Source organism: Medicago sativa, chromosome 5, assembly GCF_051527215.1.
Source record: "Medicago sativa cultivar Bolivia chromosome 5, Bolivia_mono, whole genome shotgun sequence".
Lineage (NCBI taxonomy): Eukaryota > Viridiplantae > Streptophyta > Magnoliopsida > Fabales > Fabaceae > Medicago > Medicago sativa.
The window spans coordinates 33,993,157-34,137,335 of NC_140753.1; the positions used below are offsets into that span (position 1 = coordinate 33,993,157).

Sequence of the window (144,179 nt, forward strand, 5' to 3'; positions counted from 1 at the left end):
AATTATGACTGTTCGCGTAAGCGAAGGCTAAGCGAACAGTAAGCGAACGGCAACAGAAGGTTACTGGAACTTGTTCGCTTAAGCGAGCTCTAAGCGAGCTGTAAGCGAACAAACCAAGTAAGTTCCTGGAACTTGTTCGCTTAAGCGAACCAGGTGGTCGCTTAAGCGAACCTGCCCAGTTTCAGCAACTTTTGATTTTTGTTTCGGGCACTTGGGGACCAATCCGAGCTTTCTAAAATGTTTCTTTTGACTTGTTTAATATCTGTTTACATACTTAAACCTATTGGAACGTCGTTTGAATCGAATTGGACTTGATTTTGTGAATTGAATGTAACTTTTGAAAAATGGTCCAAAACGTCGATTTTTTCGAAACTCGTTTTTCTCATGGAATTGAAGTAGGATTAAGGTTGTATACTGATTATATGGTTTCTAAAAATGGTTGTGATTGGTTTCATCAAGTCTTAACTTGTTTTGCTTTGAAAATGAGATTTTTCTTGAAAAATGATAAAGTGAGACGAACTTCGTGATTTTCATGATTTCGTTACCTCTAGCCGGTGAAACGTAATGGTATGCTCTACTGCACTTATATGTAGCCTAAAGGCATACTTAGTTGAGGCATTGAATCTCGTTTACTTGGTTTTGGTTCAATTGCTTCAATATTTTGAAATTGTGGAATGAGAGACGAATTTTGATGAAAATGGTTTTAAGAACCGATTGTCTTATAAATCCTCTATGGATAGTTTGATAAAATTGTAAGAAGATGTATGAATGGTTGTTAGGTGATGAGTAAGATGTTTGTCATCATGTGATGTTTTGTATGGAGTTATTGAACTATATATAGTTGAACGTTGAATATAGCCGTTGAATTGTTGTGAACATATGCATGGTGGATTGAGTCATATGTTCATGCATCATATGTCGTGTCGGATGTTATATCCATATTGCCGTTGACTATAACCGTTGATAATGATGTTTTTGTTGCATCATGGTGACGACCTTGAGGAGACTTGGTACCACATGCATATATGTGTCGAGTATAGGCGCATAACATATTAGCATGAGTCTTAATTGTTGTAGCGAATGATGATTATTGGTGATAATTGTCGTTGATGAATGCATACTTGTGATGATTGGAATTGTTGTGTGGGCTTGTATTGGAGGTTAATTGTCCATGTTATTTAATGAAGATTGAATTGGTTTATTTATGTCAAGTTGCTTATATTAATTATGATTGATGTAAAGCTAACCTTCGGTGGTTTTGATTGCCTACCTGTCTGTATGGATGGGCAGACGCTGTGCAGGAGTAGTTGCTTTTGGTGAGTGCTTGGATAGCGGGAGCTATCTCCGTTATCATTGGAGTCGTAGGTTTAGGCTCTAATTAGGTGGTCGTGTCTTTACGTTATTGTTGGATTCTGTTTTTATTTAGTTGATATTTACCCACTTGTCGTGACTTGGAGGATTTTATATGATGATGTATTGTTGACCATGGCATGTACACTTGGAGATGTATGATTTGTATCCGCTGCGACTGATGGGATATTTTTTATATATGCATGATGATTTGGATTTTGTTGAGACGTAGCGCCTATTTCTTGAATATCTGTTATATTCGCGTGTTTTATCGCTTTAATAGAAATAGGGCGTTACAAGTTGGTATCAGAGCCGTGGTCAGTCTTGTCCGGACTAGCATCCGTTGAATTTTCCTGTTAGTATGTGAATGGTAATGAGTTACCTTCGATACTTGTCTGGTTGTGCTGTTGTTCTTATCTGTTGGTTGGTTTTGTGTAGAAGTGAGATGGCTGGTGGTAGAAATGATGGAGCGATTGCAGAGGCTTTGACTGCAATGGCACAGGTGTTGGCTCACGCTAACGAGCAGGCGGCGGTTGGTCATCGTGATCCTGGAGAAGCTGAGGAGCGGAGGCTTGATCGTTTCTTGCGAAACAGTCCGCCGACGTTCAAGGGTAGGTATGACCTAGATGGAGCTCAGACATGGAAGCAGACCATGGAGAGGATCTTTCGTGCTATGTGATAGGGCCAAACCGCAAGTGCACGGCCTATCGAAGTAATAGTAGTAAGAAAGAGTATCATTCCGCTAGGGAGTTGTTCAACTTAATTAACCTTTAAAGAATGATTAGAGGAGAAGAAAGTTTGATAAAAGGAGGTTTGATTGCTGAAGGTAAATAACAATAATAATAAAGAGTCTTGGGATTATTGGTTTGTCATGATAACAAATCTTTCACTAGACAAGACTTTAACTTCTAATTCCATGGTTTACACCGTAATTTCCTAAGACTGGTTTCCCTTTAGCCCATCACCTTTCCGATGAAAGTCCAGTGAGAGTTTACTTCTAGTAACCAAGCCTATTTCGCTGACTTAATTACTAGAAGATGCTTATAAGGATTGAAACTACTTGTGTCTCAATAATTGCAAGGACTATTTCGCTGTCTTGCAATTATTGTCTAGATTCACTTGTTCCAACATCAAAGCTCCGCTCTCGCTTTATGAATTGATGTTTGGGATAATGGATTAACAATTATCAAACCCTCCGCTTTCGCTTCCACAGTTTGATAATTGTTAATTCATGTTAAAACGGTGAATCTAAATTAGAAATTACAGCTACATAGAATTAGGGTTAAAGCTTGGTTTGTTAGGATTATATCATTAGACTTCCTAACAATCCCAAGACAAAGAAGTCTACTCACTCATGTTCATCGTAGACATGAGGGAAGAAGAGAGAAGACAATAAAAATAAATTGCGAAAGAGAAAGTAAAGGAATAAAAGACTTTATTGAAATAATAACTAAAATATTCTAAGCAAAGGTGAATGTTTATGGTGGAGAGCTACTCTATTTATAGCTTTACAATTAACTTAGAAACTAAGCAACTAAAAGGGCAAAACAGTAAAACTGCAACAGGGTAACTTGGGCTTGAAGAAAAAGCAGCAAAAGTGGCCTCTGGAGGTGGCACGGCCGTGCCACATGTTGGCACTGACCGTGCCAAGCTTCTGACTTGGTGGGAACATATTTTTGTTCCGTATCTTCGTATTTTCGCACTGTATTTGCTCCAGTCCTCTTTCTTTTGCTCCAAGACACCTTCCACCATATATTCGTTCCTAAAATATAATAAAAAGCAATTTGAAGTAAAATATTCAAAAAGGAAATAAATTGCAATAAAATAAAATCAAATCTTTAATAAAACTAAACTAAATAATGAATTAAATTAGACTAATTATTGACTCATCAAACTCCCCCACACTTGAATCTTTGCTTGTCCTCAAGCAAAAGGCAATGGACATAGCAGCAACTAAAAGGATTAATTTTGGCAATGCAATTGAAAACACAAGTCTCTTTGAAGGTTTTGTTCCAAGTACACTAATCATAATTTCAAACATTCCTCGTGAACCTATTCAACCTAACATCAAGTCTCAAGTGAGTGTGTGTGTGCAGTCCAACCTTTTTCTTGCTCCTGTATAAGACAGATATTATGAGGAACAGGTTCTATCCTTAATGCTAAAGTAACCGAGAAAAGTCCTTTCTTCATTTCATATAAGAGTGATGGGATTTTAAAATTGAATTAGATTAACAATTAAGCACAAAGGGGCTGCAGATGCTTAGGGGTTATCTATCCTCATAGGAAGTCTTTTTGGATGTAATTGTCCTTTCCCCCTAGATTCAAAATCACCCTAAGCAGTGCTGCAAAATTTTCTTTTTATTTCATCTCCGCGTAGGAAGTCTTTTTGGATGTAATTGTCCTTTCCCCCTAGCATTGATGAATTTGTTTCACTTTAAGTTCAAATTAGGGAGTCACCACCACAATTAGGAAGTTAGGGATTGTCCTTCCCCCCACATGTTGGTGCCATTCTCCCGCCCCATTATAATTTTAACAATTAAGCATATAACAATTAAGAACATTTGATTATTTTCCCACACAAACTTATACTACTTTTACTCTGAAGACTTTAAAGGGTCCAAGTTAACACTAAAGATAGAACGTGCTCCTTAAAATACCTATTCATACATTTACTCAAAGATTGCAACTGGGTGCTTTTCTCATTGGAGATTTTTCACAATAAAACAAGATGTGGGTATAACATGAACACAAGAAACACAAGAAACTACTTTCATGTACAAGAAACAACCTTTAAAGAAGAGACAAAACAAAAAAATTTATGCCATATTTTACATTAAAAACAAGCTACTAATCATGCCTCTTGCTATAAAAACAAAACAAAAGAATAAAGTTCAAGGGAGTTTGGGAACACTACGACTCTAAACACTTTATTGCCCCCCCCCCCCCCCCCCCCCCACACACACTTAGGAGAAGCATTGTCCTCAATGATTCAAAGAAAAAGAAATTAAAAGAGAAGAAGAAGTAGAAGAATAAGAAGAAGGAGTAGAAGAAGAAGAATTAGGGAGAGAAGAAGAAGAAGAAGAGAAGAGAGGAAGAGGAAAGCTCACATGTTCTAATTGAGGTCCATAAGGGGGACCTTGAAGTTGGAGGTGTTGCATCATCCGACGAAGCATCTCATTATTTTCATCATTGACACGGTTGCCCCTTTGAACTTCATTGCGAAGGCCGGAGATTTCAACACCTTGCCTTTGTTGCTCGGTGCTCATCCTCTCGATCTCGTTATGAATCCATGTCCATCTTTGGTCTTCATTAAGTTCACCGGCTTCATGGCCATGGTATCCTTCCTCGTGGTGCAAGTTAGCACCTTCTCCTTCATCGTGATGCTCATGTACCTGTTCAATGTCAATATAGAGCAAATTTTCTTCCACCTCGGTGTTAGTCCGAGATGGGTTAGGAAGCAAAAATTCAATGGGTACATTGAGTGCAAGGGCATATTGTAAAGGTGGATGGTGCTTAATGAATTTCATAGAGATTAGGGTATCTATGTTAAGCCTATTGTTGCCCTTAATTTTATTTATCCCCTCCTCCTCACTAACTCCAAACTTCCCAGCAATGAATGTAATAACACCACCTACCACTATATCAGCTACAAGATGAGGCTTAGTTCCTATTGAGGAAAGGTAGTCAAGCATGTAAAAACAAGTATTTATGGGATTATTATTGAGCATAGCCCAAAGCATGAAGAGTTCATCCGTTCTACATGTTCCTACTTCCTTCCTACCCCAAATGGTACAAGCCATTACTCTTTGAAGGTACCTAAGCACTGGGTTATGAATGTTACTAGTCTTGTTGGAACGTGAAACATATTGATTTAAACCTGTGATGCGTTTCCAAAAGCTAGCATGGTTATAATCTTCCGGCTTTAGAGCTTGATTCCAAGAGTCATGGATGAACCCCGCATTTGCGAAGCCCATTTAATTGCAAAAATTTTCAAGAGACATCTCGTAATCAATATTCAAAAGCCGGAAGGAAACTCTATGATCGGGGTCATCGAAATTCAACTTATCTTTCTTAAAATTGATAGAACTTAAAAACTCGTAAGTGAAGTTCTCGTACCCCCTCATAGGTTTAAGCATCTCACCCCATCATAACCTATTCAGCAAATCAAGAACATTGTCCCTAATCCTTAATACATGCATAGAATGAGAATCAGGATACCTACAAGGATGCAAAGGTTTAGAGATAAGGGCCTTATACCTGGCCTTTTGGTTGTCATCTTTGAAGACGATGCCATAGTTCTTTGCTGGTGCTCTTTTCTTTTGTGGAGGTCCTCCAGAAGAGGTTGCTGGTTCCTTGCCACTTCTTCTTGAAGCCATTAGACCTTTGACCTTGGGTTGACTTTGGAGTTTTGGTTAAGGTTAGGGTTTGGGAAGATTTGTGGTGGAAAGGATTGGTTTAGGGTTGGGGTTGATGTTTGAGTAAGGTTTTATGAGTTTGATGATGAAGATTGGTGAAGAAATTGGGTTAGGGTTTAATGGTGTATGAATTTGGTGTTTGGTTGGATGAAGGTTGGTTTTGATTGGTGGTTAAGTTTGGAATGATGAATTGGGATAATTTGGTTTAAAAATTTGTTGAATTTGGTTGAGTTATGGAGATATGAAGGTTTGAGGTTTGATGGTTATGGAGGTTTTAGAGAGAAGTTGGAAGGTACAGAGATGTTTGTGTGTGAGAATGAAGGAAGAGGATGAGAAAAATTGAGGTTATAGCACACTAGGTATCTTGCACGGCCGTGCTAACCTTGGCACGGGCCGTGCCAACATTCTGGAATTGTTGTGCTTTTTGGCTTTAAAAACCTGGCACGACCGTGCCAGACTTAGCACGGGCCATGCCACCTCTCTGGTCAAGGGGGCTTCAAAATTTTTCACTTTTCTTGAATCATACTTGGACAATTACCTACAAAACACTTAAAACAACCAAAAACAAACAAAATAAAAGAAATTAAATGCGTGGGTTGCCTCCCACGAAGCGCTTGTTTAGAGTCACTAGCTTGACGGTTAGAAAGTGGTTTTAACTATCCTATACCCAATCTCTCACTAAGGGATAATGGCAACAAACTAACATTCTCTCCCAAATCACACATGGCTTTCTCAAATGTTTTATATCCTATGACACAAGGTATGGAAAATCTCTCTGGATCCTTAAGTTTAGGTGGAAATTTGTTTGAAAGTATTTCAATAAAATTTTTAAACTGCTCATCTAACTTGGGTTTAGCAAACTCTTGTGTTAAAGGACTTTTAGGCTCATGAGATGGTGAAACAAATGGCTTGTCATCCTCTCCTATAGCTTTCTCACTTTGAGGCTCATCACTCCTTACCTCTCCTTCATTGTTCTTAACTTTTACAACTGGGTCCTCTAATTGTTTACCATCCCTAAGAGTAATAACACTTATATGGTCTTTGGGGTTGGTTTCGGTATGGCCTAGAAGGACTTCGGAGGTTTGAGAGGAAGTAGCCGCTTGCTGGGCTACTTGAGATATTTGAGTCTCTAGAAAACTTTGGTGAGTAGAAATGGAGTCCACTTTAGATGTAAGCTTGACACAAGAGTCGTTCAAAAATCCAATTTGAGTTTTAAGTTCTTGAAATTGCTTGGATTGTTCCATAACACATTTTTCTAGTAAAACTTCCAAGCCGGATTTTTGAGGGACTCCTTGGTTGTTTGCATAACCGGTGTTTTATCTTGGTTTTCGGGTGTCAAACATTGATTACGTTTGCACCTTTTTAACCGGTGATATCTCATTTTTTCTTGGGAAGGGAAAAAATAAGCAAAACCCTTGAGAATCGAGGTCCGGAAGTTGTTTTCGCTACGGGAAGGTGTTAGGCACCCATAACGACTATAGTATCCTATAGGAACCATCTTTAATTTCTACGCGCGCGCTTTATTTTCAAATGCTATTTGAAAAGTGATATTTACACCTAAGGGTTTACTAAGTAAAGAATTGGAGGGAGAAGAATGCGTTTGAATTTTTATTTTATTTGAATTGAAGGAATTTTGTTCTTTGCCTACGTACCCGATTAAGGGATCAAATCCACCGTAGTTCTCTTCCAAAAGTGTTTTTGTTTTTGTTGGTTGATTTTAAGTTTGAAAGTTGGAGTTTGAAGAATGAGATTGAGAGGCCTCAAGGGCATGAGATTGTAAAAAGGTGGGGTTAGATTAGTTATTTTGAGGAAGGAAGTCAAAGTTTGATTAAAGTTCATTGAAATTTTGATTAAGAAAATAAAAGGAAAATTCAATGGGATTTTGATCCCAAGGTTTATTATGAAAAATATTTGAGTGATGTTGTTCATGTTTTTTTGGAAAATGATTTTTCTAAGTGTAAATCCTAAGCATTCATCTAAACATGCAATCCTAAACATACATCTAAACATGCATACTCTAAGCATGTATCTAAAGTGATGTGTGTGCATGTGTCGGTGCTTGTGTCGGTGTACATCATTAGAGTTCATTGTCCTTATTACATCATGCCCTAGTTTACACTCTATGGTCTTGCAAGAAATTTAAAGGCATAAAACCAAATATTACAAAATAATTCTTAAGTTTTACATTCTAATTTTTGCATGAAAGTTAAGGTGTAAGAAAATAAAAGCCAAGAATGTGAGAGGGAAGATGAGATGCTTATGGGGTGCATGAAACATGAAACAAAATGGTTAGTAGAATAAGGCATGATAGAATAGAAACTAGAAGCAAAAGAAAGTACTAAAGAAATTGACAAAAAGTAATGGAATTTTAACCTAGAAGTAGCAAGGAGCACCTAAAATCTACCATGGCATCAAGCCAAGTATATGCCCTATACTCCTCATATCATGCCAATTTGCTAAAGGTTTTTTTATCACATTCAATGATATGAGAAAGACAAGAACATATTCAAGTCAAGAATCATGATGCATTTTATGCATATTTGGTATTTTATTCACAAACATTACTTGCAAGCCAAGCAATTAAACCAAAATCCACACACATGCATCAAAATTATATACAACAGTAGCAATAAACTCACAAAATTCAAGTAACATGTATCACAAACAATTATCAAGAACTTGAGATAGAACTAAACAATTTTTCCATGAATTTTCTCATAAAAAAAAAAAGAAATGAAGCAAGAACATACACTAATATTTTCCATCAGGATTTTCAGTAAACAAGTGTATAGAAACAACATAAAAATAACAAAGAATATACATGAAAAAATTTGGAATTTTTTTTAGGACTTTTAAATGCACAATTTCACAAATTTTAATAAAAGAAATAGTAGACAACTAGCAAGAAATTCCACATATACTTTTCTCAGGTTTTAACACACAAAAATATCACAAAAAATGTCAAGGAAGATGTTAAGAACCTATAAAAAAAACTTGGAATTTTTATGAGAATTTTAGGCAAGGCAGGGGGTGTAAACATCAACACACAGTGTCAAAATAGCAAGAAAATTGCAAGAAAACGAAGTCCAGTACAGGCAAAAGCCCAAACTCACTCACACATGGATCTTGGGTCACAGGGAGCAATACAGGCCGTTAGATTGATCCAGATTATGAAACCCTAGATCTAACGATGGGAATGCATAGTTCAGGCTGGAAATGAACGAACCGGTGTGGTTTAATTGGACCAAACGGTCCAACAACGTTTATATAAAGGCCATGGGACCGGTTCATTCATTTCTCCCATTCGTTTCTCTCTCTAAACTTGAAACTAGAGAGAGAGGCTCTCCCTTCTCTCTTCCTCTCCGTTCATCCTCCTCCGCCGGTTTCTGGAATGAAACGGTTGGAGACGATGAAGATTCATCGGAATCTTCATTGTCACCGCCGTGAATTCCAGATTCCGTCGACACTCAAACTTTTCCGATCTGCTTAGATCTAAACCCTAACTTGTGCTATTTTTCATACTGATCATGGATCTGAACTTGATTTTGCGAAATAAACGGTGAATCATCCTAGATCTACATGTTAGGGTTTCGACTTTGAACTTTTTCAATCTTTTTCGAACTTTTTCGAACGAACAAGTCTTAAAACTTGTTGATCTGTTCAGTTTCACCGTTTATTTTGACTTTGAGCCTTCGATGATGATTTAAATTGAAAAAACGAGGAGGTTTTTTGAATATACCTGTTGAAAATTGGAGATTTGAGCCAAAAGAAAGAGGAGAAAGATGTTGAAGCTTCTTCTTCGTCTCTGAGGTATATTTTGATCGAAACTTCGAAAATAAATCGAAGTTTCTTCGTCTTCTCTCTCTTCGTCTCTGTGATTTCACTGGTTCTTTCTTCGATTCCCTCTCTTCTCACTTCTTCATCTCTGTGATCACACCGCTTCGTCTCTTAGATGATTCGGTGTTGGAATTGCAGAGACTTTTGTTCGATGATGAAGATTCGATTCGAATCTCTGAGAACTGCGAAACAAATTCTCTTGCTTTGAACTGATTTTGCATATAATTGTCGAATTGAACTTTCTAATGATGAAATTGGTACGTTTTTTTTTGTGAAAAATTGAAGTTGAATTGCGTTAGGGTTTATGATTTGGGGATGAAGTTCTTCATGAACTTCATCGTGTTTCTGGAAAACAGTTAGGGTTTGATCTTTGTGGAGAAGAGAGAGAAAATAGAAATGTGTTGATGAGTTGGCTCTCAATGATTGATTCTGTTGCATTGAATGATGAATTGGCTCCTTTTATAGGCTGCCATGTGTTCCTGAGATCAAATGGCATGGTGACACGTGTCTGGACTTGTAACTAATTCGGCCTTTGCTGAACTTTGGACCTGAGGACCTCTTTTGCAATTTCTGGAAAATTTGGGACCAGCCTGCAATTTCTTTTTAAAAAGGACTGAAAAATAAACTTGGACAAAAAGGACTTAGTTGTAATTGACCAAAAAGATATAAAAGTTTGACCTGAGAAAAGAAAAAGGGACTAAAGTGCAATTTTAAAAGTTTAAAGGACTAAAACGAAAATAATAATAAAATTGGAATAAAATTGGTAAATTGGAAAAAACGTAAAGTGAAACGATTAAAAATGACAAAACGGACTAAAACGAACCAATGGCTTAAATGAGGTACTTTAAAGTAACCTCTCTCTGCCGAAATTTCGTGTGAAATGAGCAAAATGCCCCTGAGGCTAAAAGGACTAAAATGACTCAGATGCAAATTTAAAAATGGTTTTTTTTGGCAGGGAATTAAAGCAAGAATTTATACAAGCAATTTAAAAGACTCAGAGACAAATTTTAGGGACTGATCAGAGTTTTGACACTTGAAAAGACTAAAATGCCCCTAGGGACTAAAACGACTCAAAATGACTTCAAATGCAACTTTTGAAATGGATTTTGACATAGAATTGAAATGGAGACTTATTCAAACTATTTGAAAGGACTCAAATTATTTTTCAAAGACTGAAAGAGATTTTAACGTGGGAAATGACTAAAATGCCCTTCTATGTAAATTTTGCAAGTAAATTTGAAATAAGATGCAGCGAAAGATGCAATTGATCAGGGGCATATCAAATGGCTTGACATGCAAGAAAGGAAGAGTTGAACAAGTATTTTTAGGTCCAAAATTAGGGTATAACAGCTGCCCCTATTTAAGTTTCTTTGTCCGGAGCGTCAAGAGACGAAGTCTTTGAGTTGACGGGACGAAGATACTTAAATATTAACATTTGCACTGTTTTTGGACATAAAAATACGCTCTCAGATTCTTAAAATATGAATGTCATGCAACATTTTGATTATGAATGCAAGACAAACAACTGGAGTCTATGGAGCATGTCATGTCACTGGGAATTCAGGTGGACATTGACAGGGTAGACACACCAGGGGATAGGAAATAGGGTACAAGTTGTTCTTTGAATTGAACTAGCCACTTGACCAAGGAATACAAAGCAAGAGATAGGTACAAGCTGTTCTTGGGGTCGAACTTGGCACTTGACCGGAAATATAGACATATAGGCAGACACAAGCTGTTCTTTGGATCGAACTTGACACTTGGTTGAAGATACAAACAGATAGACAGTTACAAACTGTTCTTTGGATCGAACTGGCTGTTTGGCTAGACGAAAGGGTAGATACAAACTGTTCTTTGGGTCGAACTTGCCGTTGGATCATCACCACATCATGTGGGTAGGTGCAAACTGTTCTTTGGATCGAACTTGTCGTTTGGCTGATGACAAAGCATAAGCTGGGTACAAACTGTTCTTGGGATCGAACTTGTTGTTTGTCCGGAAGTATAGGTATATAAGCGGGTACAAGTTGTTCTTTGGATCGAACTAGCTACTTGACCAATAACAAGATACAAATTGGAAGTTGGGTTTAGAAAGATACAAGTTGAGAGTAAGTTGTCATTGACTTGATTTGAAGATAGACATGACCATTTTTGTTGGCCCAAAAGGAAATTGAGAGTGGATTATTATTGACACAGACATTGAATTGAAGGTTGAGGATTGAGATTGATTAGGGACATAGACATAAACATTGGGTTTGGAGAGTTGAAATTGACATTGAGATTGGTTTGAAAATTGAGATTGAATTGAATTTGACATTTGAAATTGGATTGAAGGTTGAAATTGGATTGAATTTGACAATTGGAGTTGGAATTGAGTTGAAACTGAAATTGGGATTGGATTGAATTGAAATTGAGGTTTGAGATTGCACCAAATTTGAGATTTGAAATGATTTGAAATTGAGATTGGAGAGCTGGGATTGCATCGAATTTGACAGTTGAAATTGAATTGAAATTGAAATTGAGACTTGAATTGAAGTTGGAAATTGAAATTGAGTTGGAAAGTTGGAATTGAAATTGTGATTGAAATTGGGAATTGAAATTGAATTCGACAGTTGAAATTGAGTTGAGTTGAAATTAAAATTGGAAGTGAGTTGAATTTGACAGTGAAGATTGGAAATGCAACATGTATGTATGGTATAACAAGATTGAATGTATGAACACATAAAATGCATGATTATGCATGTATGAATGCTTGAAATGCATGATTGGCTTATAGTTTGACAGAGAAGTTTCACAGAGGCAGACGAAACATTGGAAGGTTGGGCACATAGTGGCTCGTGCTGCAATATATTCACAGGGGAAAAACCTCTTTGGAGAGACCGTCGCTGAGAGACGTATCGAAACCATGGCTGAGGGCAATATAAACTGTAAAGGAGGGATCCTTGGGAGATTCTTGGATACAAGTCGCCGTTGCTAGGCGTGTCAGTGCTGGGTAAACATTGGATGTTCGCATCTGTGGTCAATGCTTTTCATATCATTTTCGTTCTTTCATTTTTCTATCCCATTTTTGCCTGAACCGCCCTTTCGGGTTTTCGATTCGCCGGGGAATAATATTCTTTTCATTGCCCCATTTTTGCCTGAATTGCCTTCATAGGTTGTCAATCAGCGGGGTGCTCATTTTTGCCTAAGCCGCCCTTTCGGGTTTTCAACTTAGCGAGCTTTTGTTTTCATTGTCATTTTTCTTTTCATTCTGTTTTTCATTCTTGCTATTGACCACAGATCATCCTGAGGGATAACCTGCTTGTAACATGTATTGAAATAGACATTGACACTCATTCATTCATGCATGTTTCATTGGAATGTATCCTATTGCTCAGGTTTGCTTCCAAAATAGACTGAAATTTTTTTTTCAATTTTCAAAGATGTTTGTTTCAGATATTGACATCATCAAATAGAAAGAAAATGTTTTGTATATAGCATTGAAAGTAAAAAGAAAAATAGAGTTTCAAACAATAGCACAGGCTCAAATTGATGTAGAAGAGTGAAAGTCAGCCAAAGGCATGACTTCACAGATTTACAAAGCTTGGAAAATGGTAATTTTATTGGTTGGTGATACGTTGAACACGACGACCGCTACATTTCATAGAAATTTTGAATTCACAAGTACAGAAGCTTCTGATGAAGATGATCATTGACAGTTGCAGATGTCCCAAGGGTGATGGTGATTTGCCAGATATAGTTACTTGTCTTTTATTGTCAACCTTATTTTTGCATGAACCGCCCTTTCGGGTTTTCGGCTCATCGAGGCGCTCATTCTTGCCTGAGTTGCATACAATCTCAGCGAGCTTTTCATATTCATTTTTTTTTTGTCCCTAACTTTTGCCTGGATCGCCCTTTCGGGTTTTCGATCCACCGGGAAGCGCATTTTTGCCTAGGCCGCCCTTTCGGGTTTTCGACCTACCACGCTGTTCTTTTCTTTCTAGACAAAGTATTTATGGACTATATCGGCATTAACAGGATTTGGGAATTCAACACCATCCATGTGTGTAAGAATCAAAGCACCACCAGAGAAAGCCTTCTTGACAACATAAGGACCTTCATAGTTAGGTGTCCACTTGCCCCTTGGGTCGGGTTGCTGACTTATCCTTCTTTTCAATATAAGTTCACCTTCCTTGAATTCTCGAGGTCGGACTTTCTTGTCAAAAGCATTCTTCATTCGCACCTGATACAACTGTCCATGAGCCATAGCATCCATACGCTTCTCTTCAATCAAATTCAATTGGTCATACCGACTTTGGCACCATTCAGCCTCAGTTAGTTTTGCTTCCATGATCACTCGAAGAGATGGAATCTCCACTTCTAGAGGGAGAACTACTTCCATACCATACACAAGAGAGAAAGGAGTTGCCCCGGTTGAGCTACGCACTGTAGTACGGTAACCATGCAAGGCAAAAGGTAGCATTTCATGCCAGTCTTTGTAAGTAGTGACCATCTTCTGAACAATCTTCTTGATGTTCTTGTTAGCGGCCTCAACTGCACCATTCATCTGAGGTCTATAAGGAGAAGAGTTGTGATGTTCAATTTTGAATTCTTCACATAAAGCTTGCATCATGCTATTGTTCAGATTGGAACCATTGTCAGTAATGATCTTGTTAGGAACACCATATCGACAGATGATGTTATTCTTGATAAACTTGACAACCACTTGCTTGGTCACATTTGCATAGGAAGCAGCCTCAACCCACTTGGTGAAATAGTCAATTGCCACTAGAATGAAACGATGTCCATTGGAAGCCTATGGTTCAATTCTTCCGATCATGTCAATGCCCCACATAGAGAAAGGCCATGGGGAAGATATAACATTGAGAGCATGAGGAGGCACATGGATTTTATCAGCATAAATTTGACACTTGTGGCATCTCTTAGCATGTTTGTGGCAGTCACGCTCCATAGTTATCCAGTAATAGCCGGCTCTTAGCAGTTTCCTTGACATGGTGTGACCCGAAGCATGGGTCCCAAAAGTGCCATCATGTACATCATGCATCAATTTCTCAGCTTCTTGTTTGTCAACACACCTCAACAAGACCATGTCATAGTTCCTCTTGTATAGGATTCCTCTGTCCAGAAGGAATCTGCTAGCCCATCGTCTCAAAGTCTTCTTATCCCTGTTGGAAGCACCAGGTGGATATTCATGATTCTGGAAGAATTGTTTGATGTTGTAGTACCAAGGCTTTTTATCATTCACATTTTCATCAGCTTGATCTGGCATATTTTCAATAGTAAACACATGAGCGGGTCTATCAAGACGCTGTACTTTGATTACGGGCACGTCGTTCCAGTGATTGACACGAAACATAGATGACAAAGTAGCAAGAGCATCAGCCATCTGGTTTTCATCCCGAGGGATATGGTGCAGCTCAACCTTGGTAAAGTATGTCAACAGACGTCTTGCATAGTCACGGTATGGGATCAGCTTCTCATGATGAGTCTCCCATTCGCCCTTTATCTGATTAATGACAAGTGCAGAATCTCCATAGATGTCAAGGTGCTTAATTCTTAGATCAAGGGCTTCTTCAATACCCAAGATACATGCTTCATATTCGGCTATGTTGTTAGTGCATTCAAAAGTTATCCGAGCGGTGAAAGGAATGTGATGCCCCTGCGGAGTTACAATAATGGCTCCAATCCCTTTACCGTAAGCATTGACAGCACCATCAAATACCAATCCCCATTTGCTATTGGGGTCCGGTCCTTCATTGATCAGTGGTTCTTCGCAGTCTTTTGCTTTCAGATACATGATCTCTTCATCAGGGAAATCAAACTTAATTGGCTGGTAATCATCAAGAGGCTGACAAGCAAGATGCTCAGCAAGGACACTTCCTTTGATTGCTTTCTGAGCTTTGTACACAATATCATATTCAGACAACAACATTTGCCAACGTGCAATCTTTCCAGTAACAGCAGGCTTTTCAAAGATATACTTGATTGGATCCATTCGGGATATCAACCAAGTTGTATGATTCACCATATAATGACGCAGGCGTTTGGCAGCCCATGCTAGGGCACAATATGTCTTTTCAAGCATCGTATACCGAGTCTCACAGTCGGTGAACTTCTTGCTCAGATAGTAGATAGCATGCTCTTTCTTACCAGTCTCATCTTGTTGACCGAGGACATAACCCACAGAATCATCCAACACTGACAGATACATAATCAAAGGCCTTCCTTCCACTGGTGGGACAAGGATAGGTGGTTCCAACAGGTATTCTTTAATGCTATCAAAAGCTTCCTGGCATTCATCATTCCATACAACAGGCTGATTCTTTCTGAGCAATTTAAAAATTGGTCCACAGGTAGTAGTCATGTGAGATATGAATCTTGAAATGTAATTCAGACGTCCGAGGAAACCTCTGACTTGCTTTTCAGTTTGAGGAGCCGGCATCTCTCTGATGGCTCGGACTTTGTCAGGATCAACTTCAATGCCTCTTTGGCTGACAATGAAGCCTAGCAACTTTCCAGATCTTACACCAAATGTGCACTTGTTAGGATTCAGCCGTAGCTTGTACTTTCTCAATCTTTCAAACATCTTTTTCAAATACACAACATGCTGCTCTTCATCACTTGACTTCACAATCATATCATCAACATATACCTCAATCTCTTTGTGAATCATATCATGAAACAGAGTGGTCATACCCCTTTGATAGGTAGCACCAGCATTTATCAAGCCAAACAGCATCACTTTATAACAGAACGTTCCCCACGGAGTGATGAAGGACGTCTTTTCTCTATCTTCAGGTGACATTCGTATCTGATTATAACCAGAGAAACCATCCATAAAGGAGAACACTTTGGATTGAGCAGTACTGTCAACAAGCACATCAATATGAGGCAATGGGAAGTTATCTTTTGGACTGGCTTTATTCAGATCTCTGTAATCAACACACATTCGAACTTTCCCATCTTTCTTCGGTACTGGTACAATGTTGGCAATCCACTCAGGATATTCAGCTGTCATGAGGAAACCTGCATCAATCTGCTTTTGTACTTCAGCCTTGATCTTAAGAGCCATGTCTGGACGAGACCTTCTTAATTTCTGTTTGACAGGAGGACATTCAGGTCTTGTCGGTATCCGATGTTCCACAATCTTGGGATCTAGACCCGGCATATCTTCATAGGACCATGCAAAGACATCTGGATAATCATGGAGAAGCTGAATAATCTTCTTTTTCGCTTCTGGCCCAAGTGCAGCACCGATCTTAATCTCTCGCTTGTTCTCTTCAGTACCCAGGTTGATAAGCTCAATCTCTTCCTGGTGAGGCTGAATGGCTCTTCTTTCTTGCTCAAGCAGTCGAGTGATCTCATACGGTATCTCTTCATTATCCTCCTCATCTTCAGCTTCATATACAGGGAATTCAAAATTTGGAGGAACCATAGGGTCACTGTGTTCAACGGGTTTATTATGGTTCAATCTGCATAATATGATTGGGATGATTTTAGAAAAAATGTTTTTTTTTATGCAGATTTTTTGAAATTAATAAGAAAATGCCGATGTTTTGGTTTTTTCTGGCATTACCATTACTTCCAAAAAAGGCACTAAAAAGTAAAAACAAAGAGTCGTGGGAAAGACGACAACTTTTATTGATAACGGCAATGCCGAAACAAACATACCCTTACAATGATATCACTTTCGCCTTGGGCAGAGCGAAAGGATTGTTATTTTGAAAGCAAAGAAAAACATGAGCAACAAGACACATTACATGGAAGCATGCATGACTAAAGGAACATCAATGGCCTCCCAATTTCTCACGGTGCCTCCTGGTATAACAAATGTAGGCACGTAACTACTTTCAGCAGCATCTTCAGCAATATCATTGATAAACCCAGCACTATAGAAAGTTCCTGTTGAAACGCCTGAGGTTGGGGAGAAACCAAGGCCCTCTTTACGCTTGTTTTCCAGGATCTGAATCACGTTGCCCCAGCCGGCAGCTTGCCCTTCTCGAACAGCTTTCTGGGCGTCTTTCAATGAAGCCATACTAGCACTGGCTCTTCGAGGTTCTGCACCTTCAACAGTCAAGCCTTGAAATGACGTCCCTTCAGCGGACCCTGCTTCAACACAAGAGAAAGATGAAACTTGGCTAACCAGATATGCTTCTTCACCATGCACAGTGACAATTTTACCGTTCTTCAAAAACTTGAGCTTTTGATGCAAAGTAGAGGTTACAGCCCCAGCATCGTGAATCCACGGTCTTCCGAGGAGACAACTGTAAGAAGCATTGATGTCCATGACCTGGAAATTAATCTGGAATGTCTCAGGACTGATGGTAATTGGCAAGTCTACTTCCCCAAGGACATCTTTGCGAGATCCGTCGAAAGCCTTAACCAAATAGCTGCTTCCCCTCAGAGAGATTCCATGATGACTCAACTGTCTTAGTGTAGACTCAGGCATTACATTCAAGGATGATCCAGTGTCCACCAACACATTGGATATCATGTCAGACTTGCAGTGTACCGAGATATGCAGAGCCAAGTTGTGGTGTTTTCTTGCTTCGGGGAGTTCATCGTCACCAAACCCCAAGTTATTGCAAGCAGTAATGTTACCCACTATTCCGTCAAACTGATCCACAGAGACTTCATGATCAACATAGGCCTGTTCCAGTACTTTCATCAACACTTTCCTGTGAGCCTCTGAGCTCAAGAGTAGAGACAAGATGGATATCTTTGATGGAGTTTGCAGCAGCTGGTCAACAATCTTATAGTCACTCTTTTTAACAAGCCTCAGAATTTCATCTAGATTAGACTCCTCAATAGATTGGCCTGTTGGGCCGGCGTTCTTGTCAACAGGAGGAGCAACTGGTGGAGTTATTGTGGCAACAGGTGTAACCACTTTCTTTTGGAACAAGGGTGAACGGACTTTCCCGCTTCTCAAAGCTGTAATTTCACTAGCAACGTTATCAACTGTAGCTGGGGATACCAAAGGCACTTCTACCCCGTTCTCAATCATGGTTGCATTGTATTTGTAAGGAATTGCTTTGGTAGAGGCATAAGATACAGGACCAGGTAACCTGATCACCAAAGGTTCAACATTCCTTGTCTGGGATGCATTTCCGGCAGGAGAATCATGAAACACTGGCACAATCACACATACATCACTGACGATCAAGTGTTTGTCATCCATCAGGCTCTGTATATCATCTTGTACCACACAACAGCCCATAGGATTTTGAAGGCATTCTGAACAAGAAGCATGATCGTGATTGAACAGAGAAGCCTGGCAAAGTTTGACATGTAGCGGTACCAAGGGAGTAACAACATTGCGGACATCCAACATAGGATCCTCTTGAGGAACGAGGATTCTTTCGAAAGCCTCGATCATGTTAACAGCAGCATGGTTTGGAAGTGGATTATCAAGAACATGAGGAACACTATTTTCAAAAGTCAACCGTCCTTTTTCTATCAGGTCTTTCACAATATATTTCAGAGCATAGCAACCCTCAACATCGTGGCCTTGAGCACCCTGATGGAATTCACATGTGAGATCCTGTCGGAACCTAGGAGGCAATGGATTAGGCGGAGGCTTGCCTGGTCTAGTGACACAGTGTCCCTTAGCAAGTAAAGTTGGGAGCAGCTCAGCATACCACATAGGTATTGGTGGAAAAGAAGGTCTGGGTCGGGGACCCTGTTGTTGCTGTTGTTGTTGCTGAACAGGAGGCTGGTGTTGCACTTGCTGGGCAATGGCATTAACGGGCACTGATGGTTGACCCTGTGGCAGAGGATATTGCTGATAGAATGGCGGGAAGAAAGGATGTTGGGAGTATTGCATGTATTGATAGGGCAAAGGTATTTGAGTAGCATTAGCAGGTGTAGACTGATTACCAGATACCATCCCTACCTCGGATTCTTTCCTCTTATGGTGGCCATTACCATACTTCTTTGGTGCACTGGCTGAAGATTCACCCTTCTCAAGAACAATGATACCATCTCTGACGGCCTCTTCTAGACGAGTTCCCATGGTAACCATGTCGGAGAAGTTGTTTGGAGCAGAGACTATCATTCTTTCCTTATATTCCTTCTTCAGAGTCTTCAGGAATGTCTGTGTTAATTCTTCCTCATCGAGTCGAGGAGAAACACGGGCAGCTGCCCCTCTCCATCTCTAGGCATACTCACGGAAGGTTTCATCTGACTTTTGAGACAAGGACTTAAGAGAGTCCCTATTTGGCTTCAAGCGGGTATTGAACTCGTAATGACTTTCAAAAGCAGCAGCAAGATCCTCGAAAGTATGGATATTATCTTTGCTCAAACCAGTGTACCAATCTGCCGCATCCTCTGCTAGGCTGTCTTGGAAGCAGTGTATCATCAGTGCATCATTATTTGCATAATTGGCCATCTTTCGGACGTACCGAATGACATGGCTATGTGGACAGGAAGATCCATTGTATTTGTCAAAATCTGGCGCCTTAAACTTCTTAGGAACTTCAAATCGGGATACCAAGCATAGATCACGAGCCTTAGCAGAGACATTGTTTCCACGGCTAGCTTTGACCTCACGGAGTTCTCCAGCCAACTCCCTTAACTGTCGTTTCATAGCTTCCATTACAGGGTCTTGTCCACGCGGAGTATCGACATCAATCACCTGCTGCATAGTGTGGACAATAGGATCGGTAACGACAGTGGTAACTTGAGGCATAGCAGTGGATACAGGAATCTGTCCTTGACCAGCAAAACCAGAGGTACCAGCAGCGGTATTAGGGGAATAGTAAGCCGAGAGCCCATAAGAACGCCCATTGGGCATAACAAACCGAGCATCGGTAGCCACAGTAGACAGTGGGATAGATGGAATTGCTTCAGTAGAAGCTGGAACAGATGTGGCTGGTTGTTCTTGTGCAGCCATCAGGGCAGACATAGTGTCATGAGCCTTAGCCAAGTCTTCTTTCATAGCAGCCAATTCGGCACGGAGCTGAGCATTTTCTTCTTCAAAGTTAGCCATAATCCTTCTCTTGTGAAATCTTGTTTGATGAACTCTATCTGGTTGGTAAACTTTGCGAACACGAGCCACTTTTCAGACTGCGGCGGACAAAACCAGGAGGCAATGAGCACGAGAGAAACTTTTTTGTGACCAATGAATGCATATGATGCATGAAGTGTGTAAATGCATATGCAAAAAAAAACTCTTTTTATGTGTTATCGAAGGGTTTCAGACAAATTAGAAGTTTGTAAACATTACTAAACAACGGTTAACATAAACGGGAAACAAACAAACAACATATAATTTTTGCAAGACAATTCCCTTTGAAATGCTAAGCCAAGGGATAGACTTTGAAATGTAAAACAACATAAACAAATGGAAATAACAACAGGAAATGGAGATCCTCAAGCATAGGAAGTGGAAGCATCGTCCTCAGACTCAGACTCATAGCTGCAGTATCGTGCATAGAAGTCACGGGCACCCCTAGCCCTCTTAGAGTCTCTCATAAGCAGCCTATCTTTCTCTTCAATCTCTCTCTTAGCCTTAGCTAACTCTTTCTTCAGTGTCAAGACCTCATGAGTCTTCTGCTCATCCTTTCCATCCAAAGTCATAATCAAGTTCTCAGCCTCATAATATCTAGTCCTCCACTGATGTTTCTCCCGACTCTCCATAGCTAGATGCTCCTGATACATCTCCTGAGTAGGTGGTAGTAGAGGCAATGGCATGGTAGGAATAGACGCAGACACATATCTCATAGAGGGATAAGGCATACCAATCTCCACAGCTTGGTTTATCACCCACTGTGTATAGGCCTCATGAGCAACACCGGACCTTACACCCATGTGCTTCACCTCTTTCTTCCGAAGCTTGGACCAAGCTTCCATGAAATCCTCTCTTATGCCTATGGGAGCACTGGAGTAATGAAAGAAGTAAGGAGCTGTAGCAAGATTGATGGGCTTTTCTTTCATCGGGAAACCAAATTGTCGCAAGGCGAGCTCCGGGGAATAGTTGATTCCACCCCGGGTACCAAGAAGAGGTACATTAAGAAACTTTCCACCACCAAAGATAATTTCTTTGACTCTAGAAGCGGGAGTGAGCCAAACCACTTCATTAGGAGTGAGAGCCATAATCCTCTGTGAAATAGACCAATTCTCCAGATTGTCGTGGAAAGACTTCGGAAGGTGCGAAATAAACCACCTATAGAGAAGAGGCACACAACAAAGAATGTATCCGCGACCCTTTTCGGAACGATCGTGGATAGCATGGTATGTGTCAGCTAGCAAAGTAGGAACCGGATTCTTGGAGTGGAAAATCATAATAGCATTCATGTCCACGAAGCCATCAAGATTTGGAAAGAGAATAAGCCCATAGATGAGAAGTGCAAGAATAGCCTCGAGAGTGTCTTGACAAGTGGTATTGAGGTGAGCTTTCTCAAATAGATACTCTGAAGTGAACCCTCGGATACGTGCCTTAGTGACAAGATTCTTGGAGACATCGGTGGTCTTGAGGTAGAGATCTTTAGCAATAACCAATGGAGTAGGAGGATTCTCAAGTCCCGCGAAGGGCACCCCCTTAGCAATAGATAGACCCATCAAGGAAGAATAAGCCTCTAGAGTAGGTACCAACTGAAAGTCGGGGAAAGTAAAGCACCGATACTCCCGATCATAGAATTGTACTAGAGTGTGCACAAGCTTCTCATCCACATTAGTCTGGAGAATAGTAAGTAAAGCCCCGTAACGATGTCAGAAACCCGTCAGATCCTCAATCTTGAGTGCCAAATCTCTCAAACTAGCCAAATCCACTTCCTTGAACTTGTAGGACTTAGTCTTCCCCATTCCTACAATGTTTACAAATTCAATTCGTCTAAGCCCTTTGATAACAATGCATGGAAAAAGTTTATGCATGTATGCATGTATGCATGAATGCATGATTATGTTCAAGTTCGGAGAAAACATGGAGGGTTGAGTTTCAAAGTCAAGGAGTCATGGGTGGACACGGTGTCCGGTGAATCTAGGGCTTTAGGATAATAGTAACCGGGTTCTAAAAAGGTTCCCAAGTTGCAACCTCTCTTGCGTATATCATGGTGTCACGAGACAACACTCGCTCCATGATTATACATAAGAAGGTCTAACTTGAGTGTAATATCGCGTGACGACTAAAACTCGAGACGACACTCGGTTTAGCCTCCACACTACGTCCTAGAAAAATGGCCATAAATGGGTTTGGTTATCTACGGTTCATAGCGTCATAGAACAATTAGAAGTAAAGTGCCTAAACGCTACAACACGCGCCGACAACATCACCCCCAAAATGCCTCAGCTATGTGGGATTGATCGCATAATCCAAAACACGAGGCAACCCCCGGAATGAATTGTCGATTATATCCCTCCTAAATCCTAAGTTCACTCAGCCCGGGTGCAGGACTTTTGATATTCTCACCCCACACGTTTGCAAGAATTCAAACATTTATTCACATAGGAAAACAAGTAAAAGAAACAAGCAAAAAAGAGCGCAAGCATGGAAATAAAGACTAGGCGTAACTCTCGAATCTCCCCAGCAGAGTCGCCAGCTGTTTTATCTTGGTTTTCGGGTGTCAAACATTGATTACGTTTGAACCTTTTTAACCGGTGATATCTCATTTTTTTTTGGGAAGGGAAAAAATAAGCAAAACCCTTGAGAATCGAGGTCCGGGAGTTGTTTTCGCTACGGGAAGGTGTTAGGCACCCATACCGACTATAGTATTCTATAGGAACCATCTTTAATTTCTACGCGCGCGCTTTATTTTCAAATGCTATTTGAAAAGTGATATTTACACCTAAGGGTTTACTAAGTAAAGAATTGGAGGGAGACGAATGCGTTTGAATTTTTATTTTATTTGAATTGAAGGAATTTTGTTCCTTGCCTACGTACCCGATTAAGGGATCAAATCCACCGTAGTTCTCTTCCAAAAGTGTTTTTGTTTTTGTTGGTTGATTTTAAGTTTGAAAGTTGGAGTTTGAAGAATGAGATTGAGAGGCCTCAAGGGCATGAGATTGTAAAAAGGTGGGGTTAGATTAGTTATTTTGAGGAAGGAAGTCAAAGTTTGATTAAAGTTCATTGAAATTTTGATTAAGAAAATAAAAGGAAAATTCAATGGGATTTTGATCCCAAGGTTTATTATGAAAAATATTTGAGTGATGTTGTTCATATTTTTTTGGAAAATGATTTTTCTAAGTGTAAATCCTAAGCATTCATCTAAACATGCAATCCTAAACATACATCTAAACATGCATACTCTAAGCATGTATCTAAAGTGATGTGTGTGCATGTGTCGGTGCTTGTGTCGGTGTACATCATTAGAGTTCATTGTCCTTATTACATCATGCCCTAGTTTACACTCTATGGTCTTGCAAGAAATTTAAAGGCATAAAACCAAATATTACAAAATAATTCTTAAGTTTTACATTCTAATTTTTGCATGAAAGTTAAGGTGTAAGAAAATAAAAGCCAAGAATGTGAGAGGGAAGATGAGATGCTTATGGGGTGCATGAAACATGAAACAAAATGGTTAGTAGAATAAGGCATGATAGAATAGAAACTAGAAGCAAAAGAAAGTACTAAAGAAATTGACAAAAAGTAATGGAATTTTAACCTAGAGGTAGCAAGGAGCACCTAAAATCTACCATGGCATCAAGCCAAGTATATGCCCTATACTCCTCATATCATGCCAATTTGCTAAAGGTTTTTTTTATCACATTCAATGATATGAGAAAGACAAGAACATATTCAAGTCAAGAATCATGATGCATTTTATGCATATTTGGTATTTTATTCACAAACATTACTTGCAAGCCAAGCAATTAAACCAAAATCCACACACATGCATCAAAATTATATACAACAGTAGCAATAAACTCACAAAATTCAAGTAACATGTATCACAAACAATTATCAAGAACTTGAGATAGAACTAAACAATTTTTCCATGAATTTTCTCATAAAAAAAAAAAGAAATGAAGCAAGAACATACACTAATATTTTCCATCAGGATTTTCAGTAAACAAGTGTATAGAAACAACATAAAAATAACAAAGAATATACATGAAAAAATTTGGAATTTTTTTTAGGACTTTTAAATGCACAATTTCACAAATTTTAATAAAAGAAATAGTAGACAACTAGCAAGAAATTCCACATATACTTTTCTCAGGTTTTAACACACAAAAATATCACAAAAAATGTCAAGGAAGATGTTAAGAACCTATAAAAAAAACTTGGAATTTTTATGAGAATTTTAGGCAAGGCAGGGGGTGTAAACATCAACACACAGTGTCAAAATAGCAAAAAAATTGCAAGAAAACGAAGTCCAGTACAGGCAAAAGCCCAAACTCACTCACACATGGATCTTGGGTCACAGGGAGCAATACAGGCCGTTAGATTGATCCAGATAATGAAACCCTAGATCTAACGATGGGAATGCATGGTTCAGGCTGGAAATGAACGAACCGGTGTGGTTTAATTGGACCAAACGGTCCAACAACGTTTATATAAAGGCCATGGGACCGGTTCATTCATTTCTCCCATTCGTTTCTCTCTCTAAACTTGAAACTAGAGAGAGAGGCTCTCCCTTCTCTCTTCCTCTCCGTTCATCCTCCTCCGCCGGTTTCTGGAATGAAACGGTTGGAGACGATGAAGATTCATCGGAATCTTCATTGTCACCGCCGTGAATTCCAGATTCCGTCGACACTCAAACTTTTCCGATCTGCTTAGATCTAAACCCTAACTTGTGCTATTTTTCATACTGATCATGGATCTGAACTTGATTTTGCGAAATAAACGGTGAATCATCCTAGATCTACATGTTAGGGTTTCGACTTTGAACTTTTTCAATCTTTTTCGAACTTTTTCGAACGAACAAGTCTTAAAACTTGTTGATCTGTTCAGTTTCACCGTTTATTTTGACTTTGAGCCTTCGATGATGATTTAAATTGAAAAAACGAGGAGGTTTTTTGAATATACCTGTTGAAAATTGGAGATTTGAGCCAAAAGAAAGAGGAGAAAGATGTTGAAGCTTCTTCTTCGTCTCTGAGGTATATTTTGATCGAAACTTCGAAAATAAATCGAAGTTTCTTCGTCTTCTCTCTCTTCGTCTCTGTGATTTCACTGGTTCTTTCTTCGATTCCCTCTCTTCTCACTTCTTCGTCTCTGTGATCACACCGCTTCGTCTCTTAGATGATTCGGTGTTGGAATTGCAGAGACTTTTGTTCGATGATGAAGATTCGATTCGAATATCTGAGAACTGCGAAACAAATTCTCTTGCTTTGAACTGATTTTGCATATAATTGTCGAATTGAACTTTCTAATGATGAAATTGGTACGTTTTTTTGTGAAAAATTGAAGTTGAATTGCGTTAGGGTTTATGATTTGGGGATGAAGTTCTTCATGAACTTCATCGTGTTTCTGGAAAACAGTTAGGGTTTGATCTTTGTGGAGAAGAGAGAGAAAATAGAAATGTGTTGATGAGTTGGCTCTCAATGATTGATTCTGTTGCATTGAATGATGAATTGGCTCCTTTTATAGGCTGCCATGTGTTCCTGAGATCAAATGGCATGGTGACACGTGTCTAGACTTGTAACTAATTCGGCCTTTGCTGAACTTTGGACCTGAGGACCTCTTTTGCAATTTCTGGAAAATTTGGGACCAGCCTGCAATTTCTTTTTAAAAAGGACTGAAAAATAAACTTGGACAAAAAGGACTTAGTTGTAATTGACCAAAAAGATATAAAAGTTTGACCTGAGAAAAGAAAAAGGGACTAAAGTGCAATTTTAAAAGTTTAAAGGACTAAAACGAAAATAATAATAAAATTGGTAAATTGGAAAAAACGTAAAGTGAAACGATTAAAAATGACAAAACGGACTAAAACGAACCAATGGCTTAAATGAGGTACTTTAAAGTAACCTCTCTGCTGAAATTTCGTGTGAAATGACCAAAATGCCCCTGAGGCTAAAACGACTAAAATGACTCAGATGCAAATTTAAAAATGGTTTTTTTTGGCAGGGAATTAAAGCAAGAATTTATACAAGCAATTTAAAAGACTCAGAGACAAATTTTAGGGACTGATCAGAGTTTTGACACTTGAAAAGACTAAAATGCCCCTAGGGACTAAAACGACTCAAAATGACTTCAAATGCAACTTTTGAAATGGATTTTGACATAGAATTGAAATGGAGACTTATTCAAACTATTTGAAAGGACTCAAATTATTTTTCAAAGACTGAAAGAGATTTTAACGTGGGAAATGACTTAAATGCCCTTCTATGTAAATTTTGTAAGTAAATTTGAAATAAGATGCAGCGAAAGATGCAATTGATCAGGGGCATATCAAATGGCTTGACATGCAAGAAAGGAAGAGTTGAACAAGTATTTTTAGGTCCAAAATTAGGGTATAACAACCGGGTGGTGTTGTTTGTTGTCCAAAGGGATTTTGACGTGTTTTGTTAAAAAAAATTTGTTTTGGCCTCATCCCTTGATCATATTTATCATAGTTTAATTGCTCAGGACTTTCAACAACACTTCCTAGTTGGCATTCAACGCTAGTATGGCCAAGTATTCCACAAAATTCACATGGTGGTGAAACAGGAGTAGGTGTGACAACACTTACACTTAATTTATCAAATTTTTGAAAAAGTGCGTCCACCTTAGCAGATAGATGATCAAGGGTAGAAATTTCATACATACCTTCCTCTTTTTTAGAGGGTGAAGGAGCAACATTAGTGATGTCCCTTTCATAGGTCCACTGAAAGTGATTTTGTGTCATGTCCTCGATCAAAGCATATGCTCATGTGTATGTTTTATTCATCAAAGCTCCACCTGCAGCTGCATCAACATAAATTTTTGTGGGATACAAAAGGCCATTATAAAAAGTGTGAATAATAAGCCAATTCTCTAAACCATGATGGGGACAAAGTCTAAGCATTTCTTTGAAACGCTCCCACGCATCGTAAAGAGATTCTCCATCTTTTTGAGTGAATTGTATGATTTGTTTTCTTAAGTGAACAATTTTAGAATGAGGAAAGAATTGGGCAAGAAAAGCTTGCTTCATTTGGTGCCATGAAGTGATAGAACCAAGTTTTAATGAATTAAACCAAGCATTAGCTCTTCCCCCTAAGGAAAAAGGAAAGTAGTGCAGCCTTACGACCTCTTGGTTTGCATTCACGGTTCCACTGAGTCTTAAAAAAGTTGAAATATGAAAATTCGGATACTCAGTGGGTGATCCGAAAAATTGATTTTGCTGCACTAACTCAATAAGTTCAGGGTCTATTTCAAAATTGTCATCAACCGTTGGGTACACAATAGCATCGTATGACTCATTTGAAGATGGAATTGCATACTCTATGAGAGTGAATTCCTTAGCCATATCGTTATTATCTTCCCAAGAAGTTAAAGGCAAAAGAAGAAATAGAAAAAGAAAGAATAAAGAAATATATATATATATATATATATATAAAATAAAATAAAGAAAAACATTTTTTTTCTTCAGTTTAATCACTATTAAAAAGTTAATCAAATTACAACAACTCCCCGGCAACGGTGCCAAAAACTTGATAGGGCCAAACCGCAAGTCCACGGCCTTTCGAAGTAATAGTAGTAAGAAAGAGTATCGTTCCGCTAGGGAGTTGTTCAACTTAATTAACCTTTAAAGAATGATTAGAGGAGAAGAAAGTTTGATAAAAGAAGGTTTGATTGCTGAAGGTAAATAACAATAATAATAATCCGAGCGGTGAAAGGAATGTGATGCCCCTGCGGAGTTACAATAATGGCTCCAATCCCTTTACCGTAAGCATTGACAGCACCATCAAATACCAATCCCCATTTGCTATTGGGGTCCGGTCCTTCATTGATCAGTGGTTCTTCGCAGTCTTTTGCTTTCAGATACATGATCTCTTCATCAGGGAAATCAAACTTAACTGGCTGGTAATCATCAAGAGGCTGACAAGCAAGATGCTCAGCAAGGACACTTCCTTTGATTGCTTTCTGAGCTTTGTACACAATATCATATTCAGACAACAACATTTGCCAACGTGCAATCTTTCCAGTAACAGCAGGCTTTTCAAAGATATACTTGATTGGATCCATTCGGGATATCAACCAAGTTGTATGATTCACCATATAATGACGCAGGCGTTTGGCAGCCCATGCTAGGGCACAATATGTCTTTTCAAGCATCGTATACCGAGTCTCACAGTCGGTGAACTTCTTGCTCAGATAGTAGATCGCATGCTCTTTCTTACCAGTCTCATCTTGTTGACCGAGGACATAACCCACAGAATCATCCAACACTGACAGATACATAATCAAAGGCCTTCCTTCCACTGGTGGGACAAGGATAGGTGGTTCCAACAGGTATTCTTTAATGCTATCAAAAGCTTCCTGGCATTCATCATTCCATACAACAGGCTGATTCTTTCTGAGCAATTTAAAAATTGGTCCACAGGTAGTAGTCATGTGAGATATGAATCTTGAAATGTAATTCAGACGTCCGAGGAAACCTCTGACTTGCTTTTCAGTTTGAGGAGCCGGCATCTCTCTGATGGCTCGGACTTTGTCAGGATCAACTTCAATGCCTCTTTGGCTGACAATGAAGCCTAGCAACTTTCCAGATCTTACACCAAATGTGCACTTGTTAGGATTCAGCCGTAGCTTGTACTTTCTCAATCTTTCAAACATCTTTTTCAAATACACAACATGCTGCTCTTCATCACTTGACTTCACAATCATATCATCAACATATACCTCAATCTCTTTGTGAATCATATCATGAAACAGAGTGGTCATACCCCTTTGATAGGTAGCACCAGCATTTATCAAGCCAAACAGCATCACTTTATAACAGAACGTTCCCCACGGAGTGATGAAGGACGTCTTTTCTCTATCTTCAGGTGACATTCGTATCTGATTATAACCAGAGAAACCATCCATAAAGGAGAACACTTTGGATTGAGCAGTACTGTCAACAAGCACATCAATATGAGGCAATGGGAAGTTATCTTTTGGACTGGCTTTATTCAGATCTCTGTAATCAACACACATTCGAACTTTCCCATCTTTCTTCGGTACTGGTACAATGTTGGCAATCCACTCAGGATATTCAGCTGTCATGAGGAAACCTGCATCAATCTGCTTTTGTACTTCAGCCTTGATCTTAAGAGCCATGTCTGGACGAGACCTTCTTAATTTCTGTTTGACAGGAGGACATTCAGGTCTTGTCGGTATCCGATGTTCCACAATCTTGGGATCTAGACCCGGCATATCTTCATAGGACCATGCAAAGACATCTGGATAATCATGGAGAAGCTGAATAATCTTCTTTTTCGCTTCTGGCCCAAGTGCAGCACCGATCTTAATCTCTCGCTTGTTCTCTTCAGTACCCAGGTTGATAAGCTCAATCTCTTCCTGGTGAGGCTGAATGGCTCTTCTTTCTTGCTCAAGCAGTCGAGTGATCTCATACGGTATCTCTTCATTATCCTCCTCATCTTCAGCTTCATATACAGGGAATTCAAAATTTGGAGGAACCATAGGGTCACTGTGTTCAACGGGTTTATTATGGTTCAATCTGCATAATATGATTGGGATGATTTTAGAAAAAATGTTTTTTTTTATGCAGATTTTTTGAAATTAATAAGAAAATGCCGATGTTTTGGTTTTTTCTGGCATTACCATTACTTCCAAAAAAGGCACTAAAAAGTAAAAACAAAGAGTCGTGGGAAAGACGACAACTTTTATTGATAACGGCAATGCCGAAACAAACATACCCTTACAATGATATCACTTTCGCCTTGGGCAGAGCGAAAGGATTGTTATTTTGAAAGCAAAGAAAAACATGAGCAACAAGACACATTACATGGAAGCATGCATGACTAAAGGAACATCAATGGCCTCCCAATTTCTCACGGTGCCTCCTGGTATAACAAATGTAGGCACGTAACTACTTTCAGCAGCATCTTCAGCAATATCATTGATAAACCCAGCACTATAGAAAGTTCCTGTTGAAACGCCTGAGGTTGGGGAGAAACCAAGGCCCTCTTTACGCTTGTTTTCCAGGATCTGAATCACGTTGCCCCAGCCGGCAGCTTGCCCTTCTCGAACAGCTTTCTGGGCGTCTTTCAATGAAGCCATACTAGCACTGGCTCTTCGAGGTTCTGCACCTTCAACAGTCAAGCCTTGAAATGACGTCCCTTCAGCGGACCCTGCTTCAACACAAGAGAAAGATGAAACTTGGCTAACCAGATATGCTTCTTCACCATGCACAGTGACAATTTTACCGTTCTTCAAAAACTTGAGCTTTTGATGCAAAGTAGAGGTTACAGCCCCAGCGTCGTGAATCCACAGTCTTCCGAGGAGACAACTGTAAGAAGCATTGATGTCCATGACCTGGAAATTAATCTGGAATGTCTCAGGACTGATGGTAATTGGCAAGTCTACTTCCCCAAGGACATCTTTGCGAGATCCGTCGAAAGCCTTAACCAAATAGCTGCTTCCCCTCAGAGAGATTCCATGATGACTCAACTGTCTTAGTGTAGACTCAGGCATTACATTCAAGGATGATCCAGTGTCCACCAACACATTGGATATCATGTCAGACTTGCAGTGTACCGAGATATGCAGAGCCAAGTTGTGGTGTTTTCTTGCTTCGGGGAGTTCATCGTCACCAAACCCCAAGTTATTGCAAGCAGTAATGTTACCCACTATTCCGTCAAACTGATCCACAGAGACTTCATGATCAACATAGGCCTGTTCCAGTACTTTCATCAACACTTTCCTGTGAGCCTCTGAGCTCAAGAGTAGAGACAAGATGGATATCTTTGATGGAGTTTGCAGCAGCTGGTCAACAATCTTATAGTCACTCTTTTTAACAAGCCTCAGAATTTCATCTAGATTAGACTCCTCAATAGATTGGCCTGTTGGGCCGGCGTTCTTGTCAACAGGAGGAGCAACTGGTGGAGTTATTGTGGCAACAGGTGTAACCACTTTCTTTTGGAACAAGGGTGAACAGACTTTCCCGCTTCTCAAAGCTGTAATTTCACTAGCAACGTTATCAACTGTAGCTGGGGATACCAAAGGCACTTCTACCCCGTTCTCAATCATGGTTGCATTGTATTTGTAAGGAATTGCTTTGGTAGAGGCATAAGATACAGGACCAGGTAACCTGATCACCAAAGGTTCAACATTCCTTGTCTGGGATGCATTTCCGGCAGGAGAATCATGAAACACTGGCACAATCACACATACATCACTGACGATCAAGTGTTTGTCATCCATCAGGCTCTGTATATCATCTTGTACCACACAACAGCCCATAGGATTTTGAAGGCATTCTGAACAAGAAGCATGATCGTGATTGAACAGAGAAGCCTGGCAAAGTTTGACATGTAGCGGTACCAAGGGAGTAACAACATTGCGGACATCCAACATAGGATCCTCTTGAGGAACGAGGATTCTTTCGAAAGCCTCGATCATGTTAACAGCAGCATGGTTTGGAAGTGGATTATCAAGAACATGAGGAACACTATTTTCAAAAGTCAACCGTCCTTTTTCTATCAGGTCTTTCACAATATATTTCAGAGCATAGCAACCCTCAACATCATGGCCTTGAGCACCCTGATGGAATTCACATGTGAGATCCTGTCGGAACCTAGGAGGCAATGGATTAGGCGGAGGCTTGCCTGGTCTAGTGACACAGTGTCCCTTAGCAAGTAAAGTTGGGAGCAGCTCAGCATACCGCATAGGTATTGGTGGAAAAGAAGGTCTGGGTCGGGGACCCTGTTGTTGCTGTTGTTGTTGCTGAACAGGAGGCTGGTGTTGCACTTGCTGGGCAATGGCATTAACGGGCACTGGTGGTTGACCCGGTGGCAGAGGATATTGCTGATAGAATGGCGGGAAGAAAGGATGTTGGGAGTATTGCATGTATTGATAGGGCAAAGGTATTTGAGTAGCATTAGCAGGTGTAGACTGATTACCAGATACCATCCCTACCTCGGATTCTTTCCTCTTATGGTGGCCATTACCATACTTCTTTGGTGCACTGGCTGAAGATTCACCCTTCTCAAGAACAATGATACCATCTCTGACGGCCTCTTCTAGACGAGTTCCCATGGTAACCATGTCGGAGAAGTTGTTTGGAGCAGAGACTATCATTCTTTCCTTATATTCCTTCTTCAGAGTCTTCAGGAATGTCTGTGTTAATTCTTCCTCATCGAGTCGAGGAGAAACACGGGCAGCTGCCCCTCTCCATCTCTGGGCATACTCACGGAAGGTTTCATCTGACTTTTGAGACAAGGACTTAAGAGAGTCCCTATTTGGCTTCAAGCGGGTATTGAACTCGTAATGACTTTCAAAAGCAGCAGCAAGATCCTCGAAAGTATGGATATTATCTTTGCTCAAACCAGTGTACCAATCTGCCGCATCCTCTGCTAGGCTGTCTTGGAAGCAGTGTATCATCAGTGCATCATTATTTGCATAATTGGCCATCTTTCGGACGTACCGAATGACATGGCTATGTGGACAGGAAGATCCATTGTATTTGTCAAAATCTGGCGCCTTAAACTTCTTAGGAACTTCAAATCGGGATACCAAGCATAGATCACGAGCCTTAGCAGAGACATTGTTTCCACGGCTAGCTTTGACCTCACGGAGTTCTCCAGCCAACTCCCTTAACTGTCGTTTCATAGCTTCCATTACAGGGTCTTGTCCACGCGGAGTATCGACATCAATCACCTGCTGCATAGTGTGGACAATAGGATCGGTAACGACAGTGGTAACTTGAGGCATAGCAGTGGATACAGGAATCTGTCCTTGACCAGCAAAACCAGAGGTACCAGCAGCGGTATTAGGGGAATAGTAAGCCGAGAGCCCATAAGAACGCCCATTGGGCATAACAAACCGAGCATCGGTAGCCACAGTAGACAGTGGGATAGATGGAATTGCTTCAGTAGAAGCTGGAACAGATGTGGCTGGTTGTTCTTGTGCAGCCATCAGGGCAGACATAGTGTCATGAGCCTTAGCCAAGTCTTCTTTCATAGCAGCCAATTCGGCACGGAGCTGAGCATTTTCTTCTTCAAAGTTAGCCATAATCCTTCTCTTGTGAAATCTTGTTTGATGAACTCTATCTGGTTGGTAAACTTTGCGAACACGAGCCACTTTTCAGACTGCGGCGGACAAAACCAGGAGGCAATGAGCACGAGAGAAACTTTTTTGTGACCAATGAATGCATATGATGCATGAAGTGTGTAAATGCATATGCAAAAAAACTCTTTTTATGTGTTATCGAAGGGTTTCAGACAAATTAGAAGTTTGTAAACATTACTAAACAACGGTTAACATAAACGGGAAACAAACAAACAACATATAATTTTTGCAAGACAATTCCCTTTGAAATGCTAAGCCAAGGGATAGACTTTGAAATGTAAAACAACATAAACAAATGGAAATAACAACAGGAAATGGAGATCCTCAAGCATAGGAAGTGGAAGCATCGTCCTCAGACTCAGACTCATAGCTGCAGTATCGTGCATAGAAGTCACGGGCACCCCTAGCCCTCTTAGAGTCTCTCATAAGCAGCCTATCTTTCTCTTCAATCTCTCTCTTAGCCTTAGCTAACTCTTTCTTCAGTGTCAAGACCTCATGAGTCTTCTGCTCATCCTTTCCATCCAAAGTCATAATCAAGTTCTCAGCCTCATAATATCTAGTCCTCCACTGATGTTTCTCCCGACTCTCCATAGCTAGATGCTCCTGATACATCTCCTGAGTAGGTGGTAGTAGAGGCAATGGCATGGTAGGAATAGACGCAGACACATATCTCATAGAGGGATAAGGCATACCAATCTCCACAGCTTGGTTTATCACCCACTGTGTATAGGCCTCATGAGCAACACCGGACCTTACACCCATGTGCTTCACCTCTTTCTTCCGAAGCTTGGACCAAGCTTCCATGAAATCCTCTCTTATGCCTGTGGGAGCACTGGAGTAATGAAAGGAGTAAGGAGCTGTAGCAAGATTGATGGGCTTTTCTTTCATCGGGAAACCAAATTGTCGCAAGGCGAGCTCCGGGGAATAGTTGATTCCACCCCGGGTACCAAGAAGAGGTACATTAAGAAACTTTCCACCACCAAAGATAATTTCTTTGACTCTAGAAGCGGGAGTGAGCCAAACCACTTCATTAGGAGTGAGAGCCATAATCCTCTGTGAAATAGACCAATTCTCCAGATTGTCGTGGAAAGACTTCGGAAGGTGCGAAATAAACCACCTATAGAGAAGAGGCACACAACAAAGAATGTATCCGCGACCCTTTCCGGAACGATCGTGGATAGCATGGTATGTGTCAGCTAGCAAAGTAGGAACCGGATTCTTGGAGTGGAAGATCATAATAGCATTCATGTCCACGAAGCCATCAAGATTTGGAAAGAGAATAAGCCCATAGATGAGAAGTGCAAGAATAGCCTCGAGAGTGTCTTGACAAGTGGTATTGAGGTGAGCTTTCTCAAATAGATACTCTGAAGTGAACCCTCGGATACGTGCCTTAGTGACAAGATTCTTGGAGACATCGGTGGTCTTGAGGTAGAGATCTTTAGCAATAACCAATGGAGTAGGAGGATTCTCAAGTCCCGCGAAGGGCACCCCCTTAGCAATAGATAGACCCATCAAGGAAGAATAAGCCTCTAGAGTAGGTACCAACTGAAAGTCGGGGAAAGTAAAGCACCGATACTCCCGATCATAGAATTGTACTAGAGTGTGCACAAGCTTCTCATCCACATTAGTCTGGAGAATAGTAAGTAAAGCCCCGTAACGATGTCGGAAACCCGTCGGATCCTCAATCTTGAGTGCCAAATCTCTCAAACTAGCCAAATCCACTTCCTTGAACTTGTAGGACTTAGTCTTCCCCATTCCTACAATGTTTACAAATTCAATTCGTCTAAGCCCTTTGATAACAATGCATGGAAAAAGTTTATGCATGTATGCATGTATGCATGAATGCATGATTATGTTCAAGTTCGGAGAAAACATGGAGGGTTGAGTTTCAAAGTCAAGGAGTCATGGGTGGACACGGTGTCCGGTGAATCTAGGGCTTTAGGATAATAGTAACCGGGTTCTAAAAAGGTTCCCAAGTTGCAACCTCTCTTGCGTATATCATGGTGTCACGAGACAACACTCGCTCCATGATTATACATAAGAAGGTCTAACTTGAGTGTAATATCGCGTGACGACTAAAACTCGAGACGACACTCGGTTTAGCCTCCGCACTACGTCCTAGAAAAATGGCCATAAATGGGTTTGGTTATATACGGTTCATAGCGTCATAGAACAATTAGAAGTAAAGTGCCTAAACGCTACAACACGCGCCGACAACATCACCCCCAAAATGCCTCAGCTATGTGGGATTGATCGCATTATCCAAAACACGAGGCAACCCCCGGAATGAATTGTCGATTATATCCCTCCTAAATCCTAAGTTCACTCAGCCCGGGTGCAGGACTTTTGATATTCTCACCCCACACGTTTGCAAGAATTCAAACATTTATTCACATAGGAAAACAAGTAAAAGAAACAAGCAAAAAAGAGCGCAAGCGTGGAAATAAAGACTAGGCGTAACTCTCGAATCTCCCCAGCAGAGTCGCCAGCTGTTTTATCTTGGTTTTCGGGTGTCAAACATTGATTACGTTTGAACCTTTTTAACCGGTGATATCTCATTTTTTTTTGGGAAGGGAAAAAATAAGCAAAACCCTTGAGAATCGAGGTCCGGGAGTTGTTTTCGCTACGGGAAGGTGTTAGGCACCCATAACGACTATAGTATTCTATAGGAACCATCTTTAATTTCTACGCGCGCGCTTTATTTTCAAATGCTATTTGAAAAGTGATATTTACACCTAAGGGTTTACTAAGTAAAGAATTGGAGGGAGACGAATGCGTTTGAATTTTTATTTTATTTGAATTGAAGGAATTTTGTTCCTTGCCTACGTACCCGATTAAGGGATCAAATCCAACGTAGTTCTCTTCCAAAAGTGTTTTTGTTTTTGTTGGTTGATTTTAAGTTTGAAAGTTGGAGTTTGAAGAATGAGATTGAGAGGCCTCAAGGGCATGAGATTGTAAAAAGGTGGGGTTAGATTAGTTATTTTGAGGAAGGAAGTCAAAGTTTGATTAAAGTTCATTGAAATTTTGATTAAGAAAATAAAAGGAAAATTCAATGGGAATTTGACCCCAAGGTTTATTAAGAAAAATATTTGAGTGATGTTGTTCATATTTTTTTGGAAAATGATTTTTCTAAGTGTAAATCCTAAGCATTCATCTAAACATGCAATCCTAAACATACATCTAAACATGCATACTCTAAGCATGTATCTAAAGTGATGTGTGTGCATGTGTCGGTGCTTGTGTCGGTGTACATCATTAGAGTTCATTGTCCTTATTACATCATGCCCTAGTTTACACTCTATGGTCTTGCAAGAAATTTAAAGGCATAAAACCAAATATTACAAAATAATTCTTAAGTTTTACATTCTAATTTTTGCATGAAAGTTAAGGTGTAAGAAAATAAAAGCCAAGAATGTGAGAGGGAAGATGAGATTCTTATGGGGTGCATGAAACATGAAACAAAATGGTTAGTAGAATAAGGCATGATAGAATAGAAACTAGAAGCAAAAGAAAGTACTAAAGAAATTGACAAAAAGTAATGGAATTTTAACCTAGAGGTAGCAAGGAGCACCTAAAATCTACCATGGCATCAAGCCAAGTATATGCCCTATACTCCTCATATCATGCCAATTTGCTAAAGGTTTTTTTTATCACATTCAATGATATGAGAAAGACAAGAACATATTCAAGTCAAGAATCATGATGCATTTTATGCATATTTGGTATTTTATTCACAAACATTACTTGCAAGCCAAGCAATTAAACCAAAATCCACACACATGCATCAAAATTATATACAACAGTAGCAATAAACTCACAAAATTCAAGTAACATGTATCACAAACAATTATCAAGAACTTGAGATAGAACTAAACAATTTTTCCATGAATTTTCTCATAAAAAAAAAAGAAATGAAGCAAGAACATACACTAATATTTTCCATCAGGATTTTCAGTAAACAAGTGTATAGAAACAACATAAAAATAACAAAGAATATACATGAAAAAATTTGGAATTTTTTTTAGGACTTTTAAATGCACAATTTCACAAATTTTAATAAAAGAAATAGTAGACAACTAGCAAGAAATTCCACATATACTTTTCTCAGGTTTTAACACACAAAAATATCACAAAAAATGTCAAGGAAGATGTTAAGAACCTATAAAAAAAACTTGGAATTTTTATGAGAATTTTAGGCAAGGCAGGGGGTGTAAACATCAACACACAGTGTCAAAATAGCAAAAAAATTGCAAGAAAACGAAGTCCAGTACAGGAAAAAGCCCAAACTCACTCACACATGGATCTTGGGTCACAGGGAGCAATACAGGCCGTTAGATTGATCCAGATAATGAAACCCTAGATCTAACGATGGGAATGCATGGTTCAGGCTGGAAATGAACGAACCGGTGTGGTTTAATTGGACCAAACGGTCCAACAACGTTTATATAAAGGCCATGGGACCGGTTCATTCATTTCTCCCATTCGTTTCTCTCTCTAAACTTGAAACTAGAGAGAGAGGCTCTCCCTTCTCTCTTCCTCTCCGTTCATCCTCCTCCGCCGGTTTCTGGAATGAAACGGTTGGAGACGATGAAGATTCATCGGAATCTTCATTGTCACCGCCGTGAATTCCAAATTCCGTCGACACTCAAACTTTTCCGATCTGCTTAGATCTAAACCCTAACTTGTGCTATTTTTCATACTGATCATGGATCTGAACTTGATTTTGCGAAATAAACGGTGAATCATCCTAGATCTACATGTTAGGGTTTCGACTTTGAACTTTTTCAATCTTTTTCGAACTTTTTCGAACGAACAAGTCTTAAAACTTGTTGATCTGTTCAGTTTCACCGTTTATTTTGACTTTGAGCCTTCGATGATGATTTAAATTGAAAAAACGAGGAGGTTTTTTGAATATACCTGTTGAAAATTGGAGATTTGAGCCAAAAGAAAGAGGAGAAAGATGTTGAAGCTTCTTCTTCGTCTCTGAGGTATATTTTGATCGAAACTTCGAAAATAAATCGAAGTTTCTTCGTCTTCTCTCTCTTCGTCTCTGTGATTTCACTGGTTCTTTCTTCGATTCCCTCTCTTCTCACTTCTTCGTCTCTGTGATCACACCGCTTCGTCTCTTAGATGATTCGGTGTTGGAATTGCAGAGACTTTTGTTCGATGATGAAGATTCGATTCGAATATCTGAGAACTGCGAAACAAATTCTCTTGCTTTGAACTGATTTTGCATATAATTGTCGAATTGAACTTTCTAATGATGAAATTGGTACGTTTTTTTGTGAAAAATTGAAGTTGAATTGCGTTAGGGTTTATGATTTGGGGATGAAGTTCTTCATGAACTTCATCGTGTTTCTGGAAAACAGTTAGGGTTTGATCTTTGTGGAGAAGAGAGAGAAAATAGAAATGTGTTGATGAGTTGGCTCTCAATGATTGATTCTGTTGCATTGAATGATGAATTGGCTCCTTTTATAGGCTGCCATGTGTTCCTGAGATCAAATGGCATGGTGACACGTGTCTAGACTTGTAACTAATTCGGCCTTTGCTGAACTTTGGACCTGAGGACCTCTTTTGCAATTTCTGGAAAATTTAGGACCAGCCTGCAATTTCTTTTTAAAAAGGACTGAAAAATAAACTTGGACAAAAAGGACTTAGTTGTAATTGACCAAAAAGATATAAAAGTTTGACCTGAGAAAAGAAAAAGGGACTAAAGTGCAATTTTAAAAGTTTAAAGGACTAAAACGAAAATAATAATAAAATTGGTAAATTGGAAAAAACGTAAAGTGAAACGATTAAAAATGACAAAACGGACTAAAACGAACCAATGGCTTAAATGAGGTACTTTAAAGTAACCTCTCTGCTGAAATTTCGTGTGAAATGACCAAAATGCCCCTGAGGCTAAAACGACTAAAATGACTCAGATGCAAATTTAAAAATGGTTTTTTTTGGCAGGGAATTAAAGCAAGAATTTATACAAGCAATTTAAAAGACTCAGAGACAAATTTTAGGGACTGATCAGAGTTTTGACACTTGAAAAGACTAAAATGCCCCTAGGGACTAAAACGACTCAAAATGACTTCAAATGCAACTTTTGAAATGGATTTTGACATAGAATTGAAATGGAGACTTATTCAAACTATTTGAAAGGACTCAAATTATTTTTCAAAGACTGAAAGAGATTTTAACGTGGGAAATGACTTAAATGCCCTTCTATGTAAATTTTGTAAGTAAATTTGAAATAAGATGCAGCGAAAGATGCAATTGATCAGGGGCATATCAAATGGCTTGACATGCAAGAAAGGAAGAGTTGAACAAGTATTTTTAGGTCCAAAATTAGGGTATAACAACCGGGTGGTGTTGTTTGTTGTCCAAAGGGATTTTGACGTGTTTTGTTAAAAAAAATTTGTTTTGGCCTCATCCCTTGATCATATTTATCATAGTTTAATTGCTCAGGACTTTCAACAACACTTCCTAGTTGGCATTCAACGCTAGTATGGCCAAGTATTCCACAAAATTCACATGGTGGTGAAACAGGAGTAGGTGTGACAACACTTACACTTAATTTATCAAATTTTTGAAAAAGTGCGTCCACCTTAGCAGATAGATGATCAAGGGTAGAAATTTCATACATACCTTCCTCTTTTTTAGAGGGTGAAGGAGCAACATTAGTGATGTCCCTTTCATAGGTCCACTGAAAGTGATTTTGTGTCATGTCCTCGATCAAAGCATATGCTCATGTGTATGTTTTATTCATCAAAGCTCCACCTGCAGCTGCATCAACATAAATTTTTGTGGGATACAAAAGGCCATTATAAAAAGTGTGAATAATAAGCCAATTCTCTAAACCATGATGGGGACAAAGTCTAAGCATTTCTTTGAAACGCTCCCACGCATCGTAAAGAGATTCTCCATCTTTTTGAGTGAATTGTATGATTTGTTTTCTTAAGTGAACAATTTTAGAATGAGGAAAGAATTGGGCAAGAAAAGCTTGCTTCATTTGGTGCCATGAAGTGATAGAACCAAGTTTTAATGAATTAAACCAAGCATTAGCTCTTCCCCCTAAGGAAAAAGGAAAGTAGTGCAGCCTTACGACCTCTTGGTTTGCATTCACGGTTCCACTGAGTCTTAAAAAAGTTGAAATATGAAAATTCGGATACTCAGTGGGTGATCCGAAAAATTGATTTTGCTTCACTAACTCAATAAGTTCAGGGTCTATTTCAAAATTGTCATCAACCGTTGGGTACACAATAGCATCGTATGACTCATTTGAAGATGGAATTGCATACTCTATGAGAGTGAATTCCTTAGCCATATCGTTATTATCTTCCCAAGAAGTTAAAGGCAAAAGAAGAAATAGAAAAAGAAAGAATAAAGAAAGATATATATATATATATATATATATATATATAAAAAATAAAATAAAGAAAAACATTTTTTTTCTTCAGTTTAATCACTATTAAAAAGTTAATCAAATTACAACAACTCCCCGGCAACGGTGCCAAAAACTTGATAGGGCCAAACCGCAAGTCCACGGCCTTTCGAAGTAATAGTAGTAAGAAAGAGTATCGTTCCGCTAGGGAGTTGTTCAACTTAATTAACCTTTAAAGAATGATTAGAGGAGAAGAAAGTTTGATAAAAGGAGGTTTGATTGCTGAAGGTAAATAACAATAATAATAAAGAGCCTTGGGATTATTGGTTTGTCATAATAACAAATCTTTCACTAGACAAGACTTTAACTTCTAATTCCATGGTTTACACCGTAATTTCCTAAGACCGGTTTCCCTTTAGCCCATCACCTTTCCGATGAAAGTCCGATGAGATTTTACTTCTAATAACCAAGCCTATTTCGCTGACTTGATTACTAGAAGATGCTTATAAGGATTGAAACTACTTGTGTCTCAATAATTGCAAGGACTATTTCGCTGTCTTGCAATTATTGTCAAGATTCACTTGTTCCAACATCAAAGCTCCACTCTCGCTTTATGAATTGATGTTTGGGATAATGGATTAACAATTATCAAACCCTCCGCTTTCGCTTCCACAGTTTGATAATTGTTAATTCATGTTAAAACGGTGAATCTAAATTAGAAATTACGGCTACATAGAATTAGGGTTAAAGCTTGGTTTGTTAGGATTATATCATTAGACTTCCCAACAATCCCAAGACAAAGAAGTCTACTCACTCATGTTCATCGTAGACATGGGGGAAGAAGAGAGAAGACAATAAAAATAAATTGCGAAAGAGAAAGTAAAGGAATAAAAGACTTTATTGAAATAATAACTAAAATATTCTAAGCAAAGGTGAATGTTTATGGTGGAGAGCTACTCTATTTATAGCTTTACAATTGACTTAGAAACTAAGCAACTAAAAGGGCAAAACAGTAAAGCTGCAACAGGGTAACTTGGGCTTGAAGAAAAAGCAGCAAAAGTGGCCTCTGGAGGTGGCACGGCCGTGCCACATGTTGGCACTGGCCGTGCCAAGCTTCTGACTTGGTGGGAACATATTTTTGTTCCGTATCTTCGTATTTTCGCACTGTATTTGCTCCAGTCCTCTTTCTTTTGGTCCAAGACACCTTCCACCATATATTCGTTTCTAAAATATAATAAAAAGCAATTTGAAGTAAAATATTCAAAAAGGAAATAAATTGCAATAAAATAAAATCAAATCTTTAATAAAACTAAACTAAATAATGCATTAAATTAGACTAATTATTGACTCATCACTATGGTGACTAGTGAGGATCAGAAGGTCAGATTGGCTACTCATATGCTTTCTGAGGAGGCTGAGTATTGGTGGACCAATGCTAAGGGAAGGGTTGAGGCTAGTGGAGAGGCTGTGACTTGGGCTAGGTTCAAGACTGAGTTTTTGAGGAAGTACTTTCCTGAGGATTTGAGGACCAAGAAGGAAGTGAAGTTCTTGAACTTGAAGCAAGAGAACCGTTCAGTGGCTGAGTATGCTGCAAAGTTTGAGGAGCTTTCGAGGTTTTGTCCGTACATCAATGTTGAGGATGCGATGGTTTCCAAGTGTGTGAAGTTTGAGAGCGGTTTGAGGCCCGATATCTACCAGTATATGTGTATTCAGGAGATCCGAGACTTTGACACTTTGGTGCATAAGTGTCGTATGTTTGATGATGCCAGGAGGGCTAAAGCTAATCATTACAAGGCTCAGCATGATAAGAAAGGGAAGAGTCGTGGATTTGGGAAACCGTACAACAAGGACAAAGGAAAGAAGAAAGAATCTGGTGGAGGCTCTAAGCCGAATGTTGCTGAGGTCAGGTGCTTCAAGTGTGGCACATTGGGTCATTTTGCTAATGATTGCAAGAAGGGTGATAGTTGTTACAAGTGTGGGGAAGCAGGTCACAAGGCGTTTGAGTGCAAGAAGGAGGTTACTTGCTACAATTGTGGTGAGAAGGGGCATATCAGTACTAAGTGTACCAAGCCGAAGAAGGCGGCGGGAAAGGTGTTTGCACTGAATGCGGAAGAGGTGGAGCATCCGGATATTCTCATCCGAGGTATGTGTTTTATCAATAGTACTCCTTTGATTGCAATTATTGATACTAGTGTTACTTATTCTTTTATCACGGCTAGTTGTGTTAAGCGTTTGGGTTTGGTTGTGACTCCGTTGTCGCGAGGGATGGTTATCGGAACCCCAGCTAGTGGTTCGGTGACTACTTCTTTAGTGTGTGCTAAGTGTCCTGTTAGTTTTGGTAATGTTGATTTTGAGCTGGATCTTGTGTGTCTTCCGTTGAAGCATATGAACGTGATTTTTGGTATGGATTGGATGTTGACTTTTGGTGTTAACATTAATTGTTTGACCAAAAGTATAACGTTTTCTAAGCCGGTAGCTGAGATGGGTGGGAAGTTCTTGCCCGCAGAACAAATGAAGAAGTCTTTGGACGGTGAAGCTAGTGTGTTTATGATGTTTGCTTCCTTGAAGGAGAGTAGTGAGAAAGGAGTTGGTGATTTGCCGGTAGTGCAAGAGTTTCCAGAAGTTTTTCCGGACGACATTACCGATTTACCGCCGGAGAGAGAAGTTGAGTTTGCAATTGATTTGGTACCAGGAACGAGTCCTATTTCAATTTCGCCGTATCGGATGTCTGCATCAGAGTTGGGTGAGTTGAAGAAGCAGTTGGAAGAGTTGCTCGAGAAGCAGTTTATCAGGCCGAGTGTTTCTCCGTGGGGAGCTCCAGTGTTATTGGTTAAGAAGACGGATGGAAGCATGAGGTTGTGTGTGGATTATCGGCAGTTGAACAAGGTGACGATTAAGAATCGGTATCCGCTTCCGAGGATTGATGATTTGATGGATCAGTTACTTAGTGCGGAAGTGTTCAGCATGATTGATTTGAGGTCAGGATATCATCAGATTAGAGTAAAGGCGGAAGATATATCCAAAGTTGTGTTCCGAACAAGGTATGGACACTATGAGTATTCTGTGATGCCATTTGGAGTATCTAATGCGCCAGGTGTCTTCATGGAATATATGAATAGGATATTTCATCCTTTTCTGGACCGTTTTGTGGTGGTGTTTATAGATGATATTTTGGTGTATTCAAAGTCAGAAGAAGAGCATGCCGAGCATTTGAGGATTGTGTTGGGTGTCTTGAAGGAGAAGAAGTTGTTTGCTATGTTAACGAAGTGTGTGTTCTGGTTGTGGGAAGTGAGTTTCCTTGGTCATGTGATTTCTAAAGGTGGTATTGTCGTGGATCCGTCGAAAGTTGATGCAGTGTTGCAGTGGAAATCACATAATTCTGTTTTTAGGTTAGAAGCTTTCTTGGATTGGCAGGTTATTATCGGAGATTCATTGAGGGATTCTCTAAGTTGGTGTTGCCATTGACGCAGTTGACTCGGAAAGGACAGACTTATGTTTGGGATGCTAAGTGTGAGAAGAGTTTCCAAGAGTTGAAGAAGAGGTTGACTTCAGCTCCAGTGTTGATTTTGCCGAATCTGAAGGAATCGTTTGTTGTGTATTGTGATGCTTCTAAGATGGGTCTTGGTGGTGTGCTCAAGCAGAATCGTCAAGTTGTGGCTTATGCGTCGAGGCAGTTGAAAGTGCATGAGAAGAATTATCCGACTCATGATTTGGAATTGGCAGCTGTTGTGTTTGTGTTGAAGATTTGGAGGCATTATTTGTATGGTTCTAAGTTTGAAGTGTTCAGTGATCACAAGAGTTTGAAGTACTTGTTTGATCAGAAGGAGTTGAATATGAGGCAGAGAAGATGGTTGGAGTATCTTAAGGATTTCGATTTTCAGTTGAGTTATCATCCCGGAAAGGCGAATGTTGTTGCTGATGCTTTGAGTAGGAAGTCGTTGCATATGTCTGCTTTGATGGTTAAAGAGTTGGAGTTAATTGAACAGTTTCGAGATTTGAGTTTGGTTAGTGAGTTGACACCAGAGGGTGTGAGGTTGGGAATGTTGAAGCTGACGAGTAATATTTTGAAAGAGATTAAGAATGATCAGAAGGAAGATTTGGAACTTGTAGATCGAGTGGTGTTGGTTAACCAAGGTAAGGGTGGAGACTTCAGGTTGGGTGAGAACGGTGTTTTGATGTTTCGTAATCGTGTTTGTGTACCAGGTGTTCTTGAGCTTAAGAAACAGATTTTGGAAGAAGGTCACAGAAGTAGTTTGAGTATTCATCCAGGAGCGCCTAAGATGTACCAGGATTTGAAGAGGTTGTTTTGGTGGCCTAGAATGAAGAAGGAGATTGCAGAATTTGTTTATGCTTGTTTGGTTTGTGAAAAGTCTAAGATTGAACATCAGAGACCATCTGGTTTGATGAAACCGTTGTTTGTTCCAGAGTGGAAGTGGGATAGTATCTCTATGGATTTTGTCGGAGCGTTGCCGAAGAATGCGAAGGGTTCTGATTCAATTTGGGTGATTGTTGATCGGTTGACGAAGTCGGCACATTTTGTTCATATCAAGACCGGCATGTCTGTGGCAAAGTTGGCTGAGATCTACATTGAGCTGATTGTTAGGTTGCTTGGTATTCCTTCTAGTATTGTATCGGATCGGGATCCGAGGTTTACTTCTAAGTTTTGGGAGAGTTTGCAAGTTTCTTTGGGAACTAAGTTAAGGTTGAGTTCTGCTTATCATCCCCAGACTGATGGTCAGACGGAGAGGACCATTCAGAGTTTGGAAGATTTGTTAAGGGCTTGTGTGTTGGAGCAAGGTGTCAGTTGGGTCAAATGTTTACCGTTGATTGGGTTTACCTACAACAATAGTTTTCATTCCAGCATCGAAATGGCATCATTTGAGGCTTTGTATGGTCGGAGGTGTAGGACTCCGTTGTGTTGGTATGAGTCAGGTGAAAGTGTTTTGTTAGGACCGGAGGTTGTGCAAGAGACTACGGAGAAGGTTAAGATGATTCAAGAGAGGATGAGAGTGTCTCAGAGTAGGTAGAAGAGTTCTCATGATAAGAGGAGGAAGGAAATTGAGTTTCAGGTTGGTGATAATGTGTTTTTGAGAGTGAATCCTGTAACCAGTGTTGGTCGTGCTTTGAAGTGTCGGAAGTTAACTCCTCGTTTTGTTGGACCGTTTGAGATTGTTGAGAAGGTTGGGGTTGTAGCGTATCGGATTGCGTTACCACCATCTTAGTCGAATCTTCATGATGTGATTCATGTGTCTCAGTTGCGGAAGTATGTGATTCAAGTGGATGATTTAGAAGTAAGGGATAATTTGACCGTTGAGACTTGACCAAGTAGGATTAAGGATCGAGAAGTGAAGCGTTTGCGTGGCAAGGAGATCGTTTTGGTTAAAGTGATTTGGGTTGGCCAACTGGTGAGAGTGCCACTTGTGAATCGGAGAGTAGGATGAAGGTTTCGTACCCGGAGTTGTTTCCTTCAGGTAATTTTCGAGGGCGAAAATTCTTTTTAGTGGGGGAGAGTTGTAATAGCCCGATTTTTCGCTAGATTTATTTTATTGTTTATTTATGTGTGTTATATGTGCTCTTACGTGATTAATTGCCTCTGTGTGTATTTTTGGTTGGGAGCGTAGAATTCGGTGTTCGAAGGGTATTTTAGTCAATTTGGGCTCATGGGTATTTTGGTCATTTTGTGAGTAGGGGTAATTTAGTAATTTTGATAAGGATTATTTTTAGTGCTTAGTGAGAGTTAGTATTATTTTACTAAGTGCTTGGGAGTTGTAGTGAATTGTTTTATTACCGGTAGGTGACCGTTATTATTACATTTTACCGTTAAGTGAGTAGTAACATTTTGAATTAGATTAGTAATGGGTTAGGCCCATTAAGGCATTGTGAGTTGAGCGCAATTAGGTAGAACCTATATAAACTCTAGTGTTAGAGGAAAATAAGGTTTACCATCATTTTTCATTTTGAGAGAAGAGGAAGAGAGAGAAAGAGCAAGAGAAGCTAAGGGTTTGAAGAGGGAGATCTAGAGAGAGCTAGAGGAGGCTAGAGATTCAAGTCTTTGGAGCTAAAGTGAAGCCTAAGTTGGAGATTGTGAAGAATTAAGGTAAGGGGGTTAGACTTTAATGTTGTAGTTCACCCCTAATTCTTTGCTTAAGTGGTTAATTTGAATTTTGATGTAGAAATTCGTGCTTAATTTTGATGACATGATTATGTACATGAATTGAATGATAATTATGTTGTTGTTGTTGAATTTGTATGTCAAAATGGGTATATATGAACATGATGTGTTTTTGTGTAAAATTGATGATGAATGATGTTGTGGTTGTTAGATTGAGGATGAATTCATGATTAGATGTTGTTGTTGTTGTCAAATGTGTTGTTGATGAATTGATGCATGGAGTATCATGAATTAGTGAATTGGTGATGAGAATTGTTGTTGTTGTTGAAAGTTGTGGAAATTTGATGAATTGATGAATTTTGTTGTGTTGATGTTTTAATCTCAAAACTTATGCATGTTTAAGTGTTTTGAAGTGTATATGACCTATAAACATCTTTGGGATTAAGTTTTGGGGTTTGGAATGATCAAAATTGGGATTTTGGGGTGAAAATGGTTGAAACTCGTAACATTTTTTCTATAGAATTATGACTGTTCGCTTAAGCGAAGGCTAAGCGAACAGTAAGCGAACGACAACAGAAGGTTACTGGAACTTGTTCGCTTAAGCGAGCTCTAAGCGAGCTGTAAGCGAACAAACCCAGTAAGTTCCTGGAACTTGTTCGCTTAAGCGAACCAGGTGGTCGCTTAAGCGAACCTGCCTAGTTTCAGCAACTTTTGATTTTTGTTTCGGGCACTTGGGGACCAATCCGAGCTTTCTAAAATGTTTCTTTTGACTTGTTTAATCTCTGTTTACATACTTAAACCTACTGGAACGTCGTTTGAATCGAATTGAACTTGATTTTATGAATTGAATGTAACTTTTGAAAAATGGTCCAAAACGTCGATTTTTCCGAAACTCGTTTTTCTCATGGATTTGAAGTAGGATTAAGGTTGTATACTGATTATATGGTTTCTAAAAATGGTTGTGATTGGTTTCATCAAGTCTTAACTTGTTTTGCTTTGAAAATGGGATTTTTCTTGAAAAATGATAAAGAGAGACGAACTTCGTGATTTTCATGATTTTGTTACCTCTAGCCGGTGAAACGTAATGGTATGCTCTACTGCACTTATATGTAGCCTAGAGGCATACTTAGTTGAGGCATTGAATCTCGTTTACTTGGTTTTGGTTCAATTGCTTCAATATTTTGAAATTGTGGAATGAGAGACGAATTTTGATGAAAATGGTTTTAAGAACCGATTGTCTTATAAATCCTCTATGGATAGTTTGATAAAATTGTAAGAAGATGTATGAATGGTTGTTAGGTGATGAGTATGATGTTTGTCATCATGTGATGTTTTTTATGGAGTTATTGAACTATATGATATAGTTGAACGTTGAATATAGCCGTTGAATTGTTGTGAACATATGCATCGTGGATTGAGTCATATGTTCATGCATCATATGTCGTGTCGATGTTTATCCATATTGCCGTTGACTATAGCCGTTGATAATGATGTTTTTGTTGCATCTTGAGGAGACTTGTTGTAGGGAATGATGATTGTTGGTGATAATTGTCGTTGATGAATGCCTACTTGTGATGATTGAAATTGTTGTGTGGGCTTGTATTAGAGGTTAATTGTCCATGTTATTTAATGAAGATTGAATTGGTTTATTTATGTCAAGTTGCTTATATTAATTATGATTGATATAAAGCTAACCTTCAGTGGTTTTGACCGTCTACCTGTCTGTATGGATGGGCAGACGCTGTGCAGGAGTAGTTGCTTTTGGTGAGTGCTTGGATAGCGGGAGCTATCTCCGTTATCATTGGAGTCGTAGGTTTAGACTCTAATTAGGTGGTCGTGTCTTTACGTTATTGTTGGATTCTGTTTTTATTTAGTTGATATTTACCCACTTGTCGGGACTTGGAGGATTTTATATGATGATGTATTGTTGACCATGGCATGTACACTTGGAGATCTATGGTTTGTATCCGCTGCAACTGATGAGATATTTTTTATATATGCATGATGGTTTGGATTTTGTTGAGACATAGCGTCTATTTCTTGAATATCTGCTATATTCGCGTGTTTTATCGCTTTAATAGAAATAGGGCGTTACATCATCACTCACTTTTAAATTTAAATAACTAACTTTGAACAAACCTTTTTTTTTTTGTTTTTTTACAATATTATCGGTAACAATTCAAATGGTTTTCAAATTTAAATTTGAATCTACACCTATAGTACAAGAAACCATAAAATTAACAACAATTTTTAGTCAAAATTAGTTTTTTTTATATCAATTTTTTTCTTAGCGGTTTAAATATTACAAAATTATTAAAACAAACAAATTACATTGTAATTCACACAATACAAATAGAAAACATGGATAATCAAATACATTAGTGTCTGTTTGTGCTAGATAAAGTTAATGCAAATTGAATCTAAATTTTTTCCCTAGTTTACAAAATTATATTTAAAGAACAAAATATTATGACTTATTCACCAAATTGATTAGTTACAGAATATTTATTTATTAATAAATATATACTTTTTAATATTGAGATCTTCATTTAATGATTTATTCAGTTTAAAATATTTGTAAAAGACTTTGAGATTTTGGGAAATGTGGACAAAAAATTGAACAAAAATTTAAGCAAATTTTGAAAGAAAATTGAAAAGTATTTATGTGGCTTTGTTATACTGATTACTGTTCACCTTTCTTGGGAATCTGCAAAAAAAAATCAAGTTTTAGGCTATGATTCATCTAACAGTGGTGGTAGAGTGAAGGGTAAGCTTGTCGGATTCATTTAAGAATAAATTGACCAAAAGGGTATAATTAGTTTGGAAATTATTAATGAAGGTCAAATTATTAATGACAGTCAAATTTGAAATTATTAATGATGGTCAAAAAGGTGAGAAAAAAGGAAGGATTTACTATTGATTTGTAATTGGAAAACTAGAGGGGTTTTTTTCTTCTATATAAAGGGTGTTATAGCCTTGAGGAATCATTGTGTATTGAAAATTTTAGTTTTGGCTTTGAGGGTTATTTTGGGAATGATGGAAGATGGTCATGGTAGCTCCAATAAGATTCCTCTTTTTTTGAGTAAACCCTTATAAAATGGTTGAAGATTCTTTAACTGATTCCATTATTTCCTGGAGTGCCAACTGTAGAAGATTCATCATTTCGAATTCATTCGATCTTGCAAAGGATTTGTTACCTCGATATTTTAAGCATAATAACTTCTCAAGTTTCAAAAGACGATTGAATACATATGTAAGCAACTTTAATGTACTTCGTTTTCTTGGATTTTTAAATTGTTATGTTATCATTTTAATGTTTTATTATTGTGTTAATGTTGTTTATTTAATTTTTTTAATCACCCCATTGAGGTTTTTTTAATGTGTTTATTTAATTTTTTTTATCACCCCATTAAGGTTTTTTAATTTCTTGAATTGTGTTATGATTTTTAGTTTGATTAAGGCTTTAGGAATAATGATTGTTATGGATTGGTTAATTTGATTTAGAATCCTGTTTTAATTGATTTATTTGAGTTTATGTATTTTGATAATTACTTGTGAGACTAATTGAGCTTATAGAAACAACTAATAACATGTCTATAAGTTGTTCACTTTATATTATTTTTCGTTAATTGTTTATGATTCAAGAACTTATTAAGTTATTTAACCAATCAGGCCTTGCTCTTTTGTTGATATTTTTAATAAAGGTATTTTAAATTCTTGAAATGTGTTACTCACATGGGTTGGGCTAATGATGTTAGTTTGGGACCTTGAAGTATTCCCCTCTTAATGTTTCAGGTTTGACTCTCACTCGTGCCAATTTTTGTTTGCTAGTTTGGTTTCTTAAAAAAAACATGAACTATGTTATGGATTTTGGTTCAATTAGGATTTTGCAAAATATCATATGGTGATCTCATACCGTTGTTAACTTGTTTTTGAGTCTGATTTTTTTTTTTGACTTGTTTATGGTTTATTTCAATTTATTTTCTTATATAAAACACTTGTCAGACTGTTTCATAAAGCTCTTTAGCTTATTTCCAATAAGTTGTTTGGAATAACTAATATTTTTTTATTATAGCTTGTATGATATCAATTTGACATTAATTTATCTTTTTCTATTAAAATAGTTTACACATAAGTTAGTATATGATAAGTTTTTTTTTTCTATAAACAATTAATTAACTAGTTTATCCGAACAATAAATTGTTCTTTAGTTTTTTTTTCTTTTTATCACCAATTAAGATTTATTGATTGCTTGAATTGTGGTATGGTTTGCAATTTGAATAGGGATTTAGAAAAGTTGATTCAAAAAAATGGGAATTTGCAAACGATAATTTTGTAAAAGGTCAACCATATCTGATGAAGAATATCCATAGGCAGCAATCTTTTCGTAGCCATTCTTTGTAGAATACACATGGACAAGGGGATGCTACTCGTGAAATAGAATGCCAGAATTTGAACGCTATAATTGAAAATCTTAAACGTGACAAGGAACATATTCTTCTTGAACTTCAAACAAAGGAACAAGAGAAGAAAAGAAGGAGTGTATCATGTGAAGGTATAGCTTATGAATGTTGTCATGTTAAATTCACTAACCAAATTCAAGGCCCATGCTTGTTGTACAAGACGTAGACCATCAAAAAGTATATGCTTGAAGAAAAAACTTCATTGTTGAACTATCGAAGGAAAGCTTTGAGCTCAGCCAATCAAAGGGGGTATGATTGTAATGCTGAAGCAAAATATGAAGTAACGAATCGTTGTGCTGCTGAAGAACATTCTCAGGAAAATAATGATACATGTTCGGTTTGTGGTTTTGGAGGTCACGTAATATTATTTGAAGGATGTCCTTCTTTTCACACTGTTTGTTTAGGTCTCGATCGAGTTCTTGAAAGTAATAAGCATTGTCCGACATGTTGCTGCAGAATATGCTGTCAACCCACATGCAAAAAAGAATTTGTAAATGATTGTGATAACTATTTTCTTCCTTGTGTTCAACGTGAACAAAAATCTCACTTTGGGTGCGTATAGGCAAAATGAACTGCATCTGGTCACATTATTAAATAGAAGAATTGGTTTAGTAGTAAACTTTGTGAGAACATGTTCATAAGTTTGAAGAATATTCTATTGGAGAAACTAATTAAGGTTCAGGTGATCCTCTAACTTGGTAATTGTTGAAGAATAATGTGAGTTGTGATGGTGATTATTTTATTCTTCAACAATTTCCAAGTTAGATGATCACCCGCAACCTTAATTTGTTTCCCCAATAGAATATTTTTCAGACTTAAGAACATGTTCTCATAAACTTTATTGCAAAAACAAATCTTTTTTTTTTAATAATGTGACCAAATGTAGTTCATGTTGCCTTTATGCACCCAAAGTGACATTTTTGTTCACATTGAACACAAGCAAGAAAATAGTATCACTATCATTTACAAATTCTATTTTGCATGTGGGTTGACAACATATTCTACAACAGCATGTCAGACACTACCAATTACCTTTCGGAGCTCGATAGAGACCTAAACAAACAGTGTGCAACGAGGAAGGACATCCATCACATAATATCATGTTACCTCTAAAACAACAAACATAACATGTATCATTATTTTCTTGAGAATGTTTTTCAGCAACACAGCGATTCCTTGCTTCAGATTTTGCTTCAGCATACAATCATTCCCCTTTTGATTAGCTGAGCTCAGAGAATTCCTTTGATAGTTCAACAATGAAGTTTCGTCCTCCAAGAAGATACTTTTGGATGGTCTATGTATTGTACAACAAGCATGAACATCGAATATGGTGAGAGTGAATTTAACATGACAACAATCACAAGCTATACCTTCAGAAGATATACTTTCTCTTTTGATAACATTGTTAGTCCTGATCCTATTTCAACTGAGTTGGAGGTAATCATTGTTGCTAATCTTGGTGCCACTGAGCAAGCGGTAATCAACGCTCTTAATCTTGTATCACCTGTGCCAAGTGTTGTTGGTTGTGCCAGATAATGTTTCCCCAAAAGAATAACCTATAGTAACATCCCCAGTTACTAATGTTGATAATGTTGAATTTTGGGAACAACACTTGAAGGATGAATTGGAAAAACTCTTGGTGGAACTAAGAGTGCATATTAGTGGAAATGGATTATTCCTTTTAGTTTTGAATGTTGCCAATTACATGTATTTGTTGGTTCTGTTGTATATGCAGAATCCTTAGTTTTATTTCATGTTTTAATTTTTTTTAATTATATTACTAACAAGTTTTGGTTTAGTGGTTGGTTCTGTTTTATATGCATTATCCTTAGTTTTGGTTGGATCTTTTCTTCGACTCTAGAAATTAGTCAACTATTTTACTCATAACCAGTCTTTTTTTTTTAGTTTTAATATGAATGATATTAAATGGTAATTACAAATGTGATTACACTTCTCTATCTCGGCCTACATGGATGTCATTCCTTCACGGAGCTCTCTGTTCTCTTATTCAAGATGATCCATTCTGATTTGCGCGAGTGTTGTAGATGCGAATTGACTGAATGAGGATGTCGGACCACTTTACTGATGGATTGACCTTTTATTGAAAAGACACAGTGTGAGACACGGACTAGGAACCAAGAATACAAAGTGATGCATGATATGCTTATGCAAAAATGGACAAATTTTTTGATACAATAATATAAATGATTGTTTCCTTCGCTGATTTGTAGAGCAAGGAAAAGAGTATAGTATATAACTAATCAAATGATAACATACGGGACAAAATATAATGGTTTAGGAATTAAGGTATATATTAATTAAGGTACATTTAAAAAAAATTGTCGTAGAATGGATTCAAGGTTGATGTTCAAGATTTCCTCTATTTAACTGTAAACTTTAGAATCTATTACATTAGTGTCATAATGGTTGTAACGCCCCAAAATACTTGTTAATATTTCTAGTTTATATTTGAGTGATTAATTTTCTTTTAAGTGTGTTTGCTTTGATGTGATAATTCTACGGGTGTTTAGTATTATTAATTTTAAATTATAGATGCTAAACCTATTTTCTAAAAATAATATTATTATTTTGAAGGGAAAAAATATATTATTTTTAGAATGTAACAATAATAAGTATTAATAAAATACCACAAAGGTAGCAATTATATTATTATATTTTCTTAGGGGAAGTATATTATTATTATATATATATTTATGATATTAAAAAGAAAGTAAAAGAAAAACCAAAGTAAATTTTGTGACTTGTTGCCCACTCTCCACACCAATTGACTTCCCTATATATATATATATATATATATATCTACGCCTACTTCTCATCTTCCTGGTAGCCGCAAAACAAAAACCCTAAATCATATAGGAGAGAAACAAACACTTGCGGTTGCAGCAACACAGTTGGAGAAACGAAATAGATGATAAAAATAACAAGATTAGGTGGTTGTGGAAATCAAGGGCGAAAGAAGATTAAATAAGGGAACCGATGCACTTCTTTCATGAGTTGCTATGAAAAGACGACATGAATTTTAAGTTGCTTGGATGCGTTGTTGCTGTAGAGTTCATTATCTTGTGTGAAAGCTTCATATCAGGTATGGGGTGAGAGAGAAGAGTTCGAGATCATGAGTGTAAATTAACTGAGATGAACAGGAAAGCTATATTTCCCAATGTTCATTCGGGGCTCACCGCGACGGTTGTAGCCCTTTGAGAGAATAATTAATTAATGTGCAAATTTAGACGTGGGAGGTTAAAAGAAGAATTAGAAACATTATTAAGGTGTTGCTTGATTTAAATTATGTGAATATGTGGTATTTGAAGTCATGGATAAATTTGTGTGTGCTTATGCTTGATTTGCTGCAACTATTTAGATTGATGACTTATTTAATGATTGATATAGATGTGATGTTATGTATTTGAATGTAATTTTTGGTATGCCACATGTATACGATGACTATTGGAATATGATTATATGTGATCGAAAATATGATAAGTGTTGATGAATGAGATGTCGATTTGACATGAATAAGCATTGATGTTATTCTTTAGATGACAAGTTGTGATGGTTCCAGCTTATGTTGTAGATGGCGCTCTTAAGGAGTATCTTAGGCCAACGAAGGTATAGATTAGACGTAAGGAGGAGAATCTTTTCACTTTAGAGTATCTTAATCTATGACGCAGGGTTGTCTTAAATTTTAAAATGTTGTTACTGTTATGTTGTTACTGTTGAAAAGATGAAGTTGATAGATGAGAATTGAGGAAAACTAGTTTAGTTTTTTTTAATTGAGTTTAAAGTCTTAAAAAGAGTGAATAATCCGGTAGTTTAACAAATTATTAGTGTTTGAATTATAGTTTAATCACGGAGTGAAGATTAGGGCCGAGTTTGGCGAGTTTAGAGTCGAAAACGAAGTTAGGATAGATCCCCTAAGGCGAAATCCCAGAAAATCTGCGATTTCTGTAACCGAAAACAAAAATAAACACTGGGACTTTTATGTTCCGAATTAGGATTTGGTGTCTTCATGAAAGTTGTAGATATGAGTGTTAGCTTTAATTGGGCGTTGGTCTGACCCCATTCCAAAATCTAGAACTCAAGATATGATTAAAATACTACACATCAGTCATCAGGGTCGTGCTCTTTTCTGAGGCTTAGGAAAACCAATTTTTGACTATTTTATGTTCTGAACTAGGTTTCGTTGTAAACATAAAAGTTTTAGATATGGATGTCATTTTTCATGTGGCTTTGGAGTGACTCCAATAGAACGTCAAAAACTTGAGTTATGATCAAAATACTACACAGAGGTCAGCACGGTCGTACACTCTGTCTAGGTTTAGGAAAACCAACTTTTTCACCCCTATATGTATCGAATTGGATTTAGGTTCCTTCATGAAATTTGTAGATATGGGTATTAAATTTCTTTTAGCTTTGGTTTGACCTCATTCAGACGTTTTGATGATGTTCGTTTTATAATGATGATGAGGATGATGTTTCTAATTATATTGATGATGATAAAATGCATGTCTATTTTATATTGATGATAGTGACGATGTCTAATTTATATTGACGATGAGAATGATGACTTATAATTATGATGATGATTTGAATGATGTTGTCTAATATACATTGATGATGAGAATGACATGTTTACTTATGATGACGATGATGTGTTTTGTCTTATTGTTGTGCATAATAGTAAGAGTCTGCATTTATGATTGTGATTTGTTGATGATGTTATGATCTTTTAATACTTGAAGGGTCTGTCTCATGTATGCATATAGAGTCGTGTCTAGGAATCATGATGATGAAATGACGATGAAAGTCCAGTAACATATCTCTAGCAAATTATGACGATGAAAGTCCAGTCACATACCTCTGGCAAATTATGACGATAGGTGTGGTACCACATTCATATAGGTCTTAGGACTGAGTCCATATGCATAAAATTTGACGATGATCTGTATTTGGTGAATAAGTGTAATTGTGTGAGACGATGAAGGTGATTATCTGTGTATGTTCTTATGAAGATGGTTATTGGTGACTATATGTGTTGTGACTAGTTTGGAATTGAATTGTGACATTGTGTTTGTGAAGATTTTGGTTCTTAAGTTGTAATGATATTTTATACTAACATGGATTGAGATGATATAGTATATTCTTTAAGGTTCTGAATATTATGTTTGTGATTTGATATGACTTTGACTTAATTGCTTACGTGTTCTTCTAATTTTTTTTTATACTATTACATGTTCTCGGAACTCACCCCTTCGTTGTTTGTGTTTGCTTCCTTGGCCATGCGGTTGCAAAACCGTAGTTATATAGGTTATGAGTCTTGGAGTCAAGTACATGCCTTTCGTGAAGACTTGTCCTGTGTCGTCTGTTATTTTGGGAAAAAGCACCGCTCTGATAGTGACACGGGAAAAGGGATATGCTTACTTATTTCGTTTTGTACAAGAAAACCATTGTCTAGGATGTTAAATAAAGCATTTTCAAAAGTAAAAGATTCGATGTTAATATTATTATAATTTGTAATGAAGTGAAATCTAAATTATGTTTGTTATGAGTCAATATGATATCCTAAATCTTGTAGAAGAATTCCTATATTATTAGAGAAGTTTTTATTTGACACTTTCCGCTGCAAATCAAACTTTATTTTTAATCAAATAGCAGTAATAATTATTTTTGGGATTCAGGGTGTCACAATGGTGACTCCAACATATTGTAATAGATTCAAATTTAAACTTCATCAATGCTGGACATACTCTACTATATATATTGGACAGTCTTGATTTGAGTTTTATGTATTATTTATACTAGTAGTAGATTTGTATTGGTTTGGAGTTAATACTAGTGTGTTTTGTTTGACTTTGGTCTTTAGTATTTGTATTGAGATTTATTTTACTTCTGCCTGTCATAAAGTAAGAGAAAGCCATCCTTACGCCTTTTCAAGCCACCCCTTTTATTAGTATCCTTTGTTAACTGATTTGAGCCTCCCTGCAATAATTTCACCCGAGGCGCAATCCCCTCGCACGTGGAGAGGGGCACGCAAACACATCTCAATATTGTGTTTTTGCTATTTTCTTGGTCTTTTCGAGATTTTTCTTCAATGAAACTTGTCATGAGACTTGGAATAGAATCCCTCCTCTTTGTAATATCTTAAGAGGCCTCTTTAATCATCATCTATTGTCTTCACAAATCCTCTTGAGATGTTTTGCTTTGCCTATTTGTATGATTCACATTGAATTACATCAAAAACACCTTAGAACTACTTTGTTTCCGAAAAACTAGGATTACATGACTCGAAATAAAAACATTACAAAATATCCCGAAAAACATAGGCAATTTTTCTAAAATCCCTCTAAATTGGATCAAAACCTAAATAAAATAACTGAAAAACATGCTAAAAATAACGTAAGATGGCATGTCATCACTGACATTGAAATTTAAATAACTAACTTTGAACAAACCTTTTTTTTGTTTTTTTACAATATTATCGGTAACAATTCAAATGGTTTTCAAATTTAAATTTGAATCTACACCTATAGTACAAGAAACCATAAAATTAACTACAATTTTTAGTCAAAATTAATTTTTTTTATATCAATTTTTTTCTTAGCAGTATAAATATTACAAAATTATTAAAACAAACAAATTACATTATAATTCACACAATACAAATAGAAAACATGGATAATCAAATACATTAGTGTCTGTTTGTGCTAGATAAAGTTATTGCAAATTGAATCTAAATTTTTTTCCCATGTTTACAAAATTATATTTAAAGAACAAAATATTATGACTTATTCGGTAATATCCCACTTGTCAGCCATGAGAATTTTATTATTTAAGATGTGCCAGAGAACGATTGTTCATGAAAATCAATTACGACGGAGAATGTTTATCGTGCAGTGTCAGTTAAGCACATGTTCGATTATCAGTATCAAGTTAAATACGCTTGACATGAAGGGTATTTTAGTAATTGCACAGGAGGAGTATTTAAGTGGGTTTTGTCCCAAAATTCTCATTGTTTTGTGATGTTTTCTCTCTAGGATTCAGATTTGTGGATTGCTTTTCCTTCTCACTAGAAGTGGCGCATCCCTCCCTCCATCTCTTAACTCATTTCCTTCAAACACTCAAGATTATGAATTAAGCTTACTCAAACTTGGATATTCATGACAAGCCTTGCATGCATTAGTGTTTAGATGTTCAAGATGAAGTGGAATCAATGTCATGCTTTTACGAGTGGTGAGCTTGCAATTTGGAGCATTTAGAAGTTATGTCAAACAAGAGACCAAAGCTAGGGTTTGTTAATTGGGCTTGAATATTAGAGGAACATCAGAATTGATCATGTGAGTTCTTAGATTAGATTATCTACCCTTTGGGTTTGTGTGATTACTTATGCATGGAAAATATGAAATTCTAGGTCATGAGATCTTCCCCTTTTCAATGCCATGTTAATCAATCTTGTTAATGTTTCCCTCCTTAATGCTGTTTTAAGTGTTACACGATTATTAGGGTTAAAATATACAATGGGTCCTTTGATTTGGAGGTTTTTGGATAAAACTGTTGTTTTTCATGTTCTGTACTGTCAATCTCGTCGGGCACGCCAAATCTCGCCATGGCAGGAAGCAGGAAACAGAAAGCATGTTTTCGAGCTGGCAATGTCGCCAGGGCGAGATTGATCTCACCAGGGCAGGAATGACAGCACAGAAACGTGCAATTGACTTGTTTCGGGCAATCAGCGACAGTTTTCCGTTCAGTTTTTCAAGGGTTTCTTATAAATATAAATCCCTCCAGTCCAATGATTCATTGTCAATGTTTCAAGCCATTTTATAAAGAGTTATGAAGCAAGTATTAAGATAGATTGGTGAAGCATGACACACGAGATTTAGATTACAAGTGATATGCTTGGGTAGCATATGATCTCTTGGCATTGGGGAATATGTAGAGCCTCGACCTAGATAGTCGAGAACAACAAGCTAGTATGTAACCAAAGTTCAGTAGGTATAAGTTATGTATGATTAAGAACAAGCAAGTAATGATTCACCGCTAAACAAGTAGATTACGGACCCGTGGTGGTCATTCAAGTAAAGTTAAGTATGAGCAAGCAAGTATAAGTATAAGACCTTTATGCATAATTAAGACTTTAAGCAAGATGTAGGTGTCGTGTCTCTCCGTTATCCACGCCAAGGGGGATACGAAAGGTTCACGCCAAGGGGGACGGGATACGCTCTGCAAGGTAGGCCCGCACGACACTGAGGGAGTCCGATGTACCCTAGCTAGGTTTTCATCGGTAAGGTAAGGGATTGTGCTCAGGGATACTCCACTCGATAGACTCCGTAAAATGAACTGATAATGTTGTTTGTTACACGCTAACTTCTAACATAAAGAATGATTATGAATACAATTATGTTATGTTATGTAATGAGACATGTATAAGCTCATGTACAAGTACAAGTTTACGAAGATATACTGTCGACGGTCTCAGTATCTCCCTGATCGTCCAGTCTAGGATCATGTCATGAATAGCTTATGATTAGGTCTTGACACGTTTATCATATCTTGTCATAGCGGTCTTAGGTTCCCTTGACCGCCGTGACATGTAGAATGTAAGACAAGACTAATGAGTTATGGCACGAAGAACCTAGGATGGATCTAGTATGCATGACCGTCTAGGTAAGCATGTTCCACACACATATAATCAACCGACGGGTTGTATTGTAGACACGTGGTGACCCTAGGTTTCCCTCGAGGTTACCTATAGCCTAGGATTAGGTAGAACTTAGTGAGACATTATGTCTCATCCCAATCCTATTTTGTTTCAGATCAGCAGGTTGGTTTAGCAAGGTGTAGCAGATATGTGATCGGATGGATAATCAGCAAGTGCTCGTTCGTACCTGGTGCAGAGTATTCTTAAGGATTCAAGGATGTATTTCTAAGTTTTGGACAGATAGCATTGTACAGTTAAAAGTACGAACGTGAATTGTTTAATATATTATTCATTCGAAGGCTTTATGTTGTAAATTTCAATGTATCCAGTACTAAAGATGATGCACATGCTAAAATTTCTAGATACATTTAGTATGGGTGTTACATTTGGTATCAGAGTAGGTTGATTCAGATCGTGCCATGGGTCATTAGGTTTCAACTAATGTAGTGGGGCCATTGGGTTCCGGATAATTGTTCTAAATTTTGTTGTTAGCTGAGCCTGATCAACTCACTCTAGCATACAATAGTTAGAACAAACGTGTGAGAGCTGAAGTATGTGATGGAGATGAACTAGGAAGTAAGAACTCGGAGCAAGTAACCGTAAGGATCTAGTCGTGGCAAAAGGTGGCCGGTGAACTAAGCAGTCGAAGTTAGATTCCTCCGGGAACACGTAGTATGTTAGGATTAAGATGGAATACCCCGACAGCGTTGGATCAGTTGTTGAACGGTATTTCATATGGGAAAAGTGAAGGATTCGGGAATGTCTAATGATTGGTCTGAGATCTTCGAAGGAGTTGTAGTTGAAGCGAGATTATGGTTCAAGGTTATAAGATGATGAGTAGTTTAGAACGACGTAGTTATATGTAAGCTGGAACCAATGGGCTCTCAGAGATGATAACATATGTAAGGGACTAGAGATTTGGAAGTTCAGGACAAACAAGGAAAAAAATTCAGAAGCAGACGAAGTTGAATCCTTATGAGACAATTTTATATTAAGTATTATGACGATTATGAACTTAGTTCTTAATGCACCATGAATTACATTGATTTGATGTTAGTGTTTGCCATGCTTGAAAAACTTAGTTCTTAATGCACCATGAATTGCATTGATTTGAAGTTAGTGTTTGCCATGCTTGAAACTATGGTTGTTTTTATGTATCTGGATTAGTAAAACGCATTCGGACACTTGAAATTGAGGGTTTGATGGAAAAACTCGAGTTTTGCACTTCAGGGCCCAAAGAAACCCGCCATAAGTAAAAAAATCGCCTTTAGCGAATTTTCTCCAGAGGCTACTTGCTTATGGCGAGTTGGGGGCGAGTTCCTCAGCTCTTCATGAGTTGTCGGCTTGTTCTGGAGGTCCCGTGGGGTCGTCCGAGCCCTTTTATAGCAATTTTTTCTAACTATGGAATCCCTTAAACATCAAGAATCCGATATGCCTTGTATTTTAAAGCTTTCAAAGAAAAGGCATGAGTAATCATTGATGAAATCAAGCTAATTCAAGGTGACGTCAGGAATTAAGGTGTCAAGAGTTAAGTAGAAGCTTGGAACAAGAGTTTGAAGTTCTAGTGCATGGAAGGACGTCGTGGATATGAAGGTATGAGGCAAGAAGTTAAATGATGAAGAGTTATGTGTATCCATGATTGATAAACCTTTGCAAGTTGTCTTGGAACTAAGAAGCGACCTAAAAGTTTTGATGTGTTCTAAGAGTCGAGGCTTCTCGGGAAGGAATTTAAGTATGATACCGGCATGCCAGGAGATAAACTCAACCGTCAAGTAGGTAATATCTATTCAAGAGTGCGAGTACATGATAAGTCGGCTTTGTGCATTAACCTTACGTAGTAGTGAGAAGTGCAAGGTTGTTCCATTTGATTGCAATTTGTGGATTCATAAGAATGATTCAAGAAGTTGGTAACCATATGGTAGAGAGAGTGTGAAGTTTCACTCGTCTCAACGGATTAATGTCTATGGCTAAAGTCGATGGATGAATCAGAGTAACGCAATAGAGATTTGGCCGGTAAGAGTTTTAACGGGATCCATGAAGCCTTTAGCTTTGGAGTAAGGATCGTTTACAGGATGAGTAAGAAGTTTTCGAAGCATCAATTTTAAAGTGGTAAAACTCAGATAGTCGATGAAATTGGTGTGGTAAGAATATGTGGGATGTGTCCTTACCTAAATAAGTCAAGAGAGATTGGAGTTACCTCTAGTGTGGTAATCGGGTTACTTAGTTGGTGATGTCGAAGTACGCGCAAGAACTGTCAGTCGACTAGAAAGGGTTATGTACTAAGACAAGAGAAATACACATAGGATCCCGAAGGTGCTTCCTTGCGACTCACGGTAATGATTGAGTCATCAAGTGTAATAACCAATATTCGAATGAGAGGTACTACTCAGGAGAGGATAACAGTACTCGCGCCTTATCTGGATATGAAGTTCTGAAGATTCAAGTTCGGTACCTTTGGAATAAGGGAAAGAGATGTCGTCATATGGGTCAAGAATCCTACATGATATATATTATGCAGTAATGCATGTCTAAGATATACATATAAGCTAAAAGGGAATATGGAATCCACTTTTGAAGTTAAGAGTTTTACCATGAAGGAAGACACGATTATTAAGTTTTGCACAATGCGATTCATACCCTCTAATGCCATGCTCGTTAGGTGATGATGATACTTGTCACAATCTTGCTGCACAATGATTTTTATGACTCCTAGAGTTAAGATATGCGTTAGGGGACTTGGAATTGAAGTTTATGTTAAAACACGATTTTTGCATTTCTGAAACTGATAAAACACGCCATAAGCGTTTAAGTTCACTTAAGGCGTGTAGGCCCCAGAGCTAACTCGCCATTACCGAGCTTGATGATTGATGTGAAGCTAACTGTAACACCCCGTTTTCCCAACATAAAAATTTCATAAATAAATCAGAGTTTCTCAACGTAAACAGAATGTCACATATCTTTTCATAAAATCTTAACAGAGTAAATAAATATTAATCCTTCAATAACCAACAACGTAATATTTAAAACTTCGCAGCGGAATAATTCAACATCTTTAATAGTCTTTGGCACAAGGGCCTCAACATAAAATCTCATAAATACTTAGTTCAATAATAATTCATGAAAATCTTCTTAAAGTAATACGTAAGGAATAGAAAGCAACAACAAAATTCCCATCCCGTTACGTATCAGAGGTCCTAAGACACACACTTTTGAGAGAGTCCACTCACGACCGCAACTAATCTTGGTTACCTGCAAGTTACCCATACGAAGAGCAACATTTTCAAGAAGAAGGGGTGAGATTTCACAAACAACAATATTAAGCATATAATTCATCAATTACATTTAACAACATAAACATCATCAACATATCATAATAATAATCATGTAACATCATATCATCATCATAAACAACTTCATATTAATCATCGACATCAACTTCATAATCAACTTCGTAAATTAATCTTTAACAACTTGACGACTTTGACTCGACTATGCAACTTCAACTCGACTATGCAACTCTTAACATCTTAAATCATCTTGACAATGCAAATGCATGTGGTACCAATCAAGGCATCAAGCCCCCAACATATTTGAGCGTAAAAAGGCTCCAGGGCATCAAACCCCCAACATATTTGAGCAATGGCTCCAGGGCATCAAGCCCCCAACATATTTGAGCAAAAGCTTCAGGGCATCAAGCCCTCAACTTTGAATGAGTATGCATGGACTCAACATCTTACATCTTAAACATCTTGAACATCATGAACATCTTATATGACTCCAATAATTTGGACAACATCTTACAAATTTACAACTTCGACCGACATTTACAACTTTATGACATTAATGGTCAACAACAGCAAAACAGCAACATATGCAGCAAATAACAGCTCTTATACATCATATAATCATTAAAGAATGAATCGCATCAACATGATCATCATAAGTAATACTTAAGGTGCATATTTAACAACATTGTTAATATTAATCATCTTAATTCAGGTCTTCTGGACAGCTTCTAACATCATCAATAACTTTCATTTCCTACCCCAAGGTCATCTCAAGACTACACGTGCGAAAAGGATCGCAAGGCAACAATTTAAGGCAACCTACCACTAGTTAGACTCATCACATCATAGGTTAATTACTCTTAAACACCTTAATTAAACTCATAGTACACAAGCTTTGAAGTTTGGAGACAATCCATAAGTTTTGGTTTAACTTAGAAATAGTTATGCTGAGTTTTCATAAAGTTTTACTAAGACCCACTTGGAGTATTTTTATCATAACTCAAAATCTAAAAATCATTTTTGAGCAAAAGCAAGACCATTAGAAAGCTAACACAATTATCTAAAACTTTCATGTTTACACCGAAGGCAAATTCAAAACGGAAAAGGGTGAAAAATGTGAATGTTTTGTAGAACTAAAACTGGAAATTCAGATCAGAAAATGGTGGCCGATTTTGACAATTCGGTGGCCGATTTTGGGCTTCTCAGCAGTTCAAAAATCTGTAATATCCCGCTTATTAGGAACTGATGTAATATCTGATAACGATAAAATGCGCGTGTTTAAGGCAAGGGTTATTTTTGGAATTTCGCGTGGAGAAGATATTTATGTGGTTTTGGGTCAATTTCCTTCATAATATTTTCCTCACTCTCTCTCTAGGTTTTCTAAACTTCCTTGCTCTCCCTTCTCTCTAAGAATTGTTACCACTACTCCTTCTTCAACTTGATTCTTCTCTCAAAACATCTTCCAATCCTTCTCTAAGTTAGAGGTTAGGCTAAGATTGTTGGCAAGAAAGTTAGAACAAGCTTCTCCAATGTTTTCTCTATCTAGGGTTTTTTTGAAAAACTTTGTTGTTAAGGGCTTGAGCTTGTGAGCCTATCTTCAAAACATCTTGAGGTGAGTTCTTAGTTAGTTCCAACCATGGGATCATGTGTGTTAAGCTTGCAAGAAAACTACATATATTTCTAGGGTTTACTCATAAAGAAAGTTACCCCTTTCATGTCTTATACCAATATACTTGTGAATACTTGCTTAATGACTGTTTTTCAGGTTCCAAATGATTACTAGAGTTATCATAAGCTTTGGGGGTGCTTCGATTTGAGGTTTTTGAGTGAAAAACACCATTTTTGACAGTCCTGGACTGTCATAACTCACCACGGCGAGCAGAGAGCTCGCGAGGCGAGCCAGACCTCCAGAACTAGGGGGTTACTCGCCCCCAACTCGCAGTGGTGAGCAGGAGCTCGCCTCCCACACAAATTTACTCGCCATGGCGAGCAGACAGTGGGGGAACCTCATTGTTTTGCTCGTCATGGGTGGTTTGGGCGTTTTGCGAGCGGTTTTCTTTAAGCGATCTTCTTAACAATAACCCCTCAAATCAAGACTCCAAGGAATAGGTTTTAAAATGATATCTTAAACGAGAAGCAAGTATTTATTTGGTATAAAAGGCAAGGCATACGAGAGAAGTTTTAGATTTATAATCGGGTAGCGAATTATGTTACAAATGGTATTGGAGCAGACCTCTCCGAGTACGGTGTGGTTCGAGGACGAACCAAGCGGAAGCTGGTGGGCATGTAGCACCCACGGCTGACGTGTGTTTTATCTTGGTTTTCGGGTGTCAAACATTGATTACGTTTGAACCTTTTAAACCGGTGATATCTTATTTTTTCTTGGGAAGGGAAAAAGTAAGCAAAACCCTTGAGAATCGAGGTCCGGGAGTTGTTTTCGCTACGGGAAGGTGTTAGGCACCCATAACGACTATAGTAACCTATAGGAACCGTCTTTAATTTCTACGCGCGCGCTTTATTTTTAAATGCTATTTTGAAGTGTTATTTACACCTAAAGTTTGCTAAATGAAGAATTGGAGGGAGAAGAATGTTTTTTGGATTTTTATTTTAGTTGAATTGAAGGACTTTTGTTCCTTGCCTACGTACCCGATTAAGGGATCAAATCCACCGTAGTTCTCTCTCAAAAATGTTTTTTGTTTTTGTTAGTTGATTTTAAGTTTGAAAATGGAATTTGAAGAATAGAAAGGGGCCTCAAGGGCATGAGATTATGAAATGGTGAGGTGGAATTAGTCATTTGCAAAATATGGTCAAAGTATGATTAATTTTCATTGAATTTTTGATTAAGAAAATGAAAAAGGAAAATACAATGGGATTTTGATCCCAAGGTTTATTTAGAAAAAGGTTTGAGTGATGTTGTTCATATTTTTTTGGAAAATGATTTTTCTAAGTATAAGGCCTAAACATACATCTAAACATACAATCCTAAACATACATCTAAACATGCATATTCTAGCTATATAGTGATGTGTGTGCATGTGTCGGTGCTTGTGTCGGTGTACATCATTAGAGTCCATTGTCCTTTACATCATACCCTAGATACATTCTATGGCCTCTTTGCCAAGAAAATTAAAAGTGCATGAAGGGAAAATATTACAAAACTCCTAAATGTTTACATTCTAACCTTGGTACAAATTAAATTGCAAGAAAGAAATAGAGATGAATATGGGATGAAATGGAGATGCTTATGGAATGATGAAACATGAAATGAAAGGAGTTAGTAGCACATGACAATATCAAAGGAAATAAAGCAAGAGGAATACTAGAATATAAAGGATGGAAAATAAAGGCAACATGAGTGCAAATATGTCTAAAATTTATTCATAGAATGCAAGAACCATATGACCTATAATTCTCACATTCCAATACATTTTTTAAAGGTTTAGAATCAAGTCTTGGAATGGGAATTAAGGCAACATGATTTACTTGGCATTTTAGAACAAATTTTAAGCATATTTACATTACCTAACTACACAACTAACTTGTAAACCAAGCAACTAATCAAGATTCATACTCATGCATTAATATCAACACAAACAGTAGCTAAAACCCTATGAAATCAAGTGGTATAGGTCACCAAAATTCATCAAGCAATTTGGATTAAAATCAAGCAAATTTTCATTTATTTTTAGCACAAAAATACCTCAAAATAGTAAGAAAATTAGCCACATCATGTTCATCAATTTTTTAATATGCAAAATTATCACAAGAACACCACAAAATTATCAAGAAATGTGTATGAAAATTTTTAGAATTTTTCACAAGATTTTTGGGCTCAAACTACATATAAACTTCACAATTTTTTAACAAAAAAGTAAACATTTCACAAGAAAATACTACATACTTTTCAATCAGGATTTTAAAACATAATCACCATCACAAAAATGTCAAAAAACAATCAAGAACACCTAGAAAACTTTTTAGGGAATTTTAAAGGATTTTTAAGCTAAAAATTGCAAGAAAATTGTTAATTCTAACAAAAATAAGGAAAAAAAATGCTTCTAATATTCTTTTCAAGCCTTAGCACGAAAAATGTCACAGAAATGTTAGAAAAAATGTCAAGAACACATAGGAAAAGATTTAGGAATTTTTGTGAAGGAAATTGGACAGATAAGGGTGCAAATAGCAACATTACAGCAAGAAACATGCAGGACAGGGGGGTGTGTATAGCAAACAGGCTTGGCAATTGGTTCCTGGGCCTTAAGAGGCCACTGGAGCGGTTGGGGAACGGGTATGGAGCGGGTTAACCCGGTTCATGGCAATATATATATGCCTGAACCGGTTTGAAGCACCATTTCCCCCTAATCTTTCTCTCTCTAACGCGCAGACCTTCTCCCTCTCACTCTAGAACAGTTCGCCGGAAAGAAAAGGAAGGAGACGACCGGAACAACCTCCGGTGCGGTGGTCGGCCGGAGCGCCGCCGCACCGGAGTTCTTTTTCGAAAACTTTTTGCACCAAAAGTTCCGTCTCTTCTTCCTCTCTATGAATCCGGTGTTGATTTTTTGAGATCAAACTCACACACACCTAGATCTAACAAGTAAGGTTCGTATTTTTTTTGACATAAACATTCCACAGAGTATGATCAATACATGTTGCAAGGAGAGAGATTCATTACCGTTTTCAGATCGGAGAATCAAGGAGTGAACGGCGAATCTTTCGAATCCAAGCTTTCTTCTTCTTTTCCTTCCGTTTTCGTGATCTGTGTTCAGCTTCTATGGCGGTTCAGCCGCGTTTTTATCGATCTGTGCGTGATTCACGTGATTGATGTTGTTGTTGAACTGTGCGTGATTCACGTTATCTTGTTGATGTTGTTGTTGAACCGTGCGTTTGAGGCTGATTTTGGATCGGTCTGGCGATGAATCTTGATCTGTTGCTTGCGAAATTGTGTTTGTGGTGACGTTGATGACAGTTACGGTGTATTCGTGACTGTTGCGGTGGTTTTTGTGACTGTTGCGGTGGTTTTGTGTTGTTACAGATTTGGTTATGGTGGTTTAAGGTTGTTAGGGTTCAGAAAGGGGATGAATGTTCTTGAGCATTCATCTCAGTTTCTGGAATTTTTGTGGAGTTTGATCTGAAAAGTTGGAGAGAGAAAAAATGAAAGTGTTTTTTGCTGATTGTGCAAAAAATGATTCGTGAGAGAATTTGACTGCATTGACTGTATTTATAGGCCTGTTGACTGAACCTTTGGACCAATTGGGACCTGACACGTGGCATAACTAACTCTTGGACTAATGAGGGACTGACACATGTACTGGACTAATAACTTGGACAAAAAGGACTAAAAATACAATTTTTTTAGGAATTTTAGGACTAAAAACAAAAATAAAAATGAATTAAAATTGGTAATTGGAAAATAACGTAAAGTGAAACGATTAAAATTTGACAAAACGGACTAAAGCGAACCAATGGCCTAAATGAGGTACTTTAAAGTACCTCTCTGCCGAAATTTCGTGTGAAATGACCAAAATGCCCCTGGGGCTGAAGACGACTAAAAAATGACTCAGATGCAGTTGAAAAATGGATTTTTTGACAGAGATTGAATCAAAGACTCATACAAGCAAAATTAAAAGACTCAGAGACAGTTTTTAGGATTTAAACAGTACTTTGACACTTGAAAAGACTAAAATGCCCCTAGGGGCAAAACTGACTCAAAAATGACTTCAAATGCAATTTTTTAAAATGGATTTAGACATAGAATGAAACAGAGACTTATTCACACTACTTGAAAGGACTCAAACAAAATTTTGAAAGACTGAGAGAAATTTGACATAGGAAATGACTAAAATACCCTTGCATGTGAATTTTTGCAAACAATATTGAAATAAAATGCAGAGAAAGATGCAATTGATCAGAGACAGTTCAAATGACTTATAATGCAAGAAAAGAAAAATTGACTAGTATTTTTAGGTCCAAAATTAGGGTATAACAACGTGAGCAGGGGAGTGGTCGCCGGTGTACAAGGCACGATAATGAGCGGCTCAAAACAGTTTATAGACGAACCGAATCACATCGGAATGAGAGGGATCCTGAGGCTGTGTAGGTATGGGACTACATGGTTGAAGGAAGGCTTATAAGAATTGTTTGGTACTACCTATATCAACAAGATGCATCTTCTTTTCGGTAGCTCATTCCATAAGAACTCCACAGTTAAGCGTGCTTGACTTGGAGCAATTTGGGGATGGGTGACCTACCGGGAAGTTTCCCGGTAAGCGTGCGAGTGAGGACAAAGCATGCTGAAAAGACTCGTGTTGGTTTGTAGGGTTAGTCGGCAATCCTGAAAGCAGTCTGGGATGTTACAAATGGTATCAGAGCAGGTCGATTCAGATCGTGCCTTGGGTCATTAATATTACAATCCAAGTAGTCGTTCTTTTGTGTTTATGATATTTGTCCTCATTGTTATATTTAGTTGAAATTGATCACTTTGACTTAAATATGACAGTTAGAGCGAAAATGTCTGGAGCACGAAGGGGACGAGGCCGGCCAAGGGCTAATCAGAATGATGAGGAGAATGTTAACCCTGATGCTCAGATGTGGGCACTGCTGATGCAACAAAATCAGCAAATGATGCAAATGATGCAGCAGCAGATTCAGCAGAACGCTCAGACCCAGCAGCAGTGGGCTGCCGTTATGCAACAAGGTCCCAGAGTGCAACAACATCATCCACGACCTCCAATTGTGGGAAATCCAGCTTTCCGAGAGTACAATCGGAACCATCCTCCAGAGTTTGATGGTCGCGGTGAACCGCCAGAGGCCAAGAGGTGGATTAAACATATGGAAAGGTTTTTTCGTATGGCTGTTTGCACTGAAGAAGAGAAGGTCATTTTTGCGACTAATCAATTCCATGGTCCGGCGGAAGATTGGTGGGAGACTGCTCGACGCCGCATGGTAAATAGTGGCATGGAGATTAACTGGGACAACTTCAAGCAAGTGATGTTGGAGAGGTATCTCTTAGTGACATATAAGATCCATAAGGAGCAAGAATTTCTTCATATGAAGCAGCGTAGTATGTCGGTGATAGACTTTACCAAGAAGTTCGAAGAGTTGTCCCATTACTCTACTCACAACGAGTATGCAGGTAACGAGATATGGAAGATGAACCGGTACAAGCATGCCTTGAGGGGTGAACTGTATGCTGTGGTCAGTCAGCAGAGGTTGACGAGTTTTGATGAGATGGTGCATAATAGTTTGGAAGCTGAGCGAGGTTTTGATAAAGCTATTAAAGAAGGTACCACGTCTTTTGATAGACGAAGGGGGAGTTTTGTCGATAGACCTCATGAAAAGTTGAAGCCAAAGGAGTCACCTCAGAAGGGGAAGCAGACAGGTTCGTCTAATCCTTATGTAGCTTGCAGGACATGTGGAAGGACTCATGTTGGGCGATGCAAGATAGGTGATGATTCATGTTATGTTTGTGGTCAGAAAGGACACTTTATGGCAGATTGTCCAACTAGAGCGAACAAGGGCAAAGGTGTGAGTACCACAATGAGCAAGGGCAGGGTGTACTCATTGGATGGAAAGAAGGCACAAGCTAATGAAGACTTGATTGGTGGTACGTGCTTTCTTGGTCAGGATCCTATTAATGTTTTATTCGATTGTGGTGCATCATGTTCTTTCATTTCTTTTCAATGTGTGGAAGCTCTTCATTTATCTGTTTCGTTATTAAATCCCCCTATGATGGTAACTACGGCCACCGACGGAGGAATTGTAGCGAATTATGTTTGTGAAAATTGTCCTATCACCGTAACTAGTAAGACGTATTACATAGACTTGATATGTCTTCCGATGAAGCAACTCGATGTGATATTAGGAATGGACTGGTTGTCAGCCAATCATGTATACATAGGGTGTGCGGAGAAGAGTATTTACATGCCAACTAGTAATACGGTGGAGGGGGTGGCTTTGTCTGAATTACTTAAGCAAACATACCAGATGATTCATTTTATTTGTGCACAAGATAAAGGTTTTTATGTTATGCTCACTATGACTTCAGATTCAGATTTAAGTCCCAGCGATATTCCAATTGTTAGTGAGTACCTGGATGTTTTTCCGACCGATATCACAACTTTACCACCAGAAAGGGAAATTGAGTTTTCAATTGATCTGATTCCAGGAGCGGAACCAGTGTCAGTAGCGCCTTACAGAATGTCTCCTTTGGAACTCAAGGAATTGAAATCCCAACTGGAAGAGCTTATTCAGAAGCATTTCATCAGGCCTAGTGTGTCACCATGGGGTGCACCAGTGTTGTTGGTCAAGAAGAAAGATGGTAGTATGAGACTGTGTATTGATTACCGCCAGTTGAATAAGGTAACTATCAAGAACAAGTATCAATTGCCAAGAATTGATGACCTACTTGATCAGCTTAAGGGAGCATCTGTGTTCTCAAAAATTGATCTTAGATCGGGTTATCATCAGATACGCATCAAATCTTCAGATGTGTCCAAAACAGCTTTCAGAACGCGTTACGGGCACTATGAATTTTTGGTCATGCCTTTTGGTGTATCTAATGCTCCAGCAGTTTTTATGGATTATATGAATCGGATTTTTCAGCCATACCTAGATCAATTTGTTATCATCTTCATTGATGACATATTGGTTTATTCTAAGAATCCGCAGGAGCATGCTCAGCATTTGAGGATAGTGTTGGATATTCTTCGGGAGAAGCAGTTATACGCAAAGTTCAGCAAGTGTGAGTTTTGGTTGTCAGAAGTCAAGTTCTTGGGTCATGTGATTTCTCAAGGAGGTGTCGCAGTTGATCAGTCGAAAGTAGAAGCTGTACAGAATTGGACTAGACCTAAGAATGTTGCAGAAGTTTGAAGCTTTTTGGGATTAGCTGGATATTATCGGCGATTTATCATGAAGTTTTCCCAAATCGCTTTGCGTTTAACCCGACTCACAAGAAAGGAAGTGCCTTTTATGTGGAATGAAGAATGTGAAAAGAGTTTCAGGACTCTGAAGAAAATGTTAACTCAGGCACCAGTTTTAACTATTCCAGACCCGGAGAAGAAATATGTGGTGTTTTGTGATGCATCGTCTAAGGGACTTGGTGGGGTACTTATGCAAGAAAACAATGTGATAGCTTATGCATCTAGACAACTCAAGACGCATGAAGAAAACTTTCCCACTCATGATTTGGAGTCGGCAGCCATATTATTCGTTTTAAAGATTTGGAGGCCTCACTCGTATGGAGCTCAATTTGAATTATTCAGTGACCATAAAAGTTTGAAGTATTTGTTCGATCAAAAGGATTTGAATATGAGACAAAGACGTTGGATAGAGTATCTAAAAGACTTTGACTTTGAATTGAAATACCATCCAGGAAAGGCCAATGTTGTAGCGGATGCCTTGAGTCGCAAGACCATAGCTCAAGATGAGGTTATGATGCACGAGTGTAAAAGGTATGAGAAGGTTAGAGACCTTAACCTTGAGGCCACAGAGGATGTCAATGGTATATGGTGACACCAATTGGAAATTTCATGCGATTTGCGGTCCAAAATTGTGCAAGCACAAGGTGATGATTTAGAACTTCAGAAAAGAAGTGGTTACCCAGAATTTTCTAGGGCTTCAGATGGAGAAATCTTGTTCGAAGGGAGAATATGTGTTCCAAGTGATCAAGGGCTTAGAAGATTGATCTTGGAAGAAGCTCACAAGAGTAGTTTCTCAATTCATCCTGGTGCTACCAAGATGTACCAAGATTTGAAAAGAGGATACTGGTGGCTTGGCATGAAAACGGACATTGCTGAGTTTGTAGCAAGATGCATTGTGTGTCAACAAGTTAAAATTGAACATCAGAGACCAGCGGGATTGCTTCAACCGTTGGAGATTCCTCAGTGGAAATGGGAACACATTACTATGGACTTTGTAGGAGGTTTACCCCGTACTCAGAAGGGTCATGATTCGATTTGGGTAATTGTGGATAGATTAACCAAATCAGCTCATTTCTTACCAGTTAAGTCTACCTACAGGACACCGCAGTATGCAGAGTTGTTCATCTCAGAGATAGTTAAGTTGCATGGCGTACCAGTAAGTATTGTGTCAGTTAGGGATCCCATCGTCACTTCACACTGCTGGAAAGCTTTTCAGAGAGCTTTAGGGACTCGTTTAAAGCTAAGCACCTCTCACCATCCACAAACGGATGGTCAGTAGAGAGAACCATTCAGACCTTGGAAGACATGTTGTGTGCATGTATTCTAGAAGATGGCGGAAGTTGGAATCATCACCTACCTTTGGTAGAATTTTCCTATAACAACAGCTATCACTCGAGTATTGGAATGGCACCTTATGAAGCGTTGTATGGCAGGAACTGCAGAACTCCTTTGTGTTGGGCTGAAGTGGGAGATAAAAGCATTATTGGACCAGAAATCATTCAAGAGACAACTCTGAAAATTAAGTCAATCCAAGAAAAGATGAGAACAACACAGAGTCGTCAGAAAAGTTACATGGATAAAAGACGAAGACCTTTAGAGTTTGAGGAAGGTGATCACGTGTTTCTAAAAGTCACTCCTAAATTAGATTTAAGAGGTGTGTTCAGAACTAAGAAGTTGAGTCCAAGATATGTGGGACCGTTTTTGATACTTAAGCGTATCGGAACAGTGGCTTACCAATTAGCTTTACCTCTAGCTATGTCAGGATTACATGATGTGTTTCATGTATCTCAACTGAAGAAGTTCATTCCGGATCCTTTCCAGCCAGTTGAGTTAGATTCTATAGAGTTGAGATCAGATTTGACATTCCAACCGGAACCAGAAAGATTAGTAGATCGTGATGTCAAATCCCTCAGGAACAAAGAGATTACTATAGTGAAAGTTATATGGAAGGGTTCGCCAGATGGTGAAGCTACATGGGAACTTGAATCAGAGATGTTAGACCAATATCCGCACTTGTTCTCAGGTATATTCTAAATTTCGAGGACGAAATTTTTTTAAGGGGGGTAGGATGTAATATCCCGCTTATTAGGAACTGATGTAATATCTGATAACGATAAAATGCGCGTGTTTAAGGCAAGGGTTATTTTTGGAATTTCGCGTGGAGAAGATATTTATGTGGTTTTGGGTCAATTTCCTTCATAATATTTTCCTCACTCTCTCTCTCTAGGTTTTCTAAACTTCCTTGCTCTCCCTTCTCTCTAAGAATTGTTACCACTACTCCTTCTTCAACTTGATTCTTCTCTCAAAACATCTTCCAATCCTTCTCTAGGTTAGAGGATAGGCTAAGATTGTTCGCAAGAAAGTTAGAACAAGCTTCTCCAAAGGTTTCTCTATCTAGGGTTTTGTTGATAAACTTTGTTGTAAAGGGCTTGAGCTTGTGAGCCTATCTTCAAAACATCTTGAGGTGAGTTCTTAGTTAGTTCCAACCATGGGATCATGTGTGTTAAGCTTGCAAGAAAACTACATATATTTCTAGGGTTTACTCATAAAGAAAGTTACCCCTTTTATGTCTTGTACCAATATACTTGTGAATACATGCTTAATGACTGCTTTTCAGGTTCCAAATGATTACTAGAGTCATCATAAGCTTTGGGGTGCTTGGATTTGAGGTTTTTGAGTGAAAACACCATTTTTGACAATCCTGGACTGTCATAACTCGCCACGGCGAGCAGAGAGCTCGCGAGGCGAGCCAGACCTCCAGAACTGGGGGTTTACTAGCCCCCAACTCGCAGTGGTGAGCAGCAGATCGCATCCCACACAACTTTACTCGCCATGGCGAGCAGACAGTGGGGGAACCTCATTGTTTTGCTCGTCATGGGTGGTTCGGGCGTTTTGCGAGCGGTTTTCTTTAAGCGATCTTCTTAACAATAACCCCTCAAATCAAGACTCCAAGGCATAGGTTTTAAAATGATTTCTTAAACGAGAAGCAAGTATTTATTTGGTATAAAAGGCAAGGCATACGAGAGAAGTTTTAGATTTATAATCGGGTAATGGTATCAGAGCAGACCTCTCCCAGTACGGTGTGGTTCGAGGACGAACCAAGCGGAAGCTGGTGGGCATGTAACACCCACGGCTGACGTGAGCAGGGGAGTGGACGCCGGTGTACAAGGCACGACAATGAGCGGCTCCCAACAGTTTATAGACGAACCGAATCACATCGGAATGAGAGGGATCCTGAGGCTGTGTAGGTATGGGACTACATGGTTGAAGGAAGGCTTATAAGAATTGTTTGGTACTACCTATATCAACAAGATGCATCTTCTTTTCGGTAGCTCATTCCATAAGAACTCCACAGTTAAGCGTGCTTGACTTGGAGCAATTTTGGGATGGGTGACCTACCGGGAAGTTTCCCGGTAATCGTGCGAGTGAGGACAAAGCACACTGAAAAGACTCGTGTTGGTTTGTAGGGTCAGTCGGCAATCCTGAAAGAAGTCTGGGATATTATTCTATGAACTGAACACCAACTGGACATGAATATTTGATAGACTCCTATTCAACTAACTCAACTAACAACCTATAACGACTTTAAACCCTAATTCTCATAACCTCAACCTACAACATGTTAAATCTAATGATCAGAATTACAGACTTAATCTCACAAACTCAACCTACAACATGTTAAATCTAATGATCAGAATTACAGACTTAATAATACTGAATGTTAGTCTCACCCTTACCTTAGAAAGTAGAAATCGCAGCACTTCCAGGTCTTCTCCTCTTCTCTTGACTTTTTCTCCCTTTTTCACCAAAAACTGATCGTACGCGTTCTATGTCTTTCTAACCTAACTTCTCTTATTTATAACCCCTCATCTAATTTATCTTATTCCTCTTTCTACCACTAAACTTTCTAAATTCACAAAATAACCCCACAACTTAATATTTATTTTATTTTCGAATCTTATTTTGTTAAACAATAAAATAAGTCACAACCTCTCATAGATTTCTCTAAAATCATATAAATCACATAAATCTCATATAAATCACGCAAATCATATAAATATGATCTAAAACTCATTAAAATAATTAAATAATAAGGAGGGCGTTACAACTCTCCCCAACTTAAAAGAATTTCGTCCTCGAAATTCAGAGCACAGGAGAAAATGAATTTAATTATTGTCTAAATATCTTAAACTATATATAACAAAATAGAAACTTCAAACAATACACAAACCATATTAAAGTTAGTCAGTTAAACATGATCACATAATAAAACATAACCATTAATTAGAAAACAATGACAATATTCAACCGTCACACGACACAACGACTCTTCTACTTGGCCGGATGGACCGATCTGCTCTAATACCAATTGTAACACCCCGTTTTCCCAACATAAAAATTTCATAAATAAATCAGAGTTTCTCAACGTAAACGGAAGGTCACATCTCTTTTCTTAAAATCTTAACGGAGTAAATAAATATTAATCCTTCAATAACCAACAACGTAATATTTAAAACATCGCAGCGGAATAATTCAACATCTTAAATAATCTTTGGCACAAGGGCCTCAACATAAAATCTCATAAATACTTAGTTCAATAATAATTCATGAAAATCTTCTTAAAGTAATACGTAAGGAATAGAAAGCAATAACAAAATTCCCATCCCGTTATGTATCAGAGCACCTAAGACACACTTGTGAGTGAGTCAACTCACGACCGCAACTAATCTTGGTTACCTGCAAGTTACCCATACGAAGAGCAACATTTTCAAGCAGAAGGGGTGAGATTTCACAAGCAACAATATTAAGCATATAATTCATCAATTACATTTAACAACATAAACATCATCAACATATCATAATAATAATCATGTAACATCATACCATCATCATAAACAACTTCATATTAATCATCGACATCAACTTCATAATCAACTTCGTAACTTAATCTTTAACAACTTGACGACTTTGACTCGACTATGCAACTTCAACTCGACTATGCAACTCTTAACATCTTAAATCATCTTGACAATGCAAATGCATGTGGTACCAATCAGGGCATCAAGCCCCCAACATATTTGAGCGTAAAAAGGCTCCAGGGCATCAAGCACCCAACATATTTGAGCAATGGCTCCAGGGCATCAAGCCCCCAATATATTTGAGCAAAAGCTCCAGGGCATCAAGCCCTCAACTTTAAATGAGTATGCATGGACTCAACATCTTACATCTTAAACATCTTGAACATCATGAACATCTTATATGACTCCAATAATTTGGACGACATCTTACAAGTTTACAACTTGGACCGACATTTACAACTTTATGACATTAATGGTCAACAACAGCAAAACAGCAACATATGCAGCAAATAACAGCTCTTATTCATCATATAATCATTAAAGAATGAATTGCATCAACATGATCATCATAAGTAATACTTAAGGTGCATATTTAACAACATCACATTACTATTAATATTAATCATCTTAATTCAGGTCTTCTGAACAGCTTCTAACATCATCAATAACTTTCTTTTCCTACCCCAAGGTCATCTCAAGACTACACGTGCGAAAAGGATCGCAAGGCAACAATTCAAGGCAACCTACCACTAGTTAGACTCATCACAACATAGGTTAATTACTCTTAAACACCTTAATTAAACTCATAGTACACAAGCTTTGAAGTTTGGAGACAATCCATAAGTTTTGGTTTAACTTAGAAATAGTTATTCTGAGTTTTCATAAAGTTTTACTAAGACCCACTTGGAGTATTTTCATCATAACTCAAAATCTAAAAATCATTTTTGAGCCAAACCAAGACCATTAGAAAGCTAACACAATTATCTAAAACTTTCATGTTTACACCGAAGACAAATTCAAAACGGAAAAGGGTGAAAAATGTGAAAGTTTTCTAGATTGGCCCGAAAGAAAATCGGTGGCCGATTTTGACAAATCGGGGGCCGATTTTTGCAGAACTAAAACTGGAAATTCAGATCAGAAAATGATGGCCGATTTTGACAATTCGGTGGCCGATTTTGACAATTCGGTGGCCGATTTTGGGCTTCTCAGCAGTTCAAAAATCAGTTTAACAATGCGTTTTTCACTTAAGAATCACTCTTAAATCCCAATTTTCATCAACCCAAATTCCAAAATTGATAGAAACCTCTACTTTTTATTATTCTATGAACTGAACACTAACTGGACATAAATTTGATAGACTCCTATTCAACTAACAACCTATAACGACTTCAAACCCTAATTCTCAAATTCTCACAAACTCAACCTACAACATGTTAAATCTAATTATCAGAATTACAGACTTAATAATACTGAATGTTAGTCTCACCCTTACCTTAGAAAGTAGAAATCGCAGCACTTCTAGGTCTTCTCCTCTTCTATTGACTTTTTCTCCCTTTTTCACCAAAAACTGATCGTACGCGTTCTATGTCTTTCTAACCTAACTTCTCTTATTTATAACCCCTCATCTAATTTATCTTATTCCTCTTTCTACCACTAAACTTTCTAAATTCACAAAATAACCCCACAACTTAATATTTATTTTATTTTCGAATCTTATTTTGTTAAACAATAAAATAAGTCACAACGTCTCATAGATTTCTGTAAAATCATATAAATCACATAAATCTCATATAAATCACGCCAATCATATAAATATGATCTAAAACTCGTTAAAATGATTAAATAATAAGGAGGGCGTTACAACTCTTCCCAACTTAAAAGAATTTTGTCCTCGAAATTCAGAGCACAGGAGAAAATGAATTTAATTATTGTCTAAATATCTTAAACTATATATAACAAAATAGAAACTTCAAACAATACACAAACCACATTAAAGTTAGTCAGTTAAACATGATCACATAATAAAACATAACCATTAATTAGAAAATGATGACAATATTCAACCGTCACACGACACAAAGACTCTTCTACTTGGCCGGATGGACCGACCTGCTCTGATACCAATTGTAACACCCCGTTTTCCCAACATAAAAAATTTCATAAATAAATCAGAGTTTCTCAACGTAAACGGAATGTCTCATCTCTTTTCATAAAATCTTAACGGAGTAAATAAATATTAATCCTTCAATAACCAACAACGTAATATTTAAAACTTCGCAGTGGAATAATTCAACATCTTAAATAATCTTTGGCACAAGGGCCTCAACATAAAATCTCATAAATACTTAGTTCAATAATAATTCATGAAAATCTTCTTAAAGTAATACGTAAGGAATAGAAAGCAACAACAAAATTCCCATCCCATTACGTATCAGAGCACCTAAGACATGCACTTGTGAGAGATTCCACTCACGACCGCAACTAATCTTGGTTACCAACAAGTTACCCATACGAAGAACAACATTTTCAAGCAGAATGGGTGAGATTTCACAAACAACAATATTAAGCATATAATTCATCAATTACATTTAACAACATAAACATCAACAACATATCATTATAATAATCATGTAACATCATACCATCATCATAAACAACTTCATATTAATCATCGACATCATCTTCATAATCAACTTCGTAAATTAATATTTAACAACTTGACGACTTTGACTCGACTATGCAACTTCAACTCGACTATGCAACTCTTAACATCTTAAATCATCTTGACAATGCAAATGCATGTGGTACCAATCAGGGCATCAAGCCCCCAACATATTTAAGCGTAAAAAGTCTCCAGGGCATCAAGCCCCCAACATATTTGAGCAATTGCTCCAGGGCATCAAGCCCCCAATATATTTGAGCAAAAGCTTCAGGGCATCAAGCCCTCAACTTTGAATGAGTATGCATGGACTCAACATCTAACATCTTAAACATCTTGAACATCATGAACATCTTATACGGCTCCAATAATTTGGACGACAACTTACAACTTTCCAACTTAGACCGACATTTACAACTTTATGACATTAATGGTCAACAACAGTAAAACAGCAACATATGCAGCAAATAACAGCTCTTATTCATCATATAATCATTAAAGAATGAATTGCATCAACATGATCATCATAAGTAATACTTAAGGTGCATATTTAACAACATCACATTACTATTAATATTAATAATCTTAATTCAGGTCTTCTGAACAGCTTCTAACATCATCAATAACTTTCATTTCCTACCCCAAGGTCATCTCAAGACTACACGTGCGAAAAGGATCGCAAGGCAACAATTCAAGGAAACCTACCACTAGTTAGACTCATCACATCATAGGTTAATTACTCTTAAACACCTTAATTAAACTCATAGTACACAAGCTTTGAAGTTTGGAGACAATCCATAAGTTTTGGTTTAACTTAGAAATAGTTATGCTGAGTTTTCATAAAGTTTTACGAAGACCCACTTGGAGTATTTTCATCATAACTCAAAATCTAAAAATAATTTTTGAGCCAAACCAAGACCATTAGAAATCTAACACAATTATCTAAAACTTTCATGTTTACACCGAAGGCAAATTCAAAACGAAAAAGGGTGAAAAATGTGAATATTTTCTAGATTGGCCCGACAGAAAATCGGTGGCCGATTTTGACAAACCGGGGGCCGATTTTTGCAGAACTAAAACTGGAAATTCAGATCAGAAAATGGTGGCCGATTTTGACAATTCGGTGGCCGATTTTGGGCTTCTCAGCAGTTCAAAAATAAGTTTAACATTGCGTTTTTCACTTAAGAATCACTCTAAAATCCCAATTTTCATCAACCCAAATTCCAAAATTGATAGAAACCTCTACCTATGATTATTCTATGAACTAAACACCAATGGACATGAATTTGATAGACTCCTATTCAACTAACAACCTATAACGACTTCAAACCCTAATTCTCAAATTCTCACAAACTCAACCTACAACATGTTAAATCTAATTACCAGAATTACAGACTTAATAATACTGAATGTTAGTCTCACCCTTACCTTAGAAAGTAGAAATCGCAGCACTTCTAGGTCTTCTCCTCTTCTCTTGACTTTTTCTCCCTTTTTCACCAAAAACTGATCGTACGCGTTCTATGTCTTTCTAACCTAACTTCTCTTATTTATAACCCCTCATCTAATTTATCTTATTCCTCTTTCTACCACTAAACTTTCTAAATTCACAAAATAACCCCACAACTTAATATTTATTTTATTTTCGAATCTTATTTTCTTAAACAATAAAATAAGTCACAATGTCTCATAGATTTCTCTAAAATCATATAAATCACATAAATCACATAAATCTCATATAAATCACGCCAATCATATAAATATGATCTAAAACTCATTAAAATAATTAAATAATAAGGAGGGCGTTACAACTCTCCCCAACTTAAAAGAATTTCGTCCTCGAAATTCAGAGCACAGGAGAAAATGAATTTAATTATTGTCTAAATATCTGAAACTATATATAACAAAATAGAAACTTCAAACAATACACAAATCACATTAAAGTTAGTCAGTTAAACATGATCACATAATAAAACATAACCATTAATTAGAAAACAACGACAATATTCAACCGTCATACGACACAACGACTCTTCTACTTGGCCGGACGGACCGACTTGCTCTGATACCAATTGTAACTGCCCGTTTTCCCAACATAAAAATTTCATAAATAAATCAGAGTTTCTCAACGTAAACGGAATGTCTCATCTCTTTTCATAAAATCTTAACGGAGTAAATAAATATTAATCCTTCAATAACCAACAACGTAATATTTAAAACTTCGCAGCGGAATAATTCAACATCTTAAATAATCTTTGGTACAAGGGCCTCAACATAAAATCTCATAAATACTTAGTTCAATAATAATTCATGAAAATCTTCTTAAAGTAATACGTAAAGAATAGAAAGCAACAACAAAATTCCCATCCCGTTACGTATCAGAGCACCTAAGACACACACTTGTGAGAGAGTCCACTCACGACCACAACTAATCTTGGTTACCTGCAAGTTACCAAAACGAAGAGCAACATTTTCAAGCAGAAGGGGTGAGATTTCACAAACAACAATATTAAGCATATAATTCATCAATTACATTTAACAACATAAACATCATCAACATATCATAATAATAATTATGTAACATCATATCATCATCATAAACAACTTCATATTAATCATCGACATCAACTTCGTAAATTAATCTTTAACAACTTGACGACTTTGACTCGACTATGCAACTTCAACTCGACTATGCAACTCTTAACATCTTAAATCATCTTGACAATACAAATGCATGTGGTACCAATCAGGGCATCAAGCCCCCAACATATTTGAGCGTAAAAAAGCCCCCAACATATTTGAGCAAACGCTTCAGGGCATCAAGCCCCCAACATATTTGAGTAATGGCTCCAGGGCATCAAGCCCCCCAATATATTTGAGCAAAAGCACCAGGGCATCAAGCCCTCAACTTTGAATGAGTATGCATGGACTCAACAACTTAAACATCTTGAACATCATGAACATCTTATATGACTCCAATAATTTGGACGACATCTTACAACTTTACAACATAGACCGACATTTACAACTTTATGACATTAATGGTCAACAACATCAAAACAGCAACATATGCAGCAAATAACAGCTCTTATTCATCATATAATCATTAAAGAATGAATCGCATCAACATGATCATCTTAAGTAATACTTAAGGTGCATATTTAACAACATCACATTACTATCAATATTTATCATCTTAATTCAGGTCTTCTGAATAGCTTCTAACATCATCAATAACTTTCATTTCCTACCCCAAGGTCATCTCAAGACTACACGTGCGAAAAGGATCGCAAGGCAACAATTCAAGGCAACCTACCACTAGTTAGACTCATCACAGCATAGGTTAATTACTCTTAAACACCTTAATTAAACTCATAGTACACAAGCTTTGAAGTTTGGAGACAATCCATAAGTTTTGGTTTAACTTAGAAATAGTTATGCTTAGTTTTCATAAAGTTTTACTAAGACCCACTTGGAGTATTTTCATCATAACTAAAAATCTAAAAATCATTTTTGAGCCAAACCAAGACCATTAGAAAGCTAACACAATTATCTATAACTTTCATGTTTACACCGAAGGCAAATTCAAAACAGAAAAGGGTGAAAATGTGAATGTTTTCTAGATTGGCCTGACAGAAAATCGCTGGCCGATTTTGACAAATCGGGGGCCGATTTTTACAGAACTAAAACTGGAAATTCAGATCAGAAAATGGTGGCCGATTTTGACAATTCGGTGACCGATTTTGGGCTTCTCAGCAGTTCAAAAATCGGTTTAACAATGCATTTTTCACTTAAGAATCACTCTTAAATCCCAATTTTCATCAACCCAAATTCCAAAATTGATAGAAACCTCTACCAATGATTATTCTATGAACTAAACACCAACTGGACATGAATGTGATAGACTCCTATTCAACTAACAACCTATAACGACTTCAAACCCTAATTCTCAAATTCTCACAAACTCAACCTACAACATGTTAAATCTAATTATCAGAATTACAGACTTAATAATACTGAATGTTAGTCTCACCCTTACCTTAGAAAGTAGAAATCGCAGCACTTCTAGGTCTTCTCCTCTTCTCTTTTTCTTTTTCTCCCTTTTTCACCAAAAACTGATCGTACGCGGTCTATGTCTTTCTTACCTAACTTCTCTTATTTATAACCCCTCATCTAATTTATCTTATTCCTCTTTCTACCACTAAACTTTCTAAATTCACAAAATAACCCCACAACTTAATATTTATTTTATTTTCGAATCTTATTTTCTTAAACAATAAAATAAGTCACAATGTCTCATAGATTTCTCTAAAATCATATAAATCACATAAATCACATAAATCTCATATAAATCACGCCAATCATATAAATATGATCTAAAACTCATTAAAATAATTAAATAATAAGGAGGGCGTTACAACTCTCCCCAACTTAAAAGAATTTCGTCCTCGAAATTCAGAGCACAGGAGAAAATGAATTTAATTATTGTCTAAATATCTTAAACTATATATAACAAAATAGAAACTTCAAACAATACACAAATCACATTAAAGTTAGTCAGTTAAACATGATCACATAATAAAACATAACCATTAATTAGAAAACAACGACAATATTCAACCGTCATACGACAGAACGACTTTTCTACTTGGCCGGACGGACCGACTTGCTCTGATACCAATTGTAACACCCCGTTTTCCCAACATAAAAATTTCATAAATAAATCAGAGTTTCTCAACGTAAACGGAATGTCTCATCTCTTTTCATAAAATCTTAACGGAGTAAATAAATATTAATCCTTCAATAACCAACAACGTAATATTTAAAACTTCGCAGCGGAATAATTCAACATCTTAAATAATCTTTGGTACAAGGGCCTCAACATAAAATCTCATAAATACTTAGTTCAATAATAATTCATGAAAATCTTCTTAAAGTAATACGTAAAGAATAGAAAGCAACAACAAAATTCCCATCCCGTTACGTATCAGAGCACCTAAGACACACACTTGTGAGAGAGTCCACTCACGACCACAACTAATCTTGGTTACCTGCAAGTTACCAAAACGAAGAGCAACATTTTCAAGCAGAAGGGGTGAGATTTCACAAACAACAATATTAAGCATATAATTCATCAATTACATTTAACAACATAAACATCATCAACATATCATAATAATAATTATGTAACATCATATCATCATCATAAACAACTTCATATTAATCATCGACATCAACTTCGTAAATTAATCTTTAACAACTTGACGACTTTGACTCGACTATGCAACTTCAACTCGACTATGCAACTCTTAACATCTTAAATCATCTTGACAATACAAATGCATGTGGTACCAATCAGGGCATCAAGCCCCCAACATATTTGAGCGTAAAAAAGCCCCCAACATATTTGAGCAAACGCTTCAGGGCATCAAGCCCCCAACATATTTGAGTAATGGCTCCAGGGCATCAAGCCCCCCAATATATTTGAGCAAAAGCACCAGGGCATCAAGCCCTCAACTTTGAATGAGTATGCATGGACTCAACAACTTAAACATCTTGAACATCATGAACATCTTATATGACTCCAATAATTTGGACGACATCTTACAACTTTACAACATAGACCGACATTTACAACTTTATGACATTAATGGTCAACAACATCAAAACAGCAACATATGCAGCAAATAACAGCTCTTATTCATCATATAATCATTAAAGAATGAATCGCATCAACATGATCATCTTAAGTAATACTTAAGGTGCATATTTAACAACATCACATTACTATTAATATTTATCATCTTAATTCAGGTCTTCTGAATAGCTTCTAACATCATCAATAACTTTCATTTCCTACCCCAAGGTCATCTCAAGACTACACGTGCGAAAAGGATCGCAAGGCAACAATTCAAGGCAACCTACCACTAGTTAGACTCATCACATCATAGGTTAATTACTCTTAAACACCTTAATTAAACTCATAGTACACAAGCTTTGAAGTTTGGAGACAATCCATAAGTTTTGGTTTAACTTAGAAATAGTTATGCTTAGTTTTCATAAAGTTTTACTAAGACCCACTTGGAGTATTTTCATCATAACTAAAAATCTAAAAATCATTTTTGAGCCAAACCAAGACCATTAGAAAGCTAACACAATTATCTATAACTTTCATGTTTACACCGAAGGCAAATTCAAAACAGAAAAGGGTGAAAAATGTGAATGTTTTCTAGATTGGCCTGACAGAAAATCGCTGGCCGATTTTGACAAATCGGGGGCCGATTTTTACAGAACTAAAACTGGAAATTCAGATCAGAAAATGGTGGCCGATTTTGACAATTCGGTGACCGATTTTGGGCTTCTCAGCAGTTCAAAAATCGGTTTAACAATGCATTTTTCACTTAAGAATCACTCTTAAATCCCAATTTTCATCAACCCAAATTCCAAAATTGATAGACACCTCTACCAATGATTATTCTATGAACTAAACACCAACTGGACATGAATGTGATAGACTCCTATTCAACTAACAACCTATAACGACTTCAAACCCTAATTCTCAAATTCTCACAAACTCAACCTACAACATGTTAAATCTAATTATCAGAATTACAGACTTAATAATACTGAATGTTAGTCTCACCCTTACCTTAGAAAGTAGAAATCGCAGCACTTCTAGGTCTTCTCCTCTTCTCTTGACTTTTTCTCCCTTTTTCACCAAAAACTGATCGTACGCGGTCTATGTCTTTCTTACCTAACTTCTCTTATTTATAACCCCTCATCTAATTTATCTTATTCCTCTTTCTACCATTAAACTTTCTAAATTCACAAAATAACCCCATAACATAATATTTATTTTATTTTCCAAACTTATTTTATTAAACAATAAAATAAGTCACAACGTCTCATAGATTTCTCTAAAATCATATAAATCACATAAATCTCATATAAATCACGCCAATCATATAAATATGATCTAAAACTCATTAAAATAATTAAATAACAAGGAGGGTGTTACACTAACCTCCAGTGGTCTGTGGTGGACCACCTACCTATTTGTATGAATGGGTAGACGGCGTGCAGGATTGATCTTTTAGCGTGCTTGGTGAGTTGCTTGAGGATAGCGGGAGCTTCCTCTGTTTATCCGTTAGAGTCTTAGATTAGGCTCTGATTAGGATGTCAGTTGTTTTACTTATTTGAGATTTATTTACATTGTGGAGATTTTTACCCATGTGTCGGGGTTCTGGAGATTTTATATGATGTTGTATGATGATCTTATGACATGTATACTTGGTGATGTATGATTATATCCGCTGCGCCTGTTGAGAAATTTTATATATGCATGTTATTTTGGAATTTGTTGAAGACGCAGCGTCTATTTCTTGAATATTTGTATTATTCGCGTGTATTATCGCTTTAATAGAAATAGGGTGTTACAAGTTGGTATCAAAGTCATAGTCAGTCTTGTCCGGACTAGAATTCGGTGAAATTTCCTGTTTGTATGCGACATGTACGGAAATACTGTCGCTACTTGTTGTGTTGTTCCGTTTTTTTAGGTAGGTTTGAGCGAAGTGGGGGAGAAGCAGGATGCTTCAGGTTTGTTGGGTCTTGCAAGGGAAGATATCTTTGGCTGCATAGGCTCAGTTGGTTGTGGTTTGTGTTAAGGTTTTAGTTGATTTTGAGTTGAATCTTGTGTGTCTTATGTTGAGGCATATGGATGTGATTTTTGGTATGGACTGGATGTTGTCTTTTGGTGTTAACATTAATTGTTTGACCAAGAGTGTAACATATTCTAAGAAGGTGGAGGAGGTAAGTGGAAGGTTCTTGACCGCGAAGCAAGTGAGGAAGTCTTTGGACGGTGAAGCTAGTGTGTTTATGATGTTCGCTTCTTTGAAGGAAAGTAGTGAGAAAGGAATTGGTGATTTGCCGATAGTGTAAGAGTTTCCAAAAGTTTTCCCGGACGACATTACTGAATTACCGCCAGAGTGAGAAGTGGAGTTTGCAATTGATTTGGTACCAGGAACGAGTCTTATTTCGATTGCGCCGTATCAGATGTCTGCACCAGGGTTGGGTGAATTGAAGAAGCAGTTGGAAGAGTTGCTCGAGAAGTAGTTTATCAGGCCGCGTGTTTCTCCGTGGGGTGCTCCAGTGTTGTTAGTCAAAAAGATGGATGGCAGCATGAGGTTGTGTGTGGATTATCGGCAGTTGAACAAGGTGATGATTAAGAACCGGTATCCACTCCCAAGGATTGATGATTTGGTGGATCAGCTAGTTGATCAAGAAGTGTTCAGTAAGATTGATTTGAGATCAGGATATCATCAGATAAGAGTGAAGGCGGAAGATATATCCAAAACCGCGTTCCGAACGAGGTATGGACACTATGAGTATTCTGTGATGCCATTTGGAGTATCTAATGCGCCAGGTGTCTTCATGGAATATATGAATAGAATATTTCATCCTTTTCTGGACCGTTTTGTGGTAGTCTTCAGAGGAGGAGCATGCTGAGCATTTGAGGGTTGTGTTGCAAGTCTTGAAGGAGAAGCAATTGTGTGCTAAGTTGTCGAAGTGTGAGTTTTGGTTGTAGGAAGTAAGTTTCCTTGGTCATGTGATTTCAAAAGGTGGTATTGTGGTGGATCCATCGAAGATTGATGCAGTGTTGCAATGGGAATCACTGAAGTCTGTTTTTAAGATTAGAAGTTTTCTTGGATTGACAGATTATTATCGGAGGTTTATTGAGGGATTCTCATAGTTGGCGTTGCCATTGACGCAATTGACTTGGAAAGGACAAACCTATATTTGGGATGCTAAGTGTGAGAAGAGATTTCTAGAGTTGAAGAAGAGGTTGACTTCAGCGCCAGTGTTGATTTTGCTGAATCCGAAGGAATCGTTTGTTGTGTATTGTGATGCTTCTAAGATGGGTCTTGGTGGTGTGCTAATGCAGAATTGTCAGGTTGTGGCTTATGCATCGAGGCAGTTGAAAGTACATGAGAAGAATTATCCGACTCATGACTTGGAATTGGCGGCAATTGTGTTTGTGTTGAAGATTTGGAGGAATTATCTGTATGGTTCTATGTTTGAAGTGTTCAGTGATGACAAGAGATTGAAGTACTTGTTTGATTAGAAAGAGTTGAATATGAGGCAGAGAAGATGGTTAAAGTATCTTAAGGACTTTGATTTTCAGTTGAGTTATCACCGTGGGAAGGCTAATGTTGTGGCAGATGCCTTGAGTAGGAAGACTTTGCATATGTCTGTTTTGATGGTTAAGGAATTGGAATTGATTGAGCAGTTTCAAGATTTGAGTTTGGTGAGTGAGTTGACGCCGGATGGTGTGAGATTGGGAATGTTGAAACTGACGAGTAATATTGTGGACCGAGTGGTGTTGGTTAATCAAGGTAAAGGTGTGGAGTTCAGATTGGATGAGAACGGTGTTTCGATGTTTCGTGATCGAGTTTGTTTACCGGATGTGCGTGAGCTTAAGAAGCAAATTTTGGACGAAGGTCATAGGAGTATTTTGAGTATTCATCCAGGAGCGACGAAGATGTATCAGGATTTGAAGAGGTTGTTTTGGTGGCCTGGAATGAAGAAGGAGATTGCAGAGTTTGTTTATGCTTGTTTGATTTGTTAGAAGTTGAAGATTGAACATCAGAAGCCGTCAGGTTTGATGCAACTGTTGTTTGTGCCAGAATGGAAATGGGATAGTATCTCTATGGACTTTGTTGGAGTGTTGCCGAAGACTGTGAAGGGTTTTGATTCGATTTGGGTGATTGTTGATCGTTTGACAAAGTCGGCACATTTTGTTCCTGTCAAGACAGGTATGTCTGTGGCGAAGTTCGCCGAGATCTACATTGGGCAGATTGTCAGGTTGCATGGTATTTCTTATAGTATTGTGTCGGATCGAGATCCGAGGTTTACTTCTAAGTTTTGGGAGAGTTTGCAAGCTGCTTTGGGAACTAAGTTGAAGTTGAGTTCTGCTTATCATCCTCAGTCCGATGGGCAAACAGAGAGGACTATTCAGAGTTTAAAAGATTTGCTAGGACCTTGTGTATTGGAGCAAGGTGTCAGTTGGGTCGAATGTTTACTGTTGATTGAGTTTACTTACAACAACAATTTTCATTCTAGTATCGGTATGACACCGTTTGAGGCTTTGTATGGTAGGAGGAGTAGGACGTAAATGTGTTGGTACGAGTTCGGTGAAAATGCTTTGTTAGGACTGGAAGTTGTGCAAGGGACTACGGAAAAGGTTAAGATGATTCAGGAGAAGATGAAAGCGTCTCAGAGTAGGCAGAAGAGTTATCATGATAAGAGGATGAAGGACATTGAGTTTCAAGTTGGTGATCATGTGTTTTTGAGAGTGAATCTTGTAACCAATGTTGGACGTGCTTTGAAATGTCGGAAGTTAACTCCTCGTTTTGTTGGGTCGTTTTGAGATTGTCGAAAAGGTTGGGGTTGTAGCGTATCAGATTGTTTTACCACCGTCTTTGTCAAATCTTCATGATGTATTTCATGTGTCTCAGTTGCGGAAGTACGTGTATGATGTGTCTCATGTGATTCAAGTGGATAATTTGGAAGTAAGGGATAATTTGACTGTTGAGATTTGGCCAGTTAGGATTGAGGATCGCAAGGTGAAGCGTTTGCGAGGCAAAGAGATTGTTTCGGTGAAGGTGATTTGGGTTGGACTAACTGGTGAGAGTGCTACTTGGGAATCGGAGAGTAGGATGAAGGTTTCGTATTCGGAGTTGTTTCCTTCAGGTAATTTTCGCGGGCGAAAATTCTTTTTAGGGGGGAGAGTTGTAACAGCCCGTTTTTCCGTTAGAATTATTTTAATTATTGTTAATATGTGTTTATATGTGCTTGTATGTGATTAATTGCCTCTGTGTATATTTTGGTTGGGATTAGTGGATTTCGGTGTTACAAGGGTATTATGGTCCTTTTGGACTTGGGGTATTTTGGTCATTTTGTGAGCAAGGGTAAATTAGTAATTTCATGATGAGGATTATTTTATTTAGTGATTCAAGTGAGAACCATTATTTTACTAAGTTGCTAGTGTGGTAATTAGTTGTACTTTTGGGGTGATTTTGAAGGAAACTCGATGCCAAACAACCCAAATTCTCACTTTTCGCAACGCTGGCGCTTTAACTGGGGTGCTAGGTGCCCAATTCGAGAGAGCCAGCGCTTCTGCACCTTGCTGGCGCCTAGCGACCAGAGCTCTCTTGTGTGCCATTTTTCACCACTTTCCTTTTTGAGTTGGCTTTAGGTGTCAACATGAAAATTGTAGGTTAAGATGTTAGCTTTCTAATGGCGTTGTTTTGGCTTCAAAATGATTTTTAGAACTTGAGTTATGGTCAAATTACTACACATAGGTCATGCGGATTTTTGTGAAAACTTTTCATAACTTTTTCTATGAGCCGTGAAACCTTTCCAAACTTGATATTGGGTTTAATGAAGTTCTTAGAATGAGTAATTGAGTATGCATTTATGGATTTGGGAATGTGAATGTGTTGATGGTTTGAGAAATGTTTTGGGTGGAATTGAATCTGAGAAAACAGGTTTTTGAGCTAAAATGTCGGTTTAAGTGATTACGTGAAATAAGCTATGGTTTGGAAATTGAACTTGAGGTGTTTGAGTTTAAAATGATGTATTATTTTGCTGTTTTGATTCATATTTTTGCTGGAACATGTTCTACCTTTTCAAACTTGGGATTTTGTAAATGGGTTGAAACTTGAACTTGTGGCGTTTTCGGTTTTCGGAATTTATCGAAAAATGAACTTATTCATGATTGATCTACAGTTCATGTGGACTTAGATGAAGCATGTAGGTTTAGTGTAAAAACTCAATCATATGAAAACTTGGTGTTTGGGAAAAATGGTGGGATAGACGAACTTGGTATTTTTTTTTTTGACGAACTTGGTATTTATTATGTGGACTTTGGCTAATCTTTGAACTAATGCTTGATAGTTTGTAAGTGGCCTATGTTCATTCTTACATGATTGATTAAGATTTAATTGTAGGCTAAACACGACGAAATCATAAAAATCACAAAGTTCGTCTCTTTAACATTTTGCAAAACCAATTCATTATCAAAAGAAAACTAAGTTTGATTCAACAAGACATAGGTTAAATACTCTTAAACATCCTAATTAAACTCCTAATACTCAAGATTTGAAGTTTTGAAACAAACCAAAAGTTTCGGGTTGATTTAGAAGCGGTTATGCTGAATTTTCGTAAAATTCTTCCAAGACCTAATTGGAGTTTTTCTATCATAACTCAAAATCAACAAAACATTTTAAAGTCAAACCAAAGCCATTGGAAAGGTAACAAAATTATCTAAAACTTTCATTTTTACACCAAAATCCAATTCAAAACAGAAAAGGGTTAAAAAGGTGAATGTATTCCAGATTTGCCTGACAGAAAATCGGTGGCCGAATTGCAACAATCGGTGGCCGATTTTTGTCGAACCAAAAGCTGGAAAAATAGCTCAGGTCGGTGGCCGATTTTGGCAATTTGGTGGCCGATTTTGGGCTTCACAACAGTTCAAAAATCAGCTTAAAAATGTGTTTTTCACTTAATAATTACTCTTAAATCACTAAACTCAAACACAACACTCCCAAATTAATTCAAAACATTGTCTATGGTCATAACACTTGTAATAAACACTTACACTTCAAATTATTAAGTTCACATCCAAAATCATAATCAAACCCATTTTTCATAAAAACTCTCAACAACAACTCAAATTACACTACAACTTCCATAATTATGAATACCCATAGCATGAATCATCAACAACAACAACATCAATTGACCATGAATTCATCAACAATCCAACAACAATATTATACTTCACCAATTTTGAGCAAAATACAAAGTATTCACATATATACATCTTAATCAAGTAAATTTGACATCAACAACTTAATTATCATCAAATTCACATACCCAAACATGGCATCAATATACGAGCACGAATTTCACCAACTAAATTCACAATAATCACTTTTCACAATTAAGCACTTATGGGTTGATGTAGTAAAGAGATTACACTAAAAGATTATGAGAGAATACTAGCCCCCTTACCTCAATTGAGCACAAACTAAGCTTAGACTTCACTTTAGCTCCACCCTCTTGAATCTCTACTCTTCTCTTCTTCTCCCAAGTTTCTTTTCTATAACCCTTGTTCTTGCTCTTTCTCTCTCTACCTCTCCAAAGTTTTTGTGAAAATCAATGAATGAGTCTATGTGACCTAATTTCCTCAAAGACTATAGTTTAAATAGGCTCCTCACTATTGGGCTTAACCTTTAATGTCTTAACGGGCTCAAAATACTCATTAACCAATTCACAAGGTCTCTACTCATGATTAAAAAATAACGGATAGTTACCGGTCCTTAATTAATTGTCCCGCCTCACTAATAACTCGGTAAAATAATGGTTCCTACTTAAAACACTAAAAATAATTCTCGTAACCACAAGACTATTTTACCCTCACTCACAAAATGACCAAAATGCCCCTAAGTCTAAAATGACTAAAATACCCTTCTAACACCGAATTCTAATAATCCCAACCAAAATACACAAAGAGACAAATAATCACAAACAAGCACATATAATTACATATAAATAAACAATAAAATAAATCTAGCGAAAAATCAGGTAGTTACAGTTTTGGAGTCTGATTTTTTTTTAGACTTGTTTATGGTTTATTTCAATTTATTTTCTTATATAAAACACTTGTCAAACTTATTCGTAAAGCTCTATAGCTTATTTCCAATAAGTTGTTTAGATTAACTAATAATTTTTTATTATAGCTTATATGAAATCAATTTGACATTAATTTATCTTTTTGTATTAAAATAGTATACACATAAGTTAGTATATGATAAGCTTTTTTTTGCCATAAACACTTAATTAACTAGTTTATCTAAACAATAAATTGTTCTTTAGTTTTTTTTTTTTGCTTTTTATCACCAATTAAGATTTATTGATTGCTTGAATTGTGGTATGGTTTGCAATTTGAATAGGGATTTGGAAAAGTTGATTCAAAAAAATTGGAATTTGCAAACGATAATTTTGTAAAAGATCAACCATATCTGATGAAGAATATCCATAGGCAAAAATCATTTCATAGCCATTCTTTGTAGAATACACGTGGACAAGGGGATGCTACTCGTGAAATAGAATGCCAAAATTTGAACGCTGTAATTGAAAATCTTAAACGTGACAAGGAACACATTCTTCTTGAACTTCAAACAAAGGAACAAGAGAAGAAAAGAGGGAGTGTATCTTGTGAAGGTATAGCTTGTGAATGTTGTCATGTAAAATTCACTCACCAAATTCAAGGCGCATGCTTGTTGTACAAGACATAGACCATCCAAAAGTATATGGTTGAAGACAAAACTTCATTGTTGAACTATCGAAGGAAAGCTCTGAGCTGAGCCAATCAAAAGGGGAATGATTGTAATGCTGAAGCAAAATATGAAGTAACGAATCGTTGTGCTACTGAAGAACATTCTCAGGAAAATAATGATACATGTTCGGTTTGTAGTTTTGGAGGTCACATAATATTATTTGAAGGATGTCCTTCTTTCCACACTGTTTGTTTAGGTCTCGATCGAGACCTTGAAAGTAATTAGCATTGTCCGACATGCTGCTGCAGAATATGTTGTCAACCCACATGCAAAAAAGAATTTGCAAATGATAGTGATAATTATTTTCTTTCTTGTGTTCAACATGAACAAAAATCTCACTTTGGGTGCGTATAGGTAAAATGAACTGCATCTGGTCACCTTATTAAAAAGAAGAATTGGTTTAGTAGTAAACTTTGTGAGAACATGTTGTGATGGTGATTATTTTATTCTTCAACAATTTCCAAGTTAGATGATCAGCCGCAACCGTAATTCGTTTCCCAAATAGAATATTCTTCAGACTTAAGAACATGTTATCATAAACTTTATCGCAAAAACAACTCTTCTTTTTAATAATGTGACCAGATGTAGTTCATGTTGCCTTTACGCACGCAAAGTGACATTTTTCTTCACATTGAACACAAGCAAGAACATAGTATCACTATCATTTGCAAATTCTTTTTTGCATGTGGGTTGACAACATATTCTACAACAGCATGTCAGACCCTACCAATTACCTTCCGGAACTCGATAGAGACCTAAACAAACAGTGTGGAACGAGGAAGGGCATCCTTCACATAATATTATGTTACCTCTGAAACAACAAACATAACATGTATCATTATTTTCTTGAGAATGTTTTTCAACAACACAACGATTTGCTGCTTCAGATTTTGCTTCAGCATTACAATCATTCCCCTTTAGATTAGCTGAGCTCAGAGAATTCCTTTGATAGTTCAACAATGAAGTTTCGTCCTCCAAGAAGATACTTTTGGATGGTCTATGTCTTGTACAACAAGAATGAGCATCGAATATGGTGTTATACCCTAATTTTGGACCTAAAAATACTAGCTCCATTCCTCTTTTCTTGCATTTCAAGTCATTTGAACTGTCTCTGATCAATTACATCTTTCTCTGCATCTTATTTCAATATTACTTGCAAAATTCATGAAAAAGGGTATTTTAGTCATTTCATGTATCCAAACTCATTTTAGTCCTTTAAAAAATTGTTTGAGTCTTTTCAATTGGTTTGAACAAGTCTTTATTTCAATTCTATGTCAAAATCCATTTTAAAAACTGCATTTGAAGTCATTTTGAGTCAGTTTAGCCCTAGGGGCATTTTAGTCTTTTCATGTGTTAAAACTCTGTTTGAATTTCTAAAAATTGTCTCTGAGTCTTTTCAATGTGCCTATATAAACTTTTGCTTAAATCCCATGTCAAAAACCGTTTTAAAATTGCATCTGAGTCATTTTTTAGTCGTTTTAGTCCCCAGGGGCATTTTGGTCTTTTCACACGAAATTTCGGCAGAGAGAGGTTACTTTAAAGTACCTCATTTAGGTAATTGGTTCATTTTAGTCCGTTTTGTCATTTTTAATTGTTTCACTTTACGTTATTTTCCATTTAACAGTTTTAATTCAATTTTATTTTTATCCTAAAAATCCCTAAAAATTGCACTTTTGTCCTTTTTTATTAAATTTCTCTTAAAGTCCTTTTTTTCAATTTAAATTGTAGTCCTTTTAGGTCAAATTTTTATTTTAAGTCCATTTTAAGTCAATTGCAATTAAGTCCTTCAGTCTTTAAAAATTTTGCAGTCTAGTCCTTTTTTTAAATTGCAGGTCAGTCCCTTAAAGTTCCAAAATTGCCAAGAGGCCCTCAAATCCAAAATCCAGTCCAGTTTCGAATCAAATAGGTCCAAACACAGGTGTCACAAGATTATTGGTCCAGAAGCTACACATGTCAGCTATAAATAAGTGCACAGTGTCAGGATCAATCATAAGCTGCCAACTCAATAAACACGTTCTCATTCATCTCAAAACCCTAACCACCGTAACAGAACACCGCCACCGTAACAGAATCAAAAAACCACCACAACAGAATCATAAACCACCGCAACAAATTCTCAAATTCGCATCAATTCTCCATTAAAATTCATCACCAAGCATACAAAATCAATACGAATTTCTAGAAAATCAAAGTTGAAGCATTCAATTCGAAAAATCCTTTTGGAATTAGGTTCGTTCTCAGTGATTTTCCACGAAAATCATCATCATCGAACTGTTTTCTTTCATCTTCTTGCAATTCAAGTCAGAGACGATCACAAGAAGAAGGTTTGAGGAAGAGAAGAGGAGAAGTTGAAGAGGAATTGAACCGGCGAAGAAAGAGAAGAAGATTCACCGATTTATTTTCGGTTTCGAAGATTTCGAATACTTACCAGAAAGATCAAGAACGAACGCAAAGCCTTTCGAAGAAATCTCCGATCAAATCTCCATTCAAACTCAGGTGAACATACAAAACTTCTCTGTTTCGTTTCTAAAGCTTCATCGAAGGTTCGTATGATGATTTAAACGGTGAAATGAAGTAGATCGAAGGGTTTGAAACTCTTTTCTGCGAAAAACTTTCAAAAAATTTTGAAACCGAAACTTCACTTGCAGATCTATGCCGTTTCACCGTTCCTTTACAAGATCTGAACACATATTCGAACTCAGTGTGAAGAATAGAGTAAGTTAGGTTTTAGGTTGTGTAGATCGAAGTTCAAAGCTCGCCGGAAACTGGAATTCACGACGGAGTTGATGAAGATTCCGATGAATCTTCATCTTCTCCGGCCGTTTCATTCCAGAAATCGGCAGAGAAGTGAACGGAGAGGATGAGAGAACGAAGAACTAGAGAGAGAGGGAGAAGATTTAGAGAGAGAAGGGAAGTTGAAAAATGAATTGAACCGGTCCAAAGACTCTTATATAAGCACCTGGTTCACTTCTGCATTGTTCCTAGCCGTTAGATTTAGGTTAAGAGTGATCTGGATCAATCCAACGCTCGTGGAGCATTTGGATGATCCAGAACCCATCTCTCCTTTGGGCCTGGGTCTGATTGGGTTGTGGATTTCGTAATTTCATGTTTTTTTGCTATTTGAGTACTGTATTTTAGTTTCTACACCCCCTGCCTTGCTTTAAATTCTTGCAAAAATTCCATAAAAATTCCTAAATATTTTTTGATGCATTTGTGATATTTTTGCAGTGGTTTTTCATGAAAAAAAATTGTTAAAAATGTGTGTAATAGTTTCTTGCTTATGTGATGTGTTTGTGTCAAATTTGTGAAGAGTTTTGTACATTTTGTGAGTCTAAAAATCCTTGAAAATTCTATAAAAAAAATTCATACATGTTTCTTTATTTTTTTTGTGGTCCTTTTGTGGTATTTGTTGTGTTGGAAGATTGGTAAGAAAATAATATGGTGTTTTACGGTTTTAATTGTGAAACTTTGTGTAAAAAAGCCTATGAAAATTGTGTGATTCCAATCCCAATTCTTGATGGATGTTTTGATTCATGATATATAATTTGTGAAGGTCTTGTTGCTGTTTGAATGTGTTTTTACCATGTGTGTGGCTTGTGTTTAGTTACTTGCTTTGCAAGACTTGTTTGTGAATAAATAATGGAAAATATGCTTAAGTTCACCATTTAAATGCATGGTTTCTCATATCCCTTTGATCTCCATTTTTAAATCTGAGTTCATGTCTTTAAAATGTGTTAAAATGTGAGGGTTATAAGTCATGGGAGCTTTGTATTTTGTGGTGTAATTTTGGCTATGCTTTGCATCATTTTTTGCTATGTTTTGTGGTAGTTTCTTTGCTTTTGTTATAGTAACTTTTACTTGCTTTATTTTCTTGATATTATCATGTGCTACTAACTCTTTCATTTCATGTTTCATGCATTTCATAAGGCATCTCATTCTTCATCCTATATTCTTGGTCTTTATTTTTCTCACACTTTCAAATTCATGCAATACTTAGAATGTAAAACTTAGGAATTTTGTAATATTTTTCCTATGCTTTTAAATTCTTGCAAGACCATAGCATGTATCTAGGGTATGATGTAATAAGGACAATGGACTCTAATGATGTACACCGACACAAGCACCGACACATGCACACACCCCACTTTAGATGTATGGCTAGGATATGCATGTTTAGATGTATGTTTAGGATTGAATGTTTAGATGAATGCTTAGGGTTTACACTTAGAAAAATCAATCTTCCAAAAAATATGAACAACGTCACTCAAATCTTTTTTCATAATAAACCTTGGGATCCAAAATCCCATTGTATTCTCTTTTATTTTCTTAATCAAATTTTAATGAATTTTAAATCATACTTTGACTTTCATTTTCCAAAATCACTAATCAAACCTCACATTTTTTCCAATCTTATGCCCTTGAGGCCTCTCAATCTCCATTCTTCAAACTCCAATTTTCAAACTTAAAACCAACCAACAAAAACAAAAACATTTTTTGGAAGAGAACTACGATGGATTTGATCCCTTAAACGGGTACGTAGGCAAGGAACAAAATTCCTTCAATTCAAATAAAACAAAAATTCAAACACTTTCTTCTCCCTCCAATTCTTCACTTAGTAAACTCTTAGGTGTAAATATCATTTTTCAAAATAGCATTTAAAAACAAAGCGCGCGCGTAGAAAGTAAAGACGGTTCCTATAGGATACTATAGTCGTTATGGGTGCCTAACACCTTCCTGTAGCGAAAACAACTCCCGGACCTCGATTCTCAAGGGTTTTGCTTATTTTTTCCCTTCCCAAGAAAAAATGAGATATCACCGGTTTAAAAGGTTCAAACGTAATCAATGTTTGACACCCGAAAACCAAGATAAAACATATGGTGAGAGTGAATTTAACATGACAACAATCACAAGTTATACCTTTAGAAGATATACTTCCTCTTTTGATAACATTGTTAGTCCTGATCCTATTTCAACTGAGCTGGAGGTAATCATTGTTGCTAATCTTGGTGCCACTGAGCAAGCGGTAATCAATGCTCATAATCTTGTATCACCTGTGCCAAGTGTTGTTGTTGTCCCAAATATTGTCTCCTCAAAAGAATAACCTATAGTAACATCCCCAGTTACTATTGTTAATAATGTTGAATTTTGGGAACAACAGTTGAACGATGAATCAGAAAAAATCTTAGTTGAGCTAAGAGTGCATATTAGTGGAAATGGATTATTCCTTTTAGTTTTGAATGTTGCCAATTACATGTATTTGTTCATTCTGTTGTGTATGCAGAATCCTTAGTTTTATTTCATGTTTTAATTTTTTTAATTATATTACTCCTCACTATTTTTGGTTTAGTGGTTGGTTCTGTTTTTTATGCATTATCCTTAGTTTTGGTTGGATCTTTTCTTCGACTATAGAAATTAGTCAACTATTTTACTCATAACCAGTTTATTTTTTTTAAGTTTTAATATGAATGATATTAAATGGTAATTACAAATGTGATTACACTACAAACCCACATATTGTGCCAAATTACAGTTAAAACTGCAGTTGGATGTCGGTGTGTTGTTGTCGATACTTCTAAATTCTTTATGTTGCGGACCACAATTTAAAATTATACTACTATTTCAACAATCGTTGTTTGTTGTCCCTTGTTTTCATCCCATATACCAATATATTTTGAGATTATGCATGGCTGCGACTTTTCATCAATAAGAAGTTATTGAAAACTAGACTCAAAAATAAAATTTCATTATTTATGAGTATATAATTCTAGATCTATTTTCTTCATGCAATAATATTCACATGGTTTTACATCTTCCAACAAAAATATTATTTTTTTGTGTGCACCAGTCAAATTGTTTGAACACAAAAACAATAAACATTAGAGAATCGATCAAAATATAGTCAATGTGAGCTCTCTCATCTTGACTTGACATGTTGACTTATGTGTTTTGTAGTTTCTCATTTTAAGATTGAATCTTGATTGTGAAGGAAGAAAAATATAAGAATAAGATAATGGTAATGAACGAAATTTGGATTTGTGGTGTTTCATTGTATAATTTAAAGTTATTATTTTACTACGTTCATAAAGTTATTATTACCTAGAAAAATATATGAATAAGATAAGGGAATCTAAAGTTATTATTTTACTACGTTCATATAGTTAACAATTGTGCGTATATTACCAAATATATAATGGTTTCATGTCTTGTGTTTTGATACATTTTCATTTTCAAAGCAGATAACTCCCTGCAACAAAGTTTAAAACTTGTGACTAAATTTTTGTGTCCTTTGAAAATGAAGTTACCACTTGGGGTAGAAAACTAGCAATACAATAATACAAATGATTGTTTCCTTCGCTGATTTGTGGAACAAGGAAAAGAGTATAATATATAACTAATCAAATGATACCATATGAGACAACATATAACGGTTTAGGAATTAAGGTATATATTAATTAAGGTACATTTAAAAAAAATTGTCGTAGAATGGATTCAAGGTTGAAGTTCAAGATTTCGTCTATTTAACCGTAAACTTTAGAATCAATTACATTACTATTATAATTGTGACTCCAACATATTGTAATAGATTCAAATGTAAACTTCATCAATGATGGACATACTCTACTATATGTATTGGACATCCTTGATTTGAGTTTTATGTATTATTTATACTAGTAGTAGATTTGTATTGGTTTGGAGTTAATACTAGTGTGTTTTGTTTGACTTTGGTCTTTAGTATTTGTATTGAGATTTATTTTACTTCTGCCTATCATAAAGTAAGAGAAAGTCATCCTTGCGCCTTTTCAAGCCACCCCTTTTATTAGTATCCTTTGTTAACCGATTTGAGCCTCCCTGCAATAATTTCACCCGAGGCGGAATCCCCTCGCACGTGGAGAGGGGCACGCAAACACATCTCAACACTGTGTTTTTGCCTTTTTCTTGGTCTTTTCGAGATTTTTCTTCAATGAAACTTGTCATGAGACTCAGAATAGAATCTCTCCTCTTTGTAATATCTTAAGAGGCCTCTTTAATCATCATCTATTGTCTTCACAAATTCTCTTAAGATGTTTTGCTTTGCCTATTTGTATGATTCTGCATTGAATTACATCAAAAACACCGTAGAACTACTTTGTTTCCGAAAAACTAGAATTACATGACTCGACAGGCAGAGCTCGCTTATTATGGAGGGTTATTGGCTTGCAACATTAATCTTCGTTTTCGATTGGTTCTAAACAAAGGGGACAAACCTCATGCTACCAAAGACATCTATGCCAAGCTACATAAGTTTTGGAAAGTCAAAGGGTCGTGGCGTATTCTCTCCCTTGGCCGAGGGTTGTATGAATTCTTTTTTGCCTCATAGTAAGATATGTGCACCGTTTGGGCAGCCGGTACCTTAAGTTTGAAGCCGGGAGTTATTCAATTGTTTAAATGGATGAAGGACTTTAATATTCACACACAACGAAAAACTCACACGCATGTTTTGATTCGTCTGTGGGAAATACCGCAAGAGTATTGGATAGAGAGAACCTTGTATGAGATCGCAGGTGCAGTGGGGACTCCATTACTGATTGACAATGTAACGAAGAACAGATTGTTTGGCCACAATGCATGTATACTAGTTGATTTGGATCTATCAAATGATATTTTTTATGAGGTTATAGTTGAATGGGTGGGCTATGCGTTCCCCGTAGCTATAGAATATGAAAGATTGCCAGACTTCTGCACTCACTGTAAAAGCATTGGTCACAATGTCATTTCACGTCATTGGTTACATCCCCGAAGAGCGGAAAATCATGAGCACTCAATTGATTAAGGTAAACAACTTGTGCATTCTCAGAGACCAAAGCAAGGGTGGAAACCTAAGGACAACCCTGATGGTATAGGCTCCTCCAAGGCTTTTGACATTGCGGCTCCTATCCAGCAAAATGATTCAAACGATGAGGATACACTTTTGGTAGGTGGTACTGCTGCACCCACTCAACAAAAGGATACAAGTGATGAGATACCACGGTTGGCCGCATCTCAGCAGGAGGATGTTGTTGATATCGACATACCTTTGGCACAGACAGTTGCACATGAGCATATTGTTTTCGAGGATAATGAAGATATTCAGTTGGATAGGCAGATCGTTGTTACATATGAAAATTCATCGTTGCAAAATGTGTCAGATGATCTAGCTCGATCACCGATTCCGGTTAATGAGGTACAACCAATTCTTACTTTGGTTTCTGATTTCCCAAATATTAAGAATATTGTAGATGGTCCTGATGATGCGGTGGACCCGATGTCACAAAAGGAATTGGACTCGTTGAATGATTTGTTAGTGAGCAGCGCCACAACAGACATACCAACTCCTTATTTTTCAAAGGCGCAAAGGAAGAACGCAGCCAAGATGGCATACTCAACCCGATCCCAGGGTGCCCCCCACCTCTCAATGAAGATTCTTTACTGGAATATACGGGGTATCGACAATCATGATTCTCATGTGGCTCTTAGTGAATTGTGATGTGTGCATAGTCTGTCATTAGTGTTTTTGGCCGAGCCAATGGTCTCTTTGTCCTCTGTCCCGAGTTGGTTTCGGAAGGATACTAAGATTACTAAATATTATGCTAATAATCGAGGCTCTCTGCTGCCGAACCTTTAGGCATTGTGGGGGGCTGATGTTGATTTTGTGGTTCGGTTTGAATCCCCCCAATGTGTGGTATTGGAATGTATCTGCAATAATAATATAGTATATATAGCTGGGATTTATGCTAGCACTAATTATTTACGTCATCGACAACTTTGGTCTTATTTGATAGAGTTACAACGTTTTTACTTGGCTCTATGGATTTTTGTGGGAGACTTTAATGTGGGTTTTGGCGTCACCTACCTGATGTTATTAAAAACGGAGATTGTTGTAACTATGAAATGCAACTCCTTTAAATTATTTAAAGCATGGACTACTCATGATGATTGTCGTCGTTTGATTATGGACATTTGGTACTTGGATGTGGTTCGGACTGGTATGCACTGGCTGTAACAGAAGTTACTCCAAGTCAAAGAAACATTCAAAGTCTGGAATAAATCAATTTTCAGTGATGTGCACAAACAAGTGGAGCTTGCAACCTTAGAAGTTAACCGTATCCAGCAACTCATTGATGATCACAACCTGGGTGATGATTCGCATGCACAAGAGTTTCATGCTCAATTACTTATGACGAAAGCCTTTAACTGTTAGGACCAATTTTGGCGTGAGAAGGCTAGGCATCAGCGGTTTATTTTTTGTGATAGGAACTCAACATACTTTCATCGGGTAGCAAAAATCAAGTCCTCTTTGAAGTCAATTTCGATGTTGCAGAATGGTAAGGCTCGGCTTACTGACCCTAAACAAATTGAAGATCATGTGCTCGATTATTTTCAAGGGATTTTTTGTGTGGAAAATAATTGTATTACTAATGATTTGGTCGGAAATATGATTCCCTTGCTGGTGACTGATAGAGATAATTTAATGTTGACTTCGGCTTTTGCAATTGATGATATTAAGCGGGCAGTTTTCGACTTGAATGGTGATGGTTCGCCCGGCCGAATGGATTTGGGGGACATTTTTTTCTTCAGGATATTGTTACTCAGAATGTGGTTTTCTTGGTCCAAGATTTCTTCTATTTAGGTGTAATTATTCCTAACCTTAATGCTAATATTATTGTGTTGATTCTGAAAGTGCATGGTACCTGCTCCACGGGTGATTTTCGGCCAATTGCTTTGGCTAATTTCCAGTTCAAAATTGTCACAAAAATTCTTGCAGACAGACTATCTGTTATTTGTATGCGCGTTATATCTCCCCAACAGCGGGGCTTTGTTCATGACCCTAATATTTCTGATTGTGTTGTTATAGCATCAAAAGTAATTAATATGTTACCTAGAAAGCATTTTGGTGGTAATTTGGCAATGAAGGTTGATATTTGGAAAGCATTTGATACCATTGACTGGAATTTTTTGTTGTTGGTATTAAAAAGTTTCGGCTTCCATGATTTTTTTTGACTGGATTCTAGCTATTTTACATTCTGATCGCCTCTCGATGTTGGTGAATGGGAGTGTTGTGGGATATTTCCCTTGCAAAAGAGGAGTACGCCAGGGTGACCCTGTGTCTCCGCTTCTATTTTGTCTAGCAGAGGAAGTTCTGAGTAAAGCTATTGAGGTTGAGCGTGTCTCTAGTACTTTTAAGCTTATGCCTTATTGTCGGGGTATGTCCTTGTCGACCCATATTCTTTATGTAGATGATGTCTTTATTTGTTGTATTGGAACTCACAGGAATGTCCGGTGCCTTTTGTGGGTGTTTCAATCTTACTCTGAGTGTCTGGGTAGTTGGTAAATTTCGACAAGAGTAAAATATTCACAGGTGCAATGACTGCAGCTAGATCTCGTCAATTGTCGCAACTGTCAGGATTTTCTCTGGGGGCCCTCCCATTTCACTATCTTCGCTGCCTCATCTTCTAGGGTAAGCCTCGTCGTATTCACTTCCAGGCTATTGTTGATAGAATTAAGGTGAAGCTCGCTACTTGGAAAGGCTCCCTGTTATCGGTTATGGGAAGGGTGCAATTAATGAAATCAATTGTCCACGGTATGCTGGTTTATTCTTTTCACATTTATCGTTGGCCTCAAGCTCCCCTGAAGTTATTAGATCGTTGGATCAAAAAAATTGTTTGGAGCGGAGACATTAATATTCGGAAAATTTGTACAATAAAATGGATTGTTGTTTGTCTTCACCGATCCTTGACTGGGATACTCTCATTTGGAGGCCTAGCATGCTGCCTTCACATTCTTTTGTTTTCTGGCTTCTTATACATCACAAGCTTCCCACAAATGAGCATCTTCAAGCTCGTGGCTGCATTATTGTTTCTGTTTGCGCGCTTTGTTACCGTCCTGAAGAAACCTCCTCCCACTTGTTTTTATCCTGTGACTTTGCGGTTGGTCTTCGGACATGGCTTGGGTCCTTGCTAAGGCGTACTTTTGATCTTCAGTGACCTGACTCCATCCTGAAGTGTATTCCTTCTTGCAGCTATCAGGTCCGCGATGTGTTTGTAGCGGCTATTGTTCACACGGTGCATGTCATTCGGCTTGCGAGAAATGTTATTCGCTTTTGCATAGCCAAGTACACTTTGCATTCGGCTTAAATAATATTCTTGCATCGGTGTCCTTGAGTGGTCTCTTTCGACAGGTAATTGTATCCCCTCGGACACCTTTCTGTTGGATAGATTCTGTGTTCCTCCTTCTTTTCGTCGGTACAAGGATATTGTTTCAGCTGTTTGGAAGCCTCCAACTGTAAATTGGATCAAGGTAAATACAGAAGGATCGGTTCAAAACTCCATGGCGGCTTGCGGGGGAATTTTATGTGACCATCGTGGAACTTTTTTGGGCTATTTTGCTAGCAATTTGGGTACGACATCAATTTTTGAGGCAGAACTTACAGGGCTTATTCTTGCTATGGAATAAGCTGATCGGTTTCACTGGCATATACTTTGGTTTGAGAGTGACTCTACAAGTGCGGTGCTGTTTTCCAAAAATCATTCCATGATCCCTTTTCGTCTTTGGAAACGCTAGCACAATTGCTTCCATCTTGCTATTATGGCTATTTGCTCCCATGTTTATCGAAAAGGGAATTTCTGTGTGGACCTGTTAGCTTCTCTTGGCCACGGATTGGTTGGTTCGACTTGGTTTGACACACTCCCATCGTCGTTGTCTTTAGATTTCTTTAGGGAAAGGCACGACCTCCCTAATTTTCGCTTTCCCTAGGATTTATGTGTTTTTTTCTTTTTTAGCTTCTGCATTTATTTGAGGGTCTCTGCCTAATCCCCTCCCTTGTATATATTTTTTCCTTTCTTAATAACATATATGGAGTACACGGTAGAAGAGGGGAGTTCTGGTTGGGTGCCAACCTAGTTGGGATGTTTCTGGTCTCCCTGATGCCTAACCTACTTCTTGCCTTATAAAAAAAACATAAAATATTACCTAAATAAAAACAAAAACCAAATTAAAATAGAAAAGAAAAACTCCTTTCACTCTCTCGTCCTCACAGATCTATCGAGATCACATCTTCTTCTTCCTTTTCTTCTTTGTTACAATCAAGCTACCCTCACCGGCGTCGGCCTCCTTACCATGCATCGCTGCCAGTCGTCTCTCTCTTCATCCTCCCAGATTTGCAGCATCATCTTCTTCTATGTTTCAATCATTGTTTTCAACGCTAAGGACGAGGGGCGGTAAGGGTGGAGCAGAGGGGCGGTAAGGACGAAGGATTTGAGGTCGATGACGACGGAGACGGTGGTGGTGACAACGGTTGTTGGTGGTTGTTGAGGAGAATAAGGAGAAAATAGGATGAGAAAATTGTTGACCGTGTTGAACAAAATTGCCCCTTATATTTTTGAAATGGACAAAATTACCCCATAATAGTTAGTAAAAAATGCCATGTAAGGGTGGTAGGATGGTGTTATGCCACGTAAGGTTGTCAATGTATCATTGCTCTTTCTCTTTATAAAATAGTTACAACTCATGACAAGAATTTTGAAAGTGACAACATTCGCAACAATCGTAAATCTTAGACTCTAACTATGATATGTGAAACGGTAAAAATGGATTCTAGAGATGAACCGATAAAATCCAAGTGTCAAATGTAGAAATTCTAATGATTTAGAATAGAATTTGGTACAAAAGAGAAATCATCAAGAATAATATTGAATGAGAGTTTTAGAGTTTTAGAGAGAAGATAATTGTTGAATATTTGATTGATTACAAATGAGACACAAGGCCAAGTTTAAATACAACCTTCAAACCTAAAAGAGTAAAATAAGGTAAGATAAATATTTATTTAAAATAAACTAATTATCTAACACTATATTCCTGTAACAATATGGTTCGGGACGTTAATTCAAAACAAGTTACACTTGAAAAATGAAGTCATCATTCGAATTTTAAATCTCTTCCTCAATTTCTTTACTCTTCCTCCTCTAAAAAGCTTCCTCTTCACTTGAATCCTTATTCCAATTTTCTAATCTTTTCTAATGTTTTCTTGATCATCTTTCTTCACTTCTACAACTTTAGATTAAGCTATTCATTATCGAGGGACTATTTTTTTTATCATCTTTCTTGATCATCTTTATATCACATGAATCCTTATATATGATTTTATTTTCTACAGATGTACAATTTTTTGTTTTCTATTCTTGGTGACTTGTTTTAGACCCTAAAAATATATATTCATATTAAAATTTAATATTTATTTTGAGGGACTTAATCAAATCAATAACTCTTACGAAACATAATAGCCAAATTTAGCCAAAATTTCGTATAGATCTCCATTTTTAGTGAGTTCGATTTTCTTCCATTGTTTAATGTGTTCTAGCTAGCGCCGAATAAGAATTATATTTCCAGTTGCTTTTAGATCAAAATCCCGCCATTCGTGCAATTCTAATACTTCCTTTCGTACCACACTCTCTTCAATCTCCAGGTGAGTCGCCTTGGATTTGCCCTCTTTTTACTTTTTGTGTGTGAATTTCACCATTATTACTTAGATTGGAGATTATACATGCTCTTTTCATTGTGATTGCATTGTTTTTTGTAGTCATTTGTGAACTTTCAACATCCACAACAAGATGACGAATTTGATTATTACGGAATCACTACTATTGCATTTTTGTTAACGTTTTTTGGTCCTAATTTCTTTACGGTCTTCATATTTAGTGGGTGAAGATGTAGTAGCTGATCGTGGTAGGGATTGATGAGAGTAAAGAGAGATGAAATTATATTGGATTAGTATTTAGGGTTGAGGTTGTTGTCATTGTCTACACTTTTTACCAAGAAACCATGTCATGTGTGTAGATTTAGGAGAGTACTTTGAAAGGAAGAAAAAAAGGTTTTTGCCAACTTTTTATGTTTTTTCTTCGGTCAATCATTTATGAGTTTTCTTTTTTTCCTTCGCAACAAAGAAACTATGACTGAGGTAATTTCAGATGACCAAAGTAACCATTATTGAGGATGCATCACTTATCCCAAAAAGCTTCAAGATGAAGTTTACAGTCTCACACAAGGGCTTCAAGAAATGGAAGAAATAGGTGAATTTTCAACTTAGTTCATGTCGTATTGTTTGTTACTCATTTAGTTTCTCTTTTACATTTTTGGCTTTTTTATTATTTATGTTTTAGTTAGGGATTTTATGTTTTTCTTTGCTCATAGTAACGGACTTTGGAGAAAAGCTTCTAAGCATTTCCTTTTTATGTAGCTATAGAAGAATCTGTTGGATAATTTTCCTTTAAGATTGAGCAGAATGTGGCTAATGTTGTTATTTTTTATTTTTTTTACTTTTGGACTCCATTGATGTTTTACTTGATTGCGATCGATTTATATCATAGGATTTCATGAAAATGGTGTTTGCTTCTTATATCTTCTAGAGATGCTTATATCTTTAAAGAGTATAGTGGAAGAATTTTACAAAGTTCCACTTTTAAATGATCTTACTCTTTTATATTATTTTTACTAAGTTTGCATTTGATCATATTGATAAGTCGTAGTTTTTATTGCTTTTGGCATTTTAATTCAATAAGGTTTCATTAGTTTTAGTCGAATTTCTTGAGCTATTTTACTACAAAAGCTATGGTTTTCGTTTCAGGTTGATAATCAAAGAAGTGTGATGGTTTGGTTGAAGTTTGGGCAAGAAAAGGTCAAGAATGCATGAAGAAAAGGGGAAAAGCAGGAAGAAGAGCACGGTCCGTGCGTTTTCTACACATGATTGTGTGTTTTAGCGCTAAATTGGGGAGGTCGTGCATTTCAAAGAGAGAAAGTCCAGGGAACATACGCAGGGTCCATGCGTTTTATGCACGACCGTGTGTTTTGGCATGATGGCTTGTAAGGGGACCGTGCGTTCCCTGTGTGCAAAAGCTGAAAAGTGCACGGTCTGAAGCCCAGACTGTTCGTTTTTGCTGTCAGCTGAAGCTGTTACAAAACCCTTTGATTTTCTTTGTTTTAAAGCATGTAAAAACGAGTTTAATGCCTTGTCTAGAGGTTTCACGCTATAAATAGGTCCTCCATCAGACTTGTAATCATCTTGGATCATTAGAAACTTGCATATTATTGAATTATAAAGTTACTTTTGCTCTAAGTTTATATTGTTCTTATTTTTCTGCACTTTATTTCCTTGCTCTTTATAATTCTGCAATTTATCATTCAGCCATTTACTTTTATGCATTATTTTTCTATGTCTTTTAATTACTACTTTTTGTCTACAATGAACATGAGTAAGTAGACCTTCTAAGTCTTGGGACTGTTGGATGAGTCTAATGACTAAATCCTATTCAAGCCAAGTCTAGAACTTTGTTTTATTTAATTTTGTTTTCTAATCTAATCTCATAATTTTTAAGTCATATTTCAAATATCAATCGAATGATCGAAAGATTAAGATTGATATTAGAACTAATGAGATTAGACAAGGTGAATAAAACATGAGAATAGTTTTATAAACCTTGAGATCGTAAAGTTTCGCACTTAAAGGATTTCAATGACGGTCAACCATCAGAATAGGTTTGATTGTTATTGAAATACGTTCATGGATTCTGAAAGGAAACATGAAATATAATAGAGAAACTTGTCTTTAGAAATGAATGTAATATCAGATGAAAATATAGGCTTGAATTGTTAGTGATTTGTTATTAAGATGAACCAATAAACCCTAAACGCTACTATAATCTGAATTTTAACCAAGAAAATTGTTGAACTTCTAAAACTTGATCTTTTCAGCTAATTAACAGTGAAAACGAAATTGGCAATTACAACAACTCTCTGGAACCATATTTTTACTACTCGATATAATTATATGCTTGCGGATTCGTATCACATATTATGAGGTCTAGAGATGATTTTATCCTAAAAGAGTACATTGGATTTTGATGACATCTCGTCATTACGTAATTTTATATGTATTTTGATCACAATTTGGAGTTCACAAGGCAACTTATGCAGCAAAAAGAGCAGAAAAACTGAAGAAAATACAAAGAATGAAAACGTGTCACGATTTGGTAAAAACGTGACACGATTTGACAAGACCAAAAACATGCTTTCGACATTGAGGAAAACGTGTCACAATGGCAAAAACGTGACACGATTTGTGGAAACCCTAATTCAGCTGTTTGCAATTCAAAGGAAAACGTGTCACGATTTACTTAAAACGTGACACGATCTTAGGCGAATTTATGTGCCTATTTAAGCTGAAGTCTATTCCAAAGACAAGGGTTATGAATTGGAGAGAGCAAAATGCGATTTTGAGACCTAAAGACGGCTAGGAGGGTGATTTCTTCAACCTTCTATCAGTTCATGTATGTTTTAATTCCTCTAATGATTATGTTATTTGTAAGCACCATTATGAGTAGCTAAATCCATTAGAGGTTAGGTCTGAGATGATTCTTTGTAACCCTAATTGAACCATGTTGCTGTGAAACTCTATTTATTGTGTATGACAATCTAGTTTTTATTCAATTCAATTGTTCTTAATGCTTTGGCTAAAGTGTACTTTTAGCCCCCTAACTTTCAAAACCTTGCGATTTTGGCCCCCCAAGAAAAAAAAATATCAATTTTGGCCATCTATGTTTTCCCCCTTTTGCACTATTCGTCCAAATGTCCAATTTTGACTGGGTCAACGCTGAGTGGCACGCCATGTGTGTATTTACAATTTTTTTTTTAAATGCCACGCCAGATTTTCTTGAATTAAAAAAAAAGGAAAAACGTTGGCACGTGAGAATTTGTAACGGTAACAAATTAGGGTTTAAAAACCCCCAATTTTTATCCCAATCTCCATTGTTCTTCACACTTTCTTCTTCCTTTCTTCTTTTGATCCAGTCCCTAGGTTTTGTTCCTCACACTTTCTTCTTCATTTCGTTTCTTCTTCTTCTCCATTCGTTCTGTTTCTTTTTCGTGTTTCTGCATAAACAAAAATGGGTGGAGGATACTATTCATCATCTTCAACCGTGAGTGGGTCATCAAGGTTGCGAAAATCGAATTTGGTCTGTTACTGTGGCGTCGACTCCCCTCTAGTAACAGCTTGGACTGATGAAAACCCAGGGAGGAGGTTCCATGGATGTGGAAAGTATTTTCAGAGAAGGAAGTGTAGTTTTTTTAGATGGTACGATCCAGAAGTTCCTGAGAGGCAGAAGAAGATTATTAGAGGCTTGTTAAAGAAGAATGATGCACTGAAGAATAAGGAGAAAATGCTTGTTTTGATGGTTGTGATTTTAGGGGTGTTGTTGTTGCTTAGTCTCTTTGTGATTTTCATGAAGCTTTGTTAAGTTATGGATAAGTTCTGTAATGTAAGGTTTAGTTGTGTTTTAAGCTTCACTGGAATGGTTTATGTAATGTTGGCATGATGTAATGTATGGATTAAGAAATTAAATGAAATTAGCATGGGTTTGATTTGATATTTTGATAGAATCTTGTCATAGTTCATTGTGAAACAAGTACCAAAAGAATAAAAGAAAAGAGTTACCAAAAGATAATGACATAAGATCAAAAGATTACCAAAAGATAGGAATAATTGGCAAACAAGTAATTAGCATTACATAGGAATAATTGTGCTTAATTCATAGTACGTTACCAAAAGATACTCTTTAGAGTACTTAAATCAAGAGTACATATCCAAAAGAAAATTAAGAGTGCATATCCAAAAGTTAATTAAGAGTACTTAACCTATTTGAGATATAAAACTTCAACCCCTCAACAAGTGATATAATTGGGAGATCTCTTAAGTCTATGATTGCAAAGTTAAAAGCCTCACACATATTGTTAAATTGCAAATCACAGTTAGTATGAGTGTTATACCCAGCCCTAAACCACATACCTGGAGCATACTGGCTCATTTCCTCCCATGCTGCCACACTTAACAACTTCAGTTGCTCCATTGCTTAGTTAAACTCTGGCATAGTGTTGGACCTAGCTGCTTTCCACAAAGCTGCTTTCAAGTGTTCTCCAGCATGCCTCTTCCTCCAGTTTCCATATAGGTGCCTGACACATAGCCTGTGTTCAACATGCTCACTGATAGCAGCTATGGTATTCACCAGTCCCTTCAAAAAGCAAACAAAAATCAAACATGTAAATATGTAAATATGTAAATTAAAAAAACATAATAAATCTGTAATAAAAAAGCAAAATAATACCTTTTGTTGGTCTGATATGAAAGACCATCTGTGGTGGAAGTTGGGTTGTACTCCATTCAAGTTTGAAAGCAACAGATCCATAAACCAATCCCAGACTTCCTTGGTTTCAGCTTCCGCAACAGCAAAAGCTATGGGGATCATTTGATTGTTACCATCCTTACCAATAGCTGATAACAAATGTCTACCATACCTCCCTTTAAGGAAACATCCATCAAGTCTTATCGATGGCCTACAACTAGTAACAAAGGCCATCTTGCAAGCATTGAAACACACATACATCCTCTGGAAAATCAACCCCTCAGCTCCAGGTTTGGTTTTGATCTTGACACTACTCTCAGGATTGCTTCTGAGCAACTCCTCAGCATAGTTCCTTAGATGTGCATATTGCAAGTCACTAGCACCATGAATCATCTCTAAAGCCTTTATCTTAGCCCTATAAACCTGGAAAGAACTCTTGATCACATTCCACCTAGTCTTACACTCCTCTTTTAAAGCCTTAAGGGTCATAGAAGGTGTATGTTTTAGTACAAGAACAAACTTTTTTGCCAACAAGGTTGTGGTTAAAAGTCTGATATTGGAAGTGGGAAAGCAATTGTGAGCAGAATTTAAACTAGACAGCACATAATGAGTTTGAGGAGGTACCCTACTGAATCTGATATGGTATGGACAATCTTTCTTGCACTTTACTATAATTCTTTTTGGCTCATTTCTTTTGAGGTACACATTGTTCTTTTTCTGCAAAGCATACTCCCTCACAGCAGTTTTGATTAACTCAGCATTTGCAAATATCTGACCCTCTTCAAACACAACAGGTTCATTGTTTGTTCCCAATTTAAACCTATTCACTTTCTTCCTTCTGGATCTCTCTTTTTCATAAGATGAATCAGGACTCTCTAGCACATCAGAGTCTTCATCTTCAAAGTCTTCCAACCCAGTCCCTTTAGAGTTCCTAGATGCCTCAACACCAACTAAAGCTTGATTAACTGACTGTGCAGCAGGGGTTGGGTTCACAGTTTCATTAAGCAGAACACTTGTCCATTCCCAGTCTTCATCATAGTCACTATCATCAACAGATGCACCATCATCACTACTCCCTCCTTTTTCATCTTCTAACTCATAATCTGGAATTTCTCCATCCTCATCACCACTATAATCAGGATCTGATTCATTCCCTTCAGACTCAGCTGGTTGCTTACCTTTGTCAACTACACCCACCACTTCCACATCACTATCATACCTGTCATCAATAACTTCCACATCTTTTGCCTCAACATAGAAATCAGCTTCTACTGCATTCTCATCGTTATTTATGAACCTAATGATATCCCTATCAGTTTTCAACAACCTAAGACCATCACATACATCAAACCCTGGACAGACATACCACAACTTGTACTCTCCTACCACCCCAATTTCTTTGATCAGTTTGTCAAGATCATTTAAGTTCACCACATCAGTGTTCCACTCACCCCCAAATTCATGTATTTCACCCCTCTTATACTCTATCAAAGGGTCACAAGTGAAGTAACCCTTGTAGTGAAACCTTATCTTCAAGTAGTAGTCCTCCCTAGTCCTATAATAATTGCATAATTCTTAGCAAATCAGTAAAAAACTTGTATTACAACTATTATAAAATACTGAATTTTCATACAATAATCATACTGTATTTATACTGTATATTAATATTGTACAACTACGGTATTTATACACAGTATAAATACGGGATATACAGTTAAACATCCCCATAAACAAGATTCTTATACGGTTTGACACATACAAAGGATTTTAACTTTAACTTTTTCCATTTTAGGGGTTTTCGTTTTTCAACATTAAACACAATATTCAATACACCCACCAACCCTATTTTATTCACAACAAAACAACAGCCATGTGCTTTTCTGACATAAAACAAACAAAAACAAACACAAACATACAAAGGGTCACTTACTTTGATGCAGAGCTATCACCATTCATCCCATTTCCCATGTTTCCTACTCGTGTTGTTGCAGGAGTACAAGTCATCACCATCGTTGCTGTTGTCTTCTCCTCGCTTTCCATTTCTATTCGCGTTTTCACCTTCAGCCCACCGCATTTTCGCAGAAAATAGAAACCCTTCCTTTCTGGATTTCTACTTTTGTAACAAATGCAAACTTGATAACGTTTTGAATGAGAATAAAGGTTCGATTTGGAAGAAAAATGGGTTAAGGAAGAGAGATTGATTTTAGGGATTTTAGGGGGTTAAAATCGCAGCCCAAAGTTAACCCTAGAATCTGAAAATCTGTCTTAATCTTTCACGTGCCAAGCCTTTTATATTTTCGCTTTTTCTTTTTTTTTAATTCAGTTAATTCACGCGTGGCAATTAAAATAAATAAAAAACCTGTATATACACATGTGGACTGCCAGCGCGATTAATGAGGTGACAAATCAGCGTTGACCCGGTCAAAATTGGACATTTGGACGAATAGTGCAAAAGGGGGAAAACATAGATGGCCAAAATTGATATTTTTTTTCTTGGGGGGCCAAAATCGCAAGGTTTTGAAAGTTAGGGGGCTAAAAGTACACTTTAGCCTAATGCTTTTTATATCCTAATCAAATACAAACATGATTTAGTGAGAATGAATGACTACTGACCCTAGCTTTCGACTTAGATCTAATTGAATTGTTCTAATAAACATGGTTAGTCTAGGAATGGATAATCGTTTGTTAGTGATATTAGGTTAACGTGCTTAAACCTTCAACGATTATTAGACCACCTAAGGAATTAGGGGTTGTAATCCGAGAAGAGGGTCCTAACTCAAGGGATTGATTAGGGCTATTTTCTTAACTATCGTGGAACTAGAGAATCATTCATAAGAATAGGTGCAGTATACCAATTAGGGGAACATAGATGATTCGAAATACCTACACTCATCTCTCTCTTATTCTTAAAAACCAACTTTATTTTCTGTCATTACTTTTATGCAATCAAACCAATCAACTGCCTAGTGGCAAATCAAAATAACTTTTATACATCCTATTTTACATCGTGATTGAATTATTGAGATTAAAAACAGTCCTCGTGGGAACGATATTTTTACTACTTCGATAGTATTTGGTGCACTTGCCAAACCTCTATCAGATTTTTTTTTTTACAAAGTTCCACTTTTAAATGATCTTCCTCTTTTATATTATTTTTACTAAGTTTGCATTTGATCATATTATGAGGAGTTATGAAAAGTTTCACCAAAGCATACTACACTTCCAGCTTCATAGTAGGATTTCCCTCCTTCTTGAATATATTTCCAGATGCCTGAAAACCTACTAAAACGTATTTGAACCATATTTCAATTACAATCAAATAATGAATGTGTGTGTTAAAGGCAAGAAAGTATTATTTCTACTACACTTGATTGGGTTTTCGATGAAATACAACAAAAGGTTGTAAATGTTGATATTGATATACATCAACTTTGGCTTGAGGCAGATTTTTATTTAGGTGGTCAGCATTTGTAGATAGTTTAGTATTGAACAACCTTGATGCTAAGTTTAGCATTAATCAACCTACAAGAGTGGCTGCTTTTGTTATTTATTTTCGCTATTATTTGAAGATTATAATTTGAAATATTGACGTTGTGTCGTTCCTGCTTTGCTTTTTCAATATTCTATATCATATTTTTTTCCAAATTTTCCAGGAAACCTGCGTCAAATCATAAAGAGCCATAAGTTGTTGTTACTGCTATTGCCACTGCTTTGTTAATGCTTCTCTAAACGGGAGTCATAACGTAAAGCTTTTTCAATCATATTTTGGGTCATTTTCTTCATGGTAAAAGGATCAAAGAGCCAAATGTAGCCGAATTTATACTAGCCCTGGCTGGTGTAAGAAAAAAAAATAGATGGTTATGGCATGTGCTACTTCAGCAAGCTCTACCACACTAGCTTTAGTTGTCGTTGTTAACCAAATTGGTGGTGGCTAAGTCATTTGCATTGTCTCAAACCATGAAGATCTAGGGGCTTAATTCAGTTTCATGGTTGGCAAACCTCAAGTACTAATGTTAGACCATTATGAATGAGCATTTTTTCTGCAAATTGACTGCAATCTTAAAAGTCTGACGAATTAAATTATTGTTTTTGTACAGCATTTGCTTTGGCTTGGTATATTTGGCTATTAAATTCTGAAGTGGTGGCATCGTCTGTTTTTTATGACGGTTTGGTGAAAAAGTGGATTTTATTAACTCAAGGGTGTCTGGTGAATAAATTTATTGTTTTTGCACTGCATTTGCTTCGGTTTGGTATGTTTGGGTATAAATTTTGCTGTGGTGGTTGTGAAATTGTGTTATGTTTGCAGATTTTTGTATTATGCATATTTGATACTACCTTATTCTCGGGCAGTTTTGGTCTGCATCTTTTGTCGTGCACCTGTTATGCCTATTTCGTATATCTACTCTACTGCAAGGATAAAAGAAATATCAGTTTGCTGTAAGTTCAGATTGTAACCTAAGAGGGGGGGTGAATTAGGTTTCTAGCAATATTGGTCAATTTTTTAAGAGTTTCGCGTTGTTGATTATTTTTCCGGTAAATAATGATGAAGCTATAAATGCGGAAAAATAAAAGAGTAAGGGAAGAAGAAAAGACACAAGAGAATTATAGTGGTTCCCCTCTAAACCTTAGGGTCAGTCCACTCCCTTCACACCCCGCGAAGGAATTCACTATGTTAGAATCTTTGTTACAAGCAATCTCACCCCAAGACCCCCTAACAATCTTTCTAACATAAACACAAGAAAGAAACCCTCTCTCTTGATTACAACACAAACACCAAACACTTTTGGTGGACTTTGAATCTTCCCGAATCAAAGAACCTTTTACAACAATCACAAGATAGCACCCCCACTATCTTTAACAATAATTCTCACCAACAATGGCAAGAAACTTTAGAACAAAGTAATTGAAGAATAACAAATGTATGGTTGTATATCTTTATCAATATCACTCTAACAAATGGACTTAGTGCTCAGAAAACTTTTTAATAAATGTTAAAGTGTAAGCAAAGTTTTCCAAACAATTTGAATGAAAGTTTGAAAGCAAGTGATATTGAAAATGTCAATTGAGATAATGAAAGTTGTTGTGTATAAATTGCTTTGATTCTCAATTGAATTTATAGAGGCTAAAAAGATGTTTATGAAGCAATACTACTTTTCAAAAAGAATTACCAAATGAATAGAAATATATTTAAATGATATCTATTCATAAAAGAAAGTTGCATGAAATGCATTTGAAAAAATTAGCCGTTTGGCCATGAACTCAAAATAAATTGACGTTGGAATAACCATTATGCCACAAAAATGTTTCCAACGGTAATAAAAATTAATCCAACGGAAAAACACTTTGATCAACCATAATTTGATTATGTGAATTCAATGCATGATAAACATATTTTTATGGTAAAAAATAGTTATGCAAATTCCATAATAAATAATGCCTTTTGATGTAAAAATATTTTCATGCTAAATCACATTTAAATAAAAATCATTGTGAGTGTGTGATTTATTTTCAATTGCTTCATATGGGAACTTAGAAAAAATGTTTGTAATTATTTTCTGAGCATACTAAGTTGTTCCATAAGTTAATAATGACAAATCAAAGATAAGGACCATACTTACAAAAATATAACTATGAAGTCTAAGTCTCATTGTCTTCATTCTTCAACTTGAGCCTCCATGGTTTTTCTTCTTTTTGTGATGTGGTGTTGTTATCATCAAAACACAGCCAAGTCTAAGAAGGAAATCTTCTTCACATTTGCCACTACATCAGCTGGAGGAGTTGCGAGCTTGAATGCACAACTGTTTTGATGGCCTGATTGTTACACGAGCAGAGGAAGTTGTCTAGCACAGTTTGGGGAATTTCGTGTGGATGCTCATGATAGTTTGTGGTTGGTTTCAATGATTTTTGTGGTGTTGTATTGTGAGGTATGATGAGCTTTTTATTAAGTTTTCGAGAAATAAATGGTACGGGGTTTTGTTTCAAGCCACTATGAAAATCACTATGAAAGCTGCAGCTGGTGTTCTCTTGGTAAATTGAGAAGGACTGTGGAAACTAGGTGATGGACAATAGTATATGCTGCTGTCTTTTTTTTGCTGGTGTTTACCTCTGGTGCGCAAAGTCTTCCTACTGATTATGTTTCATTGGTTTGGCTATTTTAGAGCTCCGGTTAGTCGATTGCGGGGCCTTGGTCTTAAATCGCATTGCTTGAAGAAATAGGTAGTTCATTGCATCGGGTGTTTTGCAAGATCGTTAAGAGACTTATAACATTAGATTGTTTTGTTTTTTGGTGTATCTGTTCCAGGATGCATTGATATATTTTCTATGTTTTTTATCGGCTATAAGATGTTCTTTGGCCACCGGTGTTTTGTTAGATGTAAAACCCTATTTAATAAAACTCTTCTAATTATCGGCAAAAAAAATTGAAGATATTCTCAAACCATTTCAAAAGGTAGAAAGTAAAATGGTACATCTTTTTGTATGCTTTTATCATAATTGATTTGTTCATGAGGGTGATGTTTTCATGTCTATTGTTCAAAATCGCCCAAGGGGACTTCATGTCGAAACTCTTCAATTGACTTGATTGGATATTTATCATCAGTTGGTTTTGGATCATGTTCAGGTTAATACACATATTGATGCTTTCTTGCTTATTATTATTCTATAGACTTTGATGACTTTGTGTACATTGATAAACCTTTATGTTTTGTTGTAAAACGGGTGTGTTGTTTCTTAGTTCTTGTAATTTTTGATAAACACGTTAAAATTGTACCACTTTATATGATTTAACCAATGTCAATCCAATCCATGCATCGCACGGGATGTACAGTAGGGGAGCAGATCTGCTCCAGTGACCGGAGAGTCCTTTGGGATCTCAGCCACTCATTTTATTTTACTAGACTCTATGAAGATCATTAAAAAGCAATTTAATGGCAGAGATTGTCACTGGACCAAGTGCAGTGAAAAAGTCACCGGAGAGAATCCTTACCGGTATTCTACATATTAAATGGACCAATTCCAAAAATCAATGTCCTTAAGTCCTAGGAACATGGCTCAAATTTTACGAAAGGGAAGAATTCACACAGGGTGAGAAGATCGAGTAACTGTTATGGTAGCCCAATCCTATTGTCAAGTTTGAACTTAGTGGAGGAGTTAGACTTTTACATATACAAATGGATTGGATGAATATTTATCTATTGAAATGAAAATATAATAATAGATTGATTGGTTGTGTTTTTTTTTTTTAGTGGATGGGATATTTTGAAATAACTTGAAGTGAAGTGTTAATAGATTAATTGATTATTTTGATCCAATCCAAATTAATCAAATCCATCAATTTGCCACCCCTACTTGATCTAGAGTTTACTGATCTAAATGCCCCATCTAGTTTTTCTGATGAAATCATCAAAATCAACATGATTAAGGCCTGCAGCTTAGTAGCAGAAAGGCCTTCTCCTTTATATCAAAAGTTGTGTTATCTATTCCATGTGCAAGTAGAGAATCATGAACCTAATACGACGGTTCATATATGATGGTTTTGAGGCGGAGTTAAGTCAACCTGTATCAATTTCTATCATAGCCAACCCACTTGGGTATTGGCTTGAGACCTGGGAGTGTGCTCCTTCTCAAGGTCTCAGGTTCGATTTTTTTTTGTACCAATTTATGTTGGCTAATTTAGCTTATTCAAAAAAAAAAATTATATCAAAGCCTAGTTCGATCCTTAGATGCCGGGACTAAATGGGAAGAATAAATTATATAAAAAATAGGGGAATTATAAACCATCGGGGTGTTCGATCCTTAGAGGCGGATTTCTTACCGAGTTTTATGTGCAAGGGTTTCATGAACCCAACTTGAAGTTTCACATCAAAAGTCATGAACTTGATGTGATGGTTTATATAAGATTGAGCAATCTCCCTTTTGAACCATAGTTTTGAGGTGTTGTTAGATTCAAAGCATATTATAGTGTACACATGTTAAATAGAAAAGGAAAAATTAAGTTCTGGACTCTGGTTTAACAACATATGACTACAATTAATTCATTACATTGTTATAGAAAAAAATTAGGAATAAATATATGTAGCATTGTATAAATTTTAAGCCAGATTAATAGATTAGAAGAACAAATTAATTTGAAGAAGAAAAAAAAGTACATGTAAAACATTTTGAAAAGTAAAAGAGATACATAACAATCTAGTCAATTTACATTAGAACTTAAGGTGTAGTACACAACAAGTTTATAAGACATATTAAGACCCAGGATAAATAAAAAAAACCATGGAACATACTAAAATAACAACAATATCAATGAGATTTTGCAGTGTTTTCTTCTCTGATGGAAGTGGATTCAAGCACCACTAGAGGAGAAAGAAGAGGTATTGGACCCTTACTGGTGAAGAAAGAATTTAAAGAAGATGATGTTGAACCATTTCCAATTAAGTTCTGTGTTCCATTGCAAGTAGAAGATTTCATGGTAGGATTGATCTGAAGTGGACAAGGAGCTCTCTTTTGAAGCCTACTCATGGAATTTCTGAATACTAACTCATCCCTATGATTGTAAATTTGGAAACCAGGAAACTCATTCACAGATTCCTTCATTTTTTGCATTTTCAACTTTACCTTAATTTTTTGGAGTACGTACTCTACTTAGCTACAGCTATCAAAAATAAGAAATAGAGCATTATTAATAGAGTATGAAAATTGAAATTAGGACAAGATAGATAGTCAAAGATTATCTTAAAGAAAATTTTGAATATTTCTAGAGAATTTAAGTTGGATTGAATTTAATGGCCTTCAATGTGAGATGCGAAATTGGATGATTAGGTGCTTAAAGACTGTCAAATCCATGTGAACCTCTTAACTAGCCAATGGCTAATAGAGACCTCATGTGTGTGTCTTAAATTACATAGTATTTAACAATTTACGATTCTTTCCGATCTCATATATAAGAAAAGTTTTTTTTTAGATTCATTGAATAATTAATGTATCTAGTCTTTATCAGATATATTAATTATTCAATGAACTTAAAAAAATAATTTTTTTTTCTTATATATGAGACCGAAGAGAGCATGATACAATCGGTAGATTTGGATTCTTAAGCACGTGGTCAGAAATTTAATCTTTATTAGATGAAAGAAACATATATATATATATATATATGGGGGCTACTAACTTACATCCACCTAAAAACACTAAGGTGTAAGTTAGCAAGTTGCACCCACTTATAATTTACTAAAACACCCTTTTGTTTATAATTCTAATTAATTTTAAATAGAAGGACAATTTTGTAACTATCTTAAAAAAATCCTTAAAAAAAGAAACAAAAAAGACAATGACATGCTTAAGGTACAAAACATGTAATAAAGACAAACTTTTAAGGAAACAATATTTGGAATGATGAAAGTGGGTGTAAATTAGTGAAGGTTGCTAACTTGCACCTTAATAATACTTATAAAAATGAGTGCAAATAATCAAGTGGGTGTAGGTTGCTAACTTGCACCTTAATAATTTTAGGTGGGTGTAGCTTGCTAACTTGCACCCTAGTGTTTTTAGGTGGATGTAAGTTAGCAGCCCATATATATATAACTTTAGACTAATTGAATCATTAAAGAGCACCAGGTTCAACGAAAACCTCAAATCTCGGAGTGCTTGCAAATGTTTTTATTTATACCTATTAAAAGTGAAAAAAAACACAAGAAGAGGGTTGAATTGTGTTGGTTTTTTCAAAAAAATTCTAAGTGTTTTATCTAGTCAGAGTCTGAATGTGTTCAGAGTCTGACTCTGGTTCTGAATGCAACGGATAAAATAGAGAGAGAGAGAGAGAGAGAGAGAGAGAGAGAGAGAGAGAGAGAGCAATTATACTGGTTCCTCCAACAAACGGAGAGAGGTCCAGTTCCCTGCACTTTCAAGGAATTTTCACTATAATCACTAAAGATTACAAATGATCAAGCACACAAGCAAGAGATTTCCAAATGCTCAAGCACACAAGCAAAAGACTTCTAATGCCTAATCACAACTGAAAGAGACTTCTTACAATCAAACTTAATAAAATAAAAGATTGTTTGATTTTACACTTGATATACAATCAGATATGAAAGCAATTACAAAATAGAGTAGGACTCTTAAGACTATAGTATTTCTTAAGTGTTTATGCGCTTTTGAATTTAACAGAATAATGACACTTGTTAAAAACTACAGAGTCTTGTTAATTTCTTCAAATCTTCAGCTCTTTAGATAGAGAACGGAATTAGAGACGTTGGAGAGGTGCCAACACATTAAGAGTCCTTGAGAAACTTTCAAAGCAAGATGCTGGAATGTTGTCTGATATGGTTGATGCCGTTTGAAAAGACATTTGAAAACCATTGCTGCAATTAGAATTATCTTGTTTCATTCCTTGTCCTTAAATTTGACTTAGCACATGATTCAGAAGAAGACAAATTGTACTTGGTCAGATCCTGAAAGCGATCCCTCTTGGAGGAAGACAAAACTGACAGGGCTTCTAAATATTCAGAGGCCGAATAACTCAAAGTCTGATGATTCAGAGTCTGGCCTTCATTTGCTTCTGGATTAATTCTTCACTTCTGATCACAATGTTGACTTCTGATTGACCTTTCTTTAGATCTTCTATAAAGTCTTTAGCTTCTCTTGTACTTCAAATGCTCTTATATATGTTCAGAACTGATAAATTTTAATCTATAGTCCTGCATACTTAAACATATATATCATATCCAACTGTTCTTCAATACTTTGTTATCATCAAAACTTTAGAGAGATTGCACAAATTTCATTTTGTTCCGACACATATTACGCACAAACCAACAGGATCTTTAAAGCGATAGCGAAAATAATACTTAGATCAGTTCTTATGAGATGTGTGTTTAATTCTTACGAACTGAACCAACTTTGCGTTACAAGGTATCATAAAAAAATTAAAGTCAGATAAGATGACAGAAAAAATATTACCATGCATTCGCCCATTACATGTGAGGGAAAGTTGTGGGGTTTGCCGTGTATGTAAGTAACCTTCATTTGCCCCATTTGTGATTCATGTGAGTAAAGAAGTAAAGAATCAATTAACAAATTTTTAATTGCCTAAGTTTCAGTGATAGTGACAATCAGGGTATATCACATGACATTGTTGGTAATTTTTATTGCATTGTTTTCCTCCCACTTTATTTTAGAAAGTTAGCAACGTGATTCCTTTATTATTTAATAACATTTGTCAGCTAAATCTATGGTTATTGTCAAGTAAACCAACCACTTATCACCTAATATAATGATAAGATAATTTTGTAGTGTTAGAGCTAACTGTATTCTTGTTCTTAAAAAAATAAATAAATTAATAAGAGCTTACTGTATTCTCTCAAGATTAGAGATCATGATTTGGTTATGATTGTCATGCCAACCAAGGTTATTGGAATTTAAATTAGCTGATGTTTTTCTAGTGTTTAACATTTCAACCCACGTCACTCTCGGGACACTCTCGGGTTGAATAGTGTCGGGAGAAACAGCATTTTTCTTAACATTTTATATTTGTTTTTCCTAAAAAGAACATTTTATAAATATACATTTGTTTCTTATTATTATTCATGGTCCTGCTCAGACATGTTAGGAGTATGGCATTAACTGCTAATTAATCTAAGAATGGAAAAAGTGAAATAAGGTAACATGGTGAAGGATTGTGTGTTCCACTTCTTTACCTCGAATGGTTCATGCACTTGTATTAATTTCTATATTAGAGTATTTATTATCAAAGTATAAAAAGAGCATATGCTCTGGGATTTTAGTTTATTTTTTGCTCGAAATAGCAGAAAGGTAAACAAGGAACACATATTGGAATCCTGCTCTTTACCCAAACAGTAATGCTCATTCCCAAAGTAAATTACATTAATGCCCTTACGCATGTTAAGTCACGCCACGCAAGTTAACATGCGTTAGTTATAACGGTAACGCAACTTAAGTTGCGCAGCGTAACTTAAGTTGGTTATCAGCAACACAGAACCTCCATTCCTCCATTTTGGAGGGCCTCCGTACCGACTATAGTGTGTTTGAGCAGCATCCGGTTCCGAGGAGGAGGTCTAGGAGTCCACAGGAGGACCAGTAGTGTTAGGACTACATTTTAGGACCAGTAGTGTTAGGACTACATTTTATGACTTTTTTTTGGATATATTTGTAGTATTTTCTCGACTTTTTGGTTGTATGATATATACATTTGCGCGGTTGCGCTTCTTTATGACATTTGCGTTTTATCGTTAAAATTGCATTTCTAAATTATTGTTGAATGAATGCATGCTCTCTAAATTAAGAGTTTTGGTTGAATCAATGAATACATGTACTGTAAACAGGGAATGAAGGAACAAAACAGTAGCTAGTGCCACTGCCATTGCTGTTTTGGTGCCACTGCCAGTCTGTTCTGTTGCGAGCAGTGCACCAGCAGCAGCGCAGGTTAAGTCACGCTAGTTTTAGTACTAGCGTGAGTTAAGTTGCGTGTGTTGAGTTGCGTGTTTTGAAGTACACAAGCAGCCGCGTGGCTTAAGTCACGTAGCGTAGCTTAACTCACGTGAAACTTTGTACTAGCGTAAGTTAAGTCACGCTACGTGACTTAAGTTACGTTAGGTTTGTACTTGCGCATGTTAACATGCGTAGGGGTAAATAGGTAATTTACTTTGGGAATGAGCATTACTGTTTGGGTAAAGAGCAGGTTTCCACATATTGATGCCTCTAAGACAGACTCAATAAACTGTGGGCTCGATTTGGAAGCCTCTTTTGCTAAGCCAAAACTAGATAACTTCATTGGAGAATTGCTATATGCCCCTCTCTTTTGGTTAGAAGACTCTTGATTTATTGATCATAACTTCCAATCCCACAAAATTTATTATATCGTAACTTTTGATTGATGTTTATTTTGCATTGGATTGTAACTCTCAGTCGGTTTATTTCAGGGGTTGAACAATGCAAGGGATGCATATACAGAGTTGTTATAACAGGACGCAAAAATAATGACAATAATAATAAAAGACATAATGAAAAACGACACAAGATTTAACGTGATATCCATCAATGTCCTGACTAATCCACGGGCAGAGCCACTGAAAATAATTCACTATAATCAATAATTACAGATACTGAATAGTAGAGGTAATGCCAGCTATAGCAAAACCCACTAACTATTGGTGCAAGAAATACTAACACACAAGGCTTCTATTTATATGGCCAAGCCTTGTATATTTCTTCATATTATCTGATGTGAGACATTTTCCAAACACTAATTCAAGGCATATTTCAACAAATATCCACCTTGACTTAAATCTTCTCCAGATAACCAGATGCACCAGATGTACTTGACGTACCAGATGTGCCAGATGCATTACACAGAATGCTCAGATGAGCCTGCTCTGCCTCAGGCCTTGCCCAGAAGGGCAATCAACAACTTTTAACATTCAGCGAGTTCAAACAATGTTTAAACTTACTCTGCGGAACCTGCTTGGTAAACATATCATCTGGGCTGTCTGTTGTACCTACTTTGTTTAACTTGATCCTCTTCTCATTCTCAGAAAATGGTACCTCACATCAATGTGTTTTGTCCTCTCATGATGAACTTGATCTTTGGTTAAACATATTGCACTCAAACTGTCGCATTACAATGAAGCTTGGTCGTGATGTAGACCCAAGTCAATGACCAATCCTTTCAACCAGATTCCCTCTTTAGCAGCTCCTGTCAAAGCCATATACTCTATAGTAGATATAGTCATTGTAGCCTGCAAAGTAGTCTTCCAGCTCACAACAGAACCACCAAGAGTGAACACATAACCGGTCATCGATCTTATATTGTCCACATCTCCAGCATAATCAAAGTTTGAGTAACCAGATATTAGACACTAACTATCACCGCCTTAACTGAGGCCAATATATGATGCACCCCTGAGATAGCAAAAAATTCTCTTCACTTCTTGCTAGTGTTCCTTACCAGGTTATCCCATGAACCAATTGACAACACTAACTGCATGTGCAAGATCCGGTCAAGTGCAGACCATAGCATACATCAAGCTTCCCACCGCACTAGCATAAGGAACATGTGCCATGTATTCCTTCTCCTCAGATGATTTAGGTGCAAATCCTACAGACAAATGTGCATTTGAAGGACTATGAGTATCAATAGGCTTAGCAGTAGCCATTCCAAACCTTGATAGAATCTTCTGAATATATCCATTCTATGACAAGAAAAATTTCTTCTGTTTTCTATGCATGTAGATCTCCATTCCAAAAAAAAATCTTAGCAACACCCAAATCCTTCATTTTAAATTTTGTACTAAGTAGCCCCTTCAGCTTTTGAATATCAGACTTCTTATGTGTAACTAGCAACATATCATCTACATACAACACCAAGTAGATGAAGGAACCATCTTTGAGCTTGTTGTAGTAGACACAACTATTATACGGACTCCTCGAATAGCCAATCTCAATCATGTAGCTATCGAACCGTTTATACCATTGCCTTGAAGACTGTTTCAATTCATATACGGACTTCTTCAACTTGTAAACGTAATCCTCTTTTACGGGTTCCTGAAAACCATCTGGCTAAGCCATGTATATCTTCTCTTCCAACTATCCATGTAAGAAAATTGTCTTCACATCTAGTTGTTCGAGCTCCAAGTCCTGATGTGCAACTATAGCAAGTAGCACCCTAATGGAAGTGTGTGTGACTACTGGTGAGAATATCTCATTATAGTCCACTCCCTCTTTCCAACTGAAACCTATAGCAACTAACCGAGCTTTATACTTGATCCCCTCAGCTAGTGACAACCCTTCCTTCTTCTTGAACAACCATTTACAAGTCACTACCTTTCTCCCTGGTGGTCTTCTACCTAACTCCCAAGTCTGATTCTTCTGGAGTGACTTCATATCATCTCCCATGGCAGCAAGCCGTTAGACATATTCAGTACCAATAACAACTTCCTTGTAGGTGGATGGCTCATGAGGATCCACTTCCTCTACAACCTGTAAAGCATAAGCAACCATGTCTTCATAGCCATACCTCGTAGGAGGTACCCCAAAATTAGCTCTTTTAGGGCGATTAAGAGCTATATTGTGATGTTCCCCTGGTGATAATGGAACAACTTATGCTTCTTCCTCTGAATGTGGCTGAGGAGAGCCCTCCTCTGCTTCTAATGTCATAATATGTGTGCTTTTTAAGTGTTTATTTAAATAGAATTTTGTGTGTTTCAGTCCCTTTGTAGAACTAGTTTACTTCAAATGTTTGTGTTTTAATTTCAAGTAAAAATAATGAAGAACAATGATTGTGGACCAAAGTCAAGTGTTAAAAGCCAAGAAAAAAGAGAAAAATCAACTTTCCTGACCATTTTCATCAGGCACGGTCGTGCCCACAAAAGCACTAGTTGTGCCCCTCTGAAGGCCAGACCGTGCGCAGCAACGTCGAGCCACACGCACGACCGTGCGTCCTTCCAGTGGCCAGTTTTGACCGTTTTCACACCAGGCACGGTCGTGTGTCTCACAAGCACGGCCGTGCGCATCTCTCAGGCCTATTTTTTTGTTAGAAACTCTTGGTTTCTGCCCATTATTGCCATGTAATGATAGTTTAATGCCTTGTCTAAGGTTATAGGCTATATATAGGGCTCATATCAGACATAAAAATCATCTTGGATCATTGAGAACTTAATATACATTTTGCAATCAAGTAATCATTTGTGTTCTACGTTCTTGTTCTTATTTTCTGCACTTTTATTTCATTGTTCTTTACATTCATGCAACTTATATTCAACAATTTACTTTCATGTACTCTTTATATTCCAAGTCCTTTATTTTATTTCCTTTGTCTACAATGAACATGAGTGAGTAGACTCTCTAGGCTTGGGATTGTTGGAAGGTCTAATGACTAAATCCTATTCAAACCAAGTCTAGAACCTTTTTCTATTTAAATTCATTTCTAATCTAATCCCATCATCTTTAAGTCATATTTCAAATAACAATCGAAGGATCGAAAGATGAAGATTGTTATTGGAACAAATGAGATTAGACAAAGTAAGCAAAACATGAGAATAATTTTGTGAACTTTGAGACAATAAGTTTAAAACTTTAAAGATCTCAATAACAATCAACCATGAGAATAGGTTTGATTGTTATAGAGATACATTCATGTCTTCTGAAAGGAAACACGAATTACCAATGATAATCTTGTCTTAAGAAAATGAATTTAACATATAATAAGGGAATAGATAAGGAATTTGTTTAGTTTGTCAATAAGATCGATCACAATCCTAAGACTTTTTATATTATCTAAATTTTAAACCAAGAAACTATTGAACTTCTTAACTTTAATCATTTTAGCTAATCACAATTAAGAAAGAAATTGGTAATTACTTAACTCTCTGTGGACGATAAATCTATTACTACTCGATAAGAACCGTACCCTTGCGGATTCGTGTCAGCTTCACAAGTAGCCTCGGTTTCTTTCTGCTCCACTTGCTACTCAATACCACATTTTTCTAGAATAGTGAACTTCACAGTTGGGTTAAACATGGAATTTTCATCAAAGGAAACATTCATACTTAGAATAACCCTCTTCTGGGACCAAATCCTATATCCTTTCACACCATCCCTATAGCCTACAAATACTTCTTTCTTCGCTCTTGGCTCCAACTTCCCCTCATTGACATGATAGTAGACCGTGCAACCAAAAACCCTCTAATTAGAGTAATCAGTAGATTTCCCAGACCATAATTCATAAGGGATTTTCAGATTTATACCTCTGTGAGGTCCACGATTTATCTGATAGCATGTTGTGTTAACTGTTTCCGCCCAAAACGTTTTTGTTAACCCAGCTTTCGAGAGCATACACCGAGCTTTTTCTAGAAGTATCTGATTCATACGTTTTGCTGCACCATTTTCTTGAGGTGTATTTCTAACTTTATGATGTCTGGAAATCCTTTCAGTCTTGCAAAACTCATTAAACTCAGACCAACAAAATTCCAAACCATTATTAGTTCGCAGTGTCTTGACCTTCTTCCTAGTTTGATTCTCCACTAATGCCTTCCACCGCTTAAAGTTCTTGAAAGCATCACTCTTATGCTTCATTATGAATATTCAGGTCATCCTTGAATAATCATCAATCAACGACAGAAAGTACCTGTGACCCCTCAAAGACTCCACACGTGAAGCCCCCAACAATCAGCATTGATGTAATCTAGTGTGCCTTTTGTTCTATGAATCGCTTTAGGAAACTTATTGCGATGTAGTTTCCCAAAAACACAGTGTTCACAGAACCCAAGATCCTTTATCTTTGTGCCCACAAAGAAGATCATTTTTAGCTAGAATTTGCATCCCCCTCTCACTCACATGCCCAAGCCTCATATGCCACAACTTCGTCATATCTTCTTGGTCAATCTCGGAGGAAGCAACAACAGCATAATCATATAGCGTAGTACCTTGTAGAAAGTACAGAGTACCTCACTTCACACCTTTCAAAATCACACTTGGAGAACTTCTTTTTCTCTGATTTACCATATCCCTGATTGATGTTTGCTACTAGCCAACCAACCTAACCATCCGAAACAGTGCCACTACTGTGACACCCTAAATCCCAAAATTAATTATTACTAATATTTATTTAAAAATAGAGTTTGATTCGCAACGAAAAGTGTCAAATAAAAACTTTCGAATAATATAAGAATTCTTCCATAAGATTTAGGATATCACATTGACTCATAATAAACATGATTTAGATTTCACTTCCTTGAAAATTATATAATATTAACATCGAATCTTTTTCTTTTGAAAATACTTTCTTTTACATCATAGACAATGATTTTCTTGTACAAAACTAAATAAGTTAGTATATCCCTTTTTCCGTGTCACTATCAGAGCAGTGTTTTACCCCAAAATAACGGACGACATAAGACAAGTCTTCATGGAAGGCATGTACTTGACTCCAAGACTCATAACCTATATAACTACGGTTTCGCAACCGCAGGGCCAAGGCAGTAAACACAAACAACGAAGGGGTGAGTTTCGAGAACATGTAATAGTATAAAATAAATGAGAAGAACATGTAAGCAATTAAGTCAAAGCTGTATCACATCACAAACATAATATTCAAAACCTTTAAGAATATACTATATCAACTCGATCCACATTAGTAAAAAAATATCATTACGACATAAGACCCAAAATCTTACAAAACACAATGTCACAATTCAATTCCAAAATAGTCACTACACATATAATCACCAATAACCATCTTCATAAGAATATCAACAGATAATCACCTTCATCGTCTCACACAATTACACTTATTCACCAAATACAAATCATCATCAATTTTTATGCATATGGACTCACTCCTAAGACCTATATGAATGTGGTACCACACCTATCATCACCAAGTTTCCAGAGATATGTTGCTGGACTTTTCATCACCATATTGCCAGAGATATGTTACTGGACTTTTTCATCACCAATTCATCACCATATTTCCTAGACTCAATTCTAGTATGCATGCATGGGGACCGATTCATCAAGTAAATACACGTCATTCACATCATCAATACATCACCTATTAATGCAAGACTCTCCCTAATTATGCACAACAGCACCAACAAAAAAAACAAGAACATCACCATAGTTAAAACGTCACCACTTTCATCACCAAATATAAATATACATCATTATATCATCACCATAATTTAAATAATCATCTTATTTATCATCACTACAATTAAAAGTCGCCATTTTCATCACCAAATATAAATAAATATACATCACCATTATCATCACCATAATTTCAATAAACATCACCATCATTATAATCCTTATAAAATGGACATCGTCATTTCTCATCGTATTTATTTATATACATTTATGTAAAATCAATCGTCATCACTCTTCGTCACGGCCATAGGGTTCCTCACCACTACTCTCTTTCAAGCTGATTATATCACCACATTATCTCCTCATTAACCCAACCATTAAGCACGACTTGTTCCTACGTCAACATCCCTCTATTTTATTTTTATTATTCATTTTATAGACATGCTCTATTCTCTCGTCTATCGTAGGCTCTGTAGATACTTTATTATGATAACATGCCATATTCCTTATTCTTATTATTTAAGATGTTTATTTCCCCATCAACATTCCTTATAATGTCGACCCTCTATACAACTAGGATTCACCTCACCCTCGTCATAAACTCTTTCATACTTACTCTCTCATTAACACGGCTTTATATCTTATTACTTTCTCTCAGTTGCCATCTATAACATCGACCAGTTCCCTAAACTTAATGTCACTCTGATTTTGAATTATCATCTAACCTTATCAATACTTTCGACTTCAGTAACTTTCCTCACTAAAAACTTCATTATAATTTAGGAATTTATTCTCTCGATATAGGTGGTTATTATTATCGTCAAACATTATAACTATTACCTCTTATTTCTTTCCTATTCATCTTGCTCTCTTCTAATTGATCCTCATATTATTCACCATTATTATCATTCTTATTATATTTCATTACTTAATTCACAACTCCCTGTCTTTATTTACATTTCTTCTTAACGACCCTCTCATCGTCTACGATCATCTGATTTGACTACACTATATTCTTTATTCATTTTTACACCTTATACGTTCCTATCTAACATTCGTCTTAAGTTCTTTAATTACCTTGACTCTCTCACTCTCCAACTTAGAAATATTCATAATTACAACAACATTCATTATCATACTCTCGTCATCATGGTCATCAAAGCATCACTTACAATGAAACTACTACACAACCCCACAATTAAGATCATAATACCCTAGAGATGAGGAGGTTCTCCCCCTTACATCTTATCTCTCCCCTCGTTGACCTAAGATACTCCTTAAGAGCGCCATCTATAACACAAGCCGGAACCATCACTACTTTGTCATCTAAAGAATATCATCAATGCTTATTCATCTCAAATCATCATCCCATACATCACATAACATCACATTTATATCAATCATTAAATAAGTCATCAATCTAAATAGTTGCGGAAAATCAAGCATGAGCACACACAAAAATTATCATTAATATCAATTACCACTATTCACATAATTTAAATCAAGCAAGACCTTAATAATGTTTCTAAATCCTCTTTTAACCTCACACTTCTAAATTTGCACATTAATTTAATTATTCTCTCGAAGGGCTACGACCATCGCGGCGAGCCCCGAATGAACTTTGGAAATATGACTTCCCATTCATCTCAGTTAATTTACACTCATGATCTCGAACTCTTCTCCCTCACCCCATACCTGGATTAAAGCTTTCATAAAATATAGCAACTTGCGGCAGAAATGACTCCAAATAGCTTAACAGACCTGCATCTCCTTCTTTCTTTTTATCGGCCTACCTACTTAAGGAACACAGAAGCTGTGTAACCCATTTTTTTATCCTAATGTTCGATTTACATAACAGCTTTCTATCTTCCACGTCTAATGCCCTTTTCCATCTAACACAGTACGGCGGCATGGCTTTCATAGTATTTTCCATCAGGTCCCCATTCCCTATTAGGTTAAGTGTTTTATCTTGGTTTTTCGGGTGTCAAACATTGATTAAGTTTGAACCTTTTTAACCTTTGATATCTCATTTTTTCTTGGGAAGGGAAAAATAAGAAAAACCCTTGAGAATCGAGGTTCGGGAGTTGTTTTCGTTATGGGAAAGTGTTAGGCACCCATAACGACTATAGTATCCTATAGGAACCGTCTTTACTTTCTACACACGCGCTTTATTTTTAAATGCTATTTGAAAATGTTATTTTCACCTAAGGGTTTGCTAGGTTAAGAATTGGAGGAAGAAGAATGTGTTTGAATTTTTGTTTTATTGGAATTGGAGAAGTTTTGACTTCTTGCCTACATACCCTTTTAAGGGATCAAAATCCATGTAGTTCTCTTCCAAAAATGTTTTTGTGAGTTAAGTTTGATTTTAAAAGTTTGGAAAATAGAAGTTGAGGAATAGAAAGAGGCCTCATGGGCTTGAGGATTTGAAAAGAGTGAGGTTGGTCAATTTATTTACAAAAACTTTAGTCAAAGTATTTAGCAATGGTTTTACCATTTATTAAGAAAATAAAAGGGAAAATTCAATGGGACTTTGATCCCAAGGTTTCTTTGGAAAATTATTTGAGTGAAGTTGTTCACATTTTTTGGAAAAGAGAATTTTTCTAAGTATCGTGATTCCTAAGCATACATCTAAAGCATACATGTGATGTGTGTGCATGTGTCGGTGAGTGTTGGTGTACATCCTTAGAGTCCATTGTCCGTTACATCGGGTCCTAGTTTACATACTACTCCTTGCAAGAAATTAAAAGCATAAAGAAAATTACAAAATCCCTAAGTCTTTACATGCTAAGTTTTGGCAAAATTTAAAGTGCAAGAAATAAATGCTAAGAATATAAGATGGAGGATGAGATGGTTATGGAATGTATGAAACAAATAGATGAGATTGTTAGTAGAATAAGGCATAAGAAATAGTAGAAAATATAGGCAAAGAAGAGTGGCATAACAAATGGTAAAACTAACATCACAAAGAAATGTCAAACATATCAAAGAAAGTAGCAAAATACTCCTAAAAATCAACCACAAATACAAGGCAAATACAAGGCCTCTAATCCTCACATTTCAACAATTTTCCAAAGGTTTCATTTCAGTGTTAATAATGAGAATTAGAAGAAAGTATCAAGCCAAGCAATTAGGATGCATTCTAGGCCTATTTTGCATTTATTATTCACAAACAAAAACTCACATAACTTGCAAACCAAGAAACTAATACCATACATCACAAACAGCACCAAATACACTAAATCAAAGACAAACATATCACAAAGTTTATTCATCAAGTATCAATCATCATGAGGCAAAATATTGGAATCAAAACATGCAAAAAAAACTTCACAAACATTGACAAAAGGCACCAAAAATCACAAGCAAATTCACATATATTTTTATCCATTTTTTAACATGCCAAAATATCATAAGAAACAAGTCTTAAGTATCCAAATCAATCACAAGAGTTGTTCACAAAATTTTTAGAAGTTTTTAGCAAAATTGTTAACAAAATTAACAAAAGTATTGAGTTACCAGAGAACAAATTATTTTCATGTATTTTTTTTATCAAGATTAACATGTAAAACACATCAAAATTTATCAAAAATAACAAGAAAATATTGAACAAAATTTTTTAGGAATTTTTATCAAAGTTTTTAGGCAAACAGTGGTGTAACTAACAGTTAACAGTGTACAAATAGCAAAATAACAAGCAAAAACGAAAACAGCATGCAGAAAAGGACCAAGCCCAAAGTCTAGGTTGGATCTGGATCATCCAAACGCCTCAGAGGCATTGGATTGATCCAACTCCCTCAAAACCCTAGATCCAAAGGCTAGGAACACGTAGCGCACCATAAGACAAAGCAGGAATACACAACAACCAGATCCACACCGTACACGTAACTAAGAAACAGATCAGATGGCCAAAAACGAAGGAGAGACCGGTTCGGGAGCGAACCAGGCTGGTTCAGGTGAACCGGTCCGGTTCACTCCCTATAAAAGCCTGTGAGCCGGTTCTCACTTCATTTCCAACCGATCTTTCTCTTTCTTCTTCTCATATCTCTCTCGTTCTCTCTTCTCCTCCGATCTAACCTAACGGTGTCGGTAAGGTGGAGGAACGATGATAAGCACACCGTAAACCTTAAAGAACGACGGAATCGTCGTCTTCTCCGGTGAGAAAGACGGATTCCGTCCGTTCTTCCCTTATCTTTTCTGAAAACGAAAGTTTAACGGCGTGTTTTCACTGTTCTTCGTTCTATAACCCTAGATCTATGAAATACGAAGCATAACGAACACAAATCACATTCTGGAAATAGATTTTTTGAGAAATTAGGTTTACCGGAAATTTGATCGGAGAAGAGAGTTGCAGAACGTTGGAAAACTTCACGTCGTCCTCTTCGTCTTCTTTGGTAAGCTCTTTCACCAGAAATAAACTGGTTATTCTCTTCTTCTTCTTCACGGGTGTGATTCTGCTTCGTTTTTACTTTGATTCCTCTTCTTCTCTTCCTCAGTCTTCTTCTTGTGATCGCGTTCACGCTTGAATTGCAAGAAGAGGAAAAAAACGGTTCAGTGATGAAGATTCTCGCAGAGAATCACTAAGAATCGGTGCGATTTTGATCGAATTTGGTGAGAACTTGTTGAATTGGAACGATTTCGGTTTGGATTTCTGGAAATTTGTATTGATTTCATGTTCTGGAAATTTAGGGTTTGGATTTGGGGGATGAATTTGACGGTTAGGGTTTGGAATTGGGGATGAAGTTCTTCTTTGTTTTCTTCAATCTCTGAATTTCGATCCTAACTGCCAAGAGAGAGAAACATATTTCTGTTTTTTGTGATTTGTGATGTGTTGGCACTATCTGAATGGGACTGTGATGATTGGGCCTTTATATAGCTGACATGTGTACCATTGGACCAATCAGGAGATGCCTCCTGTGCTTAGATTGAAAAACTTCGGCCTGGCTGAGTTTTGATACTTGAGGACCTTTTTGCAATTTCTGGAAATTAAGGGACTGACCTGCAATTATTTTAAAAACAAGGACAAGACTGCAATTTGCAACAGAACTAAAAAAACAGAGTTAAAAAGCTTTGAGGGACTAAAATGCAAAAGGACCAAAATAAAACTAAAATTAAAATTGGTAATTGAAAAAAAAAACTTAAAGTGAAACAAAATAAAAAACACAAAAAGGACTAAAATGAACCAACTACCAAATGAGGTACTTTAAAGTAACCTCTATCTGTCAAAATTTTATGTGAAATGACCAAAATGCCCCTAGGGACTAAACTGACTCAAAATGACTCAAGTGCAATTTTTGAAATGGATTTTAACATGGAATTAAAGCAAGAGTTTATACAAACCAATTGAAAAGACTCAGAGACAATTTTCAGGGATTAAAAGGGTTTGAATGCATGAAATGACTAAAATGTCCTTTTTCATGATTTTTGCAAATGAGATTGAAATAAAATGCAGAGAAATATGCAATTGATCAGAGACAATTTCAAATGACTTGATATGCAAGAAAAACCTTTGTGTGGTTTCAAATACAAGAAAACATAGACACATACACAGTTGAAAATATTTTCAAAACAAAGACAGTAAAATATGCAGATAAAGCATGGTAAAATATCAGGGTAAAACATAGCAAATTGACAATCTTTTAAAGGTCCAAGACCATATCAGAGATGAAAAATATTTTGAGCAAGTATTTTTAGGTCCAAAATTAGAGTATGACATTAAGTAGACACGGCATACATATATATACACTTGTGGTTAGGTAATTGTAGGCTTTCTAGACTTGTTGGACAATTGGGCTTCATGCACATATATTGTTAAGAGAAATGATATTTTGACAACCATATCATTATTATACTATATTTTAATTAGTCCTCCATATCTCACTACTAACATCATTATTATACTATATTTTATTTTATTATAAATAACCCCCACATTCATGTTAAAATAAATTATTTATCAGAGATAACAATAATAGTAACCTAGTATGCTTAAGCCAACGACAATCTATAAAAATAGACATATAATAAACCTAACTATACTTTTTATAATAAAATAAATATATTTAAATAAATAATCTAAATAAATTAATTAGGCAACTTATAATGGGAATTTGTACAAAATTATCACACTATATCATTACACACATATAGCAACAATTTAGCATAATATAAATAAAAGTTATCTACGAAATTTGGGGTGTTACAACTACAGCTATGTTGCAGTTCTCTACTGTGAAGGGCAGACCTAACTTCTTCCACATACAGTGAATCTTTACCACTAATGAAAGACTCTCTAAAGGTCTCATATGAAAATGGTAAAGAAACTAACAAAATCAAGGCAGCATCCTTATCATCAATCTTAATATCAATATTACACAGATCTAATAATATTGAATTCAATTGATCAAGATGTTATCTCAGCGACATACCTTCTTGCATACGCAGACTGAACAGACATTGCTTCGATAGCAACTTGTTGGTTAAGCTCTTCGTCATGCATAGACTCTCTAGCTTACACCATAGACCGACAGCGGTATCCTCTTCAGCAACCTCAATGATGATATGATCTTCCAAAGCATAGAGCTGTGTAGAATGTGCCTTCTCCTCCAGAGTGATGATATCAGCAGGTAGAAGGATTTGCGCAGGCTTTATCAAAGGTGTCCATAGACCCTGCTATTTAAGCAACGCCCGGATCTTGATCTGCGACAAACTAAAATTATTCCTCCCAATGATCTTGTCGACTTTCAAACTTTTACCTCCAATCATTGTTCCCACCTGAACAAATCTGAACCAGCTCTGATACCAGTTTGTTATAATAGGACGCGAGATAAATGACAATAATAGTAAAAGACAGAATGAAAAACGACACAAGATTTAACTTGGTATCCAGCAATATGTCGACTAATCCACAGACAGAGCCACTGAAAAGAATTCACTATAATTAATAATTATAGATTACAAATACTGAATAGTAGAGGTAATGTCAGCTATATCAAAACCACTAACTATTGGTGCAAGAAATACTAACACACAAGGCTTTTATTTATATGGCCATGTCCTGCATATTTCTTTATATTATCCGATGTGAGACATTTTCCCAACACTAATTCAAGGCATATTTCAACAAGAGCAATTGTCAATACATTATTTACTTTATTTGTTAATAAAATGGGCTAACAAGTCCGAAGAAACTAAAAACCATAAGAAAATCTAACAGTTGAATTGCCTGACGTAACCATAAGAAAAAATACATTCAATACATATACTACATTCATATGGTCTTAAATTCATTCATATGGTCTTCAATTTTTTAATTGAACCTTACTAGTTGTGCTGTGAATTGTGATTACATATACTACAATCAATACATATACTAGTGATGAGCCTTGACATTTTCAAGTTATCCAGTTCAACAAGATAGTTTCAAATCCTTTGTGAAAACGCAAAGTCAGAGGTCGAAGATGCGTGGAAGCAAGTTGAATTTGTTGAAGACTTATAGTTTAGGACCGTTAGTTTCAGTTATTTCTACTCATGTATATGTAGAAGTTTTTCATAAGAAACAAGGTTCACAAATCATAAACAGAAACTTTCCATCCAACACCGCTTAAAGGTCCAGAACAATACTGTCCACAGCAAGCCAAGAAGCCTCGAACATGTGTCCCTTAAGGGAAACTGTCCAAGTGAAGGCTTAACAACCAAAAACTAGACTTATCCAATATATATACCCATGCTTAGCATTGCATCTGGTAAAACACTTATTACCCTATTTTTAACCCCCACTTTCTCTTGAACCCCTTACTGATTTGGGTAATGGAGCACGTGTATGTATATCATCCCCCTCCAATGGAGAAGGACTCGCGGCGAACCACGGTGGACTGTGAAGAGCTCAATCACTCTAGACAACGAATCTCAACCCAACAGAACATCTTCCTAGGTCCAACCGAATCAAACTTTAATTATTTACCTAATGCATGCACGACATATAGAAATAATATTAACAATTTATTGGTGTATCAGTCAAAATAAGTTTTGTAAATTAAAATTGTTAAAAACTTAGTTGTTATATATTGTGAAAAATTACAAGTATAACTACTAATTGATCATGTGGTACTAGAGATCCTTCAGTTGATTGGGCTGAATGGCCTTTGAATATAACATTTTTGTTAGTTACTCCCTTCTTATCCGTCGTTTGCGGTTGTCTTCTCCGAGCGAATGGGGATGGTGTTTCGCATGTGCTCTGACATTGAAGTCAGTGAGTGGTGTGGGACGATAGGGGTATTTGAAAAGAGTGAACGTATCTAACCCTATAGATATGAGCTAGTATTTATAGTGTACATTTAAGGATTTGATCATTGTACCTTTACCTGAGCAATTATTCCTAAAGGACAGACGTACTCCCTTTTAGGAACAATGATAATGAAACATCATATGATATTTTAGGATATGTTTTTAGTTATTTTTTTTTTGCATTTAAAGGCAAATTAGAAGGTATTTAGAGGATTTGTCAATGGTTTGAGAACTTTTTGTATTGTTTTCATTTGAGTCATTGTAATTCAGTTTTATCCCAAATCAAGCAACTTCATATGTGATTTGAGTCTTTTAAGTATGAAATCATGTAAATCGGAAAAACAAGACATCATGTGAAGGATAACAGATATTAAGATTGAAGATCAATTGTTCTTAGAAGGTCTTTGAAGACAATACAAAGCGAAGAAAATTCATTTCAAGTTCCAAGACATTGCAGGACGGAAGAACGCTCGAAAAAGGGACGAAAAATGCAAAATTCGCACAGGAGGGGCTGCCAAAAGTGCACCAGCTCCCATGCCATGTGCCCCTATGCCTCACTTTATGCGCCTTGCGCATGAGCACGACCATGGAGTGTTGGTTGCTTGGTTTTTAAGCTTTTTTTAGTGGAACACCCCTAGCTTTCTTCTCTTAACCCATAAGTAATGATGTACTATAAATAAAGACTCTTGCAAACTCTTTTATTAATTCAGAAAGCTAGTGGTACAAGGCAAGGGTCAAGCATCAGAGCTTCAAGGCAGATGATCTTCATCCTCCTCTTGTTCTCTCTAGGGTATGTGTTTCTATTGTTTTGTAATAATGTATGTTGCCATGTGCAACTAAACCTCTTTGATTAGGGTTCCAGGATGAACCCCTTCTTATTTGTTGGATTCCATTAATAATTTTTTTTCTTCAGTTTATGATCTAAAGTCCGATTTAATTTGTATATGTCTATTTCTATACCACATCTTACATGAAGCTTAATAGGATTGACGACCCTAATTCCGTTCGACCCCAAAATACTAAATTGCTTAGTTTCTAAATTAAATTCTTTTAATTGAATCTAAGTATGAATTTTGGGCTATGACTCATCTTGAGGGAATGCCGCAATTGTAACTGGTTGAATTGCGGTGATTTTAAAATAAACTTCCATTGATTCATCGTTTGGTCGTGTTCTACTTTCTTAAATCCAAAAAGACAAAGTCATAAACTAATAATCAATCGAGTTAATTTCAACAAAGTTGGAGGGGGGATTCAAGGATTCCCTAATCATCGTTATACCTCTGAATCAACAAAACATAATCTCGCATTGGGCAGAACAATTAAAACCTTGCAACCACTTTTAAATCTCTTCTTTTATTTACATTCAAATAAATTCATGTAATTATCCAGTTGAACGAAAATTCTTGTGGAGACGATAACTTACTAATTTATTACTTGAGTACTATTTGGTACACTTGCTGATTCATGCCATCAGACAATTGTGAGTGTTCGGTCCATGGAAGCTCGGTATCGTAGACCTTGTTGGTTGTTCACCTTCGGACTGTGTGCTCCTGCGCCACGGACCTTGTTGGTTGTTCTTATTTGTTTTCGTTCCCTCCTATGTAACGGTCCCATGGACTCCTTTCATGATTAGCCCTTCAAAACCTATGTGTGGTTGGACGCGGCCACACTAGTTATCAACATTTTTATGAAAATAATAATTAAAGTGAGTAAACTGAATGACAATAGAACATAAATCAATTTAAGTTTCTCCATCAAAATATCTCCTTAGTTAACATTTATCAAAATTAATGAAAGACCCGCGTGTTAACTTGAATAATATATTAGAGCATCAAGATAAACATAAAATCCTTAATTGTGGTGTTAAATCCGAAAAAGAACTAAATTGACTAACATTGTTTAATCGAAAAGACAAAATTGCTATTTCATTAATTTGAGAGAGTATGCTAGCTGATCTTTACAATTTCAATGACTAAAATACCGATTTACTTTAATAATTTTAAAGCATTTTGTAATGACAAGTATTTAATTAAAAAATTAACAAGATATATTTAAATGCTTTAGTCTATTGCTATTTTGAAAAGAATAAAAACAGAAGATAATGAATTAAAAGATATACACAAATTGATCATATTTAAAATGACATTATATCATGCTCATACTTTGTTTTAAGCTTATCCATGGTTGTATTCTCTACTTTATTTTTTAAGGCTAACGAAAGAACAATTAATCCACGTGGCAAAACCCCATATAGCTGTTATACATACATACCGAAAACGAGATGCCAATCATGGTGGGAAAGGATATCATATTTCTATTAAAATAATGAAAATTTGAGCTTAAAAAATAAATAAAAAATGCCAAATAAAGAAAGTATAATACACATTTCCTATACTTTTTCTCCCCTCTATCCACATTATTCATAGGACCTTTTTCCCTTCTTATACTTGAAAGGTCGAATAACAACACCCACATTATTTGGTCAAAAGGAATGTTCAAATTGGCATGGATTGGACAAGAAGTGTTTCATCTTGGACCACTTCAAATTAAGGAAATAAAATAACACGATGGGAAAACTAATGCAAGGAATGAAGGAAAGATGAAGATTCCATGCCAAGATCCTTGATGTCTCAATGAATCTAGGGTTGAATCTACTCCTTAATCACTTGCTTTGTGTTTCTCTCTTTGAAATAGCTCTAACCTCTCTCTAGAAATGTATAAAATGTTTCAATGGAATAGTGAATAGTCCTAGAGAGAGGGAAAACTTGTATTTAAATGGGCTGAAAACGTGTAATCTCGCTTAAGCGAGATACATCTCGCTCAAGCGAGAATCATAAATATCCAACCATGGCCAATGATCATGGATGACAAAAAATAGCTTACTATAAAGCTTCAAAAAACTTTTTATACATGGATTAGATTCCTAATCTTTTCCTCCCTCATTGAATTAACCATTATATATTTTGATTGCAAAGTTTTTGGATGATAGTCTAAGGAGGGAGACATAAGGACCGTATTTCAACGTCACAAAAGATACGCATTTTTGGCATATGGTAAACCAAACCATAGTGCAAGTCTCAATCATAGAAAGTGATGGTAATAAATTTGAGTTTAAATTTGGTATTCTAGTTCAATTTTAGGTAGCGATCACTGTTCGTGAACAAAGTTAGCCGCCACCAAGTTGCCTTGTTCAATAAGTCATGGAGCATTATATAGCTTGGTCCTTTATTTGGTATGGAAATTTCTCATCATAATAATGGAGGGAGGTGGGAAATACCCCAAAAGATATAAGCAATTTCTTGATTAGATAACCCCAAAATAATATTTAACAAGTATACCTTGATAATTCAAAACACTAAACGTTGAATGAGAAAATCATCATTCTTCTTCCTAAAAAAATCATAATTTTTCTTTGATACCAAAAAATTTCAAACTATGTCTACCAAAAAAAAAAAAGCAAATTCAAACTAATCAAATCAAAACGAAGTTGTATAACAAAATAATATATTTTTATGAATTGTTAAATGTCAGTGTAAAACTTTTTTACAATGACATTAGTGCGCATCTTTATATCCATAACAAAATATTATTACAATCTTGTATGTACAACTCAAATGTTCGCTTGCAATAATATTTGATATTGAAACGTAGTTTGTGTGAGATTAACTGTTATACTCTTTTTTTTTTTTTTTTGGGTACAAAACTGTTATACTCTACTCTTTAGTAGTTTGTGTGAGTTTAACTGTAATACTCTATAAAAAGATAATATGACACTTTTTTATTTTTATTTTTTTAATGGTAAATGTTAGTAATTAGTTGTTTATTATAATAGTGTTTTTCTCCTTCGTCTATGTTTGAACTAAGGACATTTAACTCTTTGTCCCTTAGCTCAGTGGGTTTGTTTGTAATTAGTTATGTTAGTAATTAGTTGTTATGGTACCCGATTTAATGAATGTATTATATATGAACCAATGAAATGTTAGCTTAACTGTAAGAATTTAGTGTGAAACGTTAATAATCAAAGTTTGAATCCTCCCCAATATACGGTTGTAAAATGGTTGCTAGTGTCACTTTAATTCAAATCTTATTTTTTTTTTTAAATCACATAATGTTGATCCAAGTAAATGTGGTTTGCAGAATTCAAATATTTTCTTCGGTAGATAAGGTTATAAATATTTAAATTTGAGTTATAGATTCTTGTAAAAAAAAAAAAAAGTGAAAAATGATATAATAATACTTGCGTAAGTGGCAATGAAAATCTATAACTTTTTCTTACATCAAAAACATGATGACCTTTTTGATGTTACAAAAGAAAATTACATCATTAACTTTATCAATGTAGACGCACCCAATTCGGACGCAACAGAATGCGTCTTTCTCTGTAATTTCCTACGTCCTTTCCATTTGCATGAATATAAATCTATTTTATAATTCAAAATTATCTTAGTATATCATTCCAAAAGATTAACGTCAAACCCAAACTTGTACAGCAAATAGAACCAAAAGCTATGAACACTGAATCATGATATTTAAACAATTATTTGGATTTTGTTTTTATTCTTAACCAAAACGTGCTCATACGGATTGTGGCGAAAGCCACTAAGAT

At 36.7% G+C, this 144,179-nt stretch overlaps 3 protein-coding genes and 2 non-coding genes across 5 annotated transcripts; all 5 read left to right on the forward strand.

Annotated features, from left to right (window-relative positions):
• The first annotated feature begins 27,491 nt into the window (after positions 1 to 27,491).
• Positions 27,492 to 27,599, forward strand: LOC146921942 (small nucleolar RNA R71). Its single transcript, XR_015012975.1, has one exon. It is a non-coding gene; the product is annotated as a small nucleolar RNA R71 (small nucleolar RNA).
• Positions 27,600 to 40,574: 12,975 nt separating this feature from the next.
• LOC146921943 (small nucleolar RNA R71) lies at positions 40,575 to 40,682 on the forward strand. The gene has a single exon (XR_015012976.1). It is a non-coding gene; the product is annotated as a small nucleolar RNA R71 (small nucleolar RNA).
• A 1,817-nt stretch (positions 40,683 to 42,499) lies between these two features.
• LOC146921944 (uncharacterized) lies at positions 42,500 to 68,808 on the forward strand. Its single transcript, XM_085711412.1, has 2 exons — positions 42,500 to 44,004; positions 68,643 to 68,808. Exons 1-2 carry the CDS (start codon positions 42,500 to 42,502, stop codon positions 68,806 to 68,808), a joined length of 1,671 nt encoding a protein of 556 aa, XP_085567538.1.
• Positions 68,809 to 73,998: 5,190 nt separating this feature from the next.
• Positions 73,999 to 88,047, forward strand: LOC146921945 (uncharacterized). The gene is made up of 3 exons (XM_085711414.1): positions 73,999 to 74,617; positions 87,666 to 87,705; positions 87,819 to 88,047. The coding sequence occupies exons 1-3, from the start codon at positions 73,999 to 74,001 to the stop codon at positions 88,045 to 88,047; spliced, it is 888 nt and encodes a 295-aa protein (XP_085567540.1).
• A 23,413-nt stretch (positions 88,048 to 111,460) lies between these two features.
• LOC146921946 (uncharacterized) lies at positions 111,461 to 111,811 on the forward strand. Its single transcript, XM_085711415.1, has one exon. The coding sequence runs from the start codon at positions 111,461 to 111,463 to the stop codon at positions 111,809 to 111,811; it is 351 nt and encodes a 116-aa protein (XP_085567541.1).
• The last annotated feature ends 32,368 nt before the right edge of the window (positions 111,812 to 144,179 follow it).

Excerpts from the sequence above, each read along its gene's own strand:
- LOC146921944 (XM_085711412.1), top strand. The coding sequence starts at position 42,500 with ATGCTTTCTGAGGAGGCTGAGTATTGGTGGACCAATGCTAAGGGAAGG. Across the intron at positions 44,005-68,642 it reads AAGGTGACGATTAAGAATCG|TTACGGTGTATTCGTGACTG; the intron begins GTATCCGCTTCC and ends CGTTGATGACAG.
- LOC146921945 (XM_085711414.1), top strand. The coding sequence starts at position 73,999 with ATGGCACCTTATGAAGCGTTGTATGGCAGGAACTGCAGAACTCCTTTG. Across the intron at positions 74,618-87,665 it reads ATATCCGCACTTGTTCTCAG|GTAGGTTTGAGCGAAGTGGG; the intron begins GTATATTCTAAA and ends CCGTTTTTTTAG. Across the intron at positions 87,706-87,818 it reads GGAGAAGCAGGATGCTTCAG|GCATATGGATGTGATTTTTG; the intron begins GTTTGTTGGGTC and ends TCTTATGTTGAG.
- LOC146921946 (XM_085711415.1), top strand. The coding sequence starts at position 111,461 with ATGGGTGGAGGATACTATTCATCATCTTCAACCGTGAGTGGGTCATCA.